Here is a 144,179-nt window from a genome sequence, read left to right as displayed (position 1 = left end):
TAATTTGATGAGAGCTAAAAGCAGAGGAGAGAATCAGTTCAGTTCAGTCGCTCAGTCATGTCCGACTCTTTGCGACCCCATGAATCGCAGCACGCCAGGCCTCCCTGTCCATCACCAACTCCCAGAGTTCACTTAAACTCACGTCCATTGAGTCGGTGATAGCTTGACCCGAAAACCAAACACAAGTTTGTCTTCATGTTATTACTAATTTCTACTTTCCTATTCCTTTCCTCTTGTCTCTAGAACTTATAATTATCTGATATCCTTGCTATGTATTATTAATGAGTTTATTTATTTAGTTACTTCCCCACCCCATCTTCCATGCTGTTTCCACTCAATAACCAGGAAGTGTCTGATAAAGAGTAAGCACTCAGTCTTTAATTATTAAATACATTAATAAAAAGGTAAGTGACCTGTTTCCTAGATTTCTCCTTATTTAGAATTATACCTTTGGGGAAGATAAACTCTTGTCTAAGTTGGTTGATGGGAGGTGTTCAGATATTTTTGACTTGGGGTCTCCATAAGCCCTCTGTCATCTAGCCACACCTTGCATGTTTGTAGTTCGTATTCTTATTTTCACTTGTAATGTTCTCCCTATCTCCTTGTTTGCCTACCAAACTTTTACTTTTTAAAAAGCTACATATGTCACTTTCTTAGTAAATAATATCATTCTTGATTCCTTTTTACTCTGTTAGTGCTATCTCTTGCCTTTCTGCATCAAGAATCTTCTTTCTGCTTCCATAATATACCTTCCATTCAAGTCTATCTTGAGACTATAAACATTTACCCTTCAGAGCCCAAACTCTGGAGTCAGCAAAACTGCGTTTGAGTATATCACTTGTCAACTGTGTGATACTGGGCAATTTACATACCTCTGTAGGCCTCAGTTTCTGACACATGGTAATCACTTAATAATAATAATAATAATAATAATAATAATAATAAAGGTTTCCCTGGTGGCTCAGTAGTAAAAAATCCTCCTGCCAATGCAGAAGACTTGGATTCTTTCCCTGGCCTAGGAAGATCCCACAGGCCATGGAGCAACGAAGCCTGTGTGCTGCAAATATTGAGCCTGTGCTCTAGAGCCCAGGAACTGCAACTACTGAGCCCAAGCACCACAGATACTGAAGCCCTCAACTCTAGAGCCTTGATCCACAACAAGAGAAGCCCACGCACCACAACTAGAGAATAGCCCCCACTTGCTGCAACTATAGAAAGACCTGAGCAGCAAGGAAGAGCCAGCGCAGCCAAAGATAGATAAATGAAATTATTAAAATAACATCAAGACAGGAAAAAAAATCATAAATTAGTATTGCTGTTGCAGAGAAGAAGTCAATTCTGACCCCATGTGGGAAACTGTTCCTTTGACTTGCTTCTTGTTGTTTTTGTTATTGCAATCATACATAATGGCTTGACTCAGAGGACCCTACCCCTCTCCCTGACTGTAAATTAAAGTACCTTTATTCAGATCAGGCTTCCCTGATAGGTCAGTTGATAAAGAATCTGCTGCAATGCAGGAGACCCCAGTTCAATTCCTGGGTTGGGAAGTTCCCCAGAAGAAGGGACAGTCTACCCACTCCGGTATTCTTGGGCTTCCCTTGTGGCTCAGCTGGTAAAGAATCCACTTGCAATTCAGGAGACCTGGGTTTGATCCCTGAGTTGGGATCAAACTCCACTCCAGTATTCTGGGATGGAGAATTCCATGGACTGTGTAGTCCATGGGGTCACAAAGAGGTGGACACAACTGAGTGACTTTCACTTTACTCAGATCAGAGAGAAATAATCTAATCCTTTCCACCTGTGAACAGATTAATACACCCCTTCCAAAGGCTAACCCTTCCAAAGATGTTTTGTGAGACTGAAGGCCCTTTCACTTTACTACCCCATTCCCTGTCCTCTCTGTTCTGACTTTTGATTTCAGTGGCTCATTGCTTCATTCTCCCTAACTCTACAAATGAATCTGATCCAGACCCCAGCAAGATGGTTCAGTTCAGTTCAGTTCCATTGCTCAGTCATGTCTGAATCTTTGCAACCCCAGGGACTGCAGCACACCAGGCCTCCCTGTCCTTCACCAAATCCCCAAACTTGTTCAAACTCATGTCCATTGAGTCGGTAATGGCATCCAACCATTTCATCCTCTGTCGTCCCCTTCTCCTCCTGCCAGCAGTCTTTCCCAGCATCAGGCTCTTTTCCAATGAGTCAGTTCTTCACATCAGGTGGCCAAAGTATTGGAGCTTCAGCTTCAGCATCAGTCCTTCCAATGAATATTCAGGACTAATTTCCTTTAGGATTGACTCGTTGGATCTCCTTGCAGTCCCAGAGACTCCCAAGAGTCTTCTTCAACACCACAGTTCAAAAGCATCAATTCCTCTGTGCTCAGCTTTCTTTATGGTACAACTCTCACATCCATACATGAGAACTGGAAAAACCATAGCTTTGACTAGAAGGACCTTTTGGCAAAGTCATGTCTCTGCTTTTCAATACGTGGTCACCATCTGCAGTGATTTTGGAGCCCAAGAAAATAAAGCCTCTCAATGTTTCCATTGTTTTCCCATCTATTTGCCATGAAGTGAGGGGACCAGATGCCATGATCTTCGTTTTTTGAATGTTGAGTTTTAAGCCAAATTTTTCACTCTCCTCTTTCACTTTGATCAAGAGGCTCCTCAGTTCCTCTTTGCTTTCTATCATAAGGGAGGTGTCATGTGCATCTCTGAGGTTATTAATATTTCTCCTGGCAATCTTGATTCTAGCTTATGCTTCATCCAGACTGACATTTCACATGATGTATTCTTTATATATGTTAAATCAGCAGGGTGACAATATGCAGCCTTGGAATATTCCGTTATCAATTTGAAACCAGTCCATTGTTCCATGTCTGGTTCTAACTCTTACTTCTTAACCTGCATACAGATTTCTCAGGAGGCAGATCAGGTGGCCTGATATTCCCATCTCTTTCAGAATTTTCCACAATTTGTTGTCATCCACACAGTCAAAGGCTTTGGTGTAGCCAATAAAGCAGAAGTAGATGTTTTTCTAGAACTCTCTTGCTTTTTCTATGATCCAACGGCTGTTGGCAATTTGATATCTGGTTTCTTTGCCTTTTATAAATCCAGCTTGAACATCTGGAAGTTCTAGGTTCAGGTACCATTGAAGCCTAGCTTGGAGAATTTTGAGCATTATTTTGCTAGCATGTGAAATGAATGCAATTGTGTGGTAGTTTGAACATTCTTTGGCATTGACTTTCTTTGAGGTTGGAATGAAAACTGACCTTTTCCAGTCCAGTGGCCACTGCTGAGTTTTCCAAATTTGCTGGCATATTGAGTGCCGCACTTTCACAGCATCATCTTTCAGGGTTTGAAATAGCTCAGCTGGAATTCCATCACCTTCACTAGCTTTGTTTGTAGTGATGCTTTCTAAGGCCCAATTGAATTCACATTCTAGGATGTCTGTCTCTAGGTGAGTGATCACACCATCATGGTTATCTGAGTCATTAAGATCTTTTTTGTACAGTTCTTCTCTGTATTCTTGCCACCTCTTCTTAATATCTTCTGCTTCTGTTAGGTCCATACCATTTCTGCCCTTTATCAAGCCCATCTTTGCATGAAATGTTCCCTTGGTATCTCTAATTTTCTTGAAGAAATCTCTAGTCGCTCCCATTCTATTGTTTGACTCTATTTCTTTGCACTGATCACTGAGGAAGGGTTTCTTATCTCTCCTTACTAATCTTTGGAACTCTGCATTCAGATGAGTATATCTTTCCTTTTCTCCTTTTCCTTTAGCTTCTCTTCTTTTCTCAGCTATTTGTAAGGCCTCCTCAGACAACCATTTGGCCCTTTTGCATTTCTTTTCCTTGGGGTGGTTTTGATCACTGCTTCCTGTACAATGCCATGAACTTCCATCCATAGTTCTTTAGGCACTCTATCAGATCTAATCTTTTGAATCTATTTGTCACTTCCACTGTATAATCATAAGGTATTTGATTTAGGTCATACCTGAATGGTCTAATGGTTTTCCCTACTTTCTTCAATTTAGGTCTGAATGTGGGCTTCCTCGGAGAAGGCAATGGCACCCCACTCAGGTACTCTTGCCTGGAAAATCCCATGGATGGAGGAACCTGGTAGGTTGCAGGCCATGGGGTCGCTAAGAGTCAGACATGACCGAGTGACTTCACTTTCCCTTTTCACTTTCATGCATTGGAGAAGGAAATGGCAACCCACTCCAGTGTTCTTACCTGGAGAATCCCAAGGACAGTGGAGCCTGGTGGGCTGCCATCTATGGGGTCGCACAGAGTTGGACACAACTGAAGTGATTTAGCAGCAGTAGCAGTAGCAGTGGGCTTCCTTGGTAGCTCAGATGGTAAAGTGTCTGCCTGCAATGGGGGAGACCTGGGTTTGATCCCTGGGTCGGGAATATCCCCTGGAGAAGGAAATGGCAACCCACTTCAATACTGTTGCCTGGAAAGTTGGATGGATGGAGGAGCCTGGTTTGCTACAGTCCATGGGATCATAAAGAGTCGGACACAACTGAGCAACTTCACTGGCACTGGTGGCAACAAGGAGTTCATGATCTGAGCCACAGTCAGCTTCTGGTCTTGTTTTTGAGGGCTGTTAGAGCTTCTCCATCTTCTGCTGCAAAGTATATAATCAATCTGATTTCAGTATTGATCATATGTTGATGTCCTTGTGTAGGGTTCTCTCTTGTGTTGGAAAAGGGTGTTTGCTATGACCAGTTTGTTCTCTTGGCAAAACTCTGCCAGCCTTTGCCCTTCCTCATTTTGTACTCCATGGCCAAACTTGTCTGTTATTCCAGGTATCCCTTGACTTCCTACTTTTGCCTTCCAGTGCTCTATAATGAAAAGGACATCTTTTTTGGGTGTTAGTTCTAGAAGGTCTTGTAGGTCATCATAGAGCCATTCAACTTCAGCTTCTTTGGCATTAGTGCTTGGGGCATAGACTTGGATTACTGTGATATTGAATGGTTTGTCTTGGAAACGAACAGAGATCATTCCATCCTTTAGAAATTGTACCCAAGACCAATATATATGTATAGCACATCTGTCTGCCCCCTGATTAATAGGGTAAGAGATATTTTATGGTAAATATTAGTAATATAGATATCCTAGAAACTATATGGACTTCTTAAAATTCTGATAAGTTTTGGGTTATCAGTCATAATTCTAGTTATTATCTCAAAATATTTTCATAGCACTAACCAAGTTTCACAAAAATCCTTCCTCTTCAAGAAGCTTTATAGAAAGGACTTTTGGATAAACACTAGTTTCTGAACTGGGTAAGGATGCTAATGTGAAACCTGATGAATTCACAAAGTTTAACAAAAGGACTGAATGAATTGGCAAATATGCTTAGAAATTTTATGGTTTCTATCTGAAAAATTACTGGTTTGAATCTATGTTTTCCAGGTGTAAGAAAAAAACCTTGCCCTCAAACTAATTATGACAGTAATTTGGTAAAATTATATTTTATAAACAAATTGAAACAGTTATCTTTTTAATCTGTGAACCCTCCAGAGATTGGAAACTCTTAGTTTCCAATAACTTAATCAGATAAGAAAGTTATCTCACAAGGAGATACAGAAATCTCAAAGCATTATGGAGCCCTCGAGAAGGGAGGAATTCACTTATATCTGTTAGGCAAATCTGTGATAAGCCTTTGACATGACTTTGCTAGCCTTCAGTCTGTGACTCTAAAAGTTTCAACAAAGCAAAAAAGTCTGTGATCAATTATGGTTATATCATCAGGCCAAGTTTATTGAGCCCAGACCTGTAAAATTGATTATCTTAGAGAGAAAAAGATGTTTTAATAAACATCACCACATGGTCAACACCGAAATCATATTGATTATATTCTTTGCAGCCAAAGATGAAGAAGCTCTATACAGTCAGCAAAAACAAGACCGGGAGCTGACTGTGGCTCAGATCATGAACTCCTTATTACCAAATTCAGACTTAAATTGAAGAAAGTAGGGAAAACCACTAGACTATTCAGGTATGACCTAAACCAAATCCTTTATGATTATACAGTAGAAGGGAGAAATAGATTTAAGGGACTAGATCTGATTGATAGAGTGCTTCATGAACTATGGAATGAGGTTCATGGCATTGTACAGGAGACAGGGATCAAGACCATCCCCATGGAAAAGAAATACAAAAAAGCAAAATGGCTATCAGGGGAAGCATTACAAATAGTTGTGAAAAGAAGACAAGTGAAAAACAAATGAGAAAAGGAAAGATATAAGCATCCAAAAGCAGAGTTCCAAAGAATAGCAAGAAGAGATAAGTAAGCCTTCCTCAGCCGTCAATGCAAAGAAATAGAGGAAAACAATAGAATGGGAAAGACTAGAGATCTCTTCAAGAAAATTAGAGATACCAAGGGAACATTTCATGCAAAGATGGGCTCGATAAAGGACAGAAATGGTATGGACCTAACAGAAGCAGAAGATATTAAGAAGAGGTGGCAGGAATACACAGAAGAACTGTACAAAAAAGATCTTCATGACCAAGATAATCACGATGGTGTGATCACTCATCTAGAGCCAGACATCCTGGAATGTGAAGTCAAGTGGGCCTTAGAAAACATCACTATGAACAAAGCTAGTGGAGGTGAAGGCATTCCAGTTGAGCTATTTCAAATCCTGAAAGATGATGATGTGAAAGTGCTGCACTCAATATGCCAGCAAATTTGGAAAACTCAGCAGTGGCCATAGGACTGGAAAAAGTCAGTTTTCATTCCAACCTCAAAGAAAGGCAATGCCAAAGAATGCTCAAATTACCACCCAGTTGCACTCATCTCACACGCTAGTAAAGTAATGCTCAAAATTCTCTAAGCCAGGCTTCAGCAATACGTGAACCATGAACTTCCAGGTGTTCAAGCTGGTTTTAGAAAAGGCAGAGGAACTAGAGATCAAATTGCCAACATCCGCTGGATCATGGAAAAAGCAAGAGAGTTCCAGAAACATCTATTTCTGCTTTATTGACTATGCCAAAGCCTTTGACTGTGTGAATCACAATAAACTGTGGAAAATTCTGAAAGAGATGGGAATACCAGGCCACCTGACTTGCCTCTTGAGAAATCTGTATGCAGGCCAGGAAGCAAGTTAGAACTGGACATGGAACAACAGACTGGTTCCAAATAGGAAAAGGAGTATGCCAAGGCTGTATATTGTCACCCTGCTTATTTAACTTATATACAGATTACATCATGAGAGACGCTGGACTGGAAGAAACACAAGCTGGAATCAAGATTGCCAGGAGAAATATCAATAACCTCGGATAGGCAGATGACACCACCCTTATGGCAGAAAGTGAAGAGGAACTAAAAAGCCTCTTGATGAAAGTGAAAGAGGAGAGTGAAAAAGTTGGCTTAAAGCTCAACATTCAGAAAACCAAGATCATGGCATCTGGTCCCATCACTTCATGGGAAATAGATGGGGAAACAGTGGAAACAGTGTCAGACTTTATCTTTTTACGCTCCAAAGTCACTGCAGATGGTGACTGCAGCCATGAAATTAAAAGACGCTTACTCCTTGGAAGAAAAGTTATGACCAACCCAGATAGCATATTGAAAATCAGAGACATTACTTTGCCAACAAAGTTCCGTTTAGTCAAGGCTATGGTTTTTCCAGTGGTCATGTAGAAAGCTTGAAGAATTGACGCTTTTGAACTGTGGTGTTGGAGAAGACTCCTGAGAGTCCCTTGGACTGCAAGGAGATCCAACCAGTCCATTCTAAAGGAGATCAGTCCTGGGTGTTCTTTGGAAGGAATGATGCTAAAGCTGAAGCTCCAGTACATTGGCCACCTCATGCGAAGAGTTAACTCATTGGAAAAGATTGTGATGCTGGGAGGGATTGAGGGCAGGAGGAAAAGGGGATGACAGAGGATGAGATGGCTGGATGAAATCACGGACTCAATGGACGTGAGTTTGAGTGAATTCCGGGAGATGGTGATGGACAGGGAGGCCTGGCATGCTGTGATTCATGGGGTCGCAAAGAGTCGGACACGACTGATCTGAACTGAACTGAACTGAGCTGAACTGAAACCCCAGTTTATTAATGGAGGTCTGTATCTGCTAAGAATCTTTTCCTAGATAGTTCTTTGGTGTTAGGATATATTAATGTAGAATTTAATTAAATTATTAAAGGACATCTAGATTTGTTTCTGAAGCTTATCTCAGTAATTTATCTTTGGATGAAGATCAGATGCCTCACACACAACCTGCAACCAATACTGGCAAGACATAATTTAACAAACTGTCTCAAACCTGGGTGGAAGGACCTTTCCGTCAGGTACTCTTAACTGACTGATACACAGTGAAACTGAAGGGAAGTTGACTGTTGAATTAACTGCCACTTCCAAAGGCCCCTAAGCTGGACTGGTCTATAGAGAGGCCTGCTGACCTCACACTCACCTTAAAATGAGTCTCAAAGAGGAAGTTGCATTACGCTATAATGAGAAGATAACAACATCAGAAGTAGACAGCTTGCTCAGATGTTGATCTGATTCATATGATCATTTATGTTTTCTTGATTCGTTGAACCTGTGCCTATCAATCAAATGTTTTCTATCATGGACACGATTCTATACTAGTTTAAAACTCAATCCAATTTTTGGGTTGTGGCCAGTTACCTGTGTCTAGTACTTCTGGGTTAACTTGGTGGATTTCTGTCCTCCTAGATTCTGACTGGATACCCCCTAGGAAATTTATTTTAGATAAGAGTTCAGTCCTGTTCTGTCTATTCATAATATTACTAGATGGGATCCTCTCACCTGGCCAATTAATAATACGTGCTCTGATGCTGGCCATAGATTAAGTTTTCTCTTCAGTTTATTTCAGTTGCTCAGTCATGTCTGACTCTTTGCAACACCATGGACTGCAGCATGCTAGGCTTCCCTGTCCATCACCAACTCCCGGACTCTACTCAAACTCAAGTTCATTGAGTTGGTGATGCCATCCAACCATCTCATCCTCTGTTGTCCGCTTCTCCTCCTGCCTTCAATCTTGCCCAGCATCAGTGTCTTTCCAAATGAGTCAGTTCTTCTCCTCAGGTGGGCAAACTATTGGAGTTTCAACTTCAGCATCAGTCCTTCCAATGAATGTTCAGGACATATTTCCTTTCGGGTGGACTGGTTGGATCTCCTTTCAGAGTTTCCTCTTAGAGTCATTCAAACTCAATCAGAATGACAAGCTAAGTCTCAATCAAGAAACTAACCTCTCATCTATTAAAAGGAAAGCTCCCACAATTATGGGATGGATCTATATGGTTAACATAAAGCTATGTTCACTCAAGTTTAAAAGCTCCTGTATGCTGGGAACAATTAAATCATACTAAAAATGATCAACCTGATAATATTACGAGACAAGGCTGGGTGCTTTATGAACTATGCCTATTATTACCTTTAGAGAGAATGGTTCATATGGAACTGTCACACGAGTGTATGCTCCTCAGTTTTTGTCTCCTCACAACAAAGATTTGGAGTGACAGACATTAAAGCCCCCATCGGTGCTCTTGGGTCTTGGACAGACCGTGTTATAGCTTTTAGACAAATCAGTGTTACAGCTCTATTTTATTTAGAAGATGGCAAGAAAATCTATCTTTGAGGCATGAGGGCATGTCTATCTAAAGACGCGAAGAGAAGAGCGCCCCAGTGCACAAGGAGAGAGAGCGAGAGAGCCCTTTGGCTCCTCTTTTTATATGCTTTTTTCTTCCCCCTGGGCCTGCCCTGTGTAAATTGGGCTTAGTCAGGAGTGCTGTTCTACCTGAAGTCCTCACTCCGGTCCTCAGATCTTCCTTTGACCTTCCTCTCTTCTATTTTCGCGGGCTTTTCTCTTCCTTGTCTTTTAGCCACCGCCATTCTGGACTCCTTTTCCCTATTCTAACTACCTAACAGAACTCAGTGAATTTGTGGCACTAATTTATAGCCTTGACATCTATATTCATCCGCTGTGAATATCGTCAGTGTGTGCACAGGGCAGCCCCACAAGAGGGCTCAGTGGCTAACTTCTGAATTTTAGGCAAACAGGCCCTGGGCAGGAGAACTCACTAGCTTATTTTCCAGTGAGAGTGCCTCCACCCTACCCACTTCACACCATACCTTACATTAGATCCGGAGCAGATATATCCTGGGAGAAGTCTGCCACAGAGGCAGCCCAGATTTGGGGGCAGCACAGCCATCTCAATTCCTGCAGTCACAATGCCCTAACCCCCAACCATAGCCTTGTACTATATCTGGGATGAACACAAGAGGAAAAGAGATGCAAATTGGGGCTGCTTCTGAATGGAATCACAGATATGTACACAGGAGGCAGATGGGTCCTCTGTGTTAACATGGACTTCACTTGCTTTAGTATTCACATTCTTTGTGGCAGGTCTTGCACTCAAATACAATGGAGGCTGATAGAATCTGTGTCTCAGGGGGCAAAAACTCCAAAAACTGGGGGCAAACCTTGCCACAATAGGTCACAATAACAACAGATCAAAGAAGAAGCCCTGCTTCATTCCTGCACAGGATTTAAATCCTCTAACACAAACCATACACCCTATCAAGGAGATAACAGCCAGCATACTCTGCACAGCATCCATATCAAAACCAGCCCTCACACCAAAAATACTGGACACACCTCTGTTGCAAACTTGTATATAGCCTCTGACCTCCTTGGAGCAGTTTTCTCAGAGCTACTGAGATGCTGTTTCCTGGGCTCAGAGTCCTAAACATTCTTACTATTCTTGACTATCACTTTAATGAGCCAGAAAATAGATTAAAAAGCAATTTTAATAATTGTAAAAAGTGATTTTTAACTATAATTAATAGTAAAAGGATAAGCACATAGTTTTAAAATAGGATATCAAAATCACAAAATATAGGAGAAGGGAGTATAAAAACATAAATCATTTAGACTATATATATATTTTAAATTAATTTAGACTATATTTTAACTTGAATGACTATCAGTTTAAAAAAGTAATACAGTTATAGGTCAACATACTCGAACTCCATGATAAGCACAAATTTAAAACAAACAATAGATTCCAAAAAAAGCAAAAAGGAAAGAACTCATGCATACTGCAAAGAAAATTATCAAAACACAAAAGGAAAAATAATAACAAGAAGAGATGAACAAAAGAGAACTACAAAGACATTTGGAAGATAAAGATTTAAATGGCAATAAGTACATACCTATCAATAATTGCTTTAAATGTCAATGGACTAAATTCTCCAATAAAAAGACAGAGTGACAGATTATATAATAAAACAAGAACCTATGATATGTTATTGTCAAGGAAAGTAGTAGTCCTGTTCAGGAAGTAGTCTTCTTCAGGCTTCAGAAACAGGAGAGCAGGCCTTTCAGCTGCTTCTAATCTGCCTGAACACTGCCCAGATCATGTGCCTACCTGCAAAACACACCAATCATTACTAGCAAACCAGGTGGCACTTTAGATAAAATCGTATAATTTTCCTGAGCCCCTGGAGGCCTAGTTAGGCTCCTGAGGTCTAAGAAGTCTTATGACTCTAAAGGTGAAACAAATAACATTGTTAAAGGTAAAAAAACAAACTGAAATAAAACAAAAACAGAGTTGCATTTTTGCATGCAATCTGCTGATAATATCAGTTTGCAGCCTGGGATTATAAGCAGGAGCCTCCAAACCTGAGATTTGAAGTATCACTCATGGAATGGACACACTGCCCAGGACCCTTCCCCAACTGGGACTCCAGATTGCTGCCATTCAGGGCTTCCTAGCACTGTTCAGTTCTGGATGTAGGTTGTTGGCCCAATTTGGTGATGTATATACTGTTAACTACTATTGTTTCTTTTAATGGCTGTATGTTGAAATTAAGTCAAATAATCCCCTATTAAACATTGAAATTTTTTATTTGTGTGTGATTAGTGGTTTCTTTTGTGAACAATTCCTTCAAACCTAAAATGAAAGCAAAATTGTCAGCAAAACAGCTGCCTCTAAGAGATTCACATCAGGGTGAAAGACAAACTGAAAGCGAGGGGGATGGAAAAAGATATTTCATGCAAATGGAAATGACAAGAGAGTGGCTGTAGCAAATACTCACATCAGACAAAATAGACTTTAAAACAAGGCTCTAAAAAAAAAAGACACAGAAAGGCATTATCTAATGATAAAGGGATTAATACAAGAAGGGGATATTATGCTCATTAACATATATGCATCCAATATAGAAGCACCTAACTATATAAAACAAATATTAACAGGGATAAAGGAATGAATTGATCATAATACAATAATAGTAAATTTTAACACCTTACTGACACCAATGGAGAGATCATAAGGTAACAGAGATCCTAATAACCAGTTGGACTGAATTTATATCTATATGATACTATATCCAAAAAATCAGAATACAGATTCTTTTCAAAAATACAAGGAACATTCTCTAGGATAGAGCACATATTAGTTCACAAAACAAATTTAAAAGGATAGAAATTATTTCAAGCACTTTTTTTTTCTGACTATATTGGTATAAAGCTAGAAATTAAACACAGAAAGAAAAATGGGATCAGACCAAACCATGGAAAGTAAACATCAATGATGAAATCAAAGAAGAAATCAGAAAATCCCTCAAGAAAATGGAAATGAAAACACAACTTAACAAAATCTATGGGATACAGCTAAAGCAATTCTAAGAAGGAAGTTCATAGTGACAGGCCTTCCTGAAGACACAAGAAGAATCTCAAATAAACAAAGTAACTTGCCACCTAAAAGAATTAGAAAAAGAACAAACAAAACCCAGTCAACAGAAGGAAGGAAATAATAAAGACCAGAGAGAAAATAAATAACACAGAAATGAAAAAAAAAAAAAACAATAGAAAAGATCAATAAAAACAAAAACTGATTATTGAAAAGATAAATAAAATCAACAAACCTTTAGCCAGGTTCACCAAGAATAAAAAAGAGGGGACCCCCTCCAAAGAAAAAACAACAACAACAAAAAAGAAATGAAAGAGGTGGGGGGGAAAAAAAACTGATGCCACAGTAATACACAAAAGAGTGAGACAATTCTATGAATAGTTATATGTCAACAGGATTACCTAGAAAAAATGGACAAATTTCTAGAAACTTGCAGGCTGCCAAAATTGAGTCAAGAAGAAATATTAATAGATAATTTGCCAGGAGAAAAACTATTAAAAATTCCAACATGTGAGGTTGAACAACACGCTTCTGAATAATCAACAAATCACAGAAGAAATAAAAAAAGAAATCAAAATATGCATAGAAACGAATGAAAATGAAAACACAACAACCCAAAACCTGTGGGACACTGTAAAAGCAGTGCTAAGGGGAAGGTTCACAACAATGCAGGCATACCTCAAGAAACAAGAAAAAAGTCAAATAAATAACCTAACTCTACACCTAAAGCAACTAGAAAAAGAAGAAATGGAGAACCCCAGGGTTAATAGAAGGAAAGAAATCTTAAAAATTAGGGCAGAAATAAATGCAAAAGAAACAAAAGAGACCATAGCAAAAATCAACAAAGGCAAAAGCTTGTTCTTTGAAAGGATAAATAAAATTGACAAACCATTAGCCAGACTCATCAAGAAGCAAAGAGAGAAAAATCAAATCAATAAAATTAGAAATGAAAATGGAGAGATCACAACAGACAACAGAGAAATACAAAGGATCATAAGAGACTACTATCAGCAATTATATGCCAATAAAATGGACAACGTGGAAGAAATGGACAAATTCTTAGAAAAGTACAACTTTACAAAACTGAACAAGGAAGAAATAGAAAATCTTAACAGACCCATCACAAGCACAGAAATTGAAACTGCAATCAGAAATCTTCCAGCAAACAAAAGCCCAGGCCCAGACGACTTCACAGCGAATTCTACCAACAATTTCGAGAAGAGCTAACACCTATCCTCCTCAAACTCTTCCAGAAAATTGCAGAGGAAGGTAAACTTCCAAACTCATTCTATGAGGCCGCCATCACCCTAATACCAAAACCGGACAAAGATGCCACAAAAAAAGAAAACTATAGGCCAATATCACCGATGAACATAGATGCACAAATCCTTAACAAAATTCTAGCAATCAGAATCCAACAACACATTAAAAAGATCATACACCATGACCAAGTGGTCTTTATCCCAGGGATGCAAAGATTCTTCAATATCTGCAAATCAATCAATGTAATATACCATGTTAACAAATTGAAAAATAAAAGCCATATGATTATCTCAATAGATGCAGAGAAGGCCTTTGACAAAATTCAACATCCATTTATGATTAAAAAACAAAAACAAAAACAAAAAACAACTCTCCAGAAAGCAGGAATAGAAAGAACATACCTCAACATAATAAAAGCTATATATGACAAACCCACAGCAAACATTGCCCTCAATGGTGAAAAATTGAAAGCATTTCCCTTAAAGTCAGGAACAAGACAAGGGTGCCCACTTTCACCACTACTATTCAACATAGTTCTGGAAGTTTTGGCCACAGCAATCAGAGCAGAAAAAGAAATAAAAGGATTCCAAATTGGAAAAGATGTAAAACTCTCACTGTTTGCAGATGACATGATCCTCTACATAGAAAATCCTAAAGACTCCACCAGAAAATTACTAGAGCTAATCAATGAATATAGTAAAGTTGCAGGATATAAAATCAACACACAGAAATCCCTTGCATTCCTATACACTAATAATGAAAAAAAATAGAAAAAGAAATTAAGGAAACAATTCCATTCACCATTACAATGAAAAGAATAAAATACTTAGGAATATATCTACCTAAAGAAACTAAAGAGCTATATATAGAAAGCTATAAAACACTGGTGAAAGAAATCAAAGAGAACACTAATAGATGGAGAAATATACCATGTTCATGGATTGGAAGAATCAATATAGTGAAAATGAGTATACTACCCAAAGCAATCTATAGATTCAATGCAATTGCTATCAAGCTACCAACGGTATTTTTCACAGAGCTAGAACAAATAATTTCACAACTTGTATGGAAATACAAAAAACCTCAAATAGCCAAAGCATTCTTGAGAAAGAAGAATGGAACTGGAGGAATCAATCTGCCTGACTTCAGGCTCTACTACAAAGCCATAGTCATCAAGACAGAATGGTACTGGCACAAAGACAGAAATACAGATCAATGGAACAAAACAGAAAGCCCAGAGATAAATCCACACACCTATGAACACTTTATCTTCGACAAAGGAGGCAAGAATATACAATGGAGAAAAGACAATCTCTTTAACAAGTGGTGCTGGGAAAACTGGTCAACCACTTGTAAAAGAATGAAACTAGAACACTTTCTAACACGATACACAAAAATAAACTCAGAATGGAATAAAGATCTAAATGTAAGACCAGAAACTATAAAACTCCTAGAGGAGAACATAGGCAAAACACTCTTCAACATAAATCACAGCAGGATCCTCTATGACCCACCTCCCAGAATATTGGAAATAAAAGCAAAAATAAACAAATGGGATCTAATTAAAATTAAAAGCTTCTGCACAACAAAGGAAACTATAAGCAAGGTGAAAAGACAGCCTTCAGAATGGGAGAAAATAATAGCAAACGAAGCAATGGACTAAGAATTAATCTCAAAAATATACAAGGAACCCCTACAGCTCAATTCCAGAAAAATAAATGACCCAATCAAAAAATGGGCCAAAGAACTAAATAGACATTTCTCCAAAGAAGACATATGGATGGCTAACAAACACATGAAAAGATGCTCAACATCACTCATTATCAGAGACATGCAAATCAAGACCACAATGAGGTACCATTTCATTCCAGTCAGAATCGCTGTGATCCAAAAGTCTACAAGCAATAAATGCTGGAGAGGGTGTGGGGAAAAGGGAACCCTCTTACACTGTTGGTGGGAATGCAAACTAGTACAGCCACTATGGAGAACAGTGTGGAGATTCCTTGAAAAACTGGAAATAGAACTGCCTTATGACCCAGCAATCCCAATACTGGGCATACACACCGAGGAAACCAGAATTGAAAGAGACACGTGTATCCCAATGTTCATCACAGTACTGTTTAGAATAGCCAGGACATGGAAACAACCTAGATGTCCATCAGCAGATGAATGGATAAGAAAGCTGTGGTACATATACACAATGGAGTATTACTCAGCCATTAAAAAGAATACATTTGAATCAGTTCTAAGGAGGTGGGTGAAACTGAAGCCTATTGTACAGAGTGAAGTAAGCCAGAAAGAAAAACACCAATACAGTATACTAAGGCATATATATGGAATTTAGAAAGATGGTAATGATAACCCTGTATGTGAGACAGCAAAGAGCCACATATGGATAGAACAGTCTTTTGGACTCTGTGGGAGAGGGAGAGGGTGGGATGATTTGGGAGAATGGCATTGAAACATGTATAATATCATATAAGAAATGAACCGCCAGTCTAGGTTCAATGCATGATACAGGATGCTTGGGGCTGGTGCACTGGGATGACCCAGAGAGATGGTATGGGGAAGGAAGTGGGAGGGGGTTCAGGATTGGGAACACATGTATACCCGTGGCTGATTCATGCTGATGTATGGCAAAACCAATACAATATTGTAAAGTAATTTAGTTCAGTTCAGTTCAGTCACTTAGTCGTGTCCGACTCTTTGCGACCCCATGAATCGCAGCACGCCAGGCTTCCCTGTCCATCACCATCTCCCAGAGTTCACTCAGACTCACATCCATCGAGTCAGTGATGCCATCCAGCCATCTCATCCTCTGTCGTCCCCTTCTCCTCCTGCCCCCAATCCCTCCCAGCATCACAGTCTTTTCCAATGAATCAACTCTTTGCATGAGGTGGCCAAAGTACTGGAGCTTCAGCTTCAGCATCATTCCTTCCAAAGAAATCCCAGGGTTGATCTCCTTCAGAATGGACTGGTTGGATCTCCTTGCAATCCAAGGGACGCGCAAGAGTCTTCTCCAACACCACAGTTTAAAAGCATCAATTCTTCGGCGCTCAGCCTTCTTCACAGTCCAACTCTCACATCCATACATGACCACAGGAAAAAACCATAGCCTTGACTAGACGGACCTTAGTCGGCAAAGTAATGTCTCTGCTTTTGAATATACTATCTAGGTTGGTCATAACTTTACTTCCAAGGAGTAAGCGTCTTTTAATTTCATGGCTGCAGTCACCATCTGCAGTGATTTTGGAGCTCCCCCCACCCCCAAATAAAGTCTGACACTGTTTCCACTGTTTCCCCATCTATTTCCCATGAAGTGATTGGACTGGATGCCATGATCTTGGTTTTCTGAATGTTGAGCTTTAAGCCAACTTTTTCACTCTCCTCTTTCACTTTCATCAAGAGGCTTTTTAGTTCCTCTTCACTTTCTGCCATAAGGGTGGTGTCATCTGCATATCTGAGGTTATTGATATTTCTCCCAGCAATCTTGATTACAGCTTGTGTTTCTTCCAGTCCAGCGTTTCTCATGATGTACTCTGCATAGAAGTTAAATAAGCAGGGTCACAATATACAGCCTTGACGTACTCCTTTTCCTGTTTGGAACCAGTCTGTTCCATGTCCAGTTCTAACTGCTGCTTCCTAACCTGCATACAGATTTCTCAAGAGGCAGGTCAGGTGGTCTGGTATTCCCATCTCTTTCAGAATTTTCCACAGTTGATTGTGATCCACACAGTCAAAGGCTTTGGCATAGTCAATAAAGCAGAAATAGATGTTTTTCTGGAACTCTCTTGCTTTTTCCATGATCCAGCGGATGTTGGCAATTTGATCTCTGGTTCCTCTGCCTTTTCTAAGACCAGTTTGAACATCAGGGATTTCACGGTTCATGTATTGCTGAAGCCTGGCTTGGAGAATTTTGAGCATTACTTTACTAGCATGTGAGATGAGTGCAAATGTGCGGTAGTTTGAGCATTCTTTTGCATTGCCTTTCTTTGGAATTGGAATGAAAACAGGCTTCAACAAAAAAATAATTTAAAAAAAAGAAAAAAAGAAATGTTAATAGATAATTTGAACAGACTGATCGCTATCAGTGAAATAGAATCTGTAATTTATTAATAAAAACTTCCCGCAAACAAAAGTCCAGGACTTAACAGCTTCACTGTGGAACTGTATCAAATGTAAAAAGATAAACTTATACATCCTTCTTCGACTATTCCAAAAAATTGAAGAGGAGAAACCATGTCATGCAGTGAAACTACTGTTGCCCTGATACCAAAACTGGACAAAAACAATACAAAAAACAAATTTTACAGGGTAATATCCTTGATTAATAGAGATGCAAAAATCCTCAACAAAATATTAGCAAATCAAGTCCAAGAATATTTAAAAAGCTCACATACCATGATCGGTTTGGATTCATTTTAGGGACACATGATTGGTTTGGTATAAGCAAATCTATCAATGTGCTACACCACATTAACAAAAGGCAATATGTAAACCACAAGATTATCTCAAAGGTTTTAAAAATAATTGGATAAAATTCAACACCCATTCATGATAAAACCTCTCACTAAAGTGTGACTATAGAGGGAATATATCTGAATTCAATAAAAGCCATTTATGGCAAACCTGTAGCGAACATAATACTCGACAGCGAAAAGCTGAAAGCCTTCCTGCTAAATTTAGGAACAAGACAAGGATGCCCACTTAACCATCTGTATTCAACATAGTATTGGAAGTCTTAGCCACAGGAATCAGATAAGAAAAAGAAATAGGAGGTATACAAATTGCAAGGGAAGACGTAAAAATGTCACTGTTTGAAGATGACATGGTACTTTATATAGAGAACCCTAAAGTCTCCACACAATAAGTATTAGAACTAATGAATTCAGCAAGATAGCAGTTACTTGATTAATATACAGAAGTCTCTGTTGTATTGTTTACACTAATAAAAACATATCAGAAAGAAAAAGTAAAAAAAAAAATCCCATTTAACATTATGCCCAGAAAGCAAAACAAAATGAAACATAAAACACAGGAATAAACTTAACCAAAAAGGTGAAAGACCTATACAGTGAAAACTATAAAACACTGATAATGGTAAATGAATATAATTCAAAGGAATGGAATGATATCCCATGCTCTTGGATTGGAAGAATTAATATTTTAAAATGGCCATACTATGCAAAGCAATCTGCATATGTAATGCAATCCCTATCAAAATACCTGAGATATTTTTCACAGAAAGAGGATAAATAATGCTGAAATTTATATAGAGTCACAAAAGGAACAGAATTCTCAAAGCAGTCCTGAGGAAAATGAACAGAATTGGAGTATAACAGGTCCAGACTTTAGACTATATGACAGAGCTCCATGAATCAAAACAGCATGATACTGATACGCACACAAAATAGACATATACATCAACAGAACAGAACATAGAGACAGAAATAAACCATGGACTCATGGCCAATTAATCTATGACAAAGGAGGCAAGAATACACAATGGAAAAAAGTCCATTCCATAGTGGTATTGAGAAAACTGGACAGCTACATAAAAATCAATGAAATCATAACTCTCCCTTATTACACATACAAAAATAAGCACAAAATAGTTTAAAGCCCTAAATATAAGACATTACCCCATAAAACTTCTAGGAGAGAACATAAGCAAAACATTCTCTGACATAATTCTAGCAATATTTTCTTAGGCTCCCAAAGCAAAACAAATTAAAGCAAAAATAAATGGGACCTAATCAAACTTAAAAACTTTTTCATAGCAAAAGAAATCAACAAAAGAAAAATAACCTACAGAATGGGAGAAAATATTTGCAAATTATGTGAATGACAAGAAGTTAATATAAAAAAATACAAACAGCTCATAATCCATATAGGGGGGGAAAAAAAAAACCCACCAAACAACCCAATCAAAAAGTGAGCAAGAGGCCTAAGTAGAAAATTTTCCAAAGACATACAGATAGCCAACAGACACATGAAATGATGCTCAATGTTAGTAATTATTAGAGAAATACAATTAAAATCACAATGAGATAGCACCTCACATGGGTTAGAATGTCTATAATCAATAAGTCTACAAAAATAAATGCTGGAAAAGATGTGGAGAAAAGAATATCATCCTACTCTGTTGAGGAGACATAAATTGGTGCAGGCACTATGGAAAACAATATGGAGGTTTTATACATAAAATAGATCAGCATCAAGGATTTATTGTATAGCACAGGGAATGATATTCAATACTTTGTTATAACCTATAATGGAATATAATCTGAAAAACAACTGAATCGCTTAGCTGTACACCTGAAACTAACAGAATACAGTAAATCCACTGCACTTTAGTTTCTTTAGTAATGACTCACTTCTCTTCAGTTGAGTTGCTCAGCTTGTCTGACTCTTTGCAAGCCCATGGACTGCAGCATGCCAGGCCTCCCCGCCCATCACCAACTCCCAAGTTTGATCAAACTCATGTCCATCGAGTTGGTGATGCCATACAATCATCTCACCCTCTATTGTCACCTTCTCCTCCTGCCTTCAATCTTGCCCAGCATCAGGATCTTTTCCAGTGAGTCAGTTCTTTGCATTAGGTGGCCAAAGTACTGGAGCTTCCATTTCAGCATCAGTCCTTCCAATGAATAATCAGGATTGACTTCCTTTAGATAGACTGGTTGGATCTCTTTTCAGTCCTAGGGACTCTCAAGAGTCTTCTCCAACACCACAGTTTAAAAGCATCAATTCTTCAGTGCCCAGCTTTTCTTATGGTCCCACTCTCACATCCATACATGACTACTGGAAAAACCATAGCTTTGACTAGATGGACCTTTGTAGGCAAAGTAATATCTCTGCTTTTTAATGTGCTATCTAGGTTGGTCAAAGCTTTTCTTCCAAGGAGTAAGTGTCTTTTAATTTCATGGCTGCAGTCACCATATGTAGTGATTTTGGAGCCTAAGAAAATAAAGTTTCTCATTGTTTACCCATCTATTTGCCGTGAATTAATGGGACCAGGGGCTGCCATGATCTTCATTTTTTGAATGTAGAGTTTTAAACCACATTTTTTCACTCTCTTTCACTTTCACCAAGAGGCTCCTCAGTTCCTCTTTGCTTTCTGCCGTAAGGGTAGTGTCATCTGCATATCTGAGGTTACTGATATTTCTCCTGGCAATCTTGACTCTGGCTTGCGCTTCATCCAGCCCAGCAATTTGTATGATGTACTCTGCATGTAAGTTAAATAAGCAAGGTGACAATATACAACACTGATGTACTCCTTTTGCAATTTGGAACCGGTCCATTGTTCCATGTTCAGTCCTAACTGTTGCTTCTTGACCTGCATACAGATTTTTCAGGAGGCAGGTCAGGTGGTCTGGTATTCCCATTCTTGAAGAATTTTCCACAGTTTGTTGTGATCAACACAGTAAAAAGTTTAGCATAGTCAATGAAGTGGAAGTAGATGTTTTTCTGGAGCTCTCTTGCTTTTTCTATGATCCAACAGATGTTGGCAATTTGATCTCTGGTTTCTCTGCCTTTTCTAAATCCAGCTTGAACATCTGGAAGTTCTTGGTTCACATACTGTTGAAGCCTAGCTTGTAGATTTTGAGCATTACTTTGCCAGCATGTGAGATGGGTGCAATTTTGTGGTAGTTTGAACATTCTTTGACATTGTCTTTCTTTGGAAATGGAATGAAAATTGAAATTTTCAAGTCCTGTGACCTTTGCTGAGTTTTCAAATTTGCTGGCATATTGAGTGCAGCACTTTTACAGCATCATCTTTTAGATTTTGAAATAGCTCAGCTGAAATTCCATCATCTCCACTAGCTGTGTTCGTAGTGATGCTTCCCACTTGACTTCAGACTCCAGGATGTCTGGTTCCAGGTGAGTGATCACACCATGGTGGTTATCTGGGTCCTTGTGATCTTTTTTTTTGGGTATAGTTTTTCCTTGTAATCTTGCCACCTTTTCGTAATATCTTCTGCTTCTGTTGGTCCATACCATTTCTGTCCGTTATTGTGCCCATCTTTGCATGAAATGTTCCCTTGGTATCTCTAGTTTTCTCGAAGAGATCTCTAGACTTTCCCATTCTGTTCTTTTCCTCTGTTTCTTTGCTTTGATCACTTAGGCCTTCCTTTCTTATCTCTCCTTGTTATTCTTTGGAACTCTGCATTCAGATGGGTATATCTTTCCTTTTCTCCTTGCCTTTAGCTTCTCTCTTTTCTCAGCTATTTGTAAGGCCGCCTTGGACAACCATTTTGCCTTTTTGCATTTCTTTTTCTTGAGGATGGTCCTGATCACTGCCTCCTGTACAATGTCACGAACCTCTCTCCATAATTCTTCAGGTAGTCTGTCTATCATACCTAATCCCTTGAATCTATTTGTCACTTCTACTGTATAATGGTAAAGGATTTGATTTAGGTCATAACTGAATGGTCTAGTGATTTTCCCTACTTTCTTAAATTTAAGTCTGAATTTTGCAATAAGGAGTTCTTGATCTGAGCCACAGTCAGCCTCTGGTCTTGCCTTTGAGGACTGTGTAGAGCTTCTCCATCTTTGACTGCAAAGAATATAATCAATCTGTTTTTGCTATTGACCATCTGGTAACGTCCATGTATAGAGTCTTCTCTTGTGTTGTTGGAAGAGGGGGTTTGCTGTGACCAGTTTGTTCTCTTGGCAAAACTCTGTTAGCCTTTGTCCTGCTTCATTTTGTACACCAAGGCCAAATTTACCTGTTATTCTAGATATCTGTTGACTTCCTCTTTTTGCATTCCAGTCTCCCGTGATGAAAAGGACATCTTTTTTTGGTATAGTTCTAAAAGGTCTTATAGGTCATGATCAGTTCAGTTCAGTTCAATTGCTCAGTCGTGTCTGACTCTGCAACCCCAAGAATTGCAGCACGCCAGGCCTCCTTGTCCATCACCAACTCCTGGAGTTCACCCAAACTCATGTCCATCGAGTTGGTGATGCCATCCAGCCATCTCATGCTCTGTCGTCCCCTTCTCCTCCTGCTCCCAATCCCTCCCAGCATCAAAGTCTTTTCCAATGAGTTAACTCCTCGCATGAGGTGGCCAAAGTACTGGAGTTTCAGCTTTAGCATCTGTCCTTCCAAAGAACACCCAGGACTGATACCCTTTAGAATGGACTGGTTGGATCTCCTTGCAGTACAAGCGACTCTCAACAGTCTTCTCCAACACCACAGTTCAAAAGCATCAATTCTTCAGTGCTCAGCTTTCTTCACAGACCAACACTCACATCCATACATGACCACGGGAAAAATCATACCCTTGACTAGATGGACCTTTGTTGGCAAAGAAATGTCTCTGCTTTTGAATATGTTATCTAGGTTGGTCATAACTTTCCTTCCAAGGAGGAAGCATCTTTTAATTTCATGGCTGCAATCACCATCTGCAGTGATTTTGGAGCTCCCCCCCCCCCAAAATAAAGTCTGACACTGTTTCCACTGTTTCCCCACCTATTTGCCATGAAGTGATGGGACCAGATGCCATGATCTTGGTTTTCTGAATGTTGAGCTTTAAGCCAACTTTTTCACTCTCCTCTTTCACTTTCATCAAGAGGCTTTTTAGCTCCTCTTCACTTTCTGCCATAAGGGTGGTGTCATCTGCATATCTGAGGTTTTTGATATTTCTCCCAGCAATCTTGATTACAGCTTGTGTTTCTTCCAGTCCAGCGTTTCTCATGATGTACTCTGCATAGAAGTTAAATAAGCAGGGTGACAATATACAGCCTTGGCGTACTCCTTTTCCTATTTGGAACCAGTCTGTTGTTCCATGTCCAGTTCTAACTGCTGCTTCCTGACCTGCATACAGATTTCTCAAGAGGCAGGTCAGGTGGTCTGGTATTCCCATCTCTTTCAGAATTTTCCACAGTTGATTGTGATCCACACAGTCAAAGGCTTTGGCATAGTCAGTAAAGCAGAAATAGATGTTTTTCTGGAACTCTCCTGCTTTTTCCATGATCCAGTGGATGTTGGCAATTTGATCTCTGGTTCCTCTGCCTTTTCTAAAACCAGCTTGAACATCAGGGAGTTCATGGTTCACGTATTGCTGAAGCCTGGCTTGGAGAATTTTGAGCATTATTTTACAAGCATGTGAGATGAGTGCAATTGTGCAGTAGCTTGAGCATTCTTTGGCATTGCCTTTCTTTGGGATTGGCATGAAAATTGACCCTTTCCAGTCCAGTGGCCACTGCTGAGTTTTCCAAATTTGCTGGCATACTGAGTGCAGCACTTTCACAGCATCATCTTTCAGGATTCAAAACAGCTCAACTGGAATTCCATCACCTCCACTAGGTTTGTTCATAGTGATGCTTTCTAAGGCCCACTTGACTTCACATTCCAGGATGTCTGGCTCTAGGTGAGTGATAACACCATCGTGATTATCTTGGTCGTGAAGATCTTTTTTGTACAGTTCTTCTCTGTATTCTTGCCACCTCTTCTTAATATCTTCTGCTTCTGTTATGTCCATACCATTTCTGTCCTTTATCGAGCCCATCTTTGCATGAAATGTTCCCTTGGTATCTCTAATTTTCTTGAAGAGATCTCCAGTCTTTCCCATTCTGTTCTTTTCCTCTATTTCTTTGCATTGATCACTGAGGAAGGCTTTCTTCTCTTCTTGCTATTCTTTGAAACTCTGCATTCAGATGCTTATATCTTTCCTTTTCTCCTTTGCTTTCGCTTCTCTTCTTTTCACAGCTATTTGTAAGGCTTCCCCAGACAGACATTTTGCTTTTCCATGGGGATGGTCTTGATCCCTGTCTCCTGTACAAATTCACGAACTTCTGTCCATAATTCATCAGGCACTCTATCTATCAGATCTATTCCCTTAGATATATTTCTCACTTCCACTGTATAATCATAAGGAATTTGATTTAGGTCATACCTGTACCGGCTTGATAGCCGTGAGTTTGAATGAACTCCAGGAGATGGTGATGGACAGGGAGGCCTGGCGTGCTGCGATTCATGGGGTCGCAGAGTCGGAAACTACTGAGTGACTGATCTTTACGAGTTGAACTGAATGGTCTAGTGGTTTTCCCTACTTTCTTCAATTTAAGTCTGAATTTGGCAATAAGGAGTTCATGATCTGAGCCACAGTCAGCTCCTGGTGTTGTTTTTGCTGACTGTATAGAGCCTCTCCATCTTTGGCTGTAAAGAAAATAATCAATCTGAAGTCGGTTTGACCACCTAGTGATGTCCATGTGTAGCATCTTCTCTTGTGTTCTTGGAAGAGGGTGTTTGCTATGACCAGTGAGTTCTCTTGGCAGAACTCTATTAGCCTTTGCCCTGCTTCAATCCGTTTTCCAACGTCAAATTTGCCTGTTACCCCAGGTGTTTCTTGACTTCCTACTTTTGCATTCCAGTCCCCTATAATGAAAAGAACATCTTTTTTTGGGTGTTAGTTCTACAGGGTCTTGTAGGTCTTCATAGAACCGTTTAACTTCAGCTTCTTCTGCATTACTGGTTGGGGCATAGACTTGGATTACTGTGATATTAAATGGTTTGCCTTGGAAACAAACAGAAAGCATTCTGTCGTTTTTGAGATTGCATCCCAGTATTGCATTTCAAACTCTTTTGTTGACCATGATGGCTACTCCATTTTTTCTAGGGGATTCCTGCCCACAGTAGTAGATATAATGGTCATCTGAGTTAAGTTCACCCATTCCAGTCCATTTTAGTTGGCTGATTCCTAGAATGTTGATGTTCACTTTTGCCATCTCCTGTTTGACTACTTCCAATTTGCCTTGATTCAAGGACCTAACATTTTAGGTTCCTATGCAATATTGCTCTTTATAGCATTGGACCTTGCCTCTATCACCAGTCACATCTACAGCTGGGTATTGTTTTTCCTTTGGCTCCATCTCTTCATTCTTTCTGGAATAATTTCTCCACTGATCTCCAGTAGCATATTGGGCACCTAATGACCTGGGCTTCCTTGGTGGCTCAGATGGTAAAGTGTCTGCCTGCCGTGCAGGAGACCTGGGTTCAAGCCCTGGCTCGGGAAGATCCCCTGGAGGAGGAAATGGCAACCCACTACAGTACTCTTGGCTGGAAAATCCCATGGACAGAGGAGCCTGGTAGGCTACTGTCCATGGGGTCACAAAGAGTCGGACACCACTGAGCGACTTCACTTTCAATGACCTGGGGAGTTCCTCTTTCAGTATCCTATCATTTTGCCTCTTCATACTGTTCATGGGGTTCTCAAGGCAAGAATACTGAAGTGGTTTGCCATTCCCTTCTCTGGTGGACCACATTCTGTCAGACCTCTCCACCGTGACCTGCCTGCCTTTGATGGCCCCACAGGGCATGGCTTAGTTTCATTGAGTTAGACAAGGCTGTGGTCCATGTGATTAGATTGACTAGTTTTCTATGATTATGGTTTGTGTATCTCCCCTCTGATGCCTCTCGCAACACCTGTCTTACTCGGGTTTCTCTTACCTTGGACATGGAGTATCTCTTCAGGGCTGCCCCAGCAAAGCACAGCCGCTGCTCCTTATCTTGGATGAGGAGTATCTCCTCACAGCTGTTGCTCCTGACCTTGAATGTGGAATAGCTCCTCTCGGCCCTCCTGCGCCATAGAACCATTCAACTAGAATGGTTAGAAATGACTAGTTTATCTTAAATACTGTTTCCAGTTTATGTGAGTCTTAAATGTTGTTATCTGCTTTAGAATTCTTCTTCTTGATACTTGTCAATAAAAAAGTTGCAGCTTTTTACTATTATGGTATTTTTAATATTCAAAAATGCCTCACAAAAGAACATAACATAAAATCATAGACACTTAGAACTACAATCTTATGTTTTTTATTGATGACAATCATAATATGACACAGATATTCACTTTTTTAATTATACAATATGTTGTGTTTGCTGAGACTTAAAAGTATGTTTATTTACACTTATTTTTATAAACAGGGTAGAAAAGGTAGTGGGAAGGAGGCTTAGCATACTTGTCAGTTAAATCACAGAGGCAGTCAATTTTTATTCTGAAAATCTTGGTTACTTAATTTTTCTGAGCTTTGAGTTACTCACCTCAAAAAACAGTGCTAATAAGCTAATCAGTGTAAATAAGGAAAGCATTTTGGAAATGCTTTTGGAATTTGTAAAGCATTTGTGGCAGACTATATTTTCCAAATATATCTGCAACAATAGCTCCCATTCCATACACTCACTTTCATGTGACTTTGACACATATCCTATCAAGAGGTGGAGGTTTTCTTAAGACTTCCCAGATGGTCTAGTGTTTTAGATTCTGCAGTTCCAATACAGTGGGCACAGGTTTAATCCCTGGGTGAGGAATAAGATCCCACATGCCATTTGATGTGGCCAGAAGATTAAAGAAAAAAAGCTGTGGATTTGCTTATTTTAGCTGCCTTAAAAAATTACCATATATTGAATGCCTTAAACAACAGATATTTATTTCTTACAGTTCTGGACGCTGCAAGTCCAAGATCTGGATGCCAGCATGGTTGGGTTCTGGTGAGAGCTCTCTTCTTTGTTGCAGACTGCTAACTGCAGCTGCTAACTTCTCACTGTGTCCTCACATAGAAGAAAAAAAGCAAGCTAGCTCTCTGGTTTTTAGTCTTACTACCTAATTACCTACCTCTCAAAGCCCTCATTTTCAAATATGATAACACTGAGATTTAAATTTCAACATATGAATGTTGTAGAAACACAAACCATTCGGGTTGTAACATGGTCTATATTCACTCCCCTTGTATCTGGAGGGGTTCATAATTATGGTGAGGGTGATGCTACGTGACTTCCAAGTTTAGGTCTTGAAAGAAGATGCTGAGAAAGAAAACAAGCAGTTTTTAACATTTGGAAGCTGTCCTGGCACTTATTGCTAGGTCATATTTTTCTCTTATTGAACATAAACAATCTCAGAGTACTGCTCTAAGACAAGACTACTTTGAGCCCATGATAAAATGAGACAAAACAAGGCTACTTCATAATTTTCTCTAAACAAACAAAAAAGGTCTTTCACTGTGACACCCCGCAAATACCAACTCTCCCCCTTTAGTGAAAATGAGTGACTGCTATTTCACTGTCAATTGTAGTTTTATCCTCACCCTAGTTTGGTTTATTGAGATACCAACCAGAATTGCATCCAATCTCACAGCATTCAATCTAGGGTAAATCAATTCCTGCTTCCTCAGACCCTCCCTCAAGGCACTCATACATGCATGCATGCTAAGTTGCTCAGTCGTGTCCAACTCTTTGCAACCCTATGGACTGTAGCCTGCAAGACTCCTCTGTCCATGAGATTCTCTAGGCAAGAATACTGGAGTGGATTGCCATGCCCTCTTCCAGGGGATCTTCCCGACCCCAGAATCTATTACATCTGCATCGGCCAGTGGGTTCTTTCCCACTAGAGCCACCTGGGAAGCCCAAATCTTAACAGGTCCTTTCTAACATCCTCTTACCAAGATGTCTGATAATTCTCCCATGGGTTTGTTCTCTCTCACTTCAGGGAGTAATAAATTCAACTTGTTTAATTACATGTATATTCATGGAGAAGGCAATGGCACCCCACTCCAGTACTCTTGCCTGGAAAATCCCATGGATGGAGGAGCTTGGTAGGCTGCAGTCCATGGGGTTGCTAAGAGTTGGACACAACTGAGAGACTTCACTTTCACTTTCATGCACTGGAGAAGGGAATGGCAACCCACTCCAGTGTTCTTGCCTGGAGAATCCCACGGATGGGGGAACCTGTTGGGCTGCCATCTATGGGGTCGCACATAGTCGGACACGACTGAAGCGACTTAGCAGTAGCAGCAGCAGCAGCAGCATGGTAGTCTTTGGTTGGATCACATAAACAATACTTTGGCTTTTTTATTTTTAGACACTTGCTTGGAGGGCAACCAGCTGCTGTGTAAACAGACCAATTACTCTAAAGTCATCAGGTTGTGAGGAAGCCCAAATTAGGGCACAATAAGAGACCACAGAGCTTGGATGGTAAAGAATCCACCTGCAATAAGGAACACCTGGGTTTCCTCCCTGGGTCAGGAAGATCCCCTGGAGGACAGCATGGCAACCCACTCCAGTATTTTTGCCTGGAGAATCCCCAAGGACACAGGAGCTTGGTGGGCTACAGTCCATGGTGTCACAAAGAGTCAGATGTGACTGAGCAACTAAGCACAGCAGCAAGAGACCACATGGAACTAAATGGAGAGAGATGCTTGTCAGCCCCCGGATGCCGTCACCATAACACTCCCACACCCTCACCCCCTTGCCTTCCAGCTTCAGCTACCTTCTGATTGTAACTGAAAGAAAGATTTTGAGCCAGAACTGCCTGGCCCAGACCTTCTTAAATATCTGACCCACAGAAACCACAAGAAATAAACAAATGATTGTTATTTGAAACCAGTAAGATTTGGGGTGATTTGGTATGTAACAACAGATAACTGAAACAGGATTGAAAATTACATTAAGTATCTGGCACACAGTTCAGTTCAGTTCAGTCGCTCAGTCATGTCTGACTCTTTGCAACCCCATGAATCGCAGCATGGCAGGCCTCCCTGTCCATCACCAACACCCAGCATTCACTCAAACTCATGTCCATCGAGTCGGAGATGCCATCCAGCCATCTCATCCTCTGTTGTCCCCTTCTCCTCCTGCCCCCAATCCCTCCCAGCATCACAGTCTTTTCCAACGAGTCAACTCCTTGCATGAGGTGGCCAAAGTACTGGAGCTTCAGCTTTAGCATCTGTCCTTCCAAAGAACCCCCAGGACTGATCTCCTTCAGAATGGACTGGTTGGATCTCCTTGCAGTCCAAGGGACTCTCAAGAGTCTTCTCCAACACCGCAGTTCACAAGCATCAGTTCTTCGGTGCTCAGCTTTCTTCACAGTCCAACTCTCACATCCATACATGACCACGGAAAAACCATAGCCTTGACTAGACAGACCTGTGTTGGCAAATTAATGTCTCTGCTTTTCAATATGGTATCTAGGTTGGTCATAACTTTCCTTCCAAGGAGTAGGCATCTTTTAATTTCGTGGCTGCAGTTGCCATCTGCAGTGATTTTGGAGCCCAGAAAAGTAAAGTCTGACACTGTTTCCCCATCTATTTGCCACAAAGTGATGGGACCAGATGCCATGATCTTGGTTTTCTGAATGTTGAGCTTTAAGCCAACTTTTTCACTCTCCTCTTTCACTTTCATCAAGAGGCTTTTTAATTTCACTTTCTGTGATAAGGGTAGTGTCACCTGCATATCTGAGGTTGTTGATATTTCTCCTGGCAATCTTGATTCCAGCTTGTGCTTCTTCCAGCCCAGCGTTTCTTATGATGTACTCTGCATAGAAGTTAAATAAGCAGGGTGACAATATACAGCCTTGGCGTACTCCTTTTCCTATTTGGAACCAGTCTGTTGTTCCATGTCCAGTTCTAATTGCTGCTTCTTGACCTGCATACAGGTTTCTCAAGAGGCAGGTCAGGTGGTCTGGTATTCCCATCTCTCTCAGAATTGTCCACAGTTGATTGTGATCCACACAGTCAAAGGCTTTGGCATAGTCAGTAAAGCAGAAACATGTTTTTCTGGAATTCTCTTGCTTTTCCATGATCCAGCAGATGTTGGCAATTTGATCTTTGGTTCCTCTGCCTTTCCTAAAACCAGCTTGAACATCAGGGAGTTCAAGGTTCACGAATTGCTGAAGCCTGGCTTGGAGAATTTTGAGCATTACTGTACTAGCACGTGAGATGAGTGCAATTGTGTGATAGTTTGGGCATTCCTTGGGATTGCCTTTCTTTGGAATTGGAATGAAAACTGACCTTTTTCCAGTCCAGTGGCCACTGCTGAGTTTTCCAAATTTGCTGGCATATTGAATACAGCAGTTTCACAGCATCATCTTTCAGGATTTGAAATACCTCAACTGGAATTCCATCACCTCCACTAGCTTTTTTCATAGTGATTGATGCTTTCTAAGGCCCACTTGACTTCACATTCCAGGATGTCTGGCTCTAGGTGAGTGATCACACATTGTGATTATCTTGGTCTTAAAGATCATTTTTGTACAGTTCTTCTGTGTATTCTTGCTACCTCTTCTTAATATCTTCTGCTTCTGTTAGGTCCATACCATTTCTGTCCTTTATCGAGCCCATCTTTGCATGAAATGTTCCCTTGGTATCCTGGTACACAGTAGGTGCTCAAGAAGTGGTAGCTCTTTTTTGGTACTTCTAAGAAGTAAGATTGAAAAGTGAAAGTGAAAGTTACTCACTCAGTCATGTCTGACTCTTTGCCACCCCTCCAGGCTCCTCTATCCACAGAATTCTCCAGGCAAAAATACTGGAGTGGATAGCCATTCCTTTCTCCAGGCAATCTCCCTGACTCAGGGATCAAACCGAGGTCTCCTGCATTGCAGCTAGAGTCTTTACTAGTTAAGCCACTAGGGAAGCCCCAGAAGTAAAGTTATTATGTTTAAAATCTCCAATACCTGTACACATTTTAAAAATATTTATTTTACAATTTTTATTTATTTATTTGTCTGTGGCAGGTCTTAGTTGTGGCATGCAAGCTCTTAGCTGTGGCATGTGGGATCTTGTTCCCTGACAGGAATGGAATCTTGGCCCCATGCATAGGGAGCTAGGAGTCTTAAGACACAGGACCACCATAGAAGTCTCCCTAAACAAAATATTTGACAAAAATCTGTGGATTAGTGTCCACGGATCTACTCAATATATTTTAATCCTGATGCCCAAATAATGTAGACTGATTAATAATCCTCAGTAAGAGGCTGCTCTCGTTTTGGAGCAAAGCTAGAGCAGTACTACTAATGTTTCCAAAAGGAGTGTGTGAAGGGTCCGGCTGCTCACTGCTCAAAAGGCCAGTTTGGTGTAAAGGAAAGTTTGCTTTATTTCAGTTGCCAGCAACTGTGTGAGGAGGGTGGTAGACATCTGTTCAAAGGCCGACTTCCCCTTTGACAAGCAGTGGGTGACAGCATTTATAGACAGAATGGGGTGGGGTGGGGGGATGTCTAAGGCAGAAACAGTACAGTCATCTCTAACAGTCATCTTCAAATTGGCCATCGGTGGTCTGACTAGCATCATCTTAGTGGTTTTAGGTACAGTTAATCTTCAGTTCTATAAGGCAGTTGTTCACACTTCTTTGCAGTCAGTTTTCAGAATTGTGACATCTCATGTCCTGGGTACAGTCTGGTCATCATGTTGTTAACTTTTCCACCTGGGGTTTTAATATCTATAAGACAGCTCACAGGATATGGTTCAGAATATTATCTACAGACCTTGAGAAAGAACTAAAGGTCCTTGACGATGCTGAATGATTACATTATTATTATTTAGTCTCCTTAGACTGTTTTCCTTTGTCTCAGCATTTCTTACTTCTCTGATTAAACTTATTCTTTGATAAAAGTTTTCCCTGGAGGGATGGTACAGGGAGGGAGGTGGGAGGGGGGTTCCAGATGGGGAATACGTGTACACCTGTGGCGGATTCATGTTGATGTGGGGCAGAACCAATACAATATTGTAAAGTAATTAGCCTCCAATTAAAATAAATAAATTTAAATTAACAAAAAAGAAAAAAAAGGGTAACAGAAAAAAAATAAAGTTTTCCATAGGCAAAAGGCAGGCAGAGGACATCACTGGGGGGCAAGGACCATATGGTCCCGCTCCATTTCACTAGTGCTACTTTCTGAGGAAGATTTTATGTTTCAGTTCAGTTCAGTTCAGTCGCTCAGTCATGTCCGACTCTTCGCGACCGCATGAATCTCAGCATACCAGGCCTCCCTGTCCATTACCATCCCCTGGAGTTCACTCAGACTCACATCCATCAAGTCGGAGATGCCATCCAGCCATCTCATCCTGTCGTCCCCTTCTCTTCCTGCCCCCAATCCCTCCCAGCATCACAGTCTTTTCCAATGAGTCAACTCCTTGCATGAGGTGGCCAAAGTACTAGAGCTTCAGCTTTAGCATCATTCCTTCCAAAGAAATCCCAGGGCTGATCTCCTTCAGAATGGACTGGTTGGATCTCCTTGCAGTCCAAGGGACTCTCAACAGTCTTCTCCAACACCTCAGTTCAAAAGCATCAATTCTTCAGCACTTAGCTTTCTTTACAGTCCAACTCTTGCATCCATACATGACCACTGGAAAATCCATAGCCTTGACTAGATGGACCTTTGTTGGCAAAGTAATGTCTCTGCTTTTGAATATGCTATCTAGGTCGGTCATAACTTTTCTTCCAAGGAGTAAGCATCTTTTAATTTCATGGCTGCAGTCACCATCTGCAGTGATTTTGGAGCCCAGAAAAAAAAGTCTGACACTGTTTCTACTGTTTCCCCATCATTTTCCCATGAAGTGACGGGACCAGATGCATGATCTTCGTTTTCTGAATGTTGAGCTTTAAGCCAACTTTTTCACTCTCCTCTTTCACTTTCATCAAGAGGCTTTTTAGCTCCTCTTCACTTTCTGCCATAAGGGTGGTGTCATCTGCATATCTGAGGTTATTGATATTTCTCCTGGCAATCTTGATCCAGCTTGTGCTTCTTCCAGCCCAGCGTTTCTTATGATGTACTCTGCATAGAAGTTAAATAAGCAGGGTGACAATATACAGCCTTGACGTACTCCTTTTCCTATTTGGAACCAGTCTGTTGTTCCATGTCCAGTTCTAACTGTTGCTTCCTGACCTGTATATAGGTTTAGAAAATACATATAACTTTATCCATAAAGCGTCTTTTAATTTCATGGCTATTGTCACCATCTGCAGTGATTTTCTTCAGTTGTTCAGTCATGTCTGACTCTTTGTGACCCCATGAATTGCAGCATGCCAGGCCTCCCTGTCCATCACCAACTTCCAGAGTTTACTCACACTCATGTCCATTGAGTCAGTGATGCCATCCAGCCATCTCATTCTCTGTCGTCCCCTTCTCCTCCTGCCCCCAATCCCTCCCAGCATCAGAGTCTTTTCCAGTGAGTCAACTCTTCTCATGAGGTGGCCAAAGTATTGGAGTTTCAACTTTAGCATCAGTGATTTTGGAGCCCAAGAAAATGAAATCTTTCACAAATCTATTCTCTTTTATTTCTGGAGGTCAGAAGTCTGAAATCAGCTTTACTGGGCTATAGTTAAGGCTTCAATCGACAGAATTACTTCCTTCTCATGGCTCTAAACTTCTAGTGGCTGCCTTTACTCCTTGGCTTGGAGATTCCTCTGTCTTCAAAGTTATTACTGCAACCTGTGCTTGTGAAACAGAGAAGGGCCATGTGGGGCTCCCAGGCATGGAGAACTTTCTGTCCCCCATTTCTTGTTAGAAAGACTGCAGCCATTATGACCTTTCCTCAGTTCCAAAGGGTGGAATGGAACAGTTGCTAATTAAGGGAGAAGCAGCCAAGAAAGCACCTGAGGCAAGATTAAAGGGACCAGAGAAGTTCATCAAGATTAGGAGCCAACAACCTGAGATCCCTCACACACCAATCTTGTCAGAGACCCTCACCTTTGATTCCCTGTTATAAAAGCCCTCATCGAATTTCTTGGGGTTGAGACACACAGTTTTCTGAGACAGGAGCCCGATGTCTCTCCCTTTGCCTGGCAAAGCAATAAAGTTTTCCTTTTCTACTACAAACAGCCACTCGATGAAAGTGAAAGAGGAGAGTGAAAAAGCTGACTTAAAACTCAACATTCAAAAAACTAAGGTCATGGCATCTTGTCCCATTAATTCATGGCAAATAGATGGGGAAAAAAAGGAAACAGTGAGAGACTTTATTTTCTTGAGCTCCAAAATCACTGCAGATGGTGACTACAGCCATGAAATTAAAAGACGCTTACTCCTTGGAAGAAAAGTTATGACCAACCTAGATACCATACTGAAACAAAGGTCTGTCTAGTCAAAGCTATAGTTTTTCCAGTAGTCATGTATGGATGTGAGAGTTGGATCATAAAGAAGACTGAGCACTGAAGAATTGATGTTTTTGAACTTTGGTGTTGGAGAATACTCGTGAAAGTCTCTTAGACTGTAAGGAGATCAAACCAGCCAATCCTAAAGAAAATTAATCCTGAATATTCACTGGAAGGCCTGATGCTGAAGCTGAACCTCCAATACTTTGGCCACCTGATGGGAAGAACTGATTTATTGAACAAGATCCTGATGCTAGGAAAGATTGAAGGCAGGAGGAGAAGGGGATGACAGAGGATGAGATGGTTGGATGGCATCACTGACTCGATGGACATGAGTTTAAGCAGACTCTAGAAGTTGGTGATGGACAGGGAAGCCTGGTGTGCTGCAGTCCATAGGGTTGTAAAGAGTTGGACATGATTGAGTGACTGAACTGAATTGAACTGAACTGAACTTTCTAGAACACCCAAAACTCTGTCTCTGGGATTTGATTTTGGACCAGTATACAGAGAGGGGCTTCCCAGGTGGCTCAGTGGTAAAGAATCTGCCTGCTAATGCAGAAGATCTCCTGGAGAGGAAAATGGCAACCCACTCCAGTATTCTTGCCTGGGAAATCCTAGGGACAGAGGAGCCTGGTAGACTACAGTCCAAGGTAGTAAAAAGTAGGATACAACTGAGCATGCACATGCAGATACAGAGTGGTGAGCTTTTGGCAACACTTCCATTATCATATCACCTCTCTTCTTAAACAGCTAAAAAAAAATCATTTCATTCAAATTTGGGGTTTCTGTAGCTGCTAAACTTGAAGTTCCTCAAGCTACATTTCATTTTTTGAAATCTATTTTCTTTCTTAGAATCTTCTTATGGTCTGCTCCCCACTTTGGCCACCTGATCCTTGCCCCAGGAAGGATGTAATCAAGGAAAAGTGGTCCCAACTCTTTTTCTCTTATCTTTCTTTTCTCCTTTCCAGAAGCAGGAGTCTACAAGACCCACCAACGTCCTCATGTCAATGAATCAGGAAATTTATGACCCCAGTTCCTAGTCCCAAGGGCCTGCAGAATCATGGGAAGCCATGACCCAGGCCCAGGGCACCCTAGCTGAGTGCCAGGGGTTGGCATTCTTCTCTGACACCTCAGAGACAATTCTGAATGTTGAAAGGCAAAATGAACACACCTATAAGGAAAGAGGGAGAAGGCAATGGCACCCCACTCCAGTACTCTTGCCTGGAAAATCCCACGGGCGGAGGAGCCTGGTAGGCTGCAGTCCATGGGGTTGCGAAGTCGGACATGACTGAGCAACTTCACTTTCACTTTTCACTTTCATGCATTGGAGAAGGAAATGGCAACCCACTCCAGTGTTCTTGCCTGAAGAATCCCAGGGACGGGGGAGCCTGGTGGGGGGTCACACAGAGTCAGACACGACTGAAGCGACTTAGACTTAGCGTAAGGAAAGAGACATACCTATTTCCTGCCATATCAGTAAGTAAACATCTTAGAACCAGCATCCCTCCAATATAAGCTGGTGGGTCCTAAGGGCAGAGGAAGGAGACCACCTGTGATCTAGCAGCCATCAGACTGCAGCCACTCCCTACACTGATACCAAGGAAGCTCAGGATGTGAGAAAACACAGGTTACTATCCCCAGATAGCTGAGATACATATGAAAGCAATAATTTCAATGAACCCAGACTCTTGTATCTTCCCATACATAGAGAGGATCTTCCCTGTAGCTCAGACAGTGAAGAATCTGCCTGCAATGAAGAAGACCCAGGTTCGAACCCTGGGTCAGAAAGATCCTCTGGAGAAGGGAATGGCAATCCACTTCAGCATTCTTGCCTAGAGAATCCCATGGACAGAGGAGCCTGGCAGGCCGCAGTCCATGGGGTCACAGAGTCGGACATGACTGAGTGACTAACACTAGTACTACTGTTATACACAGAGAAGCCCTAAATCCCTTAACTTGGGATAATCTCATTTTCTTTAAATAAAAATTATCTTTTGATGTCAGACTACCTCTCCTGTGCTGTAAAACTTCTGTATAATCTGTTTCCTTCCTGTGCCTCTCAGGGCAGTTCTCTCAGGGTCAGTTGAGATCCTGTCTCCCAGGCTTGAAGTCCTAAAAGTTTCCACCTAATAAAACATAACTCTCAGCTTTTAGGTTGTGATTATTTTTAAAGTCAACAACGTGCTTCCAGGATCCTTTTAAGGATAGGACACAAGATTTTACCTGTGTTTTCAGTAGAAAGGAGACACAGAATAAAACATCTTCAGTTCTTTTAGATGGTAAATATCTTTTACGTTAGTCAAAGGGAGGAAGACTAGGTCAGGGGAAGGGTTAGCTGGTCCTTTCAAGTTAGCAGAGGTCAAGCACTAGAGGGTATAGTGATGCTGAGCAGTGCCCTGTGGGGCTCCTGGCCATGGAGGCCTTTTGTTCTTTCATTTCTTGTATGCAAGACTGAAGCTTCCAAGACCTTCCCTGAGTTTCAAACAGCAGCTTCATACAGTTGCTTATCAAGGAAGCAGCAGCCTTGAAACTACTTGAGACAAGATTAAAGGGACCAGAGAGGATCATCCTTTATTAGGAGAGGGACCACCTGAGACTCTGCACACAACTTAATTTTGTCAGTTGGTGTTGTTCAGTTGCTCAGTCTGACTCTTTATGATCCCATGGTCTGCAGCACACCAGCTACCCTGTCCTTCACCATCTCCCAGAGCTTGGTCAAGCTCTTGTCCATTGAGTCGGTAATACCATCCAACCATCTCATCTCTGTTGTCCCCTTCTCCTCCTGCCTTCAATCTTTCTGAACATCAGGGTCTTTTATAATATCAGCTCTTTGCATCAGGTGACAAAGTACTGGAGCTTCAGATTCAGCATCAGTCCTTCCAATGAATATTCAGGACTGATTTTCTTTAGGATGGACTGCAGGGGACTCTCAAGAGTCTTCGCCAAAACCACAGTTCAAAAGCACCAGTTCTTCAGCGATCAGTCTTTTTATGATCCAACTCTCACATCCATACATGACCAGTGGAAAAAACATAGCTTTCACTAGATGGACCTCTGTTGGCAAAGTAATGTATGTGCTTCTTAATATGCTATCCAGGTTTGTCATAGCTTTTCTTCCAAGGAGCAAGCATCTTTTAATTTCATGGCTGCAGTCACCATCTGCAGTGATTTTGGAGCCCAAGAAAATAAAGTCTGTCATTGTGTACATTGGTTCCCCATCTTTTTGCCATGAAGTGATGGGACTGGATGCCGTGATCTCAGTTTTTTGAATGTAGAGATTTAAGACAGATTTTTCACTCTCCTCCATCACCGTCATCAAGAAGCTCTTTAGTTCCTATTAACTTTGTGCCGTAGGAGTGGTATCATCTGCATATCTGAGGTTATTAATATTTCTCCCAGAAACCTTGATTCTAGCTTGTGCTTCATCCAGCCTGACATTTCACATGATGTACCCTGCAACCAGTAAGGCTGAAGAAGCTGAAGTTGAACGGTTCTATGAAGACCTACAAGACCTTATAGAACTAACACCCAAGAAAGATGTCCTTTTCATTATAGGGGACTGGAATGCAAAAGTAGGAAGTGAAGAAACACCTGGAGTAACAGGCAAATTTGGCCTTGGAATGTGGAATAAAGCAGGGCAAAGACTAATAGAGTTTTGCCAAGAAATTGCGCTGGTCATAGCAAACACCCTCTTCCAACAACACAAGAGAAGACTCTACACATGGACATCACCAGATGGTCAACACCGAAATCAGATTGATTATATTCTTTGCAGCCAAAGATGGAGAAGCTCTATACAGTCAACAAAAACAAGACCGAGAGCTGACTGTGGCTCAGATCATGAACTCCTTATTATCAAATTCAGACTTAAATTGAAGAAAGTAGGGAAAACCGCTAGACCATTCAAGTATGACCTAAATCAAATCCCTTATGATTATACAGTGGAAGTGAGAAATAGATTTAAGGGAATAGATCTGATAGACTGAGTGCCTGATGAACTATGGACTGAGGTTCGTGACATTGTACAGGAGACAGGAATCAAGAACATCCCCATGGAAAAGAAATGCAAAAAAGCAAAATGGCTGTCTGGGGAGGCCTTACAAATAGCTGTGAAAAAAGAGAAGCGAAAAGCAAAGTAGAAAAGGAAAGATATAAGCATCTGAATGCAGAGTTCCAAAGAATAGCAAGAAGAGATAAGAAAGCCTTCTTCAGCGATCAATGGAAAGAAATAGAGGAAAACAATAGAATGGGAAAGACTAGAGATCTCTTCAAGAAAATTAGAGATACCAGGGAACATTTCATGCAAAGATGGGCTCGATAAAGGACAGAAATGGTATGGACCTAACAGAAGAAGAAGATATTAAGAAGAGGTGGCAAGAATACACACAGGAACTGTACAAAAAAGCTCTTCATGACCTGGATAATCACGATGGTGTGATCACTCACCTAGAGCCAGACATCCTGGAATGTGAAGTCAAGTGGGCCTTAGAAAGCATCACTATGAACAACGCTAGTGGAGGTGATGGAATTCCAGTGGAGCTATTTCAAATCCTGAAAGATGATGCTGTGAAAGTGCTGCACTCAATATGCCAGCAAATTTGGAAAACTCAGCAGTGGCCATAGGACTGAAAAAAGTCAGTTTTCATTCCAATACCAAAGAAAGGCAATGCCAAAGAATGCTCAAACTACCACACAATTGCACTCATCTCACATGCTAGTAAAGTAATGCTCAAAATTCTCCAAGCCAGGCTTCAGCAATACGTGACCCGTGAACTTCCAGATGTTCCAGCTGGTTTTAGAAAAGGCAGAGGAACCAGAAATCAAATTGCCAACATCTGCTGGATCATGGAAAAAGCAAGAGAGTTCCAGAAAAACATCTGTTTTTGCTTTATTGACTATGCCAAAGCCTTTGACTGTGTGGATCACAATCAACTGGGGAAAATTCGGAAAGAGATGGGAATACCACACCACCTGACCTGCCTCTTGAGAAATCTGTATGCAGGTCAGGAAGCAACAGTTAGAACTGGGCATGGAACAACAGACTGGTTCCAAATAGGAAAAGGAGTACGCCAAGGATGTATATTGTCACCCTGCTTATTTAACTTCTATGCAGAGTACATCATGAGAAATGCTGGACTGGAAGAAACACAAGCTGGAATCAAGACTGCTGGGAGAAATATGAATAACCTCAGATATGCAGATGATACCACCCTTGTGGCAGAAAGTGAAGAAGAACTAAAAAGCCTCTTGATGAAAGCGAAAGAGGAGAGTGAAAAAGTTGGCTTAAAGCTCAACATTCAGAATACGAAGATCATGGCATCTGGTCCTATCACTTCATGGGAAATAGACGGGGAAACGGTGGAAACAATATCAGACTTTATTTTGTGGGGCTCCCAAAATAATCACTGCAGATGGTGACTGCAGCCATGAAGTTAAAATATGCTTACTCCTTGGAAGTAAAGTTATGACCAACCTAGATAGCATATTCAAAAGCAGGGACATTACTTTGCCGACTAAGGTCCGTCTAGTCAAGGCTATGGTTTTTCCAGTGGTCTTGTATGAATGTGAGAGTTGGACTGTGAAGAGGCTGAGCACTGAAGAATTGATGCTCTTGAACTGTGGTGTTGGAGAAGACTCTTGAGAGTCCCTTGGACTGCACGGAGATCCAACCAGTTCATTCTGAAGGAGATCAACCCTGGGATTTCTTTGGAAGGAATGATGCTAAAATTGAAACTCCAGTACTTTGGCCACCTCATGTGAAGAGTTGACTCATTGGAAAGACTCTGATGCTGGGAGGGATTGGGGGCAGGAGCAGAAGGGGAAGGCAGAGGATAAGATGGCTGGATGGCATCACTTACTTGATGGGCATGAGTCTGAGTGAACTCTGGGAGACGGTGATGGACAGGGAGGCCTGGCATGCTGCGATTCATGGGGCTGCAAAGAGTCAGACGCGACTGATCGACTGAGCTCACTGACTGACTGACCCTGCATATAAATTAATTAAGCAGGGTGACAATAAATAGCCTTGTTGTACTCCTTTCCCAATCTTGAACCAGTCCATTGTTCCATGTCTGGTTCTAACTGTTGCTTCTTGACCTGCATGTAGGTTTCTCAGGAGGCTCATCAGGTGATGTGGTATTACCATCTCTTGATGAATTTTCCACAATTTTTTGTGATCCACACAGTCAAAGGCTTTAGTGTAATCAATGGCACAGAATTAGATGTGTTTCTGGAATTCTCTTGCTTTTTCTATGATCCACTGGATGTTGACAATTTCATCTCTTGTTCCTCTGCCTTTTCTAAATCCAGCTTGAATATTTGGAAGTTCTTGGTTCAGCTACTGTTGAAGGTTTGCACGGAGAATTTTGAGCATTACTTTGCTAGCATGTGAAATGAGTACAATTGTATGATAGTTTGAACATTCTTTGGCATTGCCTTCCTTTCTTTGGAACTGAAATGAAAACTGACATTTTCTAGTCTTGTGGCCACTGTTGAGTTTTCCAAATTTGCTGGCATATTGATTGCAGCACTTTCACAGAATCATCTTTTAAGATTTGAAATAGCTTAGGTGGAATTCCATCACTTCCTCTAGCTTTGTTTGTATTCTTCCTAAGGCCCACTTGATTTCACACTCCAGGATATCTGGCTCTAGGTAAGTGATCACATCATCATGATTATCTGGGTCATGAAGATCTCCTTTGTATAGTTCTGCGTATTCTTACCATTTCTTCTTAATACCTTCTCCTTCTGTTAGGCCCACACAGTTTCTGGCCTCCATTGTACCCATCTTTGCAGGAAATGTCCCTTGTTATTTCTAATGTTCTTGAAGAGATGTCTAGTCTTTGCCATTCTATTTTCTTCCTCTATTGCTTTTCATTGATCACTTAAGAAGGCTTTCTTTTCTCCCTTTGCTATTCTTTGGGACTATGCAAACAGATGTGTGTACATCTTTCCTTTTATCCTTTGCTTTTAGCTTCACTTTTTTTCTCAGCTATTTGTAAGGCCTCCTCAGCAAACCATTTTGACTTTCTTTTTCTTGGGGATGGTTTTGATCGCCACCTATTGTACAATGTTACAAACCTCTGTCCATAGTTCTTCAGTCACTGTCTATCATAGTGGTCAATAATGAAATCAGATTGATTATCTTCTTTGCAGTCAGTGATGGAGAAGCTATATACAGTCAGCAAAAATAAGACCAGAAGCTGACTATGGCTCAGATCATGAATTCCTTATTACCAAATTCAGACTGAAATTGAAGAAAGTAGGGAAAACTGCTAGACCATTCAAGTATGACCTAAATCAAATTACTTACGATTATGCAGAGGAAGTGACAAATAGATTCAAGGAATTAGATCTGATAGACAGCGTGCCTGAAGAACTATGGACTGAGGTTTGTGACACTGTACAAAAGGCAATGATCAAGACCATCCCCAAGAAAAAGAAATGCAAAAAGGCAAAATGGTTGTCTGAGGAGACCTTACAAATAGCTGAGAGAAGAAGAGAAACTAAAGGCAAAGGAGAAAAGGAAAGATATACCCATCTGTATGCAGAGTTTCAAAGAATAGCAAGGAGAGATAGGAAAGCCTTCCTCAATGATCAGTGCAAAGAAAGAGAGGAAAACAATAGAATGGGAAAGATTAGAATTCTCTTCAAGAAAATTAGATATACCAAGGGAACATTTCATGCAAAGATGGGCTTGATAAAGGACAGAAATGGTATGGACCTAACAGAAGCAGAAAATATTAAGCAGTGGCAAGAATACATAGAAGAGCTATACAAAAAAGATCTTCATGACCCAGATAATCACGATGGTGTGATCACTCACCTAGAGCCATGTGTCCTGGAGTGCGAAGTCAAATGGGCTTTAGGAAGCATCGCTATGAGCAAAGCTAGTGGAGGTGATGGAATTCCAGTTGAGCTATTTCAAATCCTAAAAGACGATGCTGTGAAAGTGCTGTACTCAATATGCCAGCAAATTTGGAAAACTCAGCAGTGGCCACAGGACTGGAAAAGGTCAATTTTCATTCCAATCCCAAAGAAAGGCAATGCCAAAGAATGTTCAAACTGTCACACAACTGCACTCATCTCACACGCTAGTAAGGTAATGCTCAAAATTCTCCAAGTCAGGCTTCAACAGTACATGAACCGTGAACTTCCAGATGTTCAAGTTGGATTTAGAAAAGGTAGAGGAACCAGAGATCAAATTGCCAACATCTGTTGGATCGTAGAAAAAGCAACAGAGTTCCAGAAAAACATCTGCTTCTGCTTTATTGACTATGCCAAAGACTTTGACTCTGGATCAGAACAAACTGGAAAATTCTTCAAGAGATGGGAATACCAGACCATCTGACCTGCCTACTGAGAAATCTGTATGCAGGTCAAGAAGCAACAGACCTGAAATGGAGCAATAGACCGGTTTCAAATCAGGAAAGGAGTACAGCAAGACTGATTGTCACCTGGCTTATTTAACTTATATGCAGAGTAGATAATGCAACATGCTGGGCTGAATGAAGCACAAGGTGGAATCAAGATTGCTGGGAGAAATATCAGTAACATCAGATATTCAGATGACACCACCCTTATGGCAGAAATCCAAGAAGAACTAAAGAACCTCTTGATGAAATTTAAAGAGGAGAGTGAAAGTTGGCTTAAAACTCAACATTCAGAAAACTAAGATCATGGCATCTGGTCTCATCACTTTGTGGCAAATGGATGGGGAAACAACGGAAACAGTGAAAGACTTTATCTTCTTGGTATCCAAAATCACTGTAGATGGTGACTGCAGCCATGAAATTAAAAGATGCTTGCTCCTTGGAAGAAAAACTATGATCAACCTGGACAGCATATTAAAACACAGAGATATTACTTTGCAATAAAGTTCTGTCTAGTCAAAGCTATGGTTTTTCCAGTAGTCATGTATGGATGTGAGAGTTGGACTATAAAGAAAGCTGAGCATTGAATAATTGATGCTTTTGAACTGTGGTGTTGGAGAAGACTCTCGAGAGTCCCTTGGACTGCAAGGAGAGCCAACCAGCCCATCCTAAAGGAGATCAGTCCTGAATATTCATTGGAAGGACTGATGTTGAAACTGAAAGTCCAATACTTTGGTCACCTGATGTGAAGAAGTGACTCTTTGGAAAAGACACTGATGCTGGGAAAGATTGAAGGTGGGAGGAGAAGGGGTTAACAGGGGATGAGATCATTGGATGGCATCACCATCTCAATGGACCTGAGTTTTAGCGAGCTCCAGGAGTTGGACAGGGAAGCCTGGTGTGCTGCAGTCCATGGGCTCGCAAAGAGTAGCACACAACTGAGCAACTGAACTGATTGTCTATCACGTCTAATCCCTTGAATCTTTTTGTCGCTTCCACCGTATAATGGTAAGGAATTTGATTTAGATCATACCTGAATGACCTAGTGGTTTTCCCTACTTTCTTCATTTTAAGTCTGAATTTTGCAATAAGGGGTTCATGATCTGAGCCACAGTCAGCCCCTAGTCTTGTTTTTGCTGCCTGTATGGAGTTTCTCCATGTTCAGCTGCAAAGATATCATCAATCTGATTTTGGTATTGACCATCTGGTGATGAGCATATGCAGAGTTGTTTCCTGTTGTTGGAAGAAGGTGTTTGCTATGACCAGTTCTCTTGGCAAAAGTTTGTTAACCTTTGCCCTTTCATTTTGTACTCCAAGGGTAAACTTGGACTCTACACACACCTTAATCTTGTCAGTAACCCCACCCTTTTAACACTTTGCGGAAGAAGGCAAGAGTTTTACTGCCTTGAGCCTTATCACATCCCCCTGCCAGACTATATAACCTTTACCTATTCACCAGGGCCGGGGGTATTGTTCTAGAAACTTGCCTTCTGGATTCCCCGTTTGCCTGGCAAAGAAAGCAAGCCACTCTTTCCTTCTCTGTGGTTCTGACTCCCTATTTCTGTTTGTGATTGGTACATAGAGAGTCAAGCTTTTGGCGGCAGTAGCTAAATTACTGCTTCTTAGGTTAGTACACTGGCATAATCTCGATTCACCTCATTTGCTGATTTTAAATAAAGGACTATAAGAACTTGAAATGCATACTGGGTGTAGCTCAGCAGTTAAGCTCCACTGCCAAGGCGGGAAAAAAAAAAAAAAAAGCGCCCTTTCTCCTGCTGCTCCTTGCTCTCTCTCGGAGTTGCCAGACTGTCATCTGCTGATGGATCGTCTGGCCCCAGGGCCTTGACAGTTAATGATTTGCCGCAGAACGAGTCCGCCCAGCAGAGGTGAGAGAGCGACGCCGGCGAGAGCGACAGCGCAGACCCACTGCCCGTGCCGAGCCCCCACCGGCCGCACAAGCGCCGCCTCCCGTCTTCCGGGACCCGGCACTTCTAGGGGTTCCGGGCGCCGAAGACCGCGGGGCTCCGATGGAGGCCGCCTCGCCGGCGGGACCTAGCGGCAGGCAGCCGCACGCGCCGGGCTCGGCCAGCCTGCTGTTCTGGATCAAGGGCAAACTCTTCACCTGGTGAGTGGAGGGCAGTGCTCCGCGGCCGGCTGGGCTGCGGGCGCCGCAGGGAGCACCCCGGCTCGGGCTCGGCGGCCGCGTGCGTTGGGGGAGCTGGTTCAGGCGGCTCAACATGTGCCGCAGGGGTTTTACTCCTTACTGGCTTTATGAAGCGCTTGGTGTCCCTCCCCGGGCTCCCTCTTAGAAATCGTGGGGATGTGTTTCAGAGGATTTGATGGGAAATTAATTCTTTGGGCATCGTTAGGTCTGTCCCCGGTGGCCTCCCAGCCTGCAGGGGACGGAGCCCCCCAGGGATGCTGTGAAAGAGGGGTCCCCACCCTCGGGCTTTGTAGGTGGGTGAGCTCCTCTCCCTGGAGTCTATGTCCACATTCCACTGCTGCGGAGCCCAGTCCACTAACAGTTGAGTTCACCCAAGTGAAAAATCAGGGTTGAGTTTCCTGGTGCCGCCTGGAGGTAGTCGAGAGCCAGCTCCTTCCCTGGGCTGAGATGAGAGGCGACGCAGCCACCTTTGGGTCCAGGGTCCTCAGAGAAGCTGCTTCCGTTGTCACCATGCTCTGTGGGAAACAGAAGTGTGTTTAAGGGACTGGGAGAGACTCTGGGTCGGGGAAAGCATTCTTGTGGTCGGTGGACTACTTGGAAAATAGAGATAACTCAGGATCTAAATAATGAAAGCCAGCATTCATGGAGCATTCACAGTCAAGTACTGTGCTTAGGAATTTTTATGGATAATATTATTTAATCCTTACCACTCTATGAGATGGCACTGTTGTTATCCCTACTTTGTGGATGGAGAAACAAAGAAAGTTAAAGCAACTTTGCAAGGCCATGCAACGACCTGTGAGGAATGAGCCTGTCCACCCCAGTCTCAGCTGACCTGAAGTGCTCCTGGCCACTGGCTCATTATGACACAGGCATTTTTTTTTTTCCTTTTTCAGATTAACAAATCGAATTTTTCATAAAAGGTTGTGAAAACTATGTCTTGAAAAGTCATACCATTTTCAAAACTAGATCAATAATGGTGTATATATTTTTGTCATGTAAATAAGAATAGTTTTAAACAGCTGTATATGTTTAAAGGGGAAGGGTGGCCAAAAATCACCTTATATTATCCAGCAGTATACAGTATGCTTGATAATTTAGACAGAAGTTCTCAGCTGGGAGGCAGTATCTAAGAGTACATGTCTTAGAGTAATGTCTAAGATTACAGACTCAAATTCTGTTTGTGCCACTTACCAGCTGACTGATTGTGGATGAGTCATTTAACTTCTCTGGGCCCCAGTTTTCTCACTTGTAGAATGGGGATAATAACAGTACCTATTTTGTTGTGATATTGTGGAGATTAAGTGGCTGACTACACAGGAGGGGCAGACAGCTTGGTTCATGGTACTATTCATGGGTTTGTTTCATTCATCATCAGCCCCTAGTTCTTGGGTAATAGGAAGGTGTGGTGTTGCTTTAGGAGATAATAGCAATCCTGAGACTAGACAGACGATACAGCAGATTAGTTTAGCAAGACATAAGAAAGATGAGCAATATTTTTTTTCCCTAATGCTCTAATATTTTCCAAAATCTATTCTATTTTATTAATACCAGGAATATCTCATAGCTTCTTAGACATGAGATGTCTTCTCTCTCTAAACACACTTTTTTTGTGTGCCTCCTTTATTGATTTTTAATTTCTTCCCTGTGTGATAGCTATTTGTATGCATCTTACATTCCTGATGGACAAAGTCCTTAATAGCAGGAATTCAGATCTTTTTCTCCCCCGCCTCCCACAATCCCACAAATGAATAAATGAATAAGGGATGACTAGAGTTCTTGAGACTTCCTTTTCACTCTACCATACTCCCTATAATCTTCCCTTTATTGGTCTTTATTCTGAGGGTCTTGGGCTGGAGCTTTTGGCAAAGCTCTTTTGTTCGTTAAGATTTTCAGTCCTACCTCTGGCAACTGTCCAAACATAAATTCTGATGTGCAGTTTCTCTTTGTTTAACCCAGCAATCAGAAAAATGCATTTTACCCAATATCCAGTACTCCTTATATTTAGTATTTTAAACTCTCAGTGTTAAAACTCATCTCTTCTGCTAGACTTCAAGAGGTGAAGTAGCTCATTACCTTAGGAGCTGGAGGGAGCTGGGTGAAGGAATGGCTCCAGGCTAGAAAGCCTGAACCTTTTTAACTTTTCAGCACTGCAGGAAGTTGTTAGAGGGATGGGCAGTAATGCAGTGTAGGGAGGAGGTAAGGGTGGACTTTAAAAGCCTTCCACGAGGCCTCTGGCCGTTCTCTGCCCAAGGGTATATTCCTCTCCTTCCCACCCCCCCAGAACAGTTCTAGGTTATTCCTGCTTATCTCTGCTCCTTTCTTTAGGTTCATTTGGAGGAATATGAGATGGCTGCCAGTGCTTATTTCTCTTCTTGACAGCGCTTCCAGAAAGTATATGGAGTCCACCTCCCCCTCCAATCCCTATGGTCACTACTTACGTTTAGACCTTTATCATTACTTGCACTTTTGTCACAGCTTCCATTCATGCCTTCATCTACCCTAAATCATCTCATTATAGAGGAACCAGAGTAATGCCAAATAACACTGAAGGGTACCAATTACTGCCATCAAATGAGAATTTTTCCCCCAATAAGGTATCCTTCAGGCTTCCCTAATAGCTCAGTTGATAAAGAATCCGTCAGCAATGCAGGAGACCCTGGTTCGATTCTTGGGTCGGGAAGATCCGCTGGAGAAGGGATAGGCTTCCAACTAACATTTCATCAGTCCTTATAAAAAGTTTTTTTAGTCCCTTTGATAGCAGGTTGGACTTCCCCGGTGGCTCAGATGGTAAAGCGTCTGCCTACAATGCGGGACACCCAGGTTCAATCCCTGGGTCAGGAAGATCGCCTGGAGAAGGAAATGGCAACCCACTCCAGTACTCTTGCCTGGAAAATCCCATGGACGGAGGAGCCTGGTAGGCTACAGGTCCATGGGATCGCCAAGAGTCGAATAGGACTGAGCGACTTCACTTCACTTAGATAGCAGGTAAGTAATTTGCCTGAGGGCAGATTGCTGTTGATGATCTCACAGAGGCAGCTCTGAGCAGGGGCCTCAGATCTTAATTCCCTGCCCAGGAATTGAACCTGGGTAGCGCAGTGGTTTCCTTCTGGTGGCTCAGACGGTAAAGCAGCTGTCTACAATGCCGGAGACCCGGGTTCGATCCCTGGGTCGGGAAGATCCCCTGGAGAAGGAAATGGCAATCCACTCCAGTACTATTGCCTGGAAAATCCCACGGACAGAGGAGCCTGGTAGGCTAGAGTGCATGGGGTCGCAAAGAGTGGGACACGACTGAGCGACTTCACTCACTCATAGCGCAGTGGTAAAGAATCCTTCTCCCACAGGTATACACGTGTTCCCCATTCGTATGGCAAAACCAATACAATATTGTAAAGTAATTAACCTCCAATTAAAATAAATACATTTATTTAAAAAAAAGATTTATTTATCATTGAGAAAAAAAAAATCCTTCTGCCATTGTAGGAGATGCAAGAGACTTGGGTTTGATCCCTGGGTCAGGAAGATCCCCTGGAGAAGGGAAGGGCTTACTCCAATATTCTTGCCTGGAGAATTTCATGGACAGAGGAGCCTGGTGGGCTATAATCTTGGGGTTGCAAACAGTCAGACGTGTCCTACTTAGCAAACAGGAGGCTGGTTTTAAGTGTCTGGCATGAAGCCCATCTTTTTCTTGCTCTAAGAAATGTAAACAAGTGGCCAGTTGTAAATGCCTAATTGTGACCCAACTGTCTCCTGCCTCAGGGAGAGGCAAAGTTGAGATAGTTTCATTTGATTCATGTTGTTGTTCAGTTGCCAAGTGGCGTCCGACTCTTCGCAGCCCGATGGACTGTAGAATCATTTGATTCTAAACTAAACTTTTGCAGTACTGTTTCAGAAATCTCACTTCATCATGTTGAGGGTGAAATCTTTTGGCTTCCTCCCATTACCTGCCCAGTGGTTTGCAATTTGGGGAAGCTCTTGGGGGGGCACTGAAGTTTCCTCTGGGTCCATTATGGGGGCAAGATGGGAAGTAGAAGCTGGCGGGCTCCTGGGCTGGCCTTTGGCCCCTACTTGGTCTGTGGCTTTGCCTGTTTTACAGTTGGGCTTTTGTGCAAGATGTTTGAAGACAGGGTTCTGCAGTTAAAACAAGGCTGAGAGCCATTGGTTACTGAATGGAGCTCAAGCTGTGTCTGTTGGTACTGCTTCTGGTCGCTGTTCCCTCCTTTTCTTTCCTCCCCCTCTCCCTTCCTCCCTCCTTTGTCTTCTTCTTACCTGAACACAATTATTATATTTTTAGAGGTTTTTATTATGCTAAAATATACATAACGTAAAGTTTACCATTTTAACCATTTAAAGTGTCTAGTTCAGTGATATTACGTATATTCACAATGTTGTGCATCCATCACCACTCTCCATTTCCAGAACTTGTTAATTATTCCAAATGGAAACCCTAAACCTGTTATACCCTAACTCCACATCCCTTTCTCCCCACAGCCCTTGGTAACCACTATTTTGCATTCTGTCTCTATAAATTTGACTATTCTAGATGCCTGTTATAAATGGAATCATGCAAAATTTTTCCTTATTTTGAGAACTCAAAGTTCTTGACATGAGCTGTAAGGCTGTCTATCATTGGTCCACTTCCCTCTCCAGGCTCATTTCCCAGGACATCCATCTCTCATGTGGTGGCCCAGCAACACTGGCATTCCTCTGAGTGCCTTGCTGCCAACACGTCATAGTCCATGTCTTTATACTCGTACCTCCCTCCTTGAATGCTTTCCTATCTGACCTCATGGCTGCTTAAAGACTCTTTGCAGACAGCACTAAGTTAGGCAGTCTTCTTCCTTGGCTTCTTGCTGTCTCTCTGTTGGGTGCCCTTCCTCTATGTTCTTCTGAACCTGTTTCCTAACTCATTACATTACCATACTGTAACAAAAAAGTAGTTTTCACGAGCTACAGCTATGGAAGAAGCGAATTGCCTCTCAAGGTAACTGCTTGTGTACGTTAGTTTTGGTAAGTTTATTAAAAAGTTATAAAGCTTCCTTATATTATTATTTACTGAGGAACATCAGAGAAAATGAAGTATTTCATGCAGGTGAATTTTACAGGTAACTTTTGACACACTTTTTAAAAAATATTAAGACTTTTAAACCTAATCAAAGTGGCACTGTTTATGTAATGGATTACTCACTTCTGTTGTCATAATTTTGGGCAACAGTTCTTCACCATTTAATTGGTTTGTATCAAACAACTGTCTAGGTTAGGCCAACCCACTGAATTACTTAGTGAGTCCATTTGCAACTAATCCTGGAGATTTTATCAAGGAAAAAATCCATCATTTAGAAGTCTTCATGGTATATTTAAAATAGAAATGAGACTACTTGCCTTTTAATAAACAAAGTGCATTCAACATAGTACCTTTTCTTAGTGATTCAGGATCATCATTATGATGATTATAATTAAAATTATTCTGCTGAGTAGTCATAATGTGCTAAGAGGCCATTTGACTTAATGTTTTGTCTTAATTTTTTTTTTGGACTTCTTTCTCATAGTTGTCACACATGATTTTTTTCTGTATTATGGAGCATATCTAAAAGTCTACATTTTTCTAGATTATGACTTCTAACCAATTAATGCTGTAGAAACTAGATAACCCATTTCTTAGAATTGCTTATAGTCAAAGTATAAATAGGACCTGTATAAAGATTTAAATGGTTTCTATTTTAATAAATTATAAAAACTTTAAGTCTACAGATTGTGGGACTTCTTTTTAGATGGTTACAGGGGTCTGTGTTAATTAAAGTCATCAGATAAGTAATATGTCAGGAAAACTTGGTTATTTATGCCAATGATTCAGAGAAAGATTCCATTAAAAACCACCTGTGAATCTCAGACTTCTTTCTAGTCATTTCTTGGAAATCAGAGTATTTAAGGAACGTATTGATTCAGTTTCTGCACTCCAGCAAATCCTACTGAGAGCTTGAGGCTAGTATTAATATGCTATATGACTATATTACTATGCTAGTATTACTATGCTGCTGCTAAGTCGCTTCAGTTGTGTCTGACTCTGTGTGACCCCAGAGATGGCAGCCCACCAGGCTCTCCCATTCCTGGGATTCTCCAGGCAAGAACACTGGAGTGGGTTGCCATTTCCTTCTCTAGTATGATTTAGAGCCTCCCAGAATAGTACTCTTGTACTACGGAATATTTTTTCTCTTTGAGTTTTTATTTTATGATGGAGTGTAGCTGACTAATAATGTTGTGATAGTTTCAGATATACAGCAAAGCTACTCAGCTCTATGTATAAATGTATCTGTTGCAGGAAGGGGGATCCCTCCCAGGGTCCCAGAGAGCTGTTGTCTAACACTCAGAAATAAATTGTCCAAGGAGACATACATGCTGACAAAGCAAGAGATCTTACTGGGAAAGGGCACCCGTGCAGAGAGCAGTAGGGTAAGGGAACCCAGGAGAACTACTCTGCCATGCGACTCTCAGTCTCAGGTTTTATGGTGATGGGATTAATTTCTGGGTTGTCTTTGGCCAACCATTCTGACTCAGAGTCCTTCCTGGTGGTGCACACATTGGTCAACCAAGATGGATGCCCATGAGAAGGATTCTGGGAGGTGGTCTGACATGTGGTGTCTCCTTTTGACCTTTCCTGAACTGGTTGGTGGTGGCTTATTTGTTCCATGTTCCTTACTAGGACTTCCTGTTGTAAAATAACTCATGCAAATAGTTACTATGGTGCCTGGCCAGGGTAGGCAGTTTCAGTAAGTGTGTTCCCCTAACATATCCATTAGGAGAATATTTCTTAAGCTTTTCACGTGGTGTCAAGTCAGAGATAAAATAATGTTAAAAGCCAATCTTTGTTGAGTAAACTTTACTTAGTATACCTAGAGCAACCTCACTATTCCAGGACATCATGTGGATTAATTTATGTAATCCTTACAATAATCCTCTGCAGTGTTATACTTGCATTGCCCGGCCCCTAGACACATTTGGAAGCTGAGGCACTGAGAGGTTAAATCTTATTCCCTAATGGGATTAGTCACATAGCAGTAAGGAAAGCAGCCAGGTTTCATCTCCTCCAAGTCAGTCTGGTCCCAGCGCCCGGGCTGCTACCACTGTGGTGACGCTACCTCCTCTGAGCTGGACACCAAACAGAAAAATCAAGCCCGGGACAATTTTACCCTCTAGAGTTTTTGTTCTGGGCTGTTCGTATCCCCTTAGGGTTCCAGGGAGAATATAAAGTCACAAGATAAATATAATTCTTTTCCTGGAGCATCATTTATTTTTTAGATTCCAGTTGCATGGAAGTGTATTACTCATAATCCCTGGCACATGACATGCTTTCATAGTTGGCCCATGAATGACTAAATTAGTTTTTTTTTGCATGCAATATGTTCCTATATACCTACTATCAGCCCTGAAACTGGCATTTACTGGTAATTTTCATCTACCTTTTTCAAACTGTTGACTGAAAAATTAGTCACATCCAGAAAATAGAGAATATTTCACTTGGTGGGAATGTTTAGGACTCCTAGCCCAGGAGACAGCATCTCAGAGGCCCTGAAAAACTGCTCTGAGCAGGCAGGAGAGGCAGTCAGGCAATATACAAATTTGCAACAAAGGGATCGGGCAGGCTGACCATCACAGATTATTGTTAAGTAAGGAAAACCAGGTATCAAGGAATTTAGCACCTTTCTATGTATGAGAAGATGCAAGAGTCTGGGATTATTGAAGTCATTTCTTTCATATGCATTTCAGCTATCTGGGGCCAGCATCCTGCAATTTTACAAAAGTATTCTTTTCTCTCTTGAATTCCCTTACGGCTCACTAGCTCACACTGGAGGACTGTAATCGCTGATGACTGTAACATCCTTAAGTTCCTTGGGTAGAGAGTGGTGCCATTTGTTGGCAGGGCTCAGAAATTCACATTTGGTGATGCCATTTCTTGCTAGCTGATATGGCAGGAAATATTTCATTTCATACTATCCCTTCTTTCCTAACCAAAGATAATCACCATCCTAAATCCTTCTTTCACCGTTTCCTTGCTCTCATTTTGGTATAGCTTTGTACCTGTATACATTTCTAAAACTTATATTTTATTATCTTTTTTTTTTTAACTGTTTAAAAAGGGTATGTTATGAATAATCTGTTGGGATTTGTTTACACCCCCCATATCGCATTGCTAAGATTCATCTGTATTGTTGCCTGATGCTGCAAAATACCCCCTTTTGCTTCATATAATATTCTTTCTTGTGAGTATACCACATTTTATGTTCTCATTCCGTTGAGGGGCATTTGGGCTTTTTCCTATGTGTTTTGGAATAGTGAATAGGAGTTTTAGGAACATTCTTCTACTGTCTTCTATTGATCACTTGTAAGAGCTTCTTTAATACATACACATGCACACACACATACACCTATGAGAGGAATTGCTGGATTAGAGGGTATGTGATTGTTCAACTTTATAAAGTAAATGCCAAACTTTTTCCAAAGTCTTTGTGTGAATATGAGAAATCCTGTGAAACAAATATCCTAACATTTGATGTTATCATACTTTAAGATTTTTACAATCAAGTGAATGTAAAAGAGTATCTTAATTTGTGTGTCCCTGATCAATAATGAAGCTGGGTCTCTGTGTATGTTTATTGGCATTATTTGTTTCCACTTTTGAGAAATACTCATATTACCTGTGAAATACCCATCTCTTGCTATTACTTTTATATCAAATGACATCTCTATGGGCTTCTTTTATGGTTCAGTTGGTAAAGAATCTGCCTGCAATGTGGGAGACCTGGGTTCGATCCCTGGGTTAAGAATATCCTCTGGAGAAGGCAGAGGCTACCCACCCCAGTATTCTGGCCTGGAGAATTCCATGGCCTGTATAGTTCATGGGGTCACAAAGACACAACTGAGTGACTTTCACACATACATACACAATGCAATTTACATAGATTTTTAAAGATACCACCTGAGAGCTTAAAAAATTGGGGCTTGTATCAGGTTCCCCACTAATGCTCATTTACTTCTCCTTGCCTGATACTGGCAGTTCCATTTGAAAAAGTTGAGAGTGGTTGAGAGCTGGCAGGCATAAATTAGGAGCAAATGAAGCAGACTAAGGAGGAGAGTGAGTTTTTCTGGTTTAAGGTCTGTGGAATGTTGAAAGACTGTCATGACTCACTCCCTTACACCTCCCTTCCCCTTTCAGACCCGGTCCTCAGGAACTTTCAGACTTAGATTCCTGTTTTCTTTTGGTGCCTGGTTGGTGTTTGAATAGTGTATGAATTTGATTGTTAGAAGAGAAATCCAGCTGACCACTGTTGTAGGTAAAAAGGAAGATTTATGACTTCGCAGAATTCAAGGAGGGTTTAAGTGCCAAACCACAGAGAGCAGAGAAGCAGATGGAGCCAGGAACCCAAACCACAGTGGGATTCTCTGCCTGTCTCTTTATTTGTGCTTTGCTGTCGCTGTTGACTTCATTCTTCTAACTGCAGACCAGTTGATTTTCTTCATTTGAGGATTACATCTTGCCATTTAAAACACACAAAACAGAAAACAACAAAACCCTCAAATTTTGAAATCCGTATTTTTGTTTTGATAATCCACAAAGGATGTACATTTAGATTTTCCAATGGTTAAAAAAAAATAGTTCTTCAAAACTTCCTATTCAGCCTCAGCCTCAATGGGTAGGCAGTATTAGGAATTTAAAATTTTATGGGTGGTGGCTTCTTGGTTGCCCGTTGAGAACAGGGTTAGTCTGTTTTCTTCCATGCCTTTGCCAGACTGGGCTGGGTAGAGATATGGTTGTACTTCTGTCACAGGATTTTAAACTCTAGCCATCTAGACTCTTGAAACTGCAGTGTGCTAATTACCCAGTACTGATCCCATCCTTCTGAATTTACCCTTCCCCCATCCCTGTCCCCAGCTTGTCAGCCCTCCTGGAGCTCCTGTTCCTGACCTTGGATGGTGTTTCATATTGGTTGCCCCTTTTGGAACTCTCACACAGGAGTCTGGGGAGAGGGAGAATCCAAGAGGTGGAGGCCACATCCTTTACATATTGCCCACAGCTAGTGCTTCTCCAGCGCCTTCTTGTTCGCTTCCCTAGTGGCTCAGCAGGTAAGGAATCCGCCTGCAGTGCAGGAGACCCGGCTTCGATCCCTGGGTGGGGAAGACCCTGGCAGAAGAGAATGGCAACCCACTCCAGTGTTCTTGTATGGAGAATCCCAGGGACAGAGGAGCCTGGTGGACCTCAGTCCATGGGGTCGCAAAGAGTCACACACAACTGAGCGACTAACACTTTCATTTTAACCTTCCCCCTTGTAGGCCATAGGACTCAGGTTTCTCTGATCTGTGTCCAAAGAGAATGCTGCTGCTGCTGCTAAGTTGCTTCAGTCGTGTCCAACTCTCTGCGACCCCATAGACGGCAGCCCACCAGGCTCCCCCGTCCCTGGGATTCTCCAGGCAAGAACACTGGAGTGGGTTGCCATTTCCTTCTCCAATGCATGAAAGTGAGAAGTGAAAGTGAAGTCGCTCAGTCATGTCCGACTCTTAGCGACCCCATGGACTGCAGCCTACCAGGCTCTTCTGTCCATGGGATTTTCCAGGCAAGAGTACTGGAGTGGGGTGCCATTGCCTTCTCTGCCAAAGGGAATAGGTGAGTTGAATATGTGTTTCAGACTTTCTCTTTTCAGCCAATCAAAATTGGAGGGCAGAGAGAGGATACCATAAATAGATATGTCTTTCTTAATTTCATTAGAACACCCCTTATTAGAATAATTGTGGAACATATAATCAAATGCATGTGTTAATGCTCATTGTTAGAGATTCAGGGTAATTTGTATCAGTTGATCTCCTTGCATGGTATCTTAATCCTCAATATTGTATACTTTATTTTTGTTATTATCAGAGAGGTGAGGTAATATGTAGGATGGGAAAATACAAACTTGGAATGGCTGCAACTCCGTTTCTTACCTATTCAGTTGTACTTGTAATCCGTTTCTCACTAAAGCTTTTATGAGATTTAAATGAAACAACATATATAAGCACTTAGTATGACACCCGACATAGTTATTTTTATTGTCTCCTCAATCTTGTTAGGATAATAAGAAAGGTATTTTGAGTCCCTAATAAATGCTGTCCTTGGTTTCAGTTTCACATGGTCAGCCGAGGCCTGAAAACATTAAATGGAAAATTCCAGAAATAGACAGTTCATAGGTTCTAGATTGAGTGCTGCTCTGAGTCGTGCGGTAAAATCCTGTGCTGTCTGCTGCATCCACCTGGGATTTGATTCATCTCTTTGTTCTGCTCTCCTGCCCATTAGTCACTTGTGGCATCTTAATGATCAGATCGACTATTTTTGTGTTCATGTCACCATTAGATTACTTAAAAATGGCCCACAGATGCAAGAGTAGTGATGCTGGCAGTTTGGATACAGCACAGGGAAGCCATAAGGTATTTTCTTTAATTAAAATGGTGAAAGTTCTCTGTTTAATGAGGGAAAAAACTTGTCTGCTGAAGTTGCTAAGATGTATGGTAAGAACAAATCTTCTGTGAAACTGTGAAGAAGGAAAAAGAAGTGTGTGCTGGTTTTGCTGTTGCACCTCAAACTGCAAAAGTTACAGCCACAGGGATTTCCCTGGCGGTCCAGTGATCAAGAATCCACCTTACAATGCAGGGAACGTGTGTTTGATCCCTGATCGGGGAACTAAGATCTCACATGCTGCAGAGCAACTAAGCCCACGTGCCACAGTTACTGAGCCAGAACCTGTTCGCCGCAGTTGGAGAGCCCACTTTAGCAACTGCTGAGCCCACAACTAGAGTCCCTGAGCTGCAACGAAGATCCCACATGCTGCAACTAAGACCTGACATACCTAAATAGAGCAAAATAAAATAAAAGTTACAGCCGCAGTGTGTGATAAATGCTTAGTTAAGATTAAGATGGAAAACACATTAAACCTGTACTATAAAATATTCTGAGAGCTCACATTCACATAACTTTTATTATAATATATTGTTATAATTGCTCTATTCTGTTATTAGTTACTGTTGTTAATCTCTTCCTTCATGTATAAATTAACTTTGTCATGAGTATGCATGTATAGGAAAAAACATAGCATGTGTAGGGTTGAGTACTATATACATTTTCAGTCTTCCACTGGGATTCTTGGAATGTATCCTCCATAGATAAAGGGGAGAGGGCTACTGTACTGGAGTATAAAGTTATTATAAGCCACATTGCTTGGGCTGCTCCCCAGGTTCTACTGTTTATTAGCTGTATAATATTGGGCAAGTTGCTTAATGTCTTGTGCTTCAGTTTCTTTATCTATAAATAGCAAAAGAATATTACCTACTTTATAGGATTGTTGGGAGGATTACATGAATTAAAATTATGAAATTGTTAGAACAGTGCTTGGTAAGAAATGTGCATTCAACAAGTGTCAGATATTGTTACTGTAAATAGTAATAATAGTAATAGTAACAATAGTAACAACAGCAATAATAGTAACAGTACTGGTTATTATATGAATGTAAGGGGAAGGCACAAAAATCCCCATGACACACTTTCTGCATTTATAATCTAGTAAAACAAGTGAAACAGGAATCTAAAACACTACAGACATATAGTAGAAAGTGGGAAGGAGAGTTACAAGGCAAATGCTGTAGGAATTGAGGGATAAATATTCTAGAACTGTGCACCCTTCTTACTATCTTTCTTCCTACAATTATTTCATTTTCTTAGCATAGCAGAATGGAAAGAACACAGGCTTTAGAATCTTATTTGAATTTTAATCTAGCTGCAAGGCTTTCCTGGTGGCTCATATGGTAAAGAATCTGCCTGGAATGCAGGAGAACAAGCTTTATTCCTGGGTTGGGCAGTTCCCCTGGAGAAGGAAATGGCAACCCACTCTGCTGTTCTTGCGTGGAGAATTCCATGGACAGGGGAGCCTGGTGGGCTACAGTCCATGGGGTTGCAAAGAGCTGGACACGACTGAGCGACTTTCACTTTCCTAGTGGTACTATTTATTTGTTATAACTTGGTTAAAGGACTTTGAACTTTGGCAAAAGAATACCTACATTTTAGGTTTGTATAAAAATCCATTAAGTTAATACATGTAAAAGCTCAGTACTTGTCAGTGATTGGCACTTGTCTCCCTTTTTATTGTAGAGAGGGTGAGTATTAATATGTTTCCCCTGTACTCCTGACTATCTTAGAGTCATGCAGGACATGATATGTAAGAGGAAATCTCTGGATTTCCAACTGTACTTTTGTTCATTTACATAAAACTAGTTCAGTAGTTTCTGGTTTGATGGCATGGTTTCACTTTCTTCCCAGCAAATAATGAAAGTGTTTTAATCCAGGATGGCTCCTGATCAACTTTGTTTGCAGCTACTTAATACGCTTTTTAGTTGATGTGATTATCTTGTTACTTAAGGCCATTCATTGGGTTGGATGTAAAGAGTTAAATAACATTATGATTCAAATATTAAGTGTCATATGCAACTAACTTGACTTGGTGCCCTAGTTTTCTATTGCTGTTATAACAGATTACTACAAATTTAGTGACTGAAAACAACAGATTTATTATCTTACAGTTCCTTAGGGCAGAAATCTGACACAGGTCTCACTGGGCTGAAAAGGAAGACATCAGCTGGGTTGTGTTCTTCTCTGGAGGCTCTAGGGAGAGTGGATAGCCTTGCCTTTTCACTTTCTGGAGGATGCCTGTATTCCTTGGTTTTGGCCCCTTCCCCCATCTTCAAAACCAGCAACGTTGCTTCTCTTGGACTCTATTTATGTAGTCATACCACCCTCAACCACAGATGGAAAAGGGTTTTCCTTTTAAGGACTCATCTCAAGGTACTTAACCATAATTACATTTGCAAAGTCCCTTTTGCCCTAGGGAAAAAACTATTTTCCTAACTCGATATTTCTGACAACAAATGTGGGGGTGGTGGTTGTGGTTTCTCACATCAACAAATTTACCAGCTCTTCTGACACAAATTGGGTGTACCTACAATTTAGTTATGATACTGTTTGGAATTAGTGCAGACTCCACAGGCGCTTTTCAGGTGGCTCAGTGGTAAAGAATGCTCCTGCCAAGCAAGAACATGGGTCCAATCCTTAGTTTGGACGATCCCTGGAGAAGGAAATGGCAGCCCACTTCAGTATTCTTGCTTGGGAAATCCCGTGGACAGAGGAGCCTGGCAGGCTACCGTCCATGGGGTTGGTTGCAAAAGAGTTGGACATGACATAACATTTAAACAGCAGCAGCCCTAAAGTTTGCCCTATTTTGTGGAAAGTTTTATTTTCATTTTAGGTTTGAAGGATTGATTAACAGAAGAAACCACTTGTAGTTACACACAAATGAACACTTTCAGTATTTAATACAGGATTATTATTTAACTTAATTTCAATATGTTGTTGTTCATAAGTTGTGTATGACTCTTTGATGCCCTATTTACTGCCGGACTCCCCTGTCTTTCACTGTATCCCAGAGTTTGCTCATATTCTTCCCAGCAAATGATGAAAGTGTTTTAATCCAGGATGGCTGCTGATCCGTTTTGTCTGGAATCCAGTGTGCATTGAGTTGGTGATGCTATCTAACCATTTTGTCCTCTGCCACCCCCTTCTCCTTTTGCCTTCAATTTTTCCCAGCATCAGGAACTTTTTCAATAAGTCAGTTCCTCACATCAGGTGGCCAAAGTATTGGAGCTTCAGCTTCAGCATCAGTCCTTCCAATGAATATTCAGGACTGATTTCCTTTAGAATGGACTGGTTTGATCTCCTTGCAGTCCAAGGGACTCTCAAGAGTCTTCTTCAGCACCACAGTTCGAAAGCATCAATTCTTTGGCTCTCAGCCTTCATTATGGTCCAACTCTCGCATCTGTACATGAATACTGGAAAATCCATAGCTTTGACTAGAAGGACCTTTGTTGACAAAGTGATGTCTCTACTTTTTAACACGCTGGCTAGATTTGTCGTAGCTTTCTCTTCAAGGAGCAAGTGTCTTGTAATTTCACGCCTGCAGTCACCATCTACAGTGATTTTTGAAGCCACAGAAAATAAAATCTGCCACTGCTTCCACTTTTTCCCCTTCTTTTTGCCATAAAGTGATGGGCCAGATGCCATGATCTTAGTTTTTTGAACGTTGACTTTTAAGCCAGCCTTTTTACTCTCTTTCACCCTCATCAAGAGGCTCATTAGTTCCTCTTCGCTTTCTGCCACAAGGATGGTGTCCTCTGCAGATCTGCTATTGTTGATATTTCTCCCAGCATTCTTGATTCCAGCTTGTGATTTATCCAGCCTGGCATTTCCCAAGATAGACTCTGCCTATAACTTAAATAAGCAAGTTGATAATGTGCAGGCTTGTAGTATTCCTTTCTCAATTTTGAACCAGTTGTTTTTCTGTGTTTAGTTCTAACTGTTACTTCTTGACCCACATACAAATTTCTCAGGGGACAGGTAAAATGGTCTGGTATTCCCATCTCCTTAAGAATTTTCCACAGTTTATTGTGATCCACACAGTTAAAGGCTTTAGGATAGTCAATGAAGCAGAAATAAATGTTTTTTTTTTTTCTGGAGTTCCCTTGCTTTCTCTGTGTTCAATGAATGCTGGTGATTTGGTCTCTGATTCCTCTGCCTTTTCTAAATCCAGCTTATACAATTCCAAATTCCCAGTTCATGTACTGCTGAAGTCTAGCTTGAAGGATTTTGAACATAACCTTACTAGCATGTATAATAAGCGCAATAATATGGTAGTTTGAACATTCTTTGGCATTGCCCTTCTTTGGGATTGGAATGAAAACTGACCTTTTCCAGTTCTGTGGTCACAGCTGAGTTTTCAAAATTTGCTGGCATATTGAGTGCAGCACTTTCACAGCATCATTTTAGGATTTTAAATACCTCAGCTGGAATTCTGTCACTTCCACTAGCTTGTAGTAATGCTTCCTGAGGCCCACTTGACTTCATACTCCAGAATGTCTGGCTCTAGGTGAGTGACCACACCACTGTGGTTATCTGGGTCATTAAGACTTTTTTTGTATAGTTGTTCTGTGTATTCTTGCCACCTCTTTTTAATATCTTTTGCTTCTGTTAGGTTCATTCTATGTCTGTCTTTTATTGTGCCCATCCTTAAATAAAATATTCCCTTGATAGCTCCAATTTTCTTGAAGAGATCTCTAGTATTTCCCATTGTATTGTTTTCCTCTATTTCTTTGCATTGTTCATTTAAGAAGGCCTTCTTATCTCTCCTTCATATTCTCTGGAACTCTATATTCAGCTGGGGATATCTTTCCCCTTTTCCCTTGCCTCTTAAATTTCAATATTTAATAAAGGGTTATTTAACTTAATTTCAATATGCAGTCATTAAAAGGAAAGAGAAATAGAAACAATAGAGAAGATTAACAGCATATATATCACCAAATTGTGCTGACCAACATCCAGACTTAAATGGCATGCTGGAAAGTCCCTCATTAACAGCAATCTGGGGTCCCAACTGGGGGAAGGACCCTGGGTGATTCATCTGCTCCATGTGTGAGACTTCAGATTGTAGTTTCAGAGGCTACCACTTATAATCCCAGGCTGCAAGCTGATATCATTGTCAGTTTGTGTACAAAAATGCAGCTCTGGTTTTACATTAATCTTTCCTTTTTTTAAAATAAATTTTATTTATTATTTTTGTCTGTGCTGGGTCTTTGTTGCTGTGCACAGACTGTCTGGCTTTGCTTAGGCTCTAGAAGGCACAGGCTTCAGTAGTTGTGGCACACAGGCTTCATTGCCCAATGGCATGTGGGATCTTTCCAGAGCAGGTATCAAAACCATGTCTCCTGCATTGGCAGGCAGATCCTTAACCAGTATAGCACCAGGGAAGCCCCATTATTTCAATTTTTTTACAATGCTGTTTGTTTGTTTGTATTTCATTAGACCCCAGGGAGTTAGCCAGATCTCTAGGGGCTCAAGAATTCCAAGACCCATTCTTGGAATGGGTGTTATCTAAAGTGCCTCCTGACTTGCTTTGCTTGCAGGCAGGCACGGAATTCTGGCAGTGTCCAGGCTGGTCAGAAGCCGATCAGAGGCCTGCTCTCCTGCTTCTGAAGCCTGAACAGAACTTCCTCCATTTTAATTTCCCTAACATGCCCCCACCTCCCAACCTTCCATTTCAGACACCAGTCATGAGTCCCAGGTTGTCACCTTGTATTTCTGCTGATCAACCAGAGGTTAGTGAATGTTTTCATTGGTGACCCCATGGACTGTAGCCCATCAGACTTCTCAGTCCATTGAATTCTCCAAGCAAGAATACTGGAGTGGATAGGTATTCTCTTCAGGGGAATCTTCCCAACTCAGGGATTGAATCTGGGTCTCCCTCATTTGCTACAAATTCTTTATGGCCTTAGCCACCAGGAAAGCCCCCATTATGTAGAAAAGTGATTAATTCATTGGTCATTAGTGATTAACTCAACCTCCAGCCTCTTTCCTCTTCCTTGGGAGTAGAGCTGAAAGTTCCAGCCATCTAATTACTGGCTGGTTTCCCTGGCAACCAGTCCTTTATCCTTAGGGGCTTTCTTAAAGTCATATTATTAATATAAACTCTGGCGTGGTTTAAAGGGCCTGTTATGAATAACTAAAGATGATTCTTTCTTCTTTATTACTCTGGAGCCATTTCAGGATCTGGAGACCAACAAATAAAAAAAGGTGGTCCTTTCACTTTCTCTCTCTCCAAAATCACTGTAGATGGTGACTGCAGCCATGAAATTAAAATTTGATGCTTGCACCTTGGAAGAAAAGCTATGACAAACCTAGACAGCATATTAAAAAGCACAGACATTACTTTGCTGACATTAGTCAAAGCTATGGTTTTTCCAGTAGTTATGTGTGGATGTGAGAGTTGGACTATAAAGAAGGCTGAGAGTCAAAGAATTGATGCTTTTGAACTGTGGTGTTGGAGAAGACTCTTGAGAGTCCCTTGCACTGCAAGGAGATCCAACTAGTCCATCCTAAAAGAAAGCAATCCTGAGTATTCATTGTAGGGACTAGTAATGAAGCAGAAGCTCCAATACTTTGACCACCTGATGCAAGAAGCTGACTCATTAGAAAAGACTCTGATGCTGGGAAAGATCAAAGGCAGAAGAAGGGGACGACAGAGGATGAGATGGTTGGATGGCATCACCAACTCAATGGACATTAGTTTGAGCAGGCTCCGGGAGATGGTGAAGGTCAGGGAAGCCTGGTGTGCTGCAGTCCATAGGGTCACAAAGAGTCGGAAATGACTGAGCAACTGAACAACTCTCTTTTTAAAATAATTAATTAATTAATTAGGCCTCCTCGGATCTTAGTTGCAGCATGCTGGATCTTTGATTGTTATTGTGGCATGTGAAATCTTTCTTTAGTTGAGGGCATGTGGGATCTAGTTCCCTGACCTGGGATGGAACCCAGCCCTCAAAAGTTGGGAATGCAGAGTCTTTGCTACTGGATCACCAGGGAAGTCCCCTTTCAGTCTTATCATTTAGGAAATTGTAAGGACTTTAGGATTTGGCCAGGAGCCAAGACTAAAATATATATTTTTTATATCATAATATTGTACCATGTAAGGTGAACTATTCATAGGTTCCAGGGTACTAGGGCATGGAGATATTTTGGGAGACATTATTCTTAGTACATTTGGTGATAGAGTCTAAAATTGGTTCCAGTTAAAAAAAAAATAACTTTAGAGCACAGAGACCATCTGGATGCTGGTACAAATGTAAGCAATAATTCATAAAATATCAAAAAAAAATTTCTCAACTCATCTAACCCTCACCTTTGCACATGGTCCTTGTTTGAAATAATCAACCAATAATTGGTTCTCTTTTTAGGTTGTTCCATAGGTTTGAAAGAGATTTGGTAGCTGCTAATTTCTTTGGATGAGCTGCATCTCTAGGCTCCAGGCATGCTGGAGAATTCATAATACCACTGTCTGCTGGGGCCTATAAGCAGATAAGGCAGAGGGTCCCTGGAGAAAGAGAACCAGGCATGGTTTTCTTGACATTAGAGCATGGCCTAAGCTATTTGTGATCTAAGCCTGACCACAATCCTTGATCAGGTCTCAGTATTCAATGATCTTAAGGACAAAAGAACAAATGTGTTCTTAGGCAAGAAAAGTAACAATAGCTAAGGAATAAATCAGTTATAAAGACTCCCAGTTACGTTTCAGTGGTAAAGATAGCCAGTATGTGGGTTCTTGGTCTGTTTTGTGGAACTGACTCCTCCTCCGACCACATGCTCAACCACCAGATCTACTGGAATCTAAGGAATGATGATGTTGACCTTTTCTGACCCTGGAGATTTCAGTCAACTATAGCTTGTACCTTGTCAACCTTAGTTCCAATTCTGTGCTGACTTCTTCTCTGCTCAAGTCCCTTCATGAATATATGTGAACCCTTAGCTTCAAGCTTCTTCAGCTTTATTGTTGGTGAGACACTGCTTTGGGAAAGATACCTGTTGTTCTTACTCGGTGCAAGTGGTAATCCTTCCTTCTCCTGCTCTTGGGCTTTTGGCTGTGTCTTTTAGCTAAACACCCACTAAGAAGTGATCCCAGTTTTCAGGTAACAGAACAGCAGTTCCTATTCCCTTTCTCTTAACCTGAGCATCTTGATGAAGTCAGGGAATAGGAATAGAAAAGGGAATAGGAATTCCTGTTCTGTTATCTGAAAACTGGGATCACTTCTTAATGGGCGTTAAGCCAAAAGACACAGCCAAAAGCTCTAGCACAGGAGAAGGAAGGATTAGGAAATAGCAATCCACTCAAGTATTCTGGCCTGGAGAACTCCATGGACAGAGGAGCCTGGTAGGCCACAGTCCATAGCGTCACAAAGAGTCAGACACGACTGAGTGACTATCACTCACTCAGTTGTTTCTTTGCTGTTTTTCTTCACTGTTGTATTGAGAATTTCATGAAGGCAGGCTCTCGATTATTTTTCTATATTCTGAGAGTCTGATATGGTATCAGGAACTAAAAAAAAATTGCCGAATTGAAAAGGGGACTAATAAGAAGATGGTAATAAAGGTCACCGTGGGTTGTAGCAGTTATCTGCCAGGTTGGACTATTTTCACTAAGCAGTCTCTAGGTAGGAGTAGTATACTACTGCAAAGCCTAGCCCACTCCTGAAAAAAAGACCCAGGTATAAACTTGATTAGATCATCGCTGAAGAATTGATGCTTTTGAACTGTGGTGTTGGAGAAGACTCTTGAGAGTCCCTTGGACTGCAAGGAGGTCAAACCAGTCTATCCTAAAGGAAATCAGTCCTGAGTGTTCTTAGGAAGGACTGATGTTGAAGCTGAAACTCCAATACTTTGGCCCCACGATGTGAAGAACTGACTCACTGGGAAAGACTCTGATGCTGGGAAAGATAGAAGGCAGGAGGAGAAGGGGTTGACAGAGGATGAGATGGTTGAATGGCACCACCGACTTGATGGACATGAGTTTGAGCAAACTTTGGGTGATGGTGAAGGACAGGGAAACCTGGCATGCTGCAGTCCATGGGATCGCAGAGTCGGACATGACTGAGCAACTGAACTGAACTGAACTGAGATAGATCAGCTCCCTTGAACAAGCTGCAGCTTTCTATTACAGGTGCAGTTACTGAAAAATACCTTAAGTGGCTATTTTCTCCATCCACGCTTCTCTGTTTGTGTGAGGATGTGTGTGTATGTGGTTGTGTGTATATTTTTCTGTTTTTGCTTAACTCTAATTTTCTACAGGACTTAATATTGGTATCCTTCTCATATTGGCTGTGGGATGATATTGTAATGATTAGAGTTGCCAGGTATTGCCAAAATTTGCATACTTCAGTATTGTGCACAGTATTTATTAAATTGCTTGGCATGTGTTAGGATATATTTGCAAATAAAATTCTGAGAAATATGTAAACTGATTATAATTCTATAATAACTGATTTAATTCTATGCAAACTGAGTTTATAGTTATTATAGAATATTTTACCTAATATAAAATATATGGGAAAATATAATTTGAAGTCATATTTGATGATTAGATGAGAAGTCAGGCATTTATAGAAAGAGATGGCATTCAGTTCAGCTCAGAGTATTATCCAGTTTGTATTTTTGCCACCTTATCCATTTTCGTCAGATATTTGGTTAGAGAAAAAGAAGAAGAGATGAATCCTCTACTTTAAGTTATTTTAACAGAATCACATAGGAGGGAACATAGTGGGCTAGCAGAAGCACTCTATTTAGTTCTGGGGCCTTGTATTTTGTACCTAATCCTGCTACTTTGGAACCAACATCAGTTAGGTGACCCATTTCATCGCTCTCAGCCTGTTTCTTCATTTGTAACTCCACAGCACTGTCAAATGGATCAAAAATCAAAGAAGGTAGAGAGAAGTTTTTGTATCTTGCAAGGCACTATAAAAAACATAAAGTAAGGTATTTTGATGGGATTCTTTAGCGTGAATGTAAGAAAATAATACTTGATGGTGACGGATGAGTCAACCTTAGCACAAGGATTCAAATTGAAGAGTCAAAGAAGTCTTGTAACGTTAGTCTGCATGGCCTCTTCTGGTCCCTTCAGCCTCTACAGGTTTTTAAAGAAAGAACATAGATTTTAAAAAATAGATTTCTCATTGTTAGAAAACTTGCTATGCACAAATTTGATAAAGAAGAAAACAACCAAAGTCCTATGATCCCAGCCAAATGCTCTGTTAATTTTAAGGTTCAATCAGGTAATTTGATCCACCTACCAATCTAGTCATTGATTTCTTATCTCTTTCACTAATATCCTTTGGCTCTAGGCCCTTTCATGTTTCTGCAGAGTCAGAATGGAATGAGAGTTTCAGGAACTAGAAGAGAGTTGTTAAGGCTCAGAGGTTGAAGTTAATTTTGGTTGAATACATCTTGAGTTACAACTAAAGAGACTGAATGTAATTCTGGTCCTTGCTCGACCTATACACATCCTAAGTTTGCTCTTCTCCAAACCTCGTTGTATTGTCGTAGAGTGCCACAAAATTGGTTAGCTTTCCCCTCCCCTTGTAGTGTAAGAAGTTCACTATGACATATGGTGATGGAAAGTAGAGAAAAACGTTTTGCTAATTTTGAAGTGCCTTATTCTATTATTCTGTTTAATAGTAATAAATAGAAGAAAATATAATAGGTGCTATGATTTATGGGGCAACTTTTGGACACACTTGCTTCATTACTTCATTAAACGATAGATTGTGGTTATGGCAAAATTTTGTGAACATCCTTCTAGCATTGTAGATAAGAAAGCTGATAGCTGCATTTCTGAATTCCTGTTCCTTGGGGGAATTTTCTACATCTGTATATCTGGAACATCATGGTCAGTTCATTTGGAGGTGATTGGGCTCTAGATAAAGTGGGGCTCTTGCTGTTGAAACTTACATTTATACTTGAAAATAAATGTATTAATTTATAATGGGGGCTTCCCTAGTGGCTGAGATGGTAAAGAATCCACCCGCAATGCGAGAGATGTGGGTTTGATCCTTGGGTTGAGAAGATCCCCTGGAGAAGGGAACTACACACTCACCAGTATTCTTGCCTGGAGATTCTCAAGAATGGAGGAGCCTGGTGGGCTATAGTCCATAGGGTCTCAAAGAGTTGGACAGGACTGAGTGGCTAAGCACAACAATTTATAACAAGAATTGTCACTGTTAAATTTGACAGCTGGTTACAGTGAAATCATCCCAACTGAAAAATCTGCTTAGGAACTACAAGATCTGATGTTGTTTGGTGAATCTAGGACAAAGACAAAAGAAAGTCTCCCCTTACTTCATGACATCTTTTCTTCTGCTCTTGGTGTCTGACTTCCAAGCAGTTAGGATTGATTGTCAATGGACCCTTGCTCCTGTATAGGACTAGAGAAATGGTAATAATTTGACAAGAGCCTACAACTTACAGTTCAGTTCAGTCGCTCAGTCGTGTGTGACTCTTTGTTATCCCATGGACTGCAGCACTCCAGGCTTCCCTGTCCATCACCCACTCCTGGAGCTTGCTCAGACTCATGTCTGTCTTGTTGGTGATGCCATCCAACCACCTCATCCTCTGTCGTCCCCTTCTCCTGCATTCTATCTTGCCCAGCATCAGGGTCTTTTCCAATGAGTCAGTTCTTTGCATCAGGTGGCCAAAGTATTGGAATTTCAGCTTCAGCATCAGTCCTTCCAGTGAATATTCAGGACTGATTTCCTTTAGGATGGACTGGTTGGATCTCCTTGCAGTCCAAGGGACTCTCAAGAGTCTTCTCCAACACCACAGTTCAAAAGCATCAATTCTTTGGTGCTCAGCTTTCTTTATAGTCCAACTCTTGCATCCATACATGACTACTGGTAAAACCATGGCTTTGACTAGACAGACCTTTGTCGGCAAAGTAATGTCTGTGCTTTTTAATATGCTGTCTAGGTTTGTCATAGCTTTTCTTCTAAGGAGCAAGTGACTTTTAATTTCATGGCTGCAGTCACCGTCTGCAGTGATTTTGGAGCCCAAGAAAATAAAGTCTTTCACTGTTTCCATTGTTTCCCCACCTATTTGCCATGAAGTGATGGGACCAGATGCCAACATCTTAGTTTTTTGAATGTAGAGTTTTAAGCCAGCTTTTCACTCTCCTCTTTTACTTTCATGCCAGCTTTTCACTCTCCTCTTTTACTTTCATGAAGAGGCTCTTTAGTTCTTCTTCACTTTCTGCCATAAGGGTTGTGTCATCTGCATATCTGAGGTTATTGATATTTCTCCCGGCAATCTTGATACGGCTTATGCTTCATCTAGCCCGGCATTTTGCATGATGTACTCTGCATGTAAGTAAAATAAACAGGGTGACAATATACAACCTTGATGTACTCCTTTCCCAATTTGGAACCAATCCTTTGTTACATGTCCAGTTCTAACTGTTTCTTCTTGATCTGCATACAGATTTCTCAGGAGGCAGGTAAGGTGGTGTGTTATGCCTATCTCTTGAAGAATTTTCTACAATTTCTTGTGATCCACACAGTCAAAGGCTTTAGTGTAGTCAATAAAGCCAAAGTAGATGTTTTTCTGAAATTCTCTTGCTTTTTCTATGACCCAATGGATGTTGGCAATTCGATCTCTGGTTCCTCTGCCTTTTCTAAATCCAGCTTAAACATCTGGATGTTCTCAATGCAGGTACTGTTGAAGTCTAGCTTGGAGAATTTTGAGCATTACTTGGTTAGCATGTGAGATGAGTGCAAATGTGCGGTAGTTTGAGCATTCTTTGGCATTGCCTTTCTTAGGGATTGGAATGAAAACTGACCTTTCCCAGTCCTGTGACCACTGCTGAGTTTTCCAGATTTGCTGTCATATTGAGTGCAGCACTTTAACAGCATCGTCTTTTAGGATTTGAAATGCCTCAGCTGGATTTCCATCGCCTCCACTAGCTTTGTTTGTAGTGATGCTTCCTAAGGCCCACTTGACTTCGTACTACAACCTATCTGGCGAGCCAAATACATACTAAACAGAATACTATATGAGACATTTTATTAGATCAGCAATCTAGGTTTTCCTCCATTATAAACCTGTTTTCATTACTTCTATCCTCAGAATTTTATATTTTGAAATTTTAAAAAATTGTATTTGTTAAATAATAATGAATTTATTTTTTTTCCTCTCTGTTTTAACTAATCAGACACTAAACTTCTGATTAGTAAGAGAAAATGAGTGTTCCCATATTTGGTTGGTATAATTATAACTAAAAGTGAGTAAATATGATATTTGGGTTTGTCTGAATAGTCTTATCATGGGTAAATATGAGGTTTCTGTTAGGCTTAAAAAAATTATGGGAACATTTAAATAAAAGTAGAGACCATTACCTGCTGTGATATACAGATCAACTGATAATTATCAGCTCGTTTCTTTCATGCTTCTCCGCTTCATCCCTCCTAGATTATCCTAAAGTAAATCTCAAGCATCATATAATTTCATGCATAAATATTTCAGTATTAATCTCAACATGTAAGATAAGGACTTAAGAAACATAGTCATAGTACTATTATTCCACCTAAAAATTAGCAATAATTCCTTACTATCATATAGCTAGTCTATGTTTAAGTTTTCCCAATTATAACTTAATTTTTAAAATAGTTTGTTTATATAAAGATGCACGTAAGTACCATTCATTTTTAAAGATTGTTATATCTACATCTCTTTCTTCTATATGTTTCCTCTTCCTCTTGGCTCTTTTTTATTGTCCTTTTCTTTTTTTGGCTCTTTTATTCTTGCAGTTTATTTATTTTTTTGGTTCTCAAAATTCATTCTTTATTTTGATATAAAAAATAAGCTCGTCAACTTGTAAAGAGTGTCACTTGTTTTCATATTGTTTATTGTTGTAGAGCAAACTTATAGAATAAGACTATCTGCTGCCAGCCCCAAGGATGTCACGTATACTTTAGAAGAAAAATCATTGTTACTTAGACCCAGACAAGCATCAGTGTGGAGAAAGTAGTAACTAATCTGATTTTTTTCATACTTTTACTAAATCATAACTAGAAAAGCTAGTAGTTGGGATGTCAGATAATTATGCTAGAATTTGGTAGTGGTGGTAAAACCAGGTATCTGAACCCAGCTAAATTATAAAAACATGACCTTTTTTTGGCCATTCTTCCATTTCTGGAGTTCAAGAGCTGTGTTTGATACCCCTGTAGGCTAACAATAAGCTTGAGTTATAATGTGTAGATTCCTTTTGATTATAGTTGCCAAAGAAATCTTTAAATTCTTGAGGGTTTGACTTCTCTTGGAAAGAAGTAAGTTAGGAGGCAGACGGCTGATCTGGATTTGCTTAAATGGAAAACATTTACACTAGGAGTCCAGCTGATAGGCTGTTGAAATCACCAGGCCTGTACTGGTCATTGAGTTCCGTCAGCTGATCAGGACACCATCTCCAGATCTTTAAGTGACATGTTTGAAGTTCTCATAGTAAAGTTGTGGCCTTGACTCTATTCGCTCTGGTTATCTTCTTTGATTTTTAATGCCTAGCATTCTTCAGCAGCTGTAGTAGCCACAGCTTGGTAAAATTTTGCCACAAAGCCTGGCTTACTGACCTCCAGCTGCCTGACAAATTCCTAGTGCTGTTGCTCAGCCCAACCTCAGGACCGTTTATCCCGAAGATGCTGCTGGCAGTCAAAGATACAAGGTAGTGGGTTTGCTCCAGACACACTGAGCCGCTCCAGACTTTCAAGCAGTGGCTGTAATTTTCCCAGTACTGTCTTAGCTACCAGGTCCTGTTGGAAAGGTTCACACTGAGAACCCAACCAGCTGGCAAACCAGGGAAGGATACACTTTATCTCCTGGGAAATGATGTAAGACATGGGGGAGGGGAAGAGTTAGAAATGTCTGAGACAGAAGGGAGAAGAGAAGGGGAGTGGCATCGAAGAGGAAGATGATTTCCAGGGGCACCCTCCCCTTTCCTCTCACAGGGTACCTGGAGACCACCACAAGACTGGACTCCAACTATTGCACTTCTGTTTTCTGAAAACTTATAAGAAAGGCCAGTCAGGCAACCCAAGCACGTCTGGTCTCTTGCAGTTTATTTTTAAAGGAACAGTTCATATGTGCTAGAGAGTTTTCCACTCTCTGGGTTTTGCTGACTGTATCTGGTGGGTTTAGAGTATTTCCTTCTAAGAATAATGTTTTTAAATGCAAAAAAATAAAATACATAGGATTATAGAGGAAACCCATTCTCTCTATTTAGGTATTAAATTATTAAAAACAATATGATGTTAATATATGTGCCTTCTTTAAAAAAAAAAAAGTTAGATTAAAGATCTCACAATGGGTCTTTAATTACCATCATTTTGGAGTAGCAATGATGTTTTGAAATTCCAGCCAACAGTTGTCATATAATATGAAAATATCTGTAAAATCTTTGGCAGCAAATTTATAGGCACAGCTAATAGTAATACCTCTATAATTTGTTACCTATGTTTGCAATCGAAGGGAATTTAAACTACAGTTTAATGTTACTGAAGATCAGGGTGTATTTTTTACCCATCCAAGTTCATGTATTCCCTAGAATATTTTCATGGGCCTGATCCATGGACCCCTATTAAAAACTTTGTGGTTCTACAATTTTAGCAAGACAATTTTGTAGATATTGTGTACTGTCTTCAGGAAGTGCCTAATGTTCACGTCTTTTTATTTTTTCTGTTATGTTAGGAGCTATGAAGTTTTATTGCCTAGATTCATTATTTTATTAGGAGTTGTAAAATTATAGTCTCTTTCTGTCATTCCGTGTTTATTTATTATATACATATTTCTACAAAGATGAACTTCCTGTCATCGACTCAGTACCCTGAGGTATAATTTGTATAGGAAGGGCAGGATAAATGTTTGCTTCTTTCCCTCTATTTACCAGTTTTCAAAATAATGGGTTGGTTCCCTGCGTGCGTGTGTGCTAAGTCACTTCAGTTGTGTCCATCTCTTTGTGACCCTATGGACTAGCCCGTCAGGCTCCTCTGTCCATGGAATTCTCCAGGCAAGAATACCGGAGTGGGTTGTAATGCCCTTCTTCAGGGGATCTTCCCGACCCAGGAATTGAACCTGAGTTTCCGGCATTGCAGGTGGATTCTTTAGCCACTGAGCCACCTGGGAAGCCCATATTGGTTCACTAGCATCCACCAAAGATGGTCAATTGTAGGCAAATAGGTTGGGGGTTTCCCAGAGAAAGAACCAGGAATGATTTTCCTTTTTTTTCTTAATAACAATAATTTTATTTATTTATGTATTTTTGGTTGTGCTGTGTCTTTGCTGCTGCACCCTCAGGCTTTCTCTATTTGCAGAGAGCCGGGCCTGCTCTTGGTTGCGGGGCACAGGCTTCTCATTGCAGTACAGTCTCTTGTTGCAGAGCATGGGCTCTGGGTGTGCAGGCCTCAGTAGTTGCAGCTCAGGGGCCCAGTAGTTGTGGTGCACAAGCTTAGTTGCCCTGTGGCATGTGGAATTTTCCCAGACCAGGGATCTAACCTGTGTCCCTGCATTGGCAGGCAGATTCTTTACCACTGCACCATAAGGAAAGCCCTGCTTCATGGATTCAAACATACTAGAGGTATTTCATCCAGTGTAGTTGCTCTTACTGATGCCTAGACGGTCTTTTTGTCATGACTTCACTAAAGTTTCTTGCCATTTGGTGTGACTGGAGTTCCAGTCTTTTTCCTGCACCAGAAATCAATACATTAATATATTTTCTTACTTGTTTTATTCCACAATATGCATACAGTTTCAAAATAATATCTACACTACCTCTCAAGGTGTTTAAGGCATTTTGCAGTTCTTATTGGTCCTATAGTGTATTCTATTAAGAATTTACTATCAAATTAGTGTATTTTTAAAAAGTTTATTTATTTCTAATTGAAGGATAATTGCTTTACAACATTGTGTTGGTTTCTGTCATACATCAGCATGAATCAGCCATAGGTATACATTTGTCCCCTCCCTCTTGAAACTCCCTCCCACCTTGCACTCCAACCCACCATTCTGAGTTGTCACAAATTAGTATGTTTTAAAGTCATTTGAAATAATTCCTATTGGGTTTTGCTACCAACTTAAGACATTCTTTTAGGTTCATTTAACCTTTTGTTTTTAATTTTATATGTAGCTTATTTTAAAATTAAAGTTTTGTTTTATCGTTATGTAAAATGGTTCCTAAGACAAATCTATAAACCAAGGCATATGCAGACATAATATAGCTCTTACTTTTTCTCTCTTCTGACATATAGGTAGCTTTAGAAGCAGTTGCCTGTTTTCACTTAAAAATATTAACAAATGTAGGTAAATGTTTGCATTCCATACCCATTTTCCTCCATACTTATTTTTTAGTATATCTTGGCAGTCATTTTATAGAGTGTATAGCGATATTTGCTTTGCTTTTTATAGCTACGTAGTACTCTTTTGTATTTATTAATCTAGTTCCCTGAGGTAGGAAGGCAGTGGGACATAACCTTTAAAAGAATGACAGCCATTGAGGACAGGACAGAAACTGACTAGAACCAGCTAGGTCAAAGATGGCAGATGATTGACTTCCACTAGACCTTAAGACGCAGTATACACTCATTGTAGTAGATCAGCTAAATTACATGACCATTCTGAGACTGGACCATAAAAGACTGAAAAGTGGGCAGTGGCCCAATTCCTGGAAATCCACATCCCTTCCCCGAAATAGTTGGAATAATCTTCCCACTTATTAGCCTATGAGATTACCCACCCCTATAAAAACCAACAGCCCGGTACCCTGGTGCTTCTCATCTTCTGAGGTGGCCCATACTCTGTCTGTGGGGTGTTTTGCCCTGAGTAAACCTTCTTTCACTTTACCGTGGTTAGCATTTGAATTCTTTCCTATGCAAAGGCAAGAACCCACGCTTGGTAGCCATTCCAGACACTCACTTGAGACCTAGGATGTGACCATCCTCTCAGGCCCACTTTCTTTCCTGAAACACTATGTGAGACATATACGATTTTCTCTTTAGACTTTATAAATAATACTGCAGGGAATAGCCTGTATATACACAATTGCACTCATCTCACACCCTAGTAAAGTAATGCTCAAAATTCTCTAAGCCAGGCTTCAGCAATATGTGAACCGTGAACTCCCTGATGTTCAAGCTGGTTTTAGAAAAGGCAGAGGAACCAGAGATCAAATTGCCAACATCCATTGGATCATGGAAAAAGCAAGAGAGTTCCAGAAAAACATCTATTTCTGCTTTATTGACTATGCCAAAGCCTTTGACTGTGTGGATCACAATAAACTGTGGAAACTTCTGAAAGAGATGGGACTACCAGACCACCTGACCTGCCTCTTGAGAAATCTGTATGCAGGTCAGGAAGCAACAGTTAGAACTGGACATGGAACAACAGACTGGTTCCAAATAGGAAAAGGAGTATGTCAAGGCTGTATATTGTCACCCTGCTTATTTAACTTATATGCAGAGCACATCATGAGAAACGCTGGACTGAAAGAAACACAAGCTGGAATCAAGATTGCTAGGAGAAATATCAATAACCTCAGATATGCAGATGACACCACCCTTATGGTAGAAAGTGAAGAGGAGCTAAAAAGCTTCTTGATGAAATTGAAAATGGAGAGCGAAAAAGTTGGCTTAAAGCTCAACATTCAGAAAACAAAGATCATGGCATCCAGTCCCATCACTTCATGGGAAATAGATGGGGAAACAGTGTAAACAGTGTCAGACTTTAGTTTTTTGGGCTCCAGAATAACTGCAGATGGTGATTGCAGCCATGAAATTGAAAGACGCTTACTCCTTGGAAGAAAAGTTATGACCAACCTAGATAGCATATTGAAAAGCAGAGACATTACTTTGCCGACTAAGGTCCATCTAGTCAAGGCTATGGTTTTTCCAGTAGTCATATATGGATGTGAGAGTTGGACTGTGAAGAAGGCTGAGCGCCAAAGAGTTGATGCTTTTGAACTGTGGTGTTGGAGAAGACTCTTGAGAGTCCCTTGGATTGCAAGGAGATCCAACCAGTCCATTCTGAAGGAGATCAACCCTGGGATTTCTTTGGAAGGAATGATGCTAAAGCTGAAACTCCAGTACTTTGGCCACCTCATGAGAAGAGTTGACTCACTGGAAAAGACTGTGATGCTGGGAGGGATTGGGGGCAGGAGGAGAAGGGGACGACAGAGGATGAGATGGCTGGATGCCATCATGGACTCGATGGACGTGAGTTTTAGTGAACTCTGGGAGATGGTGATGAACAGGGAGGCCTGGCGTGCTGTGATTCATGGGGTCGCAGAGTCGGACACGACTGAGCGACTGAACTGAACACCTTTTGTATTTTTCCCAGATTAACTTTGGGGTATTTTCCTAGAAATAAAATTGCTAGAAATTGTACCTCTCCACGCCATAAATAATGTATCATTTTTGCATTCTTGCCAGAAAGTGTCCGAAATGCTGTTCAGCTTTTTGAAGTGTCAAAAATAGCTCCTAAATAGCCCATGCGTTGCTGCCACTAGTTCTATGGATTCAGAGTTGAGAGAGCTCAGAATCGGAAGCACTATGTAGAGCCTTGGACTGGAACAACGGACTGGTTCAAACTGGGAAAGGAGTACGTCAAGACCATATATTGTCACCCTGCTTATTTAACTTATATGTGAGAGAGTCAATTCCTAGGCAGCTTGATAGGAAGTCCGGTGGTCCCCAAGGAGAGAGGGGTCTAGGGTCCTCTAGGAGGAGATAAGTGTCTGGAATTCTGAAGGAGGAGGAAAGGACAAACTTTTTTTCCTCTACATTTCTTAGGATTATATAACAATAATGTATCCTGTTTGAGGACAGTTTCTGGAAAAAACCTTCTGGCTAACCTGTAATCTTAAAATGTAAATTATGGGAGTGGGTCTAGTAAGGTCTTTGTAACCTCCAGACATTCTTTTGACGCACTGTAATAATTAAAAAGTATATAACTCCATTGCTAACACTAACAAGGGGGCACTCTTTCTGCCCTCTTCTGATGTCTATGTCAGAAGCTTTCTCTGTCTCTTTTATACTTTAATAAAACTTTTTTTACGCAAAAGCTCTGTGTGATCAAGCCCCCTCTCTGGCCCTGGAATGAATTCTTCTCCTGGTGAATGAATTCAAGAATCCTGGTGCCTTTTGTGGTTCAGCAACGACCTTTCATATGCAGAATACATCATGCAGAATGCCAGGCTGAATGAATCACAAGCTGGAATCAAGATTGCTGGAAGAAGTAGCACTAACCTCAGATATGCAGATGACACCACCCTTATGGCAGAAAGCAAAGAGGAACTAAAGAGCTTGATGAAGGTGAAAAAGGAGAATGAAAAAGCTGGCTTAAAACTCTACATTCAAAAAACTAAGATCTAAGCATCCAGTCCCATCACTTCATGGCAAATAGATGGGGAAACAATGAAAGTCTTAATTTTCTTGGGCTTCAAAATCACTGCAGATGGTGACTATAGCCATGAAATTAAAAGACTCTTGCTCCTTGGAAGAATAGCTCTGACAAACCTAGACAGCATATTAAAAAGCAGAGACATTACTTTGCCAACAAAGGTCTGTATAGTCAAAGCAATGGTTTTCCCAGTAGTCATGGATGGATGTGAGAGTTGGACCATGAAGAAGGCTGAGCACCGAAGAACTGATGCTTTCGAACTGTGGTGTTGGAGAAGACTCCTGAGAATCCCTGGGGCTGCAAGGAAATCAAACCAGTCAATTTAAAAGGAAATCAATCCTGAGTATTCACTGGAAGGACAGATGCTGAAGCTGAAGCTCCAATACTTTGGCCACCTGATGTGAAGAGCTGACTCATTGGAAAAGATCCTGATGCTGGAAAATGTAGAAAGCAGGAGGAGAAGGGGATGACAATGGATGAGATGGTTGGATGGCTTCACCAACTCAATGGACATGAGTTTGAGCAAGTTTCAGGATTTGGTGATGGACAGGGAAGCCTGGAGTGCTGCAGTCTGTGGGGTAGCAAAGAGTTGGATATGAATGAGCAACTGAACAACAGCTGTAGAGGCTTACAACTCAAAGTGTGGTCCAGCAACAAGCATCATAGTCATCCTCTGAAGTGAAGTGAAGTGAAATGAAGTTGCTCAGTCATGTCCGACTCTTTGCAACCCCATGGACTGTAGCCTACCAGGCTCCTCTGTCCATGGGATTTTCCAGGCAAGAGTACTGGAGTGGATTGCCATTTCCTTCTCCAAGGGATCTTCCCAACCCAGGGATTGAACCCAGGTCTCCCGCATTGTAGACAGATGCTTTATTGAGAGTGTTTACATGCAGAATCTCAGACTTCTTTCCAAATCTACTAAATCAGAGCATGTAGTTTAACAAGATTCTCAGGTGATTCATACCAGGCTTCCCTGGTGGCTCAGACAGTAAAGAGTCTGCCTGAAATGAGGGAGACAAGGATTTGATCCCTGTGTCGGGAACATCCCCTGGAGAAGGGAATGGCCACCCATTCCAGTATTCTTGCCTGCAGAATCCCCATGGATAGAGGAGCTTGGCAGGCTACAGTCCATGGGATCACAGAGTTGGATATGACTAAGCGACTAACACTTCAAGATTTGAGAAGCTCTGGTCTAGAGTTGTGCTTTTTAGTATTTATAACTACCAGCTGCATGGGGCTATTTAAATTAAAATGAATTTCAATGAAATAAAGTAAAAAATTCAGTTCCTCATTCACCCTACTAGCCACATTTCAAGTGCTCAATAGCCAGTTTTAAACATTTGCATTATTAGTAGCTTCTGTTGCACAGTGCTGGTCTGTGGCTACACTTCAGTGTGGTAGCCTCTAGCCATGCATGGCTATTTTAATTTAAATTGCAATTACATAACATTAAAATTTACATTCACAGTAGCCATATTTCAGGTGTTTAACTGCTACATGTGGCTGACACCAACATGTGGGTGTTGGTTATACAGAACATTTTTATCATCACAAAAAGTTCTGTTTTACAGCTCTGGTCAGGAGGTTTCCAGAAGTCTGGGTGAGCCAGAAGAAAGAAGGAAAGAAGATTCATTGAGTGTCTAAGGTTGCAGATACTTTTATACAAGTTACATCAATTAATCCTTAAACCCATATAGGTGGTATTGCTGCTGCTGGTAAGTCGCTTAAGTCATGTCCGACTCTGTGCGACCCCATAGATGGCAGCCCACCAGGCTTCCCCATCCCTGGGATTCTCCAGGCAAGAGCACTGGAATGGGTTGCCATTTCCTTCTCCAATGCATGAAAGTAAAAAGTGAAAGTGAAGTCGCTCAGTCGTGTCCAACTCTTAGCGACCCCATGGACTGCAGCCTACCAGGCTCCTCTGTCCATGAATTTTCCAGGCAAGATGTTACACCCATTAAAAAGAAAAAAGAAAGTTTTGAGAGACTAACTTATTCAACTTCATAATACTGAGAGAAAGTCTAAAGTTTTTTCCACTATGTTCAGAGGAGTACTCCTTTCCTGAAAGCTCTATCTGGGGTGCAATCTCTACCAGCCTTTTACAAAACAAAACAAAACCAAACACAACAAAACCCACTGTTTCTCACTTGCTTGCACCCGTTTTTCTATTGTTTCATGTTTCAGATTTAAATCCAGACCCCAGTTTTATCTAACTGAGCTCATATTCCTTTTACTGTAACATTCCTTGAGTTCACTTCAAAGGGTTTCTTATCTACAGTCTTTGTCTACCTTGCTTTTTAACATCATGGCATCTCAACTATTAATTGCGCATTTTTCATTAATTTAGTAAACATTACTGAGCATCTCCTGTGAATGAGACATAATCCAGTGGGGGAAAAAGAAAATTACCTTTCCTTATTTGTCTTCCATTTAGAGTAATTATACACACACACACACACACACACACACACACACACCCCTTTCTATTCTTTGAAATTTGTCTTGCTTGGCCACTTTGAATATGCCTTTATTACATCAGAATGTTGGTTCCTCAAAACAGCTAGCTACTTATGTTTATTATAATTAGATGGATAAATTTCTGAATCATAGAAATGTAGATATGGAAAGAATATAACAGATCATCTAGGCTGCTACAATGTAAAGAAAATCTATCATTTATTTTTTAGCTTCCTTCCAGTCTAATTTAAAATACTAGTACACATTGGATACTCTATGTGCTAAATATGAGGATTTATTCTTTTCAGATTTGTAATAGGATTTTTTTTATAGAAAAAGTTATTATTCTATCCCAAGTATTTACAGATGGCAAGTATGATAGATTTAAAAATCTCCCCAAGAAGATGGCTCCATAGAAGTCTTTAAGCTTTAATTCTAAATCCTGCCTTTAGCTGATAATGGGCAACCTAGCAGCATGGATCTGAGACATAACATTGTGTTTCTATAATGTTCCTGTCTTCTGGGAGCTTAGAGTCTTGGAAGAAAAACCATAAGCAGCATGGTGGGTGCTAGGATAGAGGCATGTGGGTATTTTTTTCAAGACACACAGTAAGAGCATCTTTAGAGAAGAAGGCCTGGGACCATGAAATACATGGGCCTTTAAAGTTCTAAATTCTTCGTGTATAACACATATTGGGGGGCTTCCCTGGTGGCTCAGAAGGCAAAGAATCTGCCTGAAGTGCAGGCAACGTGGGTTTGATTCCAGGGTCCAGAAGATCCCCCAGAGAAGGGAATGGCTACCTACTCCAGTATTCTCACCTGGAGAATTCCATGGACATAGGAGCCTGGTGGCCTGTAGTCCATGGGGTTGCAAAGAGTCAGACACCACTGAGCAACTAACACACACACACAAGTAAATAGTAGCACATATTAGGCACCCAAGAAACTTTAGTAAGTTCTTGACCAAAGAGTTTACTGACTGAATAAATGAATAAGAGAAATTATAGTTTCATTGGAAAGCATATGAATAAGTATGAGTTTTAGAAAGGACGGGATATTAAAATACACACTTCCGGTTTTCTAGAAGAAGGAAGGGAGGAAATAAAATGGCCTGCAATCTTTTCTTCCTTTATTCCTTAAATTGTTAAATTTGTACAATATATCCAATGAGTAATGTGGTCAGAATGAGTAATGTGGTTAGTTTCATTTCTACCAGTTTCCCCACCCCTACCCCTGATGACCATGCCTTATTTGTTGTGCTTCATGCTGTGTAGCCCAGCTCTCACAGCATGAAGCTGCCTTGGGAAACACGTCTTGGAGCTGGATCATATCCTGTCATTGAAGTTCACTTCAGTAGAGGTTCCGTTTGAAAAACAGTGACAGGATATGTCCCATGGTTAGATGCACGTTGCTTCTGGCAACTTCCCTTAAAGAGGACAGGCTTTATTATGGTATAGAGAGAGTCCCTGTGTTTAACTCAGAATTCATATGGACTAGGAATTTGTGAAGTTCAAATGCTTACATATGAAGCCATAAGTAACAAAAGTTGTTTTGTGGCCTTAGGTATCTCTCTGTACATGTCTGAGTCTTTTCCTCTTCTTTCTCCCTTGTGCGGCCTCCAACCCCTTCAGCTCCTCTTTCTGTCTCTCTTTCTCACTTTTGTTCTTGCTCTCTTCCTCTTCCATTATAGATGAGGTCATTATGATTTGGAGCCAAGAGAAGTGCATTGCTGTAACTTTAATCTCCATACTCAATTTATGACTCCCTTTTTATTTTTTAGAAGATAGGTATACTTTATAGTGGGAGGATAACTTTCTTAAGTGTGCTATTTTAGAATGTAAATGGATCTCACCTGGTTGGCTTAGATGGTAAAGAATCTGCCTGCAATGCAGGAGACCGGAATATGATTCCTGGGTCCAGAAGATCCCCTTGAGAAGGGAATGGCAACCCACTACAGTATTCTTGCCTGAGAAATCCCATGGACAGAGGAGCCTGCCTACAGTCCATGGGGTTGAATGAGAATCAGACACAACCGAGTGACTAACACTTGAATGTCCTCCTTATTGCAAACATCAGACTTAAATTGAAGAAAGTAGGGAAAATCACTAGGCCATCCAGGTATGACCTAAATCAAATCCCTTACGATTATACAGTGGTAGTGGCAAATAGGTTCAAGGCATTAGATCTTATACACAGAGTGCCTGAAGAACCATGAACAGAGGTTTGTAACACTGTACAGGAGGCAGTGATCAAGACCATCCCTGAGAAAAAGAAATGCAAAAAGGCAAAATGGTTGTCTGAGGAGGCCTTACAAATAGCTGAAACGGAAGAGAAGAGAAAGGCAAAGGAGAAAAGGAAAGATATACCCATCTGAATGCAGAGTTCCAAACAATAGTAAGGAGAGATAAGAAAGCCTTCTTAAGTGAACAATTCTAAGAAATAGAGGAAAACAATAGAATGGGAAAGACTAGTGGTCTCCTCAAGAAAATTAGACATGCCAAGGGAACATTTCATGCAAAAATAGACACAATAAAGGACAATAAAGAAATAGTATAAACCTAACAGAAGCAGAAGATATTGAGAAGAGGTGGCAAGAATGCACAGAAGAACTATGCAGAAAAGATTTTAATGACCTGGATAACCATGATGGTGTAATCCCTCACCTAGAGCCAGACATCCTAGAGTGTGAAGTCAAATGCGCCTTAGGAAGCATTACTATGAACAAAGCTAGTAGAAGTGATGGAATTTCAGTTGCGCTAAAATCCTTAAAGATGATGCTGTGAAAGTGCTGCACTCAATATGCCAACAAATTTGGAAAACTCAGCAGTAACCATAGGACTGGAAAAGGTCAGCTTTCATTCCAATCCCAATGAAAGGCAATGCCAAAGAATGTTCACACTACCTCACAATTGCACTCATCTCACATGCTAGCAAGGTCATGCTTAAAATCCTCCAAACTAGACTTCAACAGTACATGAACTGAGAACTTCCAGATATTCATGCTGGATTTAGAAAAGGCAGAGGAACCAGTGATTAAATTGCCAAAGTCTGTTGGATTGTAGAAAAAGCAAGGGAATTCCAGAAAAACATGTGCTTCATTGACTGCACTAAAGCCTTTGACTTTGTGGATCACAACAAACTGTGAAAAATTCTTCAAGAGATGGGAATACTAGACCATATTACCAGCCTCCCGAGAAAACTGTATGCCGGTCAAGAAGCAACAGTTAGAACCGATATGGAACAATGGACTAGTTCAAAATTGGGAAGGAGTGCACCAAGGCTGTATATTGTTGCCCTGTTTATTTAACTTATATGCAGGGTACATCATGTGAAATGCCAGCCTGGATGAATCACAGGCTGGAATCAAGATTGCTGGGAGAAATAGCAATAACCTCAGATATGCAGATGATGCTACCCTAATGGCAGAAGGTGAGGAAGAACTAAAGAGCTTCTTGATGAAAATGAAAGAGGAGAGTGAAAAAGCTGGCTTACAACTCAGCATTCAAAAATCTGAGATCATTGCATCTGGTCCCATCACTTCATGGCAAATGGATGGGGAAACAATAGAAACAGTGACAGACTTTATTTTCTTGGGCTCCAAAACCCCTGCAGATGGTGACGGCAGCCATGAAATTAAGACACTTCCTAAAGCTGTGACAAACCTAGGCAGCATATTAAAAAACAGAGACATTACTTTGTCAACAAAGGTCTGTCTAGTCAAAGCTATGGTTTTTCCAGTGGTCATGTACGGATGTGAGAGTTGGATCATGAAGAAGACTGAGCACCAAAGAACTGATGCTTTTGAACTGTGGTGTTGGAGAAGACTCTTGAGAGTCCCGTGGACTGCAAGGAGATTAAACCAGTCAATCCTAAAGGAAATCAACCCTGAATAATTCATTGGAAGGACTGATGCTGAAGCTGAAGCTCCAATACTTTGGTCACCTGATGTGAAGAGCCAACTCATTGGAAAAGTGCCTGATGCTGGGAACAATAGAGGCAGGAGGAGAGGGGGGCCACAGTGGATGAGATGATTGGATGGCATCACTGACTCAATGGATGTGAGTCTGAGCAAGCTCTGAGAGATTGTGAAGGCCAGGGAAACCTAGTGTGTTGTAGTCCATGGGGTTGTAAAGAGTCGACACGACTGAGTGACTGAACAATAAGAATATAAATTTGGGCTTATTAGAGGAATTTTCATTTGTGAACAGGGCTTAGTTCCACATTTCTTATTCTCATGTTTCAAATTTATAGTTGCTTTTGAGCCCATTATGGTGGGCAAAAAATGTTCTGAATTTAAAAAAAGTTTCAGCTCCTTTATTAACTTTTTGGTGCCCTGTATTTTGGACATCCAATGTCCTCCTGATATGTGGGAAGCAGTAGCAGAGAAATCGGTTTCTCTGGTAGCAGAGAAATCGGGCTAGACCCTTTCTTTGCTGACCGTAAAGTGAAGTGCATGGATGCTTTGAAGAAGGTGGCTTCTAATGTAAGGTCTGTTATAAAATCATAGAGAAGTGAAAGAGGGTGGGAAAAGGAGTGTGGGGATAGGTGAGTGAGGACGAAGAAGCACAGGAGTAAGAAGATAGCAGCTGTGAGAGATGACCTCACTTCCTATCCTAAGACCATGTTCTCCAGTGGGCACAGCAGATGCTTAATGGTCAGAGAATTTGCATACAATTGGCTCCTATGTTTTCTTAGGTGATATACTCAGCTCTTCTGGCCAGTTTCCTCATTAAAAAAAAAATGGAGATTAACAACGAAGTCCAGCAAGTCTGAGACTTTGTTCCATGGAACAGAGTAAGAGAAGTTTAAAGAAAGGAAGCGTTCATTAAACAATGAAATACAAGAAAATTGGAACCATTTCCTTGCCAGGTACCCTTCCTCACATATTCCAGAGGGAAGTGTGTGGCTGGGAACAATGACTCTGAATGCACTTTTTCATTCTTTGGCTTTGGTCTATACACTTGTAGGTTCCCAGTTCATCATACTGGACCAAGTGGTGAATTTCTTTTGCTTAGGATAGGACAGCATAATTTCCAGAATCAATGCAAACTTGTCTCCTTCGGAAAGAAATGAGCGCAAGAGAGAGGTAGCAACCCGCAGATCCAGTTTGCCTCATCAGCCTGTGACGAGAAGAGCAGCCCTAGAAAGAATACTACTCTGTGAGAGCAAGTCTTGAAACTTTTGCTCACCTGGTTGGAAAATTCCTACAGTAGCCTAGTAAAATGTCTTTGCATCTGAACAGTTCTTGATACCATTTCTGCCTCTTGAAGGGTGAAATTTGCCTCATTTTCTTCCATTTGAATGTAACAGAGTAGGCTATATGGAGCAATATAACCCTTTAAAGAGAATTTTAGCAAAATAAGTAAAGCTGAAGACATGTTTTAAAACCAATTATTCTATTAAATACATCTCTAAAGCAAATGATTCCTTTAAGCTTCATGACATAAATAGAAGTTTGTAGGATACTATGAGTTCACTGCTTTCAGAAGATGTCTAGGTGGTACCCATCAGGCCATCCTGAGTGCTGAGGAGATTATACATTACACATTAGTAACTCATTTGCACAAATTTTATAAAACCTAGAAAAACTCTTAGATATGCATGTTGGGAAACATACATATGAATATTTATAGAGGCATTGTTTATAGAAGCAAAAAAATTTGGAATACAACCTAATAATCAATAAAAGAATGGGCACATGAAGTGTAATATAATACAGTAGTGGAAAGGAATAAACTAGAACTAATGTATCATTATCAATGATACCATGTTGATCAAAACAGCAAGTTGCAAAAAGTATACATATAGTGTGATGCTGTTTATATAAAAATTTTAAACAGTTAAAATAATTGTTTATATTGCACAGGGATACTTACATAAATATGAAAATATATGGAAATGCATGAGATGTTAAATTCCAAGTTCTAGAAGGTACTTATCTCAGGAGAGCTAAGATACTGGGGAGAACACAAGAGGGAATGTTGATGTCATCAGTATTTTACATCTTAAGCTGCCTGGTAGATACACAAGTACATGCTGATTATGCTTTGTACTTTGTTATATTTTAATATTCTATAAGAAATTTCAAAACTTAAAAATTAAACTGTGATGGGACTGCCCTGTTGATCCAGTGGCTAAGATGCCACACTCCCACGCTCCCAATGCAGGGGGCGAGGTTCAATCCCTGGTCAGGGAATTAGATCCCACATGCCACAGCTGAGAGTTTGCATGCCAAGACTAAAAAATCCAGGATGCTGCACCTAAGATGCAATGCAGCCAAATGAATAAATAAATGTTGAAAAAAACACCAAAACTTCTACATCTTCTGATTAACATGCAGAATGTTGACTCCTGTATAGTGTAGAGATTGGGTTTGTGGAGAATAAAGAAGAAAGAACAGTTACGGGAAATTTGCTGCAGTTCAAACTGTAGAGTACTTTTTGCTTGAAATGCCACTTACCTTTGCTTCCAGTATTTTTTGCTTGTTCTCTCCCTGCATCTTTCTGGCCATGCCTTTTCATCTGCGTCTCTAATTCCTCTTCCTCCTCTGCCTACTAAATGTTGCTGTTTCCCTGGGTGTTTCTTTTTTACCCTCTTTTCTTTTCAGTTTTTAGGTATATATTTTAGTGATCTCATTTATATCCCAACTTCAATTACCACTTTTATGATCATGATTCCCAAATTTATTTCTCCAATCCAATCTTTTTATCCCAACTCCAAATTGTCTACTGGATATTTCTTCTTGACTATCTCATAATTTAAACAAAATCCAGCGTGTCCAAAATGGAGTTATTCTCTTTTCTAAATGTGCCTTTTCCTTTTGCCTTTGGGATCTTGATTAACCGCATTATTATCTACCACATGCCTGATTCAGAAAACTGCGTATTATATTAGACAGACCTGTCTCTGACAAATTTCCTCTTTAATTGGCTTCCATGGCAGGAATTAAGAGTAAGGTTTTGGTGCTATGTGTTATGACATAGGGACCCAGGCATGCCCAATTTCTGCCTTGCTAGTCACTTTTTTCCCTTCTATGTAGAAGATTTCAATGAGCTTGCCACTAGCAGATAAGATACCAGCTTTAGAACTTACTTTAGATCTTTTCTTGATCTCACTTTTATTGACTTTTCCATCATCTGTTGCTGCTGTTCTTCTCTCTTATACTCTGAGGTACAGCTATACTAACTCACATGAAATCCCTGAATGTGCCATATTGTTTTAGAGCCCTGTACCTTGGTACTTGCTGTTCCTTCTGCTTGAGATATCTTTCCTTACTGTGCCTGTCTAGTGAATTCATGAAGTTTTTGTAACCAGCCTATTTTTGTATTTGTCTGTCTGTGCCCTAGTTACTAGTTTTTATTCCTGCTTATCCCCAGTGGTCTCTGAGCCTTTGAGGCACAGAAAGTGCCTATTCAGTTTTTGTATTCTCATGGCCTGGCACATGGTAGATGCTCTATAATTAGGATTGTCCCACCCAGCAAGCTTCCCCTTTTTCTTTTTGCCTGTGTTGGGATTGTTTGAGGTTAATTGTGAATTACTGAAACAAATACTCCAACAACAACAACAAAAACCCCCAAACTATAAACTCTTAGAACAGATATTCTGTGCCTTCCATAGTATTGGTATTTTCTATTTTGCTAAGAGCAATTCTTGAAGAAAGTATTTATGTAGAGAACACTTAAATAAAAGTTCCAGTATTCTCAGTCCTGGTCCCTGAAACTTCCAGGAACTACATGTATCTCCCAGAGTTTGCTCATACATCATGTCCATTGATGATGCCATTCAACCATCTCATCCTCTGTTGGGCCTTCAACTTCTACCCTCAATCTTTCCCAGTATCAAGGCCTTTTCCAGTGAGTCAGCTCTTTGCATCAGGTGGCCAAAGTTTCAGCAGCAATCTTTTCAATGAATATTCAGGGTTAATTACTTTAGGATGGACTGGTTTGATTTCCTTTTTGTCCAAGGGACTCTTAAGAGTCTTCTCCAGCACAACAGTTTGAAAGCATCAGTTCTTCCGCACTCAGACATCTTTATGGTCTGACTCACACCTGTTAGTGGTTACTGGAAAACCCATAGCTTTGACTATACAAACCTTTGTCAGCCAAGTAATGTCTCTGCTTTTTAATGTGCTGTCTAGGTTGGTCATAACTTTTCTTTCAAGGAGCAAGTGTCTTAATTTCACGGCTGCAGTCACTGTCTGCAGTGGTTTTGGGGTCCAAGAAAATAAAGTCTGTCGCTGTTTCCATTGTTTGCCCCATCAATTTGCCATGAAGTGATGGGACCAGATGATCTTTGTTTTTTGAATGTTGAGTTTTAAGCCAGCTTTTTCACGCTCCCCTTTCACTTTCATCAAGAGGCTCTTTAGTTCTTCTTTGCTTTCTGCCATTAGGGTAGTGTCCTCTGCATATCTGAGGTTACTGATATTTCTCCCGACAATCTTAATTCCAGTTTGTGGTTCATCCATGCTGGCATTTCACATGTTGTACTCTGTATATCGGTTAAATAAAAAGGGTGACAATACACAGTCTTGATGTACTCCTTTCCCAATATTGAACCAGTTCATTGTTCCATGTCTGGTTTTAATTGTTGCTTCTTGACCTTCATACAGGTTTCTCAGGCAATGCGGTCTGGTATTCCCATTTCTTGAAGAATTTTCCACAATTTGTTGTGATGCACACAGTCAAAGTCTTTAATGTAGTCAATGAAGCAGAAGTAGACATTTTTCTGGAATTCCCTTGCTTTTTCGATGATCCAACAGATGTTGGCAATTTAATCTGTGCTTCCTCTGCCTTTTCTAAATCCAGCTTGAACATCTGGAAGTTCTTGGTTCAGCCTTGTTGAAGCCTAGCTTGTAGGATTTTGAGCATGACCCTGCCAGCATGTGAAATGACTGTAATTGTGCAGTAGTTTGAACATTCTTTGGCCTTGCCTTTCTTTCGGATTGGAATGAAAACTCACCTTTTCCAGTCCTGTGGCTACTGCTGAGTTTTCCAAATTTGTTGGCATATTGAGTGGAGCACTTTCACAACATCATCTTTTAAGATTTGAAATACCTTAGCTGGAATCCCATTCCCTCCACTAACTTTGTTTGTAGTAATGCCTTCTAAGGACCACTTGATTTCACACTTCAGGATGTCTGGCTATAGGTGAGTGACTGTGGTTATCCGGGTCATTAAGACCTTTTTTGTTCAGTTCTTCTGTGTATTCTTGCCACTTCTTTTAAATATCTTCTGCTTCTGTTAGGTTCACACCATTTCTGTCCCTTATTGTGCCCATCTTTGCATGAAATGGTCCCTTGGTATCTCTAATTTTCTTGAAGAGATCTGTAGTCTTTCCTCTATTTCTTTGCATTAATCACTTAGGAAGTCTTTCTTATCTCTCCTTGCTATTCTTTGGAACTCTGCATTCAGATGGGTATATCTTTCCTTTTCTCCTTTGCCTTTCATTTCTCTTCTTTTCTCAGCTATTTGTAAGTCCTCCTCAGACAACCATTTTGCCTTTTTGCATTTCTTTTTCTTGGGGATGGTTTTGATCACTGGCTCCTGTACAGTGTTACAAACCTCTGTCCATAGTTCTTCAGGCACTCTATCAGATCTAATCCCTTGAATCTATTTGTCACTTCCACTGTATAATCATAAGGGATTTGATTTAGGTCATGCCTGAATGGCCTAGTGATTTTCCCTACTTTCTTCAAGTCTGAATTTTATTGAAATCAGTATGGTGTTCATGATCTGAGCCGCAGTCAGTTCCCAGTCTTGTTTTTGCTAACTGCATAGAGCTTCTCAGTCTTTGGCTGCAATGAATATAATTCATCTGATTTCAGTATGGACCATCTGGTGATGCCCATGTGTATAGTCATCTCTTGTGTTGTTGGAAGAGAGTGTTTGTTATGACCAATGCATTCTCTTGGCAAGAAATTTTGGTGCATTAATTTACTGATATTCTACTCACTCAGCCCACTGAAATCTGACTTTAGTTACTACCACTAACAAAAAGCCTTCTTTCCAAGCTATCTAGGAGCTTCCAGCTTGCCATTTCAACTGTGTCTGTTTAGCCATAATGACCCTTTTTCTGTCTCTGCAGTTTTTGGCTGTTGTATTGTTGATATCAGTTTTCTTAAAATGTTTTTGTACTCTTAGTTTCTGTATCATGGCACTTCCATAGTTTGTTGTTTTTCTTCAACTATTACACTTCATAGGACAAGTGGGAAAGTGTCTTATATTTGAGGTAACCATATGTTTGGGCATATCTGGTAATTTCTTTATCTACTTACATTCACTTGACAAATATTTATTGAGTGACAGCAAAGTGCTAGCACTGGATATGTAGTGGAGAGCAAAACAGATATAGATACAGTCTTTCTGAAGTTCAGAGTTTCCACTTTTTATTTTTTTAATCTCTTGCTACTATATAACAAATTGCCTCAAATTTAGTGGCTTAAAACAATACACTTGTTATCTTATAGTTTTGATGGATCAGGCATCTGGGCATGGCTTAGCTCTGCTGTCCACTTCAGATCTCTCATAAGGCTGTAGTCATGGTGTTGGCCAGGGATGGAGTCTTATCTGAAGCCATGACTGGGGAGAAAATGCTCCTAAGCTTGTGTTGATGTTGGTGAGATTTATTTCCTTGGAGACTGGTGGACTCAGGGTCTCAATTCCTTACTGGTTGTTGACCAGAGGCCACCATTTGTTCCTTGCCATGTGGGCCTCTTTATATAGCAGCTTGTTTGTTTAGAACCAGTAAGGAGGAGAATCAGTAGAGTTGGCTAGCAAGATGGAAGTTATAACCTCATCTAATGTATTCATGGAAGTGGTAGCCTGGGTTTTTTTTTTTTTTTAGTTGAAGTATAGTTGATGTACAATAGTATATAAATTACAGGTGTACCATATAATGATTCACACTTTTTAAGGGTTATACTCCATTTGCAGTAACTATAAAATACTGGATGTATTCTCTGTGTTGTACAGTCTGGTATCCCATTATTTTATTTGAATTCTAATGGTTAGAGTCAAATTAAAGATCCAGCTCATGTTCAGATGGAAGCGATTACACAGAACAGAGCTATCCAGAAACAGATTCACTGGTGGCCATCTTAGATGGTGCTTTCATGCATTACTTTTCCAGGCTTCTTGCCCATGGCTCTTTGCACTTGTACCTTAGGCATAGACCACTTGCTTCCAGAACCCACCATTGGATGTTTGTGCCTCTACATTTGGGCCTACAGTTACTTCTTGGATTCCCTTCTCCCTACTTCTTCCTCTATCAACCTCTTATATACATCCAAATCTAACTGAAAAATTGTCTGTTCCATAAAAGTTTTCTCAGTTTTCCCTCTGGCTGCTAACTCCCTCATTCAGAATTAACCTGTGTGCTCTCTCAGCCCTTTTTCACTTGTACCACTGTTATAAGATTGCTTTCTGTAACAACAAAAAAATGGTTTGTGTGGTTTGCTTTCTGCAGTTTTCAGTTGGTTGCTAAGGTACTTCTCTTTTAAAATGAAGACGGGTAGGCTCTAGATCTTGTTCTACTCTGGATTCAAAGTACCCGTCTCTGAAGTGGTGATTCACAGTCTTGGCAGCTTTTGGGATTACTTGGGGAGCTCTGAACATCACTGATGCCTGGACCCACCCCTCGAGGTGATAGTATAATTGGTCTGGGGTGCAACCTGGGGTATTAACATTTTTAAAAGCTCTGTGATTCTAACATGTAGGTAACACTGAAAGTCTCTGCTTCTAATTGAAGAAACCAAGTCTCTGGGAGAAATGAAAGGATAAGAAAATGTTAAACATTTAATAAACAGATAAACTTTAAAACTAGAGTTAAAGTTTAGTTAAAAAAAATCACACACACACAATTCAAATAATATATGACATAGCTAAGTAATCAGTTCAGTTCAGTTCAGTTCCTCAGTCGTGTCTGACTCTTTGGGATGCCATGAACCGCAGCACGCCAGGCCTCCCTGTCCATCACCAGCTCCCAGAGTTTACCCAAACTCATGTCCATTGAGTCGGTAATGTCATCCAACCATCTCATCCTCTGTCGTCCCCTTCTCCTCCTGACCTCAATCTTTTCTAGCATCAGGGTCTTTTCCAGTGAGTTGGCTCTTTGCATCATGTGCCCAAAGTCCTGGAGCTTCAGCTTCAGCATCAGTCCTTCCAATGTATATTCAGGACTGATCTCCTTTAGGATGGACTGGTTGGATCTCCTTGTAGTCCAAGGGACTCTCAAGAGTCTTCTCCAACACCACGGTTCAAAAGCATCAATTCTTTGGCGCTCAGCCTCCTTTATAGTCCAAGTCTCACATCCATACATGACTACTGGAGAAACCGTTGCCTTGACTAGACAGACCTTTGTTGACACAATATTGCCTCTGCTTTTTAATATGCTGTCTAGGTTGGTCATAACTTTCCTTCCAAGGAGCAAGCATCTTTTAATTTCATGGTTGCAGTCACCATCTGCAGTGATTTTGGAGCTCAAAAATATAAAGTCTGTCACTGTTTCCACTGTTTGCCCGACTGGATGCCATGACCTTAGTTTTCTGAATGTTGAGTTTTAAGCCATCTTTTTCACTCTCCTCTTTCACTGTCATCAAGAGGCTTTTTAGTTCTTCTTCACTTTCTGCCATAAGGGTGGTGTCATCTGCATATTTGAGGTTACTGATCTTTTTCCCAGCAGTCTTGATTCTAGCTTGTGCTTCTTCTAGCCCAGCATTTCTCATGATGTACTCTGCATATAAGTTACATAAGCAGGGTGACAAAATACAGCCTTGATGTACTCCTTTTCCTATTTGGAACCAGTCTGTTGCTCCATGTCCAGTTCTAGCTGTTGCTTCCTGACCTGCATACAGATTTCTCAAGAGGCAGGTCAGGTGGTCTGGCATTACCATCTCTTTCAGAATTTTCCACAGTTTATTGTGATCCACACAGTCAAAGGCTTTGGCATAGTCAATAAAGCAGAGATAGATGTTTTCTGGAACTCTCTTTCTGTTTCAATGATCCAGCAGATGTTGGCAATTTGATCTCTGGTTCCTCTGCCTTTTCTAAAACCAGCTTGAGCATCTGGAAGTTCACGGTTCACGTACTGCTGAAGCCTGGCTTGGATAACTTTGAGCATTACTTTTCTAGCGTGTGAGATGAGTGCAATTGTGCAATAGTTTGAGCATTCTTTGACATTGCCTTTCTTTGGGATTGGAATGAAAACTGACCGTTTCCAGCCCTGTGGCCACTGCTACTAAGTAACCAAGATGATCTCTAAATAGATCATCAGTGAACTAGGGGGATATGTATTTTTGTGGGAGAAATTAGAAGTATAAAAGAGAAGAAAATTGTAGTTGTTGAAAATCCAACACTTTTTGTGCATATGAAGTAAGTGATAAAATGAAATAAAGAGCCACCTGGAATTATTAGCATTTTCCTTTCTGTTTAGCCCTAAAGCGTGTGTGTGCATGTGTGTGTGTGTGTGCATGTGAAATACATAAATTATTTACCAGTTACTCTTATTTTCTCCTTTATTTTCTAGGAATATTTTGAAAACAATTGCCTTAGGTCAGATGTTATCCTTGTGTATATGTGGGACAGCCATCACCAGCCAGTATTTGGCAGAAAGATATAAAGTCAATACTCCCATGCTACAGAGCTTTATCAACTACTGCTTGCTGTTTCTAATTTATACAGTGATGCTGGCATTTCAATCAGGTATGTCAAATTACCTTTTTAACAAATTATCTTCATAAAAATTTTGGCTCTATACATTCAAAAAATAAAACATGAACCCAAACCAAAACCAAGAACTGGAAACTGCTGCTATTTTTATAAAAGTCACTAGAAAGGTATGACACCTCTGAATTCTATGAAGTTAGTGACTAGAGTGATTAAAATGAGTAGCATCAAACTGTAACACAGGATTTGTAAAAAAAAAAAAAAAAAGTGTAAATGCCATTATAAGTTTCACCTTTTTTCCTCCCCTGTGGTTGATAAATTTAAGAGACAGTGTTAAAAACACTTAAAAAGTCAAGAACCTCACTTTCCAAAATATGTATTTCCAGCTAAGTGGAGAACGCTAAGTAGAACACCACTGCCTGTAAATGTGAGTGAAACAAAACAAGGAATTAACATCTTATCACAAGATTGATTTCAAGAGTTTAAAGACAGTGGATAACCCAGACTGGGAGGGTGCAATACTACCATTTTCATCACATTTAAAGCATATGATAAAATTAGCAGTGTGTTGGTTTTAATATGAACATTAATACATCAATGGTATTCCTATATGTCAGGATAAATAACTTACTTTTGAAAGAAAGTGGAAACCAATTATGAGAAGGGGGTACTTTCCTAAGGGGAAAGCACCAAATTTGGCAAGAGCTGTACAAGCTGGAAATAGAACTGGTATGTCGTGGTTAATAGCCTCAGAATTTGCTCCTCTCTGTAAGAATTGGCCTTTAGGAAGTCAGTGTGATTTGTAAATGTATCAGTGAAGTCCCTCTAAGGGATGGCTATTATTGTGTTTAGTTGCTAAGTCGTGTCTGACTTTGCGACCCCATGGACTTTAGACCACCAGGCTCCTCTGTCCATGGGATTTCTCAGGCAAGAATACTGGAGTGGTTTGCCATTTCCTTCTCCAGGGGTTCTTTCTGACCCAGAGATTGAACCTCCATCTCCTGCATTGCTAGTAGATTCTTTACCACTAAAAAAATGATACGTAAATAAATAAGTGAAGTCCCCTAAGGGATGGTTATTATTAATAGATGCCTTCCATGCTATCTCATGTTAGGAAGACTGTGTTTTTAGGATATTCCTGCTAGTTGGGATTTAATGATAATTATTGTGGATGGTGACTGCAGCCATGAAATTAAAAGACACTTGTTCCTTGGTAGAAAAGCTATGACCAACCTAGACAGCATATTAAAAAGCAGAGACATTACTTTGCTGACAAAGGTTCGTATAGTCAAAGCTATGGTTTTTCCAGTAGTCATGTATGGATATGAGAATTGGACCATAAAGAAAGCTGAGCACTGAAGAATTGATGCTTTTGAACTGTGGTGTTGGAGAAGATTCTTGAGAGTTCCTTGGACTGCAGGGAGATCCAACCAGTCCATCCTAAAAGAAATCAGTCCTGAATATTCATTGGAAGGACTGATGCTGAAGCTGAAGCTCCAGTACTTTGGCCACATGATGCAAAGAGCCGACTCAGTGGTAAAGACCCTGATGCTAGGAAAGATTGAGGGTAGGAGGAGAAGTGGGGAACAGAGGATGAGATGGTTGGATGGCCTCATCGACTCAATGGACATGAGTTTGAGCAAACTCTGGGAGATAGTGAAGGACAGGGAAGCCTGGTGTGCTGCTGTCCATGGGGTTGTGAAGAGTCAGACACAACTGAGTAACTGAACAATAACAGAATTTGACTATGATTCTCTCTGCCTTTATTTCTTTGCAGGTTATCTTACCCATAAAGCCTTCTTGCATATATGCCAACCCTATATCTCCTTGTAATGCTAGATTCTCCAAAGAAATTATTCACAGTTAACTTGAATAAATAGAATTTAAGGGATAAAAGGTGTTTCTTCAATGATGTCACTAGGCTGTTTTTCCAAACTTACCACTGGCTTAATTTTCTGTTGAAAGCAGATATTTTCCAAAATAATGACCACAAACAGAGTTTTGGTCTGTTTGATAAAGTTATAAGAAAACATTTCATTTCATAAGATGATCTGGATGTTATATTTCTGTTGCAGTAGGAAAGAAAAAGGAATTCAATGAATTTAACCACTCTTACTTCCTTTATCTTTGGTGTTTTTATTGAGCACTTGGTCTATGATGACATCTTAGCTTGCGCCTCATACTAGAAGAAAATCTGACCAACTCTGCTGAGCTGTTGCAGGAGTTTGAGTTATGAGTAATGGACATTAGGAGGGACCATGTTCAATGTACATGGTGGTAAAGTATGTGCCTGTAATGCAGGAGACCTGGGTTCCGTCCCTGGGTTGGGAAGATTTCCTGGAGGAGGGCATGACAATCCACTCCAGTATTCTTGCCTGGAGAATCCCCATGGACAGAGAAGCCTGGTGGGCTACAGTCTATAGGGTCGCAGAGAGTCAGACACAACTGAGCGACCAAGCACAGCCCAGCACAAACACTAGCTTTGAGTCTTTATCTCTAAATTAACATGCATGGAATAATTTTCAAGTAACATGTCCTAATCTAGATTTCTTTCAACCAGGTAGTGATAATCTTTTATACATCTTGAAAAAGAAATGGTGGAAGTACATCCTGCTTGGACTAGCAGATGTAGAGGCTAATTACCTGATTGTCAGAGCATACCAGTACACAACTCTAACCAGTGTCCAGGTAAGAGGGAGTCCTCTGACCAGTTTGGATTTTATAGCTTTAAGAAAGGAATCTGAACTCATATGTGCTCACCTAATTTGCTTAAGAACCTGTTCACTCAGAAAAAAACTAAAAACAGTAGATGCTGTCTGTTTTCCAGTGGAGCATGTGTGCTAATGAGAAAGGCTTCCTGGAATTAGTGAAAACATATACAAGTTAATCTGTTCCCAAATTGCTAATGCTGTAGATGAATAGAACAGTTGCTACCAAATAAACATAAATATTTAGCTGGCAGTCGATGCTGTGATGTTGGCAAGAGTTCTGTTCTGTGTGTTGCTTAAATGGTATATAAAGTGAATATACTATTGTGTCCCAGATAAATTGGAGTCTTACAAGTAAAGTAGATATCTAAGACAACTAATAGGTTGTTGTCTTTTTGTTGTCTGTTGTCTAATAGGGCATTAGACATTTTGGGAAGAGGTGGCAGCCAAAAGTAAAACTTATATCTATTCCTTTTCTAGGTTTATTCTCATTAGATTGAAAGAAAAATGTTCCTACATAGCGGTACTTTTCAACTTGGTGGAGTTGAGGACGACTGATTAAGTTGTCTTAACATTAGGGAGTTCCCTGGTGGCCTTAGTGGTTAGGATTCTGGGCTTTCACTGCTGTGGCCGAGTTTGATCCCTGGTCGGTGAACCAAGATCCAGCAAGCTATGTGACACACCCTAAAAAAAGAAAAGAGTTGTCTTAACGTTAGCAAACTGTGGAATGTATCATAACACTGACTCCTTATTGCCAACAATAAAATGTGTTGTAAATGGAGATGAAAGTAAAATAGATTCCCATGTCGGGTTTAGACTTCACAGTTTACTGAATTTACGACTTAAAAAAAAATGGTTGCGGCATGTGGTATCTACTTTCTTTACCAGGGATCAAACCTGAGCTCCCTGCATTAGAATCGCAGAGTCTTAGCCGCTGGACCACCAGGGAGGTCCCTGAATTTATGACTTTTGATGCATCTTTTTGTTTTTTTGGCTGTGCTGTATAACTTGCAGAATCTTACTTCCCCAACCAAGGAGAGATTGGACCTGTGCTCTCAGCAGTGAAAGCACAGAGTCTCTACCACTGGACCACCAGAGAATTCCTGTTGCTTTACTTTTTCCTATAAAACAGAGATAGTCTTATCTCCAAATTTAAGGAACATGGAAAAATTGAAGATTTAAAGAGAAAGATTGATGATTAGTGAAAACTCGGTGTTTTTCTGATGTGAATATGCGTTAAATGCTATTATTACCAGAATGCCATTTAATACTGTGCTAAGCATTGTCCTCTGGGCTTCCCAGGTGGCTCAGTGGTAAAAAGAATCTGCCTGTCAAGCAGAAGACGCGGGTTTCATCCCTGGGTCGGGAAGATCCCCTGTAGAAGGAAATGACAACCCACTCCAGTATTCTCGCCTGGAAAATCCCATGGACAGAGGAGCCTGGTGGGAAAGATAGGAAATCTTTTATAAGACAGACATCATAAGAGACACATGAAAAACTCAGAATTTCATAGAAATTAAAACCAGGAGTGGCCTAGAAGATGCATTCATCACAAATAGTATTAAGTGTACTTTTAGCAATGAATAATGAGAGTGTAAGTATATAGAAAATGTACTCTATATAAAAGAGCCGACTCATTGGAAAAGACCCTGATGCTGGGAAAGATTGAGTGCAGGAGGAGAAGGGGGTGACAGAGGATGAGATGGTTGGATGGCATCACCAACTCAATGAACATGAGTTTGAGCAAACTCTGGGAAATAGTGAAGAACAGGAAAGCCTGGCACGCTGCGTTCCATGGACTTGCAGAGTCAGACACAACCTAGTGACTAAACAACAAATACAGAAAATGCCATTTTTCTAGTCACATCTACCTTCATGATCTCACACACAGTTTAATTGCTTGATTATAATTTCCAGAAATTTTGATCTGTGACAGATGATGTTTAGAAGTTTTGAATTGGTCAGGTCTAAACAGAGCTAAGCAAAATACTTACACTGAAGTTTTGTGACTAAAATTCATGCCTTAAACTAATCTCAAACAATTTCTTTCATCCTAGCCTCTTAGAAAAACCTAAGCATTTGGTTGTCAAAAATTAAGTACTTATGGTCCTAGGAAGCCATATTATAACAAGTGCATCTAACAACTAAACCTCCTTCCAGCAGTGAAGAGTGCCTGTCATTGGAATTCTTCAATTGGATTATCTCCTTGAGTAAACCTCTAGTCTGGTTAATCTGAAAGGGTGGAAGTTTGCTTGTTTGTTTCTTTATGGACATACAACATGCAGGATCTTAGTTTACCAACCAGGTATGGATCCAGTGCCCCCTGCAGTGGAAGCACAGAGTCCTAACCACTGGACCACCAGGGAATTCCCCCTGAGAGGGTGGAAGTTTAAATTGGATGGTCTTTGAACCTCTTTCTTAAGGATTCCTTCAAGGATTCTGTAATTGTAAATACTAATGTAGTGGTTCATGATGTGTCATGACGTTGACATTGCTGGCCTAGGTTTCTACTCATGTTACTTCTCATTTCACTTGCCATATCTACACATTCCCTACCCACAACCAGCTTCTCTCATTTTGCTATATTATTTCGAGAATGCATCCTTTTCAAAGCCCCTTCTCAAAGGCCTAATTCAATTTCATTTTTTTCTCTATAGAGTATACTCCATTGTATCACTAACAAAGTCTGATTCGTGTTTATATCCAACCTTCCTCCTCATTCCAGGTTCTTACTTCTTGTGTCTATATAATAATTTTTTTAAAGCAAAGATGAATATTTTTAATGATAAAAGGAGCAATTCACAAAGAAGATAGATATCATAAACCATTAGATACCTTATCAACAAAGAAACAAAGATATATAAAGGAAAAATCAGAAGAAATATAAAGGAAAAGAAAAAATATATAATCATAGTGAGACAATGGCAACCCACTCCAGTACTCTTGCCTGGAAAATCCCATGGACGGAGGAGCCTTGTAGGCTGCAGTCCATGGGGTCGCTAAGAAGTCAGACATGACTGAGTGTCTTGACTTTCACTTTTCATTTTCACGCATTGGAGAAGGAAATGGCAACCCACTCCAGTGTTCTTGCCTGGAGAATCCCAGGGACGGGGGAGCCTTGTGGGCTGGCGTCTATGGGGTCGCACAGAGTCGGACACGACTGAAGTGACTTAGCAGTAGCAGTGAGACATATTAACATTTCTCAGAATATTTTATCAAGTGCAGAATAAATAAGAATAGGAGCATCTTGAATGATGTCATTAATAATTTAAATATAATAGATTTATATTTAATTAATTTATATTAATCATATCCTACACAAATATATTTAAAATTTTGTATCTCATATGTTGCTATTAGATGTCCATAGGCCATTTAGAAAACCTGGCAAAAAGATAAACATTGCTTAATTTCAAAAAGTAGGATTTTGTGTGTGTGTGTGATTTAGTTATACACACATGTTATTTTTGAAATTATTTTCCATTATAGGTTATTACAAGGTATTGACTATAGTTCCCCATGCCACACAGTAAACCTTTGTTGCTTGTTGCATATCTATTTTTTTAAATCAGAAATCTAGCCAATAATTTTTAAACATTAAATAGATGGCTCTTAGAACTATAAAGCATCAAGCAGAAGGCATCTGTCACCAGGAATACATTTTGAAAAGATTCCATTTAGATAAATGACTGACTGTGATAGATACCAGATTAGAAGTCATGGAACTTTAGAGTGGCCAGGTACCTTGAGATCATTTGGTCTGACTTCTTGATTTTAGATTTTGACTCAAGAGTTGACTAGCTGGAGATCACACAGCTGGTCAATGGCAGGGCTGGAGCCTGAGGCCTTGGGAGCTCTCACCAAGATGTCGGTGCCTCTCTTATATGGCCAGTCATTGCCCACCAAAAATGGTTAAAAATAGAGCAGGTTTAAGTTTGATTTTAAGACACAATTTGAGGATAGGGAGTCTTCTGTGATAGTTTTTAGGGAGATTTTTGTCTACTTTTTTTTGTTTAAGGACCATAGTTTCGATTTTATTACTTCACTATGGCTAGATTCTTTTGGTGTCTTCCAGGACAAGCTATTATCATTTGCATCGTTTAATGGTTTGTTATTCAGGCAGCCTCAATAAAGCACTTAAGAGATTAGAGTTCTATAGATGGAATAAATAACAGAAGGCAAAGTGCCCATTCCTATACTTGACATTGCAATGAAAGGCAATCAGTAAACAACTGCGGACAGGATCAAACAAACTGCTGAGATTTAGGGCCTGCCTTGTCCGAGACTAAATAGATACAGGATGAGCAATCAAATAGCAACATCAGGAACATTATTAATAAAAGGAATGTATTTTATCCTTGAATGCACTCTACAAATGTGTGCCTTTGAGAATTGAATGAATGAAATCTCTTTTTACTTTATCTTGCAAAGATTTTGGATTTACTATAATTTTGGCACTCTTAATCCCCCTGCCTTTCAGACTGGCAATATCAGGGGTGTAGCAAGTATTTTCTGGACCCAGAATCAACAGGTGGTGGAGGAGTATATGATGAAGATGAGCGAGAGTATTTGCTGTGAGCAAGTATCTGTCTTATATGGTGGGGTTGGACACTTTGTCAGGGAGATGGTGTCTGTTTGCTTTCTCATAATAACCTGTTCTTTTTGTAGTTCTTAAGCCCAACTGCAATTAAACATTGGTTATGCTATTTTTCTCTGTCTAGTGTTCTAAATACTCCACTTGGTACCTCTTTTATTCTCTACATTCCACCTCCTCCATTAATGTCTCCCACATATCACATACTTAAATATTTATTGACTGAATGGGTACATGTCTACTGGACTTAAGGATAAACACAAGTGAGAGTATAGAAATACATTGCATAGGCTGTTGGGCAGAATTCCTGGGTTCATCAACTGACTCCCAAACTTTTAACTGTGTAATTTTGGGCAACTCATTTAAGCTCTCTGTGCCTTTGGTTTCCTCATGGGTAAAATGGAGGTTGAAGTTCCAGTTTCATAGAGTTCTTATGAGGATTAAATGAGTTCATCCAGATAAAGCATTTAGTACAGGGCTGGCAATAATAAATGCTCAATAAACACCGATTTCTGTTATTACTTGGTCATCTTTTCACTAATGAGAGATATTTTAAGTTATTTATTTCTCCTTTCATGCAGCTTTTGGATTGCTTTGGGATTCCTGTGTTGATGGCTCTTTCGTGGTTTATTCTTTATGCAAGATACAGAGTGATCCACTTCATTGCTGTGGCTGTCTGTCTGTTGGGTGTAGGAACTATGGTTGGTGCAGACATATTAGCAGGGAGGGAAGAAAATACAGGTGAGACTGTGTTACTTATTTCTGGTTTAGTCACAGAAGACATTTTGCTTATGTCTTCACTTTTATTTTGCAAAGATAAAGTAAAAGGCAGAGAACATGTCCTGATTACCTATCTTAAAATTTTTATTTTTAGATTTGCTTGCTGCTGGTACTATGACCACTTCAACAAAGCATTCTATGTTCCTGCCTGCCCAGAGTCCTTGCTTTTTGTCACACTAGTTTGTTTTGTGTCCTGAGAGAGAACTTTCTTTATATATTTGCAATAATCTTCTTTTAGCCCATACATTTAGATTAGTTGCTGGAAACCCTACTGTAGGTTTTGTTGCCATCAAAAAGGAGACTTTGTGTACACTAAATGACCTCTATTTCAGCTACTCTGTAGATGGGAACATTTTGATATTCTTTATATCAAGGTTGAAATAGTTTATAGTATAAAATCTAAATAAGGTCTATGAATTTCCCCAATCTGCAAGCGACTTCAATGTCTCCTTTGATTGAGAAAATTACCTTGCTTCCCTGTAGTTTTCAGTGAGTTCCCATTAATAAATTCCATTAATTTCCCATGTCATAGAATCATTTTCTGGGGCCTTACATTATGGTATATACCACCATCTTCCAATCTGTTAGTTTCCTGAAAATCCAAAATAAGAAAAATGAAAGCAGAATTGTGCCAGAAAGCGAGAAGAGTAAGAGTCTTTAAACTTTTAAAAAGCAGGGTTTCTTCTCCTGTAAAATCTTATTTAGATGATTATGAGTCAGATATACTTCTGGAAGCAAGCTGGAGAGTTTTCTCTAGTGACAATGTATCCCTTTTTATGGCTTATCTCTCTATAGGTAATAATGTTCTGATTGGTGACATCTTGGTCCTTCTTGGAGCTTCCCTCTATGCTGTTTCTAACGTGTGTGAAGAATACATTGTGAAGAAGCTGAGCAGACGGGAGTTTTTAGGAATGGTGGGCTTATTTGGAACAATTATCAGTGGCATACAGCTGTAAGATTCTAAACATATCCTTAAAAACAAAATCAGCAAATATGTCATAGATGATTAGTTTCCAGCTACTAACATTCATTGTTTACTTGGCCTAAATTCATATTCAAAATCAGTAGCTTGCTAAATATCTATTAGAAGATTGTTAAAATGTCAGTAATTATGCCTCATTTTTTTACACATGTTTGATGCTTAAGATTCCTGCTTATAATATCATTAGACTTTGTATTACCAGTGAAGACGTTCTTTTTCAGTTATTCCTAGAAAATATTAACTTCCTATTCATAATATCATGTTTCCCTCCTGTAGCTGACTACCACTAAACAGTGCTTCTAGGGGTGTCAAACATGTGTTTATGGACTCCTTTGAGTTTAATTCTTTATCATTTAATTAAAGATAGTTTTTTAAAATATTTTATGAAAACCAAAAGTCAACATAATTCATTACCTTAAAAGCTGAAGCACTTAAAGTAAAGTACTTAAAGCTTGAAGGAACTTACTTGTTCATAAAACAGTGAAAATTTATATAAAGATGTCTCTGTGACCTCTTGTTTTAATCACAGATTGATTGTGGAATATAAGGACATTGCCAGCATTCACTGGGACTGGAAAATTGGTATGTATTATATATATATATATAATAATTATTTTTAGTCTTTCCCCTGACACACACCAAGAAATATTTTAATAATACTATTTAGTCATTTTTATATAAAATCGAGTAATTTAGTACACAGAAAACTATAGTGGTTTATGTCAAGTTTTCTCTGAGAACTTGTAAATGAACCCCCGTAAAAGTTAATCCTTAATCTTTACCTTCAAGAATAACCTTTCTTTACTAGGAATTCTGAATAAGACTGACCTTTGGTCACACTAGCTTTCAACTAGATCTATATTTCGTGTCCTCAGACTTCTTGTAAAGATTGCCTGCTTGATATAATCAGTGAAGTATTAACTTAAATAATCTGATGGTGTGTAGTCACTACCATCTTGATTGCTTCTCTCATCTGATAGTCTTAAGCATCTGCCCAGATAAACAACAGAAGACAGCAGCAGTGGGACAGTCAGGAAAGATTTGAACCTTATGGATGGAAAAAAGTAGTGCATGAAGTGTCATTGAATTGAAATTCATTTACCATGCTTGGATGATTTCATTCAAGTAAATAACTTAGATTTCCTGTGTATGTACTGTGTATGTGTTGAATGAGGTTGGAGAAGTGGTTGTGAAGCAGAGATACTAAGTAGTCAGCACCCACATGACTAGCTCTCTTATAGGATGAACAAAAGATAAGACTCTAACAACTGTCTTTGATACCCTAAGAATACTTTATTCTGAATTCAACCACACAAATTGTGTCCAACCATGATGTCTTTTATCGTTGGCACCTCACCGGGCAGGTGTGGATAGCATGGAGTGAAAAGAGCTGTTAGCTTACACCATAAGCAAGATTCTATGGCCTTGATCATCTAACACTCTGTTGTAGTTCTTCATCTACATCACATGAGAACTTTGTATGTCTTATTTGTAATGCTTACTGTTAATAAGGGACTTTGTGGCCAGTATGTTAAAGGATCAGGGAATTTTACATCAGGCAAGTTTTATCCTTTATCTTTTGATTTGTTCCTTTAACATTAGATATTCCATTTTTCCCCCCACAGCCCTGCTATTTGTAGCATTTGCCCTCTGTATGTTTTGCCTGTATAGCTTCATGCCACTGGTGATGAAAGTCACCAGTGCTACTTCTGTCAACCTGGGCATCCTGACAGCTGACCTCTACAGTCTTTTCTTTGGACTCTTTCTGTTTGGCTATAAGGTGAGCAAATAGATCTTGTTCAATAAGAACATTTTTTTGGTGTAAAAGAAGTAGTGGGTTTCTTTAAAATTTTAGATCCCAAAATAAAACCTTCTCATCTCCTTAGCAAGAATTTCTTACTGCCTTAGAAATCTATCTTTCCATAGTATAAAGCTTGTTAACCTGCCTGCTATTACAATCATTTGAACAAATAGAATGTCAGCTGTTGCTTGGTAATGTTACTTTTAGCTGGGTATAGCAACTGTATTTCTTTATCCTTATAAAGTTTTAGATCTGGGTGGAAATTACACGGTGTTGATTGACACTATTCCCAGGAATTGACCATGAACTCAGAATGCCTAGTTCAGTGTATTCCCAGAAATTTCTGCTTCAGAAGCATAAACCATTCTTGCTTTTCAAAATGACATCACAGAAACTAGCTGTTATATTTGCAAAAAACCTACTGGTTGTGGTATTCACGAACCAAGCCTGAAGAAGTATTTATAGCTTTTTGGTGGCATCATTAAAAAGTGACAGATGTCAGAGTGAATCAGAACAGTGATCTTGATAGGCTTAGGTTCTTTCCTGTGATAAAAATCATTAAGGGGTACAAAGCAAGCCTTTCAAGTGTTAGCTGTTCCATGCTGGTGTTATTGCTTTTCACATGGCTACCACTAGAGGACCGTGGTGATTTTATTCTGCAGTTCAAGGCCAGCTGATGGCTACCAGAGAAAGCTTGAAAGCTCTGCAGTATAACTTGTGGCCTGGCTCACGTGTGCTTTTTTTTTAAAACTAAACATATTGAGATAGCATTAGTAGTTTAACATGTACTTTTCCCTCATAAATAAAATATTGTCCAAGGAGGAAGTAAGCTTAAAGAAATAAAAGCTTCAAAGTGAAAATACACTTGTCGCTACCTATTATAAGCTCCCTAAATGTAGTATTTGCTCTTTAATTGCTATTAACTTTAATGAGAAAAAGCCTTTTTGTGTGTCTTTTTTGCCCAAATGATTTACACTATTGTTTTCAAAATGGAACATGCAAGTGATAATTCCTTTACAGTTCTTTTGCTTCATGTGTCTTTGTCCCTGCATGTCTAGCAGCTCACTTTTAACTCTAATCAGATTTTATTCTTTTTGGTGAAAGGCTATTTCAAGACTCGTAAAGGAAAGAGGTCTGCTGTGATCTTCAGAGTAAATTACAGAGGTTGGAAATCATACAGAACATTAAGAAGATACCTAGGATTTTAGAAGAAAATTTTAAGTAAAGAATCGTAACTCAGTATATCACCAATTTTAAAAAGTGTAGCATCTAAGATAACCTGGGCTCTAATATTTTGAAACAGTTGAAGAAGATGTTAAAAATTTCTACCTTCATTGGTGTCAGACTCCACCCCCTCCCCAGATTGATCTTTAGTAAATACTCACCAAACAGAGTAGCCACAGAAACTTCCTGTGTAGATCCAGACACAAAGGGTAGAATTAAAAAAAGGTAAGAGCCTTTAATTCAGGAGACTTATTATCTCACTCCCTCAGTCTCTCTCTTCTCATAAAAGTGCCTCCATTTTATCACCTGGAGGCTCAGATGGTAAAGAATCTGCCTGAAATGTGGGAGACCTGGGTTTGATCCATGAATCAGGAAGATCCCCTGGAGAAGGGAATGGCTACCGAGTCTAGTATTCTTCCCTGGAGAATTCCATGGACAGAGGAGCCTGGTGGGCTATAATCCATGGGGTTGCAAAGAGTCAGACATGACCAGGCACCTAATACTTCTTAAGAGGAACAAGACATTTTTTCTTATAAACATTTAAAACCTCCAAATCAAGCAGAACATGTTTTGAATAAGTTACTTAGGTTTCCTCACAGTTAAAAATGAACATTCTATGGGAGAGCACAATTGACTTTTATGATACCAACTTCAAAAGTTTAGAGTACTGAAAATAGCTTTAGACATTCTAGGAATCAGCAAACTAAAATGGACTGGAATGGTTGAATTTAACTCAGATGACCATTATATCTACTACTGCGGGCAGGAATCCCTTAGAAGAAATGGAGTAGCCATCATGGTCCACAAAAGAGTCCGAAATGCAGTTCTTGGATGCAATCTCAAAAACGACAACAGAATGATCTCTGTTCATTTCCAAGGCAAACCATTCAGTATCACATTCTATGCCCCAACCAGTAACGCTGAAGAAGCTGAAGTTGAACGGTTCTATGAAGACCTACAAGACCTTTTAGAACTAACACCAAAAAAAAGATGTCTTTTTCATTATAGGGGACTGGAATGCAAAAGTAGGAAGTCAAGAAACACCTGGAGTAACAGGCAAATTTGGCCAAGGAATACGGAATGAAGCAGGGCAAAGGCTAATAGAATTTTGCCAAGAGAATGCACTGGTCATAGCAAACACCCTCTTCCAACAACACAAGAGAAGACTCTACACATGGACATCACCAGATGGTCAACACCAAAATCAGATTGATTAAATCAGATTGATTATATTCTTTGCAGCCAAGGATGGAGAAGCTCTATACAGTCAGCAAAAACAAGACTGGGAGGTGACTGTGGCTCAGATCATGAACTCCTTATTGCCAAATTCAGACTTAAATTGAAGAAAGTAGGGAAAGCCACAAGACCATTCAAGTATGACCTAAATCAAATCCCTTATGATTATACAGTGGAAGTGAGAAATAGATTTAAGGGACTAGATCTGATAGATTGAGTGCCTGATGAACTATGGACTGAGGTTTGTGACATTGTACAGGAGACAGGGATCAAGATCATCCCTATGGAAAAGAAATGCAAAAAAGCAAAATGGCTTTCTGGGAGGCCTTACAAATAGTTGTGAAAAAAAGAGAAGCAAAAAGCAATGGTGAAAAGGAAAGATATAAGCATCTGAATTCAGAGTTCCAAAGAATAGTAAGGAGAGATAGGAGAGCCTTCCTCAGTGATCAGTGCAAAGAAATAGAGGAAAAGAACAGAATGGGAAAGACTAGAGATCTCTTCAGAAAATTAGAGATACCAAGGAAATATTTCATGGAAAGGAAAGGGCTCGATAAAGGAAAGAAATGGTATGGACCTAACAGAAGCAGAAGATATTAAGAAGAGGTGGCAAGAACACACAGAAGAACTGTACAAAAAAGAGCTTCACAACCAAGATAATCATGATGGTATGATCACTCACCTAGAGCCAGACATCCTGGAATGTGAAGTCAAGTGGGCCTTAGAAAACGTCACTATGAACAACGCTAGTGGAGGTGATGGAATTCCAGTGGAGCTATTTCAAATCCTGAAAGATGATGCTGTGAAAGTGCTGCACTCAATATGCCAGCAAATTTGGAAAACTCAGCAGTGGCCACAGGACTGGAAAAGGTCAGTTTTCATTCCAATCCCAAAGAAAGGCAATGCCAAAGAATGCTCAAACTACCGCACAATTGCACTCATCTCACACGCTAGTAAAGTAATGCTCAAAATTCTCCAAACCAGGCTTCAGCAATACGTGAACTGTGAACTTCCAAATGTTCAAGCTGGTTTTAGAAAAGGCAGAGGAACCAAAGATCAAATTGCCAGCATCCACTGGATCATGGAAAAAGTAAGAGAGTTCCAGAAAAACATCTATTTCTGCTTTATTGACTATGCCAAAGCCTTTGACTATGTGGATCACAATAAACTGTGGAAAATTCTGAAAGAGATGGGAATACCAGACCACCTGACTTGACTCTTGAGAAATCTGTATGCAGGTCAGGAAGCAACAGTTAGAACGGGACATGGAAAAACAGACTGGTTCCAAATAGGAAAAGGAGTATGTCAAGGCTGTATATTGTCACCCTGCTTGTGTAACTTATATGCAGAATACATCATGAGAAACGCTGGGCTGGAAGAAGCAAAAGCTGGAATCAAGATTGCTGGGAGAAATATGAATAACCTCAGATATGCAGATGACACCAATCTTGTGGCAGAAAGTAAAGAGGAACTAAAAAGTCTCTTGATGAAAGTGAAAGGAGAGTGAAAAAGTTGGCTTAAAGCTCAACATTCAGAAAACGAAGATCATGGCATCTGGTCCCATCACTTCATGGCAAATAGATGAGGAAACAGTGGAAACAGTGTCAGACTTTGTTTTTTCAGGCTCCAGAATCACTGCAGATGGTGGCTGCAGCCATGAAATTAAAAGACGCTTATTCCTTGGAAGAAAAGTTATGACCAACCTAGATAGCATATTGAAAAGCAGAGACATTACTTTGCGAACAAAGGTCCGTCTAGTCAAGGCTATGGTTTTTCTTGTGGTCATGCATGGATGAGAGAGTTGGACTGTGAAGAAAGCCAAGCACTGAAGAATTGATGCTTTTGAGCTGTAGTGTTGGAGAAGATTCTTGAAAGTCCCTTGGACTGCAAGGAGATCCAACCAGTCCATTCTAAAGGAGATTAGCCTTGGGTGTTCTTTGGAAGGAATGATGCTAAAACTGAAACTGCGGTACTTTGGCCACCTCATGCGAAGAGTTGACTCATTGGAAAAGACTGTGATGCTGGGAGGGATTGTGGGCAGGAGGAGAAGGGGACAACAGAGGATGAGATGGCTGGATGGCATCACCGACTCGATAGACTTGAGTCTGAGTGAACTCTGGGAGATGGTGATGGACAGGGAGTGCTGTGATTCATGGTGTCACAAAGCTGGACATGACTGAGCGACTGAACTTAACTGAAATAGCTTTAACTCCTCCTTAATCTTCTCTGAATCACCTCCCCCCACCCAAACCACTGCTCACCCCTCAGAAAAAAAACATTTATTCAATACTAGCTATGTGCTGGGTGCTGTGCTAAGATTGGATCCAAGAATGAAACCCATGGAAATTAGTTTGGCTCCTGCTCTGCTTGAAATTATCACTGGTGTTGCATCATCACTGAATCCATTGGAGGTCTTCTAGCTTTGGGGAGGGCTCTGGCTATTAGATGTGGAAACAGTGTCAGTCTTTTATTTTGGGGGGCTCCAAAATCACTGCAGATGGTGACTGTAGCCATGAAATTAAAAGACGCTTACTCCTTGGAAGAACAGTTATGACCAACCTAGACTGCATATTCAAAAGCAGAGACATTACTTTGCCAACAAAGTTCCGTCTAGTCAAGGCTACGGTTTTTCCAGTGGTCATGCATGGATGTGAGAGTTGGACTGTGAAGAAAGCTGAGCACAGGTGAATTGATGCTTTTGAGCTGTGGTGTTGGAGAAGACTCCTGAGAGTCCCTTGGACTGCAAGGAGATCCAACCAGTCCATGCTAAAGGGGATCAGTCCTGAATATTCATTGGAAGGACTGATGCTGAAGCTGAAACTCCAATACTTTAGCCACCTCATGCAAAGAGTTGACTCACTGGAAAAGACTCTGATGCTGGAAGGGATTGGGGGCAGGAGGAGAAGGGGATGACAGAGGACGAGATGGCTGGATGACATCACCGACTCAATGGACATGAGTTTGAGTGAACTCCGGGAGTTGGTGATGGCCAGGGAAGCCTCGTGTGCTGTAATTCATGGGGTTGCAAAGAGTTGGACACGACTGAGTGACTGAACTGAACTAAACTGGCTCTTCCAGGGTTCTAAAAGTTTAAGGTTAAGAACTAATTGAGCATCTATGAAACATTAACATGTTGAAACCAATAGTGACCCGTAGAAGCCTACAGCTGGAGGGGACCAGCAATCTATATAATACTCATTTCGAAACCTATTTCGTTTCTCCTTCTACCCTTGAGAATGTGTCTCACTTTTTCTTCTCTTTCATTTTATTTTTCTTTTCCTTCTCCAACCCATTCTGTTTTCTTATTGTTTCACGCCATTGTTATATGTTGTTGTCTAGGGTCTAAATCTGGGTCTTTCCTTTTAGTCTCTCCACTAAATAAGTGGGACTAGTTGTGAGGTGGGATGTTGCTGTATTATTGCAGAGAAAGGCAAGAGTCCATTTCCTAGAGATCTAAGATGTTTTACCCAGTTGACTGATGGGCTGGGTAATATTGGCAGAGATCACATGTACTTGGGACAGTTTTGGTCCTTAATATCTCCTTGGACAACTTTCAGATAAAAAGATTATGAGAAGGTAACTCTCCAAACTCAGTGGACAGAAGGCAGCAGCAAAGATGTGTATGTGAGAGACCACTATCTTAGCCTATCCTCTCCTCCTAGTTTTCAGGACTCTACATCCTGTCCTTCACCATCATCATGATAGGGTTCATCCTGTATTGCTCCACCCCGACACGCACAGCAGAGCCAGCTGAAAGCAGTGTACCACCAGTCACCAGCATTGGAATTGACAACCTGGGATTGAAGCTTGAGGAGAACCTGCAGGAGACCCACTCTGCAGTCTTGTAGCTGGAGAAGAAGGCATACATGTGCCCCTGAGGTTTCCTGGGGAGCTGGGAGCTGTCACCTGGATAAAGCAGAGCCTACTGCTTGGGCTACTTGAAAACTTATCAGAGTGAACACTCCATAGCATTGGGTTTGATCCAGTTGGATTTTAAAAGGATTATTAAAATCATGTATCAAAAGTGGAAATGCCAAAATAGAGCAGAAGCCGAGGCTAGGATTGTGTTTCTGTATGTTTCAGGCCAAATACCTGTTAGTGTTAGGGAGACAAGGTATGGGGCGCACCCTGGGTTGTTAGAAGCACAAGTGGGAAAGCAGGATTGGGCAGATACTTGGGTGTGAGCCAGACTCAGGCTGTCCAGAATGGGCTAGGTAGTCAGGAGAAGGGGCAGCCCAGGGTGGTTGGGAGTAGGTTTTCTCATTTGGAGGCATCTGAGTTTTGTCTTGCTGAGCCAGTTATTGTCCACAAGCCTTGTGGCCTTTTAGGAAAGGGAAAATGGGTGGGGCAGCACTTGAGAAATCCCGAGATGCACCTGTGAGTACCATAGAAGCCGTCAAGTAGAGTACAGTAAAGCTAGGAACCTTCTCCCAACTGTACCTACGCTACTTCTTAGCAAATAATGTGCCATGCGATTTTTATGATACCTCTTCAATGCAGAGTGTTAATATGCAGCGTCATTATGATATCAACTGCCAGAATACCACTTTGTAAAAACTCTGTATGTGAACTTTTGGGGGTGAAAAATATAATAATGAAACTGAGGGTAAATTCGTACTATTAAAAGATTTTGATTTCATGGAAATATATTTACTGTGTGGTTTCTTTGATTACCTAATTCCCCTTGTGGATTTTAAATGACAATATATTCAAGATTTCCTCATATACAACTTTTTAGAGTCATGTCTTCTTAAGGTGGGGCAGCCTTATCTATTTGGGGCTATGTCAGAATGGAGGGGAAATCAGCGAGCTCCCAAGTTGTTTGCTGGGATAAACATTTAAAACTTTTGAATTACCTTAATGAATTTTTAAAGAAAACTTTTTAAAGTGAAATAATCTTTCATTTCCTGCAGCCAGTTAAAACTGATGTTTGGTTTTCACTCTTTACCATTAACAACTGTCAGTGAGTGGAAAAAGGTTATGTTAAAATGTTTGACTCTTTGGAGAAGACTTCTAGTTTGATTAATACACTGATTATTTCTTTAAAGAAACTTGATTAACAATAAACCTGTATCTATAGGGATAGTGGTGAAGTAGCCCCGATGGCTCAAGCAGTAAAGAATCCACCTGCTACACAGGAGACACAAGAGGCTTGGGTTCCCTCTCTGGGTTGGAAAGATCCCTTGGAGCAGGAAATGGCAACCCACTCCAGTATTCTTACCTGGAAAACCCCATGGATGGAGGAGCATGGCAGGCTACTGTCCATGGGATCGCAAAGAGGTGGACATGACCAAGCAGGTAAACAGACAGAGACAGACAGACGGAGAATCTCAGGTTTCAGTATCCCATTGGATACTCAGTATCCGGTATTCTGCGTCTGAGCTCAAATGAATCTGTGCTACTATGAAGCCTAATTTTTAGGCTGTCCAGGCTGGGTCTCCCCCTCCTTTATGTTCCCAGGGGCCCTTGCTTATTCACATCTTCCTTATAACACTTAGTGAATTGAGGTGCTTGTCATTTGCTTGTCCCTTTTCACCACAGGTTGAGCTCTTCCATGTCAACAGCTTTTTATCATCTTTCTAGTCCTTGGTCATCTCACTTGAGTGAAGTGAGATTAGTGAACTTTGTCTTTGGTCCCAGTTCAGAACATTTAAGGAGAGCCTGATCTAAAGTAAGGCCTTTTATGCAGATACATGTCTGTTGTTCAGTTGCTAAGTTGCATCCAACTCTTTGTGTCACCCCATGGACTGCAGCACACCAGGCTTCCTGGTCCTTCCATATCTCCTGAAGTTTGCTCAAACTCATGTTCACTGAGTCGGTGATACCACCCACCCATCTCATTCGAGGTTGACATCATTTTCGCCTGTCCTCAACCTTTCCCATCTTTTCCAGAGTCAGCTCTTCACATCAGGTGGCCAAAGTATTGGAGCTTCAGCATCAGTCTTTCCAATGAGTATTCAGAGTTGATTTCCTTTAGGATTGACTGGTTTGATCTCCTTGCAGTCTAAGGGATGAGAGTCTTTTCCAGCACCATAATTTGAAAGCATCAATTCTTCAGTGCTCAGCCTTCTTTACAGTTCAACTCTCATATCTGTACACAACTATTGGAAAACCATAGCTTTGACTATATGGACCTTTGTCAGCAAAATGGTATCTCTGTTTTAACGCACTGTCTTACATTTGTCATAGCTTTTCTTCCAAGAAGCAAGTGTCTTAATTTCATGGCTGCAGTCACCATCTGTAGTGATTTTTGAGCCCAAGAAAATAAAATCTGCCACTATTTTCACTTTTTCCCCATCTATTTGCCATGACGTGATGGGTCTGGATGCCGTGATCTTAGTTTTTTGAATATTTAGTTTTAAGCCAGGTTTTTCACTCTCCTCTTTCACCCTTATCAAGAGGCTCTTGATGTCTGTAGGGAGTAAATTATCCTACCCTGCTCTTTTTTTACCTGTTGCCCTTAATCCTGGTGTTCCTCCTTGCTTGCTGCCTTTGGAAAGGGGCAGAGGAGTTCCAGTCTAGGCATCTCACATTAAAATTCAGAATTTAGGGTTCCAAAGAAGCAATGCTATGAATGACATTCAAAAACTATATAATGATACTGCAAGGCTGTGCATATAAGGAGGGGCTTCGGTAAAGAATTGCCTGCAGTACAGGAGCCTCAAGAGACACGGGTTTGATCCCTGGGTTGGGAGGATACCCTGGAGGAAGGCATGACAACCCACTCCAGTATTCTTGCCTAGAGAATTCCATGGACAGAGGAGCCTGGTGGTCTACAGTCCATGGGGTCGCAAAGAATTGGACATGGCCGAAGTGACTTCACACACACACACAGAAGGCTGTGCATCCTGGTTTAAGTAAGTTGTGAAGACTGTCAGTTTAACTAGCTTATATAATGCCACTTTCATGGAAGATGTGTTTTCAAATATCTGGCTTACACACAAGCTTTTAAAACACAACACATTCTTAAGCTGAGAAACTCCTATAAATTCTTTCTCAGTCTATTAAAGCAATATTGATTTTTATATATTTTTTGTAGATATTCATGTCATTAAAAAAAATTCCTGCTGAATAGTATAATAGAGTTTCTAGATCTTTAGTGTTATATAGTGGTAAATTGTGCAATTGGACTGTGGTAACACTGTCAGAAGAGAGTGTTTTGCTGGTACCATTTTCATTATTTGCCTTTTGAATTTAGATTCTCTTTTTTGGATGTGCTGTGCTCAGTCACTTCAGTCATGTCTGACTCTGCAACCTAATGGTCTGACTCTGCAACCCAATGGACTGTATGTAGCCTGCCAGGCTCCTCTGTCTATGGGATTCTCCAGGCAAGAATACTGGAGTGGGTTGTCATGACCTTCTCCAGGGGATCTTCCCTACCCAGGTTTCAAACCCGGGTCTCCTGCTCTCCTGCAGGCAGATTCTTTACCCGTTGAGCCACCTGGGAAGCCCATTTTGTGGATGAGCACTTAACATTTCTTACCTTTCTGATATGTGTTTCAGAGTATTAGAATGTAATATCAGTATTTCCAACAGGTGGCGCTTTAACAATTAGAAAAAAGACCTGTGACATTAAACTTTTGTAGCACCACCATCATGTTCTGTTAAATCAAAGTGTTTTAAAAGAGAGGATCTTGATGACTGTCCTCAGCAAGGATTGCCTTTGATTAACAGCTGAAGAATGCACATCTCAGAAAAGCTGAAATGTCCTTTGTGGGTCACATAGTTTGGTGGCTAAAGTGAAAACAGAATCTAAGATTCCTTTCAGTTTCACTGAAATTCCTACTACTTGAAACTGTGAATTCTGAGCGGGCTGTATGTGATCCCTGTGGAACTGCTGAGCCAGTGAATGTGAATGCACCTCAAATGGGAGGAACCAGGAAGAGGAACCAGGAGGAACCAGCCTCTATGTGGCTCTGGAGCCTGCCCTTTTAAGAAGCTGTCAACATGCATTTCTGTGAGGTCTTCTGTATGCCTGGTCACGATTCTTTTTTCTGTCATTATTATGGTGATGTACCATTTTCATCCACATTTAATCACTTAGTATCTGGACATATCTTCAGCTCTCCAAAGAGACCAATAAATCAGAGAAATTTAACAGATAGCCACTTAGCTTATTAAAAGAAGAGATTTATGAGGAAAAAAAAAAGGCAAGAGATTTATGAGGAAATTGGGTAATGCTAAACATGCAGTTCTTCAATAGTATTTTTATAAAAAGTGTTTTGAAAAATCTTGCAATATATATGTGGTATGTCAGAGGAATAAAGCCTCTTTAGCAAAATTTTACCTGTAGAAATTTTTGTCCCCAAGTTTCTTCATGCACTTAATTCTTAGTTTAAATATTGCCCTCTTTTAGCAATTTTAAAGTGCAGAGACTTTAGAAAATTGGGAAGAGAAATGATGTCGATAAAAAACATAGGCCATTTGAATAATTATTTGTTCCAACTACCATAACAAGCATGCAGGTCGTACCCCTATAGAATTATCATTCAATCAGCTCTTCTTCACTGCTTGCCCAGTGAGGAGGCTGGACTCTATATACCAAGTGAGATTTAGAGGATTTGCCGAGCTAGTAGCAGGATTCTGGAGTCCCACTTTCCATGACCTCAGAAGTTGCTTTCTTTCTTTTGTTGATGGTGCTTTTCCATTTTTGCCTGAGTGTTTCACATTCTTTCAGATTCATATTCTGACTTTGGCCTTGTGGACCTTATCCCCACCTCGGTCTTGATAAAAGCCTGCTAGTTCAGTGCATCTGCCTGTAGTGCAGGAGACCAGACCACTGCATCTGACTGCAAAGAATCTGCCTGCAGTGCAGGAGACCTGGGTTTGATCCCTGGGTCAGGGAGAAGGGCATGGCAAACCATTCCAGTATCCTTGTGTGGAGAATTCCATGGACAGAGGAGCCTGGCAGGCTACAGTCCATAGGGTTGCAGAGAATCAGACCTGACTGAACAACTAACACTTTCATTTTCACACACAATTCACAGTCCAGTGCATACACCTTTACATGAAGGCACAGACACACACCACACCACTGTCACCACTATTATCACTATCACCAACTCCTATGTATTCCCCTGCCCCGCTGTCTCCCCATCCTACCCCCATCTTATTAATATTTTTCCAGAAATTGCAGTTGTTGATAAGATTGACTGCAGCAGTTTAGGAAATATACCCTTACCCCTGACACATATCTAGAGCCATTCCTGTAAAAGTTCATTTTCTTCAGCCAGTTGTTGGATTAAATGTACGGACATGCCTCATTTAACTGTGTTTGGCTTTGTTGTGTTTTGCTGATATCACTATTTTTACAAATTGAAGTTTTGTGGAAACCCTGAGGAAGTCTATCAGCACCATTTTCTCCAACATTTGTTCGCTTCATGACTGTGTCACATTTTGGTAATTCTCGCAATATTTTACACTTTTTCATTATTATATATTTGTCATGGTGATCTGTGATCAGTCATCTTTGATATTACTATTTTAATTTTTCAGGAGCCACAAACTGTGCCCATATAAGACAGTAAACTTAATTGGATAAATGTTGTGAGTGTTTTGATTCTTTCATCAACCAGCCATTCCCTTGTCCCTCTCCCTCAGCCTCACTATTCCCTGAGACACAATATTGAAATTTGGTCTATTAATAACTCTGCTGTGGCCTCTAAGTGTTCAAGTGAAAGGAAGAGTTACATGTCTCTCACTTTAAATCAAAAGCTAGACATGATTAAGCTTAGTGAGGAAAGGATGTTGAAAGCAGGAAAAAAAACTAGGCTTCTTGTGCCATTTAGCTAAGTTGTGAATGCGAAGGAAAAGTTCTTAAAGGAAATTATAAGAACACATGAGTGATTAAAAAAAAAGTGAAACAGCATTATTGCTGACATACAGAAAATTTTAGTGGTCTGGATAGAAGATCAAACTAGTTACAACATTCTCTTAAACCAAAGCCCAGTCCAGGGGAAGGTCCTACTCTTTTCGACTCTATGAAGGCTGAGACAGGTCAGAAAGCTGCAGAAGAAAAGTGTGAAGTTGGCAGAGGTTGTTCCTGAGGTTTAAGCTAAGAAGTCATCTCCATAACATGAAAGTGCAAGATGAATCAGTAAGTGCTGATATATATAAGAGCTGCACAGTTATCCAAAGGATCTAGCTAAGATAATTAATATGGTGGTTCCTCGAAACAGATTTTCAGTGTAGATGAAAGAGGCTTCTACTGGAAGAAGATGCCTGCTAGGACTTTCATAGCTAAAGAGGAAAAGTCATTGCCTGACTTCAAATTTTCAAAAGACAGGCTGATTCTTTTTAGTGGTCTTTTTAAAACAAGATCTACTGTGAGTAAAATGCTATCAAACAGCTTTGTAAGCTGTAGAGAAACTGTTCATGAAAGTAAGAGTCAGCTGATGCAGCAAACGTTATTATTGCCTTATATTAAGAAACTGTCACAGCTATGCCAACTTTCAGCCACTGCCACCCTGATAAGTTGGCAGCCATCAGCGCTAAATAGTCAAGTGTCGGGAGCTGCGTTAGGCATTACTGACAAAATGGAGGCATGCCCCCAGACCCCTCTCTTCATTCCGCAGGCATGGACCTGGGATGAAGGAGTTCAGTTCAGTTCAGTTCATTTCAGTTCAGTCGCTCAGTCGTGTCCGACTCTCTGCGACCCCATGAATCACAGCACGCCAGGCCTCCCTGTCCATCACCATCTCCCGGAGTTCACTCAGACTCACGTCCATCCAGTCAGTGATGCCATCCAGCCATCTCATCCTCGGTCATCCCCTTCTCCTCCTGCCTCCAATCTCTCCCAGCATCAGTGTCTTTTCCAATGAGTCAACTCTTCCCATGAGGTGGCCAAAGTACTGGAGCTTCAGCTTTAGCATCATTCCTTCCAAAGAAATCCCAGGGTTGATTTCTTTCAGAATGGACTGGTTGGATCTCCTTGCAGTCCAAGGGACTCTCAAGAGTCTTCTCCAACACTACAGCTCAAAAGCATCAATTCTTCAGCGCTCAGCCTTCTTCACGGTCCAACTCTCACATCCATACATGACCACAGGAAAAACAATAGCCTTGACTAGACGGACCTTAGTCAGCAAGGTAATGTCTCTGCTTTTGAATATACTGTCTAGGTTGGTCATAACTTTTCTTCCAAGGAGTAAGCATCTTTTAATTTCATGGCTGCAGTCACCATCTGCAGTGATTTTGGAGCCCCCCAAAATAAAGTCTGACACTGTTTCTACTGTTTCCCCATCTATTTCCCATGAAATGATGGGACCAGATGCCATGATCTTTGTTTTCTGAATGTTGAGCTTTAAGCCAACTTTTTCATGCTCCACTTTCACTTTCATCAAGAGGCTTTTTAGTTCTTCTTCACTTTCTGCCATAAGGGTGGTGTCATCTGCATATCTGAGGTTATTGATATTTCTCCCGGCAATCTTGATTCCAGCTTGTGTTTCTTCCAGTCCAGCGTTTCTCATGATGTACTCTGCATATAAGTTAAATAAGCTGGATGACAATATACAGCCTTGACGTACTCCTTTTCCTATTTGGAACCAGTCTGTTGTTCCATGTGCAGTTCTAACTATTGCTTCCCGACCTGCATACAGATTTCTCAAGAGGCAGGTCAGGTGGTCTGGTATTCCCATCTCTTTCAGAATTTTCCACAGTTGATTGTGATCCACACAGTCAAAGGCTTTGGCATAGTCAATAAAGCAGAAATAGATGTTTTTCTGGAACTCTCCTGCTTTTTCCATGATCCAGTGAATGTTGGCAATTTGATCTCTGGTTCCTCTGCCTTTTCTAAAACCAGCTTGAACGTCTAGGCCTTGTAATTCTGACTTGTTTCTTCCTCTCCTCGGCTGAGTTGACTGAAAAGGAATATTAAGGTGCTTATTGTTCTTGAGAGAAGCATGAGAAGGAACAAAGCCTTCTGCAGCTGTGCTCAGAGAATAATTCATAAAGTTAATCATTTACATTTGTTTAAGGACTTTTACAAAAGAGTGTTCCAGGATGAGCACATAGGCTACAGTTTGAGGCCATGGGAGGGATTGCTACCTGAAGCCTATTTGTGAGGAAAATGTTTATGGCAAAGGAGTTTACTGAATTTAGGGCCTGAAAGTGAAAATAGTTAGAAATTAAAGATTTAAGGAATGTTGTAAAGTTAGCATATTTTACTATAGCTTATAGAAGTTAGGAATTTTTAGAGACACTATAGCTAGAAGCCTTTTTAAGAGATAGTGAGCTTAGAATACTAGGGGCAAACAGGACTTAGAAATATAAGAAATAAACTGAGGAATGTGGTATGCAGCGCAGACAGTAGCATGAGTTACAGTGTATTCACAAGGACACATGAGAAAAAGTAGATAAGAGAATCGCTGAGGCAGAAACGCCTTTTGAGGGGCAATGATGATTTATGGAGACAACAAATCTGGGTCGGTGGGAACTGAAAATATCAAACCTCTGAGATAATGCTTTTGTAAAAGTATAAAAGAGAATCATAAGCTTGAAATAAACAAGCAGTCCAAGAAAACTGAGAGGCTACCTCAGTTTCTCTCCGACACCGCTCATCTCTTCAGGTTGAATCCCTGGCTGCTGGAGCTGTACTCTGGCAGTCAAGATTCTCCATCTGCAAAAGGATTATGACTTGTTGAAGGCTTGGATGAAGGTTAGCACTTTTTAGCAGTGTTTTACAATTCAGCTATATACATTGCTTTTTAAAATATAATACTATTGCACACTTAATTAGTAATTACACACTTAATAGAATACTCATAAATTTTATGTGCAGTAGGAAACCAAAAAAGAAATCATGTGACTTTTAAAATTATTTCTAATTTGAGTAATAGTCACTCGGTTATAATTGAGTAATAATTACGTGAGTAATAATTACTCAAGTAATTAAAGTAATAATTACTTTACTATATTGTGATTGTTTTTGCCATACATCAACATAAATCAGCCATAGGTTTATGCATATACTCCTCCTCTTGAACTGCCCTCCTGCCTTCCTTCCCATTCCACCACTCTAAGTTGTCAGAGTACAGAGTACCAGCTTTAGGTTGGTACTCATACAGCAAGTTCCCACTGGCTATCTATTTTACATATGGTAATGTATATGTTTCAATGTTACTTTCTCAAGTCATCCCACCTTTTCCCTACCTTGCTGTACCATAAGTCTGTTCATGTTTATGTTTGCTTTGCTGCCCTGCAAATAGGACCATCTGTACTATCTTTCTAGATTGCTTATATATACATTAAATTATGATATTGGTCTTTCTCTTTCTGACTTTCTCCACTCTGTATAATAAGCTCTAGATTCATCCACCTCATTAGAACTGATTCAAATGTGTTCCTTTTTATAGCTGAGTAATATTCTATTTGTGTATATGTACAATTTCTTTATCCATTCATCTGTTGATCACATCTAGATTGCTTCCTTGTTCTAGCAATTATAAATAGTGCTGCAGTGAACATTGGGGTACAAGTGTCTTTTTCAATTATGGTTTGCTGAAGGTATATGCCTAGCAGTGGGATTGCTGGGTCATATGATAGTTTTATTTCTAGTTTTTAAAGGAATATCCATACTGTTGTCCATAGTGGAAATTTTAATTGTCATTCTCACCAACAGTGCAAGAGGGTTCCCTTTTCTCCATATCCTCTCCAGCATTTATTGTTTATAGACTTTTTGATGATGGCCATTCTGACTGGTGTGCTGACTTGCTTTATTGTGATATTTGCTCTATTATAGTGGGTGGGAATGAAACTCATAATATCTCAAAGATATGCCTAAATATAGTGACTTTACTTGGACACAACTGGTGTGCAGCATTTATTTAGTCTCCTATCAATTTAAAGCATTCTATAGGAGGCGTAGGGCCAGGGCTTGACCTCTGATCTGATAACTAAAGTGTGAGACATGTCAGAGCAGGGGTATTTGGCTTAGTAGAAAATTAGAGATACCAAGGGAACATTTCATGCAAAGAAGGGCTCGACAAAGGACAGAAATGGTATGGACCTAACAGAAGCAGATATTAAGAAGAGGTGGCAAGAAGACACAGAAGAACTGTACAAAAACAGCTTTACAACCCAGATAATCACAATGGTGTGATCACTCATGTAGAGCCAGACATCCTGGAATGTGAAGTCAAATGGGCCTTAGAAACCATCAATCACTATGAACAAAGCTAGTGGAGGTGATGACATCTCAGTTGAGCTATTTCAAATCCTGAAAGATGATGCTGTAAAAGTGCTGCACTCAATATGCCAGCAAATTTGGAAAACTCAGCAGTGGCCACAGGACTGGAAAAGGTGAGTTTTCATTCCAATTCCAAAGAAAGGCAATGCCAAAGAACGCTCAAACTACCACACACTTTCACTCATCTCACATGCTAGTAAAGTAATGCTCAAAATTCTCTAAGCCAGGCTTCCACAATATGTGAAATGTGAACTTCCAGATGTTCCAGCAGGTTTTAGAAAAGGCAGAGGAACCAGAGATCAAATTGCCAACATCCGCTGGATCATGGAAAAAGCAAGAGAGTTCCAGAAAAACATCTACTTATGCTTTATTGACTATGCCAAAGCCTTTGACTGTGTGGATCACAATCAACTGTGGAAAATTCTGAAAGAAATGGGAATACCAGACCACCTGACCTGCCTCTGGAGAAATCTATATGCAGGTCAGGAAGCAAAGTTAGAACTGGACATGGAACAACAGACTGGTTCCAAATAGGAAAGGAGTACGCCAAGGCTGTATATTGTCACCCTGCTTATGTAACTTCTATGCAGAGTACATCATGAGAAATGCTGGACTGGAAGAAGCACAAGCTGGAATCAAGATTGCTGGGAGAAATATGAATAATCTCAGACATGCAGATGATACCACCCTTATGGAAGAAAGTGAAGAGGAACTAAAAGCCGCTTGATGAAAGTGAAAGAGGAGAGTGAAAAAGTTGGCTTAAAGCTCAACATTCAGAAAACCAAGATAATGGCATCTGGTCCCATCACTTCATGGCAAATAGATGGGGAAACAGTGGAAACAGTGTCAGACTTTACTTTTTGGGGGCTCCCAAATCACTATAGATGGTGATTGCAGTCATGAAATTAAAAGACACTTACTCCTTGGAAGGAAAGTTATGACCAACCTAGATAGCATATTGAAAAGCAGAGACATTACTTTGCCAACAAAGGTCTGTCTAGTCAAGGCTATGATTTTTCCAATGGTTATGTATGGATGTGAGAGTCGGACTGTGAAGAAAGCCGAATGCTGAAGAATTGATGCTTTTGAACTGTGGTGTTGGAGAAGACTCTTGAGAGCCCATTGGACTGCAAGGAGATCCAACCAGTCCATTCTAAAGGAGACCAGCCCTGGGTGTTCTTTGGAAAGACTGATGCTAAAGCTGAAACTCCAGTACTTTGGCCACCTGATGCAAAGAGTTGACTCATTGGAAAAAACTCTGACGCTGGGAGGGATTGGGCGCAGAAGGAGAAGAGCATGACAGAAGATTAGATGGCTGGACGGCATCACCGACTTAATGGACATGAGTTTGAATGAACTCTGGGAGTTGGTGATGGACAGGGAGGCCTGGCGTGCTGCAATTCATGGGGTTGCAAGAGTTGGACATGAAATGAGCGATTGAACTGAACTGAACTGAGGAATCAAATTTGGCTGATGAGCACAGTGTACTCTCTTGAGAACTCTTTGGACATGATGTAGAAACATGGTTCAAGTCCACATCTCCTTTTGGAGAGGAGTGCAGGAAGACACTGTGTGCCCAGTTGCTCAGTCATGTCTGATTCTGTGACTGCATGCACTGTAGCCTGCCAGACTGCTCACAAGAAGACTTTCAGTTCAATCAGTTCAATTGCTCAGTCGTGTCCGACTCTTTGCAATGCCATGGACCACAGCACACCAGGCTTCCCTGTCCATCACCAACTCCCAGAGCTTGCTTAAACTCATGTCCATAGAGTCTGTGATATCATCCAACCAGCTCAACCTCTATTGTCCCTTTTTCCTCCTGCCTTCAATCTTTCCCAGCGTAAGGGTCTTTTCCAAGGAGTCAGTTCTTGCCTAAAGTATTGGAGCTTCAGCTTCAGCATCAGTCCTTCCAATGAATATTCAGGACTGATTTCCTTTAGGATGGACTGGTTGGATCTCCTTGCAGTCCAAGGGACTCTCAGGAGTCTTCTCCAACACCACAGTTCAAAAGCATCAATTCTTCAGTGCTCAGCTTTCTTCATAGTCCAACTCTCATATCTATACATGACTACTGTAAAAATCATAGCTTTGACTAGATAGCATTTTGTTGGCAAAGTAATGTCTCTGTTTTTTAATATAGTATCTAGGTTGGTCATAGCTTTTCCTCCAAGGAGCAAGCATCTTTTAATTTCATGGCTGCAGTCACCATCTGCAGTGATTTTGGAGCTCAAGAAAATAAAGTCTGTCATTGTTTCCCCATCTATTTCCCATGAAGTGATGGGACCAGATGCGATGATCTTAGTTTTTTCAATGTTGAGTGTTAAGACAGCTTTTTCACTCTCCTCTTTCACTTTCATCAAGAAGCTCTTTAGTTCCTCTCTGCTCTCTGCCATAAGGGTGCTGTCATCTGCATACCTGAGGTAAGTTGTTCAAGCTGGATTTAGAAAAGGCAGAGGACAAATAGCCAACATCCACTGGATCATAGAAACAGCAAGAGAATTCCAGAAAAACGTCTACTTCTTCATTGACTATGCTAAAGCCTTTGACTATGTGGATCACAACAAACTGTGGAAAATTCTTAAAGAGATGAGAATACCGGACCACATATCCTGCCTCCTGAGAAATTTGTATGCAGCTTCAGAAGCAACAGTTAGAACTGGACATGGAACAATGGACTGGTTCCAAATTGGGAAAGGAGTATGTTAGGGCTATATATTGTCACCCTGTTTATTTAACCTATATGCAGGGTCAGTTCAGTTCAGTTCAGTTCAGTCACTCAGTCGCATCCGACTCTTTGTGACCCCATGAATTATAGCATGCCAGGCCTCCCTGTCGATCACCAACTCCAGGAGTTCACTCAGATTCACGTCCATCGAGTCAGTGATGCCATCCAGCCATCTCATCCTCGGTTGTCCCCTTCTCCTCCTGCCCCCAAATCCCTCCCAGCATCAGAGTCTTTTCCAATGAGTCAACTCTTCGCATCAGGTGGCCAAAGTACTGGAGTTTCAGCTTTAGCATCATTCCTTCCAAAGAAATACCAGGGCTGATTTCCTTCAGAATGGAGTGATTGGATCTCCTTGCAGTCCAAGGGATTCTCAAGAGTCTTCTCCAACATCACAGCTCAGAAGCATCAATTCTTCGGCGCTCAGCTTTCTTCACAGTCCAACTCTCACATCCCATATGACTACTGGAAAAACCATAGACTTGACTAGATGGACCTTATTTGGCAAAGTAATGTCTCTGCTTTTGAATATGCTATTTAGGTTGGTCATAAATTTTCTTCCAAGGAGTAAGCATCTCTTAATTTCATGGCTGCAGTCACCATCTGCAGTGATTTTGAGCCCCCGAAAAATAAAGTCTGACACTGTTTTCACTGTTTCCCCATCTATTCCCCATGAAATGATGGGACCAGATGCCATGATCTTCGTTTTCTGAATGTTGAGCTTTACGCCAACTTTTCACTCTCCTCTTTCACTTTCATCAAGAGGCTTTTGAGTTCTTCTTCACTTTCTGCCATAAGGGTGGTGTCATCTGCATATCTGAGGTTATTGATATTTCTCCTGGCAATCTTGATTCCAGCTTGTGTTTCTTCCAGTCCAGCGTTTCTCATGATGTGCTCCGCATAGAAGTTAAATAAGCAGGGTGACAATATACAGCCTTGACATACTCCTTTTCCTATCTGGAACCAGTCTGTTGTTCCATGTGCAGTTCTAACTGTTGCTTCCTGACCTGCATACAGATTTCTAACGAGGCAGGTCAGGTGGTCTGGTATTCCCATCTCTTTCAGAATTTTCCACAGTTGATTGTGATCCACACAGTCAAAGGCTTTGGCATAGTCAATAAAGCAGAAATAGATGTTTTTCTGGAACTCTCTTGCTTTTTCCTTGATCCAGCGGATGTTGGCAATTTGATCTCTGGTTCCTCTGCCTTTTTCTAAAACCAGCTGGAACATCTGGAAGTTCTCGGTTCACATATTGCTGAAGCCTGGCTTGGAGAATTTTGAGCATTACTTTACTAGCATGTGAGATGAGTGCAATTGTGTGGTAGTTTGAGCATTCTTTGGCATTGCCTTTCTTTGGGATTGGAATGCAAACTCACCTTTTCCAGTCTTGTGGCCACTGCTGAGTTTTCCAAATTTGCTGGCATATTGAGTGCAGCACTTTCAGGATTTGAAATAGCTCAGCTCGAATTCCATCACCTCAAGATGGTAGGTGTTGCAAGAAGGCATCAGAGGGCAGACACACTGAAACCATACTCACAGAAAACTAGTTAATCCAATCACACTAAGACCACAACCTTGTCTAACTCAATGAAACTAAGCCATGCCTGTGGGGCAACCCAGAGCAGGCAGGTCATAGTGGAGAGGTCTGACAGAATGTGGTCCACTGGAGAAGGGAATGGCAAACCACTTCAGTATTCATGCTTTGAGAACCCCATGAACATGAACAGTATGAACAGTATATGCAGAGTGCTGCTGCTAGGTCGTTTCAGTCGTGTCTGACTCTGTGCGACCCCATAGATGGCAGCCCACCAGGCTCCCCTGTACCTGGGATTCTCCAGGCAAGAACACTAAAGTGGGTTGCCATTTCCTTCTCCAATGCATGAAAGTAAAAAGTGAAAGTGAAGTCGTTCAGTCGTGTCCGACTCTTTGCGACTCCATGGACTGCAGCCTACCAGCCCCCTCCACCCATGGGATTTTCCAGGCAAGAGTACTGGAGTGGGTTGCCATTGCCTTCTCCACAGTAGGACTCTAGTCTAGGCCTAAGGACACTGTCTGGGAGATCTATTCATCAAAAGTGGGGAACTCTCAAATTTCCTGGACTTCAGTGACTAGAAGCTAATTTAGAAGAAGGCTGGTTAGATAATGGGAGGACATTCATACGGAACCCCCAGACAGGGATGAAGGGGGCAGGGAGAAGAATCTGGGGAAGATGAGAGTCCTAGGCCTCTAGTAGTAGGATGAGCTCAAGAGAGGTAGCTCAATTTGGCTCCCAAATGGGCCTGTGCTCTTAGAATATACTTTAACCTTCTAATATGGACATTTCTCCAGCTGACTATTCCAGTACTGAACTCAGTAAGTTTAACTGAAGCACATCATAGTTTCTATCCCCTTCACTTTATCATCTGTATTAACTTTTAATGTAGCAGGTGGAGAAAACCTTTTAGAAGGTTAAAGAACATTCTAAGGTCTATTTAGGGACCAAGTTCTAACAGTTAACAGCAATACCTTTTAGTTTGCTTATCCTTTAAATTTTCTTTCCTTGTTACTAATTTTGCTATTTCAACTGGTGGATACTGCAGTTGGGAGTGAATCATGTGTTTTGAACTTAGTGAGACAGAAAAGAAAGTGCTACAGACACTCTGAGAAGGGAGAGAATCCTGTGGACTCCATCTGCTAGGAAGGAGACAGACTTCAGGTGAAGCTTGGACAATGAAGTAAGTGTGAAGCACACAAAGAAGTGGAAGAAGGACTTGAACCTGATTATAATTAGATAATTATTATTTATATATGTGGAGAATTGTGAGCTTTAAGCATTGACACTCAAGAACAAGATTGACAGTACTTAATTTGGTAGCATTCAAACCTGCCAGAGAGTGCTTTTGTCCTTGGGAATTTGAAAATAAGTTCTGAGCTTCCCATTTTGGCTGCTTCCCGGCGACAGGCTTTCTACCCATGGAACTATTGGTAGTGCTGAACAGAATAGTTAACGTCCTGTTACATTAAATCCTGAGAGAGATGGAATTCTTCATCTACGTTAAAACAACAACAACAACAACAACAACAACAACAACAACAACATAAACCAAAAGTGAAACAACCAAAGCACCCCTGGGTGAATTGGAGTTCACAAATAGATTGGCAAACCTGACCAGAGATCTCTTCCAGAGGAAACCAGAAGCCTTGGGACTGCAAAGCACCTGGCATAGTGATTGTGAGCAAAGCAAGATAGTCCTGGCTCTTCCTATTGCTGAGTGAGTCTCTCACAAGTGATTTCATTTATGTCTCGGGTGAGAGAATGCCCATCAAGTGCTCAGTACATGAGGCACTGCCCCTCTGGCAATGTTTGGGGTCTGCTGTCCCCTGAGAGACATCAATGATGCCAGTGAAAGAGGAAAGTGAGAAAGCTGGTTTAAAGCTCAACATTCAGAAAACTAAGATCATTGCATCTGGTCCCATCACTTCATGGCAAATAGATGGGGAAAAAATGACAGACTTTATTTTTGGGGGCTCCAAAATCCCTGCAGATGGTGACTGAAGACATGAAATTAAAAGACACTTATTCCTTAAAGAAAAGCTATGACAAACCTAGACAGCGTATTAAAAAGCAGAGACATTACTTTGCCGACAACGATCTGTCTAGTCAAAGCTACGGCTTTACCAGTAGTCATGTATGGATGTGAACGTAGAACTGTAAAGAAAGCTGCGCGCCAAACAATTGATTCTTTTGAACTGTGGTGTTAAAGAAGACTCTTGAGAGTCCCTTGGACAGCAAGGAGATCCAACCAGTCGATCCTAAAGGAAATAAGTCCTGAATATTCATTGGAAGGACAGATGCTGAAGCTGAAACTCCAATACTTTGGCCACCTAATGTGGAGAACTGACTCATTGGAAGAGACCCTGATGCTGGGAAAGAGTGAAGGCAGGAGGAGAAGCGGATGATAGAGGATGAGCTGTTTGGATGGTATCATTGACTCGATGGATATGGGTTTGAGCAAGCTCCAGGAGCTGGCGATGGGCAGGGAGGCTTGGTGTGCTGCAGTCCATGGGGTCGTAGAGTCGGACACAACTGAGCAACTGAACTGAACTGTCGCCTGAAGGTGCTGGCTCTGCCTACCTGGTCTTGCCACACACTCTTGTCACACACTTTGGCTGTGCCAAGTTTCATAATCTCACTGCCTTCTTTTTCATCTTGAGACACCCACCTGTTATTGCTGTTGACAGTGAAGGAGGAAGATCCATTAATAAAGGAAGTGCAAAGTGACTTGTCATTATTAATATCACAGATATATATTGCTCTGTAAAATAGGGGCTCAGTTATACCACAATTATTTTATTAATGATTATGTTAGAACTCATAATCCTATTAGCAAGACCTTCTCTTCTTAGGGGCTCTCCCCATTTCCTGAATTACCTGAAAACCCAAGGGGGCTTTAGCAATTCCAAATGGTTGAAGGGTACTTTCATCCAACTTTTGTACCAGAAAGACTGAGTTGTCTCTGATTCATCAGCCTCTGTTGCTTCTTCTCCCCAACATATGGTGTAATAGTGAAGAAATGGTCCTACAAAGTCTGACAGAAGATGACATTCTTTTCTGACTGAGGCCTTAACTGATCCAGATGTGCACAAACTTGATGGAGAATGAATGAGCCAAACCTGCTAAAGCTAACTAGGCATGTTGTGTCCTCATACTGAGCATTTGTGTTTTTTTTTTTTTAATTGGAGAAAAATTGCTTTACAATGTTGTGTTAGTTTCTGCTGTACAACATGAATCAGTCATAATTATATATATATTTTTATTATACATGTGTATGTTATGTATGCATATGTATGTATATATCCACTCCCTCTTGAATCTCCTTTCCTTCTGCCCATCCACCCCTTTAGGTTGTCACAGGGCACCAGAGTGGGTTCCCTGGGTTATATAGCAGCTTCCCACTCAGTTCAGTTCAGTTGCTCAGTTGTGTCTGGCTCTTTGCAACCACATGGACTGCAGCATGCCAGGTTTCCCTGTCTATCACCAACGTCCAGAGCTTGCTCAAACTCATGTCCATTGAGTCGGTGATTCCATCCAACCAGCTTATCTTCTGTCATCCCCTTCTCATCCTGCCATCAATCTTTCCCAGCATGAGTCTTTTCCAGTGAGTCAGTTCTTCACAACAGGTGGCCAGAGTCAGTTCTTCACAACAGGTGGTCAGAGTATTGGAGCTTCAGCTTTAGCATCAGTCCTTCCAATGAATATTCAGGACTGATTTCCTTTAGGATTGACTGGTCTGATCTCCTTGCAGTCCAAGGGACTCTCAGGAGTCTTCTCCAACACTACAGTTCTAAAGCATCAATTCTTAGCACTCAGCTTTCTTTATGGTCCAACTCTCACCTGCATACGTGACTACTGGAAAAACCATGGCTTTGACTAGATGGCCCTTTGTCGGCAAAGTTTCTTTGTCTCTGCTTTTTAATATGTTGTCGAGGTTGTTCATAGTTTTTCTTCCAAGGAGCAAGCCTCTTTTAGTTTCGCAGCTGCAGTCACCATCTACAGTGATTTTGGAGCCCAAGAAAATAAAGTCTGTCACTGTTTCCATTGTTTCCCCATCTATTTGACATGAAGTGATGGGACTGTGAACCATGATTTTCGTTTTTTGAGTGTTGTGTTTTAAGCCAGATTTTTCACTCTTCTCTTTCCCTTTCACCAATAGGCTCTTAGTTCCTCTTCACTTTCTGCCATAAGGGTGGTGTCATATGCATATCTGAGGTTATTGATATTTTTCCCAGCAATCTTTATTCCAGATTGAGCTTCATCCAGCCAGCATTTCTCATGATGTACTCTGCATATAGTTTAAATAAGCAAAGTGACAAAATACAGACTAGACGTACTCCTTTCCCAATTTGGAACCAGTCCATTGTTCCAAGTCAAGTTCTAACTGTTGCTTCTTGACCTGCATACAGATTTCATAGGAGGCAGGTTAAGTAGTGTGTTATTTCTATCTATTTAAGAACTTTTCACAGTTTGTTCTGATACACACAATCAATAAAGCAGTAGTCAGTAAAACAGAAGTTGATGTTTTCTGGAACTCTCTTGCTCTGTCTATGATCCAGTGGATGTTGGCAATTTGATCTCTCATTCCTTTGCCTTTTCTAAATCCAGCTTGAACATCTGGAAGTTCTTGGTTCAGTATTGTTGAAGCCTAGTTTGGAGAAGTTTGAGCATTACTTTCCTAGTGTGTGTGATGAGTGCAATTGTGTGTTAGTTTAAACATTCTTTGGCATTGTTTTTCTTTGGGATTGGAATAAAAACTGACGTTTTCCAGTCCTGTGGTCACTGCAGAGTTTTCCAAATTTGCTGGCATATTGAGTACAGCACTTTAACAGCATCATCTTTTAGGATTGAAATAACTTACCTGGAATTCCAACGCCTCCACTAGCTTTGTTCATAGTGATAGTTCGTAATGAAAAGTTGTTGAATCAGGACGCCGGGATTCTTGGCCCCTGGAAGAGAAGAATTCAGTCTGGGGCCAGAGACGAGGCTTGATCCCTCAGAGCTTTTGTGTAATGAAGTTTTATTAAAGTATAAAGGAAATAGAGAAAGCTTCTGACATAGACATCAGAAGGGGGCAGAAAGAGTACCCTCTTGTTAGTGTTAGCAATGAAGTTATACACTCTCCAATGAATCCAAAGAATGTCTGGAGGTTGTAAAGACCTCATCAGACCTACTCCCATAATTTACATTTTAAGATAACAGAATTAACCAGAAGGTTTAATCCAGAGACTGTCCTCAGGCAGAATACATTATTGTTATATAATCCTTGTAAAGAGCAGGTCTACTCCCATAATTTACAGAATTAGCCAGAAGGTTTAATCCAGAGACTGTCCTCAGGCAGGATACATTATTGTTATATAATCCTAAGGAATGTAGAGAAGGAAAAAAAGTTTGTCCTTTCTTCCTCCTTGAGAATTCCAGACCCCTCTCTCCCTGGGGACCCTTAGACTTCTTATCAACCTGCCTAGGAAATGACTCTCTCAGTAAGGCCCACTTGACTTCGCATTCCAAGATGTCTGGCTTTAGGTGAGTGATCACATGATTGTGGTTATCTGAGTCATTAAGATCTGTTTTGTATGGTTCTTCTGTATATTCTTGCCACGTCTTCTTAATATCTTCTGCTTCTGTTAGGTCCATACCATTTCTGTCCATTATCGTGCCCATCTTTGCATGAAATGTTCCCTTGGTATCTCTAGTTTTCTTGAAGAGATCTCTAGTCTTTCCCATTCTATGGGTTTTCTCTATTTCTTTGCGCTGATCACTTAGGAAGGCTTACTTATCTCTCCTTGCTATTCTTTGGAACTCTGCATTCAGATTGATACATCTTTCCTTTTCTCCTTTGCCTTTCATTTCTCTTTTTTCCTCAGCTATTAGTAAGGCCTCCTCAGACAACCATTTTGCCTTTTTGTATTTTTTTTCTTGGGGATGGTCTTGATCACCACCTCCTGTACAATGTCACAAAACTCCATTCATAGTTTTCAGGCACTCTATCTATCAAATCTAATTCCTTGAATCTATTTGTCTCTTCCACTGTATAATTGTAAGGGATTTGATTTAGGTCATAGCTGAATAGCCTAGTGGTTTTCCCTGCTTTCTTCAATTTAAGTCTGAATTTTGCAGTATGAAGTTCATGATCTGAGCCACAGTCAGCTCCCAATCTTGATTTTGCTGACTGTAGAGGACTTCTCCATCTTCAGCTACAAAGAAAATAATCAACCTGATTTCGGTATTGACCATCTGGTGATGTCTATGTGTAGAGTCGTCTCTTATGTTGGGAGAGGGTGTGTTCTCTTGGCAAAACTCTGTTAGCCTTTGCTCTGCTTCGTTTTGTACTCCAAGAGAAAACTTTCCTGTTACTCCAAGTATCTCTTGACTTCCTCCTTTTACATTCCAGTCCCCTATGATGAAAAAGATCTTTTTTTGGTGTTAGTTCTAGAAGGTCTTGTAGGTCATGGTAGAACCATTCAGTTTCATCTTCAGCATTATTGGTTGGGGCATAGATTTGATTACTGTGATACTGAATGATTTGCCTTGGAAATGAACAGAGATCATTCTGTCATTTTTGAGACTGCACCTAAGTACTGCACTTTGGACTCTTTTGTTCACTGTGAGAGTTACTCCATTTCTTCTATGGGATTCCTGCCCACAAGAGTAGATATAATGGTCATCTGGTTAAATTTACCCATTTTGGTCTATTTTAGTTCACTGATTCCTAAAATGTCAATGTTCACTCTTGCCATCCCCTGTTTGACCACTTCCAATTTACCTTGATTCATGGACCTAACATTCCAGGTTCCTGTTAGGTAGTTAGAATAGAAAACAGGAGTCCAAATGGCAGCGGCTAAGAGATAAGGAAGGGAAAAGCCTGCTAAAATAGAACAAAGAAAGGTCCGATGACCGGAGTGAGGACTTCAGGTAGAACAAACAGCACTCCTGGCTAGCCCAATTTGCATAGGGCAGGCCCAGGGGGAGGGAAAAACATTAAAGTAGGAGCCAAAGGGCTCTCTCTCTCTCCCCCACCCCGCGTGTGTGCACTCTTTCTCTTTCTCTCTCTCTGTCTCTCTCCCGCACGCTGGCACGCTCCTCCACTCTCTTCTCTTTGCGTCTTTGGGTTGGCATGACCTCACTCTTTGAAAATGGATTCTCCTGCTATCTTCTAAATAAAATAGAGCTGTAACACTGATTTGTCTCAGAGCTATAACATGGTTTGTCCAAGACCTGAGAGCTGTGATGCGCCGAGGGCTTTAATGTCCGTCACTCCAAATCTCATCCAAATTGTGACGAGACAGAACAGAGGAGCATATACTTGCCTGACATGCCATGACTCAGATTTAACCTGGCTGAAACAACCTCAGCGCGGCCCCTGCAAGGAGGAGGCCAAGCACAGCTGGAGGCCAAGCACAGCAGGAGCCCAACTCAGCAAAAGCTCCGTGGTAGAAGCGGAACGTGAAGAAAACCCAGCGCTAGGGAACTGACAAGAGGCCCATCGTGCTGGAGACCAGGACAGCAAAAAATGAACTCAGCAGAAAGCTCACGAGGGTCAGTCTCAGATTCCAGGAGACCTCCAGTTAAGGTAAGGAGGTCCACCCTCCTATGGCTGGAGGGACATGCCTAACAAAATCATAATTCCTTTACAATCTCTGGTTTCTTGCTTCCTTGAACACTCTCCCCGCGAACAAGTAAGTGGCAGTGGGCACAATTGATGGACTCTGGAGAGGCTACTCTTTGGTATGTCCCAAAGGCACTATCTGCTGAGCCCCAGTAGCTGTTACCCAAGCCGGTGGGGGTTCTTCTGTCCTTACTCTTCTCCGTGCCAAGAATCAGGCCAATGAAAACTGTGAGCACAGGTCAGGAATTTAGCAGATTTTCTGGCAGACTATGGAGGGGATTCTTTGGCACATTTTTCCCATTGCTTTTTCCTTCTGTCCTTCAGCTCTCTCCCAGGACTCGAGCCCAGCCAAACCCAGGATGCCTGGCTTCAGCACCTAATGAAGCTCAGGCTCTGATGTCTCATTGCAAAAATTCTTTGAGAGACAAAGCCATTAGTAACAGGTGGATTTGTTAGGATTCAGAGAGAAGCCACTCTTCAGGGTGTGGGTCATTGCCGAGGGCAAGGGCTTGGGCGATGGAATGTAGTCTGGCTAGGTTTTGCTAGTGGGGTGAATTCATATGCTAAAGAGTGGGAGGATCATCCCAGCCACTGGGGAACCACCCGCTCCTCCCTCTTTTGACAGTGCCTTAGAGCTGTCCTGCCACCTCTGGGTGTGCCTGTTGGCTTATATATTGGGGATAAGGTTTACTTGAATTTGACTTGTCATGTTAGACCCAATTGATTTTAATTGGTTTAGTTATGCCCTTGTGCTATGTCGTTCTTTCAAAGGTTGTGCTCTGCCTCCTTCCCTCCTGTTTCATACTACTTTCCTCAGCCCCTCTGGGCCCACAATGTTGCCTCTACAATCTTCTGGGGGGACAACCAGAAAATAGCTGGCCTTGGGCGGGAAATATTGTATAATAGCCAACCCCTTAATCCTACCCAGCACTGGTCATGCGGGAGACCTTGGGGATGCCCAACTCCAGTCCGGGGGTCCCAGGAGGTCAACCTGCCTTGACCTGCCTAAGGATCTGGTCCTCAAAAGTTGTCATGCCTCAAACTGCTCGGGGATCTGCCAGTCCCAGGGGCCCCAGGATGTCGTTACGCCTCGACCTGCCCAGGGAACCAATTCTCAGGAGGTCGTCATGCCTCAACCTGCCCGGGGATTCAATCTCTAGGAGGCTGTTATGCCTCAGCCTGCCTGGTGATCTGCACCTTGACCCGGGGATGCCTGGCTCTCAGGTTGCAACAGTACTGGGTAGGATAAGCTTCAGAAAGACTCACCCCTAAGAAAGTCCACTCCTGGAAACAGAAGGAAGCCTATTACTTATGGGAACGTGCCCAGTCTCAACAATAACTCAGGAGCCCAACAAGAACCCCATTGCCTTTCTGGAAAGGCTAAAAGAGGCCTTCCAAAAGTTTAACAATATGGATTTAGAGTCCTACGAGGGACAGGTGATTTTAAAGGACAAATTCCTGTCCCATTGTGCATCAGATATCAGAATTAAGTTACAACAGCTACAGCAGCAGGACCCTGTTGTCTCTTTAGATGAGATGATCCAGACAGCCACCAATACCTTTGATAACAGAGAACAGTAGGAGGCCAAGGCCCAGAAGTGGGAGAGAAGGAAAGAGACAAGGCATGCCCAGATGCTCGCCTCCCTCCAGGGAAGTCCTATGGCAAACCCCGAGTCCTTGAAGGACAAGGCATGAGGCAAATGCCTAATCTGTAGACAGGTGGGACATTGAGCCAAAGAGTGTCCAAACCGTGACAAGTCTCCTAAAATGGCTTGCTACAAATGCCATCAACTGGGGACATTGGGCAGCACTCTGCCCTCTGGACCCAAGAACCTCAAGGTCAAGTGCCAAGCCTTCCCTCACGATGGTTCAAAAGGACTGAAGTGGCCCTCTCCAACCAGCCCACCTGTCATAGATAACCATCACTGGGCTGGAGCCAAGGGTGCAACTGGATGTGGCAGGTAGGTCCGAGAATTTCTTGGTTGGCTCAGGGGCTACCTACTCTGTCTTGATCTCCTACTCTGGAGCCTTCTCCTCCCAAATCTGTACCATTTTGGGTGCTACAAAAACAACTACTAAAAGATTTGCCCAAACACTTCTTTGTTGCTGGGATGGGCAAATATTTTCCCACCAGTGTCTGGTGGTCCCTGAGCATCCTACTCCCTTATTGGGAAGAGATATACTCACTAAATTGGGGACCACCCTTGTGATGGGAAGCTTTTCAGCCCCTAGATCCCTACAGCTCCTAGTTACTACTGAAGAACCCATCACACCTTCTCCAATAGAGAGGAACCAAAAACTATGGGACAACAAAATTAACCCCCAGGTGTGGGACCAGGGAATTCCTGGACGAGCCCACGAAGCTGAACTCGTCATCATGGTCCTCCAAGATCCCACCCGGTTTCCCAACTGGAAACTATCCCCTCAAAAGAGAGGCTCGGGAGGGACTACAGCCTTTAATAAATAAATTCCTTGTTTGTGGGCTATTGGTTCCCACCAATTCACCATGTAACACCCCAATCCTCTCAGTAAAGAAAAAGGATGGAACCTGGCAAATGGTTCAAGATCTCTGGATCATAAATGAAACTATAGTCCCCCTCCATCCCACAGTACCCGATCCCTATGTAATCTTGGGAGAAATCCCACCCAGTGCTAAGTGGTTTACAGTCTTGGATCTCAAAGATGCATTTTTTTACATACCACTGGCTAAAGAATCCCAATATCTTTTTGCCTTTGAATGGGAGGCCCCAGGAGAAAAACACCAACAGATGACTTGGACAGTATTACCTCAGGGGTTCAGAGATAGCACTCACCTGTTTGGAAAGGCCCTTAGCTGGGATCTCCTAGATCTGGACCTAGGACCTAGTGGGAAAATATTACAATACGTAGATGATGTAGTGTATCTGCTCTCCAGATGAAAATAATGCCCAACAACATTCAATTCAGGTTCTAAATTTTTTGGCAGAAAGGGGATATAAAGTCTCCCATGCTAAGGCACAGAAGGTTGAGACAAAGGTCACTTATCTGGGAGTTCAGATTACACACGGGTCCAGGAGGCTGTCCTCTGATCAGGTACAAGGAATCCTCCAGTTACCCTCCCCACAACTCAAAAACAATTGTGAGCTTTCCTGGAGCTAAATGGGTATTGTAGAATCTGAATACCCAACTATGGTCTAATTGCCCAGCCCTTATATGAAAGCTTAAAGGGACGAGATGACTCAGTCCCACTGATGTGGGGAACTCCTCAAAAGAAGGCAGAGGCTACACTAAAACAGGCCTTAACTCAGGCACCTGCCTTGAGGTTGCCAGATCCAGAAAAAGCGTTCCAACTTTATGTCCATGAAAGAGAGGGAATAGCCCTGGGAGTGTTAACTCAAAGGCTGGTGTCTGAGCCCTAGCCTGCAGTTTACTTATCCAAGGGACTCATCCAACCGCCCAAGGCTGGCCCCTCCTGCCTTCGGAATCTTGCAGCTATTGCAATCATGATATAAGATGCTTTAAAACTTTCCTTCGGGGGCAAACAAACTATTTTTACCAGCCACTAAGTAAAACAACTCCTAAAGGGGAGAGGCCATTTATGGATCTCTGACCAAAGAATTCTCAGATATCAAGTAACGCTGATGGAAAATCCAGGCTTCACTATACACCCTTGTGAGGTTCTTAACCCAGCCACCCTCCTGCCTACGCCCGAGGGCTCTCTCCCCTTTCACTCTTGTCTAGAAACCTTGGACCACTGGACAAAACCCCAAGAGTGATTGTTGGAAGATCCTCTGACCAATCCTGAGGAAATCTGGTACACTGATGGAAGCAGCTTTGTCTTAGATGGAAAAAGAAGAGCCGGGTATGCAGTAGTCTCATACCGGGTGGCTAAGCCTCTGCCACCAGGTACTTCAGCCCAATTAGCTGAGCTCATAGCCCTGACTCGAGCTTTAGAGCTGGGAAAAGGAAAAAGAATAGCCATTTACACTGACTCCAAGTATGCCTTTCTGGTGTTACATGCACATGTGGCTATTTGGAAAGAAAGGGGTCACTTGACCACCTGAGGGTCCCCAACCAAATATGGTGATCAAACTCTCAGACTCTTGGAGGCAGTCTATCTGCCCACTGAGGTTTCAGTCTCCCACTGTAAAGAACACCAAAAAGGGAGCACGGAAGTGTCACAAGGGAACCAAGCACCTGATCAGGTAGCTAAGAGAGCAGCATTACAGAACAATGACCTAATAGGGGTTGTCACCCTAGTTCCACAGACTAATTTGCCAGAAACTCCTTCATATACTGAAGGTGAGACTCTTAAAGCTAAGAGTGAAGTCTTTCAAGAATATCATATGGAGTGGTTCCAAAAGGAGGGGCTCCTTTTTCTGCCTGGGAACCTCCAATGGAAGTTGGTTAACTCCTTACATGCCACCACTCATTTAGGGAAAAAGGCCCTCCAAAGATTACTAGAAAGGTCCTTCAGAGGAACAAGCCTCCAAACAACTATAAGGCAAGTGGTCTCCTCTTGTCCCACTTGCCAATTAAACAACCCCCAAGGAGCTCGAACAACAGACTGGTTCCAAATAGGAAAAGGAGTATGTCAAGGCTGTATATTTTCACCCTGCTTAATTTATATGCAGAGTACATCATGAGAAATGCTGGGCTGGAAGAAACACAAGCTGGAATCAAGATTGCCTGGAGAAATATCAATAACCTCAGACATGAAGATGACACCACCCTTATGGCAGAAAGTGATGAGGAACTAAAAAGCCTCTTGATGAAAGTGAAAGAGGAGAATGAAAAAGTTGGCTTAAAGCTCAACATTCAGAAAATGAAGATCATGGCATCCGGTCCCATCACTTCATGGGAACTAGATGGGGAAACAGTAGAAACAGTGTCAGACTTTATTTTTTGGTGCTCCCAAATCACTGCAGATGGTGACTGCAGCCATGAAATTAAAAGACACTTACTCCTTGGAAGGAAAGTTATGACCAACCTAGAGAGCATATTTAAAAGCAGAGACATTACTTTGCCAACAAAGGTTCACCTAGTCAAGGCTATGGTTTTTCCAGTGGTCATGTATGGATGTGAGAGTTGGACTGTGAAGAAAGCTGAGAGCCAAAGAATTGATGCTTTTGAACTGTGGTGTTGGAGAAGACTCTTGAGAGTCCCTTGGACTGCAAGGAGATCCAACCAGTCCATTCTAAAGGGGATCAGCCCTTGGTGTTCTTTGGAAGGAATGATGCTAAAGCTGAAGCTCCAGTACTTTGGACACCTGATGCGAAGAGTTGACTCATTGGAAAAGACGCTGATGCTGGGAGGGATTGGAGGCAGGAGGAGAAGGGGATGACAGAGGATGAGATGGCTGGATGGCATCACGGACTCGATGGACGTGAGTTTTAGTGAACTCTGAGAGTTGGTGATGGACAGGGAAGCCTGGCGTGCTGCGATTCATGGGGTCACAGAGAGTCGGACACGACTGAGCAACTGAACTGAACTGAACTGAAGGAGCTCGAAGACCAAGCTGGCCCAGCCTGTCCAATGATGTGGGACCTATCCAGGAGAGGACTGGAAGATGGACTTCACCCAGATGCTGGTTTCCCAAGGGTATAAATACCTATTAATCATGATAAATATATTCACAGGATGGATTGAAGGTTTTCCTACCCAGACTGAGAAGGCTGAGGACGTAGTAAAAAACTGCTCCATGAAATCAGTCCAAGATTTGGTCTGCCCAGGTCATTACAAAGTGACAATGGGACATCATTTACTTCTAAGGTCACTCAAGCCGTCTCTAAAGCGTTGGGCATTACTTATTATCTCCATTGTGCCTGGAGACCTCAGTCTTCAGGAAAAGTAGAAAGAGCCAACCAATTCTTAAAATCAGTGATAAAAAAGATAACCCAGGAGACCTCCCTGGGATGAAAGGAGGCTTTACAAATAGCCCTCCTCTGCATCCGCATTGCCCCTAAGGAACAGGTTGGTCTTAGTCCTTATGAGATGCTATATGGGAGACCTTTTGTTATGGGAGACCTCTTCCTAGATCCAGAGGTTCAGACCCTCCAGTTTTATACCATGGCCATTGGGCAATTCCAACGGGATATACGCTTGTGGGGCATGAACCAGGACCCAAAAGATTCTAAGTCACCATTATACGCTCCAGGGACTCAAGTCCTAATTAAAGTCTGGAAAGATGGATCCCCAAAGGCTCAACTCCAGCCCACATGGAAGGGCCTCTACCCTGTAATACTTTCTACCCCCACAGCAGTCAAGGTACCAAGACATGACTCCTGGATTCACTACTCATGAGTCAAGCTGTGGAAGAAAACAGAAGAGGACACTCAATACACCTGTGAGCCCCTGGGAGCTCTCAGATACCTATTCAGGACTACAAATGAGTGCCATTCTAATGAACACCACCAAAATCTGGTTTCTGGGGACAAGATTTCTCAGGATAGCTCTAAACAGCCAACACAGCTTGGTAGAGATTGTACTTCAAAACAGACAGGAGATAGATCTTCTAATCCCTGAACAAGAAGGGACTTGAGCCATCCTAGCAATGAGAATTTAGAATTGGCTAATGCCCCCACTAGTCCTTGTTACATCATACTGCTTATGATTGTTCATGTATTGTCAATTGTCTAACCTGTTTTATTTCTGCTCAGGTCAACAAGCTACAACATGCAGTGCCAGTTCAACAAAGATACAAAATTACAGCCGACTGTGGAAAATATCACTCACCCTTTGATGGACACTGCTAATGAGGACTCTGACGGCTGAGACTAGCAAGAGGGGGAGGTCCAATACCCCTCGCCATCCCAATTCAGCAGGAAGTAGCCAGAAAGACCTCGACACTCCTATTCCCAAAGAATTGGGCCTCCCGTCTCTTGAGGGGGGAATGTTAGGTAGTTAGAATAGGAAACAGGAGTCCAAAATGGCGGTGGCTAAAAGGGAAAAGCCTGTGAAAATATAACAAAGGAAGGTCAAAGTGTTAGGGGAAGCATATTGATTGAAACCGCCCACCCTGGCCAGGCACCATAGTAACCATTTGCATGAGTTGTTTTATGACAGGAGATCCTGATAAGGAATGTGGAACTAGTAAGCCACCACCAACTGGAAGAGTTTGGGAAAGGTTGAAAGGAGACACTGCGTGTCTGTCCACTTCCCAGAATCCCTCTTGCTAGCATCCATCTTGGCTGAGTGATGTGTGCACCAACAAGAAAGACTCTGAATTAGAGTGATTGACCAAAGACCACCCGGAAACTAATCCCATCACCATAAAACCCGAGACTGCAAGCCACATGGCAGAGCAGTTCTCCTGGGTTCCCTTACCCTTCTGCTCTCCACCCGGGTTCCCTTTCCCAGTAAAATCTCTTGCTTTGTCAGCACATGTGTCTCCTCAGACTTCTAACACTTCATTTCCGAGTGTTAGACAAGAGCCCAGTTTCAGGCCTTGGACATGGTCCCCCTTCCTGCAACAAAAGGAAGGTCCAAGGACTGGAGTGAGGACTTAAGGTAGAACAAACTGCACTTCTGGCTAGCCCAATTTGCATAGGGCAGGCCCAGGGGGAGGGAAAAACATATAAAAAGAGGAGCCAAAGGGCTCTCTCTCTCTCCCCAGCATGTGTGCACTCTTTGTGTTTCTCTCTGTCTTTCACGTGCTGGTGTGCTCCTCCACTCTCTTCTCTTTGTGTCTTTGGGTTGGCATGCCCTCACACTTTGAGGATGGATTCTCTTGCTATCTTCTAAATAAAATAGAGCAGTAACACTGATTTGTCTAAAATCTATAACATGGTTTATCCAAGACCTGAGAGCTGTGACACACCAAGGGCTTTAATGTCCGTCACTCCAAATCTTTGTTGTGATGAGAACCAAGGAGCATACACTCGCCTGACAGTGCCTATGCAGTATTTTTCTCTACAGCATCAGACTTTACTTCTGTCACCAGTCTCATCCACAACTGGGCATTGTTTTCTCTTTGGCCCCATCTCTTTATTCTTTCTGGAGTTATTTCTCCACTCTTCTCCAGTAGCATATTGGGCACCTACAGATCTGGGGAGTTCATCTTTCAGTGTTATATCTTCTTGTCTTATACTGTTCTCAGGGTTCTCAAGGCAAGAATACTGAAGTCTTTTGCCATTCCCTTCTACAATGGACCACATTTTGTCAGAACTCTCCACCATGTCCCATCCATCTTGGGTGGCCCTACATGGCATGCCTCATGATTTCATTGAGTTAGACAAGGCTGTTGAGAGGGTAAGAGGCAGGAAGGAATGTTTAGAGGCCCCAAGGGAAGAAATAGGCTGCAAGTGCAGACATTTTTAAAATCTTTCTTAAGAGGCTGTAGGAAACAAACTACAAGTGGCAGATTTTTTTCCCTTCTCTATACAAATTTAAAAGGCAGTTTCTTTTAAAATTCTGTGTTGCCATGATGACACCTGGTTCCCCCTGAACTTAACTTTCCTCAAACCTTGAGCTAACCAACGTGTTTTTCTTAAGCTATGTTAATGAACTATGTATTTACCCTAGACTCTGTCTTTCTTCAAGTCAGTTCCACCTAAGACTAAGAAGGACTTGATAAACGAGTATGTTTTACTGATGCAAATGTTCTCTTAAACTATGTTAATGAGACTATGTCTGCTTCAGTTCACTTCAGTTCAGTTCACTTCAGTTCAGTTCAGTCGCTCAGTCGTGTCCGACTCTTTGCGACCCCATGAATCGCAGCACGCCAGGCCTCCCTGTCCATCACCATCTCCCAGAGTTCACTCAGACTCACGTCCATCGAGTCCGTGATGCCATCCAGCCATCTCATCCTGGGTCGTCCCCTTCTCCTCCTGCCCCCAATCTCTCCCAGCATCAGAGTCTTTTCCAATGAGTCAACTCTTCGCATGAAGTGTCCAAAGTACTGGAGCTTCAGCTTAGCATCATTCCTTCCAAAGAAATCCCAGGGCTGATCTCCTTCAGAATGGACTGGTTGGATCTCCTTGCAGTTCAAGGGACCCTCAAGAGTCTTCTCCAACACCACAGTTCAAACGCATCAATTCTTCTGTGCTCAGCCTTCTTCACAGTCCAACTCTCACATCCATGCATGACCACAGGAAAAACCATAGCCTTGACTAGATGGACCTTAGTCGGCAAAGTAATGTCTCTGATTTTGAATATGCTATCTAGGTTGGTCATAACTTTACTTCCAAGGAGTAAGTGTCTTTTAATTTCATGGCTGCAGTCACCATCTGCAGTGATTTTGGAGCCCCCCCAAATAAAGTCTGACACTGTTTCTACTGTTTCTCCACCTATTTCCCATGAAGTGATGAGACAAGATGCCATGATCTTCGTTTTCTGAATGTTGAGCTTTAAGCCAACTTTTTCACTCTCCTCTTTTACCTTCATCAAGAGGCTTTTTAGCTCCTCTTCACTTTCTGCCATAAGGGTGGTGTCATCTGCATATCTGAGGTTATTGATATTTCTCCCAGCAATCTTGATTCCAGCTTGTGTTTCTTCCAGTCCAGTGTTTCTCATGATGTACTCTGCATATAAGTTAAAAAGCAGGGTGACAATATACAGCCTTGGCGTACTCCTTTTCCTATTGGAACCAGTCTGTTGTTCCATGCCCAGTTCTAACTGTTGCTTCCTGACCTGCATACAGGTTTCTCAAGAGGCAGGTTAGGTGGTCTGGTATTCTCAACTCTTTCAGAATTTTCCACAGTTGATTGTGATCTACACAGTCAAAGGCTTTGGCATAGTCAATAAAGCAGAAGTAGATGTTTTTCTGGAACTCTCTTGCTTTTTCCATGATCCAGCGGATGTTGGCAATTTGATCTCTTGTTCCTCTGCCTTTTCTAAGACCAGCTTGAACATCAGGGAGTTCACAGTTCATGTATTGCTGAAGCCTGGGTGGGAGAATTGTGAGCATTACTTTACTAGCATGTGAGATGAGTGCAAATGTGCGGTAGTTTGAGCATTCTTTGGCATTGCCTTTCTTTGGCATTGGAATGAAAACTGACCTTTTGCAGTCCTGTGGCCACTGCTGAGTTTTCCAAATTTGCTGGCATATTGAGTGCAGCACTTTCACAGCATCATCTTTCAGGATTTGAAACAGCTCCACTGGAATTCCATCACCTCCACTAGCTTTGTTCGTAGTGATGCTTTCTAAGGCCCACTTGACTTCACATTCCAAGATGTCTGGCTCTAGATTAGTGATCACATCATCTTGGAAACCTGCATTTCTTCAAGATTCATGTCAATCATTTTATGGCCGAGGCAACTCACCTTGTGCCAATGTTATCTGAAAATGCATGTTGTGGGTGAGGGGCCTGGTGTCAGTCTCTGAGTTTTGAGACATTTCTTTTCTCTAATTAGCAGACTTCTGCTGCTGCTGCTGCTGCTGCGTCACTTCAGTCGTGTCTGACTCTGTGCGACCCTATAGACAGCAGCCCACCAGGCTCCCCCATCCCTGGGATTCTCCAGGCAAGAACACTGGAGTGGGTTGCCATTTCCTTCTCCAATGCATGAAAGTGAAAAGTGAAAGTGAAGCTGCTCAGTCGTGTCCGACCCTCAGTGATCCCATGAACTGCAGCCTTTCAGGGTCCTCCGTCCATAGGATTTTCCAGGCTAGCATACTGGAGTGGGGTGCCATTGCCTTCTCCGAGCAGACCGCTAGTAGCTATATAACATTCCAGCTAAAGACTAGCAGGGGACCACTCTTTCTGCCCACTTCTGATGTCTATGTTCTCTCTATCTCTTTTATACTTTATACTTTTATACTTTAATAAAACTTTATTACACAAAGGCTCTGAGTGATCAAGTCTTGTCACTGCCCCTGGATCAAATTTCTCTCCTCTGGAGGCCAGAAATCCTGGTGTCTTTCATGGCTCAGCAACAGCCTTTCACTGTGATCCTCGTGATCAGTTTGGTTAGTTTTCTGTGATTGTGATTTTTCATTATGTTTGATTGTGGTTTTCATTCTGTTCCTTGTGTTATATAGCAGCTTCCCACTAGCTATCTATTTTACATATTATAGTGGCTATATGTCAATGCTACTTTATCCATTTGTCCTTCTTGTACTCCCCCTGTGTGTATAAGTTTGTTCTTACATCTGCATCTGCATTCCTTCCCTGCAAATAGATCCATCAGTAGTATTTTCTAGATTCCATATATATGCATTAATATACAATATGTGTTTTTCTCTTTCTGACTTACTTAACTCTATAGAATAGGCTCTAACTTTATCCACCTCATTACAAAGGACTCAAATTCTTCCTTTTTATGGCTAAGATTCCATTGTACATATGTGCCACATCTTCTTTACCCATACATCTGTCAATGGACTTCTAAGTGGCCTCCATGTCTATTTATTATATATAGCGCTACAAGTGAACACTGGGGTACATGGTGGTTTTGAATTGTGGTTTTTCTCATGGTATATGTCCAGTAGTGGAATTCCTGGGTCATATGTTAATTTTATTCCTAGTTTTTAAGGAATTTCCTTTCTGTTCTCCATAGTGGCCATATCAGTTTG

At 41.0% G+C, this 144,179-nt stretch overlaps 1 protein-coding gene across 2 annotated transcripts; it reads left to right on the top strand.

The window, feature by feature from the left end:
- Positions 1-44,882: 44,882 nt before the first annotated feature.
- On the top strand, positions 44,883-111,286 carry SLC35F2 (solute carrier family 35 member F2). Of its 2 annotated transcripts, XM_069554944.1 has the most exons (9): positions 45,037-45,292; positions 48,081-48,319; positions 93,180-93,355; positions 95,880-96,007; positions 101,203-101,362; positions 102,197-102,353; positions 102,913-102,965; positions 104,009-104,163; positions 110,304-111,286. In XM_069554944.1, exons 3-9 carry the CDS (start codon positions 93,211-93,213, stop codon positions 110,487-110,489), a joined length of 984 nt encoding a protein of 327 aa, XP_069411045.1. In that variant the 5' UTR covers positions 45,037-45,292; positions 48,081-48,319; positions 93,180-93,210; the 3' UTR covers positions 110,490-111,286. The 2 variants fall into 2 exon arrangements, with proteins under 2 accessions (XP_069411044.1, XP_069411045.1); XM_069554943.1 differs by lacking the exon at positions 48,081-48,319 and having other exon boundaries at positions 44,883-45,292.
- The last annotated feature ends 32,893 nt before the right edge of the window (positions 111,287-144,179 follow it).

Source organism: Ovis canadensis, chromosome 15 (assembly GCF_042477335.2).
Source record: "Ovis canadensis isolate MfBH-ARS-UI-01 breed Bighorn chromosome 15, ARS-UI_OviCan_v2, whole genome shotgun sequence".
Classification (NCBI taxonomy): domain Eukaryota; kingdom Metazoa; phylum Chordata; class Mammalia; order Artiodactyla; family Bovidae; genus Ovis; species Ovis canadensis.
This window is presented reverse-complemented; position numbering and strand designations above follow the sequence as displayed.

Coding starts and splice junctions, on each gene's coding strand:
- SLC35F2 (XM_069554943.1), top strand. CDS start 45,195: ATGGAGGCCGCCTCGCCGGCGGGACCTAGCGGCAGGCAGCCGCACGCG. Junction 45,293..93,179: donor AAGGGCAAACTCTTCACCTG/GTGAGTGGAGGG, acceptor TTTATTTTCTAG/GAATATTTTGAAAACAATTG. Junction 104,164..110,303: donor TCTTTCTGTTTGGCTATAAG/GTGAGCAAATAG, acceptor CTCTCCTCCTAG/TTTTCAGGACTCTACATCCT.